At 37.7% G+C, this 144,179-nt stretch overlaps 1 pseudogene; it reads right to left on the bottom strand.

Annotated features, from left to right (window-relative positions):
- Positions 1-31,670: 31,670 nt before the first annotated feature.
- LOC142433619 (protein FAM98A-like) lies at positions 31,671-86,210 on the bottom strand (annotated as a pseudogene).
- Between the last annotated feature and the right edge of the window lie 57,969 nt (positions 86,211-144,179).

Raw genomic sequence — 144,179 nt, 5'->3', positions numbered from 1 at the left:
TTTCTGTTGTCCTTCCCCCTGGGAGGAGGTTATATGTAGATCAGTGTATCAGTTCCCCCTTTCTCCCCCCACCTTTCCCTTCCCATCTTGGTATTGCTACTCACATTATTGGTCCTGAGGGGGTTATCTGTCCAGCTCTTATGTGTACCAGTGTGAATGCTCTGCTCTATCTAGATTTGTTAGGTAGAATTGGGGTCATGATAGTGGGGAGTCGAGGGGAGAATTAAAGAACTAGAGGAAAGTTGTATGTTTCATCGGTTTTCTAATGCACCTGCCTGCCCTGCTCATCTCTTCCTTCTCACCCTTCTGTAAGGGGTTGTTCAATTTTCTATAGATGGACTTTGGGTCTCCACTCCACACTCCCCCTTATTCACAATGATATGATTTTTTGTTCTAGATCTTTGATGTTTGATACCTGATCCCATTGATAGATCATTATCACACTGGTTGGTGTGCTTCTACCGTGTGGGCTTCGTTCCTCCTAAGCTAGATCGCTGCTTGTTTATCTTCAAACCTTTAAAACCCTAGATGCTACATCTTTTGATAGCCGGGCACCATCAGCTTTCTTCACCACATTTGCTTATGCACCCGTTTTGTTTTCAGTGATCATCTTGGAAAGGTGAGCATCACAGAACATCAGGTTATGAGAACAAAATGTTCTTGCATCGAGGGAGTACTTTAGTAGAGGCTCAATGTCCGTCTACTGCTTTACTACTTAACAAATAAATACAAGTATATAGACCTAATTCCCTATCGTTATATATAAATATATTTACATATGTACAGGCCGGTATTTAGACCACTGTAAACGCCCTTTTCCTCCCAATTCTTTTGTCTATTTCTTTTTACTTTTCTCTTGTCCCACTATCATATTTGGCCTTCATTCGGGTTTCAGTCATTTCTCTCAGGTCCATTGACCTTGATAAAGTTCCACTATGCATCCTATACCCTCATTGCCATTGATTTTAGATCACTTGTTTTTCCCTAGGCACTGGGTTAGTTGACACCCCTTTTCCTTTCTCCCATAAGTCCCTCTCCCATGTCCCCCCAGAACCATCAGTCCTGTTGTTTTACCCTCCAGATTGTTCAACAAACCTATTTTATCTAGATAGAAATGCAGGGACAATAATAAACACAAAAACAAGACAGAGCCAAACAACAGCAAAATTAAAAAATTACAGAACAACAACAAAAAATGACAAAAAAGAGAGTCATATAAATATTACCCTGTCTGTTTGTTGATCTTTAGGAGCATTTTCCAGTCTACTCTGATGGGGTACCACGCCATGTCCCCAAAGTCTACTTTTTTATTCCCTGAGGACTTCAATGTTTTGTTCCCCTTGCAGCTCTGTTGCATACCCTTAGTGTTTTGCCCTGGTGTGATAGGGTCAGATAAGGCACAATTTCCGCATTGTATCTCCAGTGTTGTCCCCTGTAGCACTATGGGTCAGTCAGGGAAGTCATGTCTTTTGGTAGGCCACCCTATGGTTCTTTCTGTGCATTGGCTGCTCAAAGCAGGAAGATCACCCTCAAGGATTGATGGATCAGGATGTGTTCCACTCTCACTACTTTCCTCTTCCTTTGCTCCTGTGTGCAAGTATACTTAAAAAAATAAACACAGTGACATTCTTTTCAACTTGTCATTTATGGTATAGGACATCAAATGACTGTCTAATTAAAAATTGCCAAAACCAGCCCATTGCAGTTCACTACTGTCTAGGACACTGATTTTTATCGTATTCCATTTCACTTTTTATGACTTAAACTTTCTTAGATTCAAACTTTACACATTACATTTTTAATTTATCAATGGGTGTTGACAGTTGTTCCTATGATTTTTTAGTCTTATCACATTGGTAAATGAAGGTCCTAAAAACTTTGCTCCATATACATCATTGAGATTGGTTCTCTTTGTAAAAGATAGTTCTTCCGCAGCTGTACTTTCAGTGTCTCCCAACCTGATGGCTCATCTTGTGGCATGATATCAGTCTATTTTCCACTTTTTTAATATAAAATATTCAATGTCTAAGTTTTCAGAAGTAGTCCATTTCTTCCCTCTAGTTTATCATTGTCTGGAAGATTCACTGAAAATTGTCCAAAATGAATGGTGACCCTGCATGTATTTTAAATACCCGTAGCATATTTTCTTTTTTTCAGAATTTTCACATAATTTTAAAAACGTGTGGCAAAAATAGACAAGTGATGGAAATTAGTCGATCACAAAAGGCAGATAGTATATGAAACCACTATTATAAAAATCAAGAAAACATTTACTTATAAAAAGAGAGATTTTTGAAGTTTGCCACCACTATGAGGACAAGGGAGGAAAATATTTAACTATGGGTAGATACATATTAACGTGGGTGAAAGGAAAGACAATATAGTGATAAATGCCAGGGGAAATACTGGGAGGAGCAGAAGAGTTGAGGGCAACTGAGGTAAATACAATTACATGCACCATCCTGCAATAACAGTAATAAGAATATCTGAATAGTGAATACATAGGTAGAAGATAAAGCTCAACAAGAGTGGGAAGGTAAATGGGATTACACCCATAATATATTAGATATAGATTTGACAGTATATTTCTACAATGGTGTTCGTATGTGCTGCAACTATATCCATGAGTATACTAGAATATACAGAGGACAAAGTTATGAATACTTCTTAGTCATAACCAACTACCTGAAGGCATGAGTTGCAGGACCTGGGGGTTCAGGATCATAGTTTGGGGCAGTGTTTCCCAAAATAGGTGATACTGCCCACTAGTGGGTGCTGGAATGCTCTGGTGGGGCTGCAAAAGCAGATATGTACACTTTATCCTAGGATATGGACTATAGAGTATAACAGATTTTCATTGTTGGGGAGGTGCTGAGTAAATTTTTTCTGCAAAGGAGGTGGTAGGCCAAATAAGTTTGGGAACCTAAAAAGGGGTACCCACTTAAACAGCATTTTTTAAAGCTATGTATTTAAATTTTTTACAAAACAACCTTATAGCCTTCAAAGTGCTCTTCTTTACACTTAATACATTTGTCAAATCTTGGATTTCATCCTTGGAAACATGATTAAACTCATCTGTTTGAATAGCTGACAGCACCTCACTTGTTTTTTAATGCACCTCTTCTATGTCATCAAATCACTATCCTTTCATGTCCCTCTGCATCTATGAAAACAAAAAGAAGTCACTCAGAGTGAGGTAAGGTGAGTAATATGTGTGGGGCAAGAGAGGCATGCTGTTTGGGGCCCAAAACTGGTGCACTGAGATGGCTGCATGAACAGATGCATTGTTGTGGTGGCACAACCAGTACCCCCTCTGCCACAAATCAGGCCTTTTTTTGTTGCACACTGTTATGCAATGTTTTCAGAACCTCTATATAGACAGCTTGATTAACAGTCTGACCTGGTAGAATGAACTTAAAATGCACTATACTTCTCACATCAATAAAACAAAACAAAACAAAAAGAAATGAGCATTCTCTTGATCTTTGATTTTACTTGATGAGCTTTTTGGGGGGTGGACGTGACAATTTTGTCTTCCACTGGCTTGAATGATGATTGCTTTCAGGCTTGTAAAAATACCCTCCCCCCTCCAAAGGGAGAAGAACCACAGAAACGTGGGTGAAGGGAGACATCAGACGGTGTAAGATGAAAATAATAATAATTTATGACTTATCAAGGGATCATGAGTGTGGGAAGTTGCGGGGGAAGGGGAAAATGAGGAGCAGATACTAAGGGCTCAATTCAAAAGAAAATGTTTTTAAAAGGATTATGACGACATAAGTACAAATGTGCTTGATACAATTGATGTATAGATTATTATGAGATCTGTAAAAGCCCCCACTAAAATGATTTATAAAACTAACTATAAACGCTGAAGTAAAAAGAATAACACCATGTTTTATTTCAAGTAATGACCTTGGGAAGAAAGCCTGGGTTGCTTATGAGCTGTTCTTTCAAAACTTGGCATGTTTCCACTTGGTGCTCTTTTTCCTGGTCAGTCAAAATCCAAGGCACAAATTTAGCAGTGACCTGTCTTATTCTCAAATCTTCCATTATAATTTGTTGAAGGGAGCTCCAAGATAGTCCAGACAACTTCTGTGTATTTTCAATGGTCCATAGTCAGTCTTTGAGCACAAGTGCTTGAATTTTGTCGACATTTTCGTCTGTTTGGGAAGTCGATGGCCATTCAGAATAAGGTTTGTCATTACTTGACAATTTTGAAATGAAAGATTACTTGTACACTTGAGTTTTTTCTCTTAAATAGGTCAGCACAAAAAATAAGATTTTAGTGAAATCACTTTGACCCCAAAGTACCTTCCCAGGTGACACCACAGAGCAAGTTGCTCAATATTTTCCCAGTGGGGAAAATGTGCACTCTGAAAGCTCTGCCCAGTGGAGCTTTTTCCAGTTGTCCTTGTTGTTGGTGGGGACACCTGCATTCATATTGGTGGGGGAGACAGCAAAAGCAATTTCATAACAGAACCTATAGGGTCAGTGATCTACATCCTATTTTGTTGAGCAGCTACTAGGGTCTGAACAGTTTGTCAGTGGCCATCCTAGATGAATCTATTGGTCGCTCCCAGTCAGAAACAAAGAGGAGTGAAGAAAATTAAAGACTCATGGAAGTAATTAGTTCAGAGGATTGATGTACAATGGGAACTCCAGCCTCCACAACCTTGATACCAAAAGAATTTGATAGTGACTGCTGTTAACATTGCTGACCAATATGAAATGGATAAAAATGTGAGGTTCTGGGTAGAGTGAGTGGAAATGAGAAACAAAACTCAAGATAATTTTTAAAAGGTCAGTGTTAGCAGATCTGATAAAGACTGCTAGAACTTCTGAGACTATCGTCCTTAGATACCCTTGAAACCTGGGGTGAAATTCACCCCCATGACTTAGCTTTCAGCCACATAAGAAACAAGCCAATAAAGTAAACAATTGTTGCTGTTAGGTGCCATCAAGTCAGTTCCAACCTACAGTGACACTATGCACAAAAGAATGAAATACTTTATAGTCCTGTACTATTCTCATAATTGCGCCAATGACTGAGCCCACTGATGGAGCTACTGCGTCAACCCATCACCTTGATGGCCTTTCCTCCTTTGCTCTCCCTCCACTTTACCAAACATGACGACCTTATGCAAGGACTGGTCTCTTTACAATATGTTCAAAGTATATGAGGAAGTTTTGCCATCCTTGCCTCTAAGGTGTACTCTGACCAGACTTCGTTCAACCCAGATTGGTTTGTTCTTTTAGTAGTCATTAGTAGTTTCAATATTCTTATCCAACACCACAATTCAAATGCATCAATTCTTCTTCGGTCTTTCTTAGTCAATACATATGATGCAATGGAGAATACCATGGAATGGGTCAGGCACACCTCTGTCCTCAGTGTAACATTCATGCTCTTCAGTATTGAAGAGTATTGAAGATTTACCTAATGCAATATATCTTCTGATCTAATGACTGCTGCTTACATGACCATTGATTGTGAATCCAAGCGAGTCAAAATCCTTGACAACTTTACACTTTTCTCCATTTTTCATGATGTTACCAATTGTTCCAGTAATGTGAACAATAGCAGCAGGAATATATGCACCCTTAAGAACAATCAATCTTATGAGATCAAAAGGGCAGCATTTGCTCACAAATAAAGCTCAGAAGGCAATAATGGACAGGAAATAAAAGGACTGAAAAAGAGAAACTGAAGGAGGAAGTGGGAATAATGCTGTTGCATTATTGGCATTACAATCAATACATGAATCAAAGTGTATGAATTGTTGAATGGAAAGCTGATTTGCCACTGTAGCATTACATGCAAACTGCAATAAAACTTTTAAATAGTTAAAATGACAATTGTATACCTTTTACCACAATTTAATTTTGAAAAACGGATAAAATTAATAGTATTCAGAAAAACTCTTGTATATAAGTCTCAAATACTACATACTCAAATCAACTGTTTAAATGTTTACTTTTATTGATTACCTAATGAAGACATGTGATTAAATAGCAGCTTTTGATAAATTTTGAGAGTTTATAAAGGTAATTTTTTAGCTAATGAATACAGCACTCAAGGGAACCAAAAGCTAGAAATTCACTATTAGCCAAAGAAGAAATACTTATTAAATTTATTGTTTTCCTTATCATGAGACACTTAGGATAAGCACATTATGATTATAAATTATCAAGTTAATATGTTACTTAATCAGGAAACCATTTGATGCTCACGCAACATTTTAGTGGCTTTTAAAAATTCATGTACAAAGAGGAAATATCATCTCCACTACAAGGAACAATGGCATGCTTTCAAAATGCACACAGAAGATAGGCACTTCTTTTAATCTTCATATGATTTCCATGTAATAATGATGTGTTTTAAGAGTAGGAGAATAAAAGCTACTATTATTTTCCTTTACAATGCTCTTGAAAAAGGATAAAGGGAACTATTAATTTTGAAATATCTAGGTGTCCCATCATCATAAATTATTACTATTCATCATCATTTACTCGCTTTTCTAGTCGTTTGCATCTTTCCTTGTCTCTATCAACTTCTAGCCTATGTAGTCGTATTCTTCCAAATGTTATCCAGCTGGTAATTATAATGTAATTGTTTTAAAGAACTTCGTTTTATATGTATTGTTTCAGGGGATGGGACAGAAAAAAACCCTGAAGCTTATATAGAAGTTTCTAGTCTTATAGGTCACCCAAATATAAATGCTACTATTTATCTTCAAATATAATGTATAGTGATATATGCACAAACACAAACTATATGTATAAATGCACTATATGAAAATGTCTCATTGAATATTCGTCTTAAAAGCAATGTCAGTGCTAAAATGATGTTACTTTTGGAAAACTTCTTAACCTAACACTCCATCCTCTATTAACTATAATGTTGGGTGTTTTCCAGTTTCTCTTGTTTTAAATATGCTTAAAATCACTCATCTGCATGCCAGTAAAAAAGGAAAAGAGAGTAACTGGTATAACATGAACTTCCTAATAGCACAAGCTTAGCATCACTTTGTAAATTCACAATCATTGTCCTTGGGATACTAAATGAGAACTTACACAATTAAAAATAACATCTTTCACCTTAAGAGCTTTCACTGTAACTTGTTGTGATGGAGTAAGCAGAATATCAGCAATATTTGTGAAGTCTAGTGGCAATGGATTCAAAATGAAGACATAACAAAAACAGCAAAGAGACAATATAACAGTGAAATCTCAAACCACTAAGCATATTTTTCTTAAATTGCAATGGGGCTGTCTACACACCCACATAGAGCAGTTCTGTCTTTATTTTTTATTTTAATCAGTTAATATCCAACTCACTGTATGCAATGAAAATTCTGATTTATTGCTAGTCACTTTCCACTGGGATCATTTATACCTTTGTTCCCCATATCCTCAAAGACAACTCTGAAAGGTAAAATATTTTAAAGTCAGAGAGTTCACCTTCTGAAGGACTGTTACAGAATTCTGACAGTCAATATTTCTGGACCTTATGTTGCTGTGTTTGTCTGAGTAGACTGGAGAAACAAATTCATAGACACTCATATGTATATAAGAAAGAGGTTTATATACAATAGCAATTGAATATTGAGAAAACATCCCAGCCGGGTCCAGATAAGATCCATAAGTCTGGTATCAGTCCATATGTCCAATAACAATATATAAATTCCTCTTCAGACTCACGAAACACTTGCAGTGACGCTGAGTGCAGTATGATCACAAGCAAGTGGGTAGAAAGTCTTTGGATCCAGTGGCGCTGTAAGCATCTCAGCGCTGGCAGGGTACTCCAGGTGGCTCCTCAGTTACCACGGCTGGATCAAGGTAGGTCCATGCGGCTTCTCCTCAGGGAGTAAGCAGAGAGAGAGAATCTCTCTTGCCTCCAAGGAGGAAATCCAGGAGTTCCCAGAATTCTCAGGAGAAGGCCATGCCCACACAAAGGCCTCATTGGCTATGACCCGGGTGACAGTCTAGACTCCGTCCCTTCACTCTTAAGCCTCTCAAGTCCCAAATTTACACCAGATTATGCCAGATTATGTAACTACCACAGGCCACCCCTTGTCAATTTGACACTTTCACATAACTCTTTAGCCTTATATAATTTTCAAACTATAATAAAATCGTATTTGTACCTAACAGGATAAAACTAAAATGCCTACAATTAAAAATTGCATAACCCTCATTTAAATGTAACACTCTAACAGTGAACAAAACAATAATCTTCTATACTTATATGAACACCTACACCTTAATCCCATAATCCTATGAACGTATTCCCCAACCTATGAAAGTTTGTAAACCAACCATTTCTTGCTTTTATCCTCCCAATTTGGGGTATCCAGTTTCTATATTGTCCACTTACATCAACCCAGTGCACTGAGGAGACAATCATAGTTTTTGACGTAAAGAATCTTCATTCCAGTTGGAACCTTGTGAAGTCCACATTCTTAAGCAAAGTCAAATCAGGACAGGCCATCCTTAAAGTCTGCAGTAATATGCACCAGTTCACAGCCTCAAAAATCTTCTCTTCATCTGGTCAAGTTCTGGTCAACTCACTGTGGGCTGCCTCACTTAGCCTCACCAGGGTTTTCAATGGTCGCCTTGTTTTAGACCAATGGTTCTCAACCTGTGGGTTGCGACTCCTTTGGGGGTTGAATTACCCTTTCACAGGGGTTACCTAAGACCATGAGAAAAAATGAATTAATTCCCCTCTTTCTCTTTCACTGCCATGGAGTGAGTTTGAGTCATGATGGTATAGTGTGGAGTAGACTGCCCCTGTAACTCTTTATGGGAGTAGAAAGCCAAGTCTATTTATTGGCTGGAGGTCGCAAACTTCACAACATGGAACATACAATGCTACCATGACTCCATAACTCCTTTCCTGAAATTAGTCCTTTTAAATATTTCTTCTTTGCTAACCCAGCAGGGGGATAGCTTCTCACTGTTATCTAACTTCGTTAAAATTCCATTTATTTAGGAACCATGCTATGTATCTCACTTCATCTGGATAATATCTCCCTGAGGTTCTCCTTCCACTTTCTTTGGCGTCTACAAAATGTCTGTCTAGGATAAGAGCTCTTCATCCTGCCAATGATTAGGCTAACCATAAGAAAGAGCATGAAAGAAAGCCACCAGTGTTGCTCTTCTCATCCTACTTCATCTGATTTGGTTCAGAGTTTAGAGATAAGGAGTGAGATTTTTGAAGTGGTAGATAATAACAATTGAGAAGGAAAGCAATCTTTTTTTTTTAATTGACAGAAATAAACTGAAGTGAGGAGTAAACTCATTCGTGAAACATGTTGGTATTGAGATAGCCTCCGATTAATGGCTACCATATATGTTACAGACTAGAACGTCTCCATAGGATTTTGTTGGTGATAATCTTTATGGAATGAACCTGAGAGGTGCAGTGATTAGAGCACTTGGCTGCTAATCAAAAGTTCGATGGGAGAGGCACCCCTGAGTTCTCAAAGTTACATCCATTTTCTCCAATACTCTAAAGAGGTCTTACACAGCAGATTTCTTTCATGAACATTGACTGTGAATCTAAGCAAGACAACGTCCTTGGCAACTGCAAATTTATGTCTATTTATTATGATGTTACCTATCATTTCAGTTGTGAGGACTTTGGTCTCCTGTACATTGAGTTGTAATCCATATTGAAGGGTACAATCTTTGATCTTCATCAGCAAGTGTGTTAACTCATCCTCACTTTCAAGAAGCAAGCTTGTGTCATCTGTCTACAGCCGGTTTTTAAACAGCCTTCCTCCAATCCTGATACCGCATTCTTCATATACTCCAGCTTCTCTGATGATTTGCTCAGCATACAGATTGAGCAAGTATGGTTAGAAGATACAACCATGAAGCACACCTTTCCTGATTTTAAATCATGCAATAATCCCTTGTTCTGTTCACAAGTGCATGATCCATGTACAAGTTGCTCATGAGCACAAATAATTGTTCTGGAATTTGCATTCTTCTTAAGGTTATCCAAAGTTTATTATGGGCAAACTAAATGAAAGACAAATAAGAAACATTCTGATATTCTGTGCTTTGAGTCTAGATACATCTGACATCAGCACTGATATCCCTTGCTCCACATCATCTTCTGAATCTGATCTGAACTTCTGGCAATTCCCTGTCATTGTACTGCTACAACCATTTTGAGTACTACTAAGCAAAATTTAACTTGTGTGTGATATCAAATACATAGTTTGATAATCCTGTTGAGTAATCTTTCTTTGGAATGTGCACAAATATGGATCTCTTCTAGTCAGTTGACCAAGTAGCTGTCTTCCAATTTTCTTCACATTGATGAATGTGTGCTTCCAGTGCTTCTTCTGCTGTCTGAAACATTTCAATGGGTATTCCATAAATTCCTGGAGGCTTGTTTTTGGCTAATGCATTCTGTGTAGTTTGAATTTCTTCCTTCAGCGCCATTGGTTCTTGCTCATATGCTGTCTCCTCAAATTGTGGAATGCTAACTAGTTCTTTTTGGTGCAAAATCTCTATCCTTAATGCTTTCTGCATCGTTCAATATTTTGCCTATAGAATCTTTCAAAATTGAAATTTGAGACTTGAGTTCTTTCTTGAGTTCTTTCTGTTTCAGATATACTGAGTGTTCTCCCCTTTTGCTTTGCTAAGTCTAGGTCATTATACTATTAGGCTTTGTCTTCGCCAATGCCCTTTGAAATTTCCTGTTGAACTCCTTGGTTGCGTTCTTTCTTTCATTTACTTTACTACTATATGAATCTGATTAAAAGCAAATTTCATAGTCTTTTTTTGACATTTACTTTGATCTTTTCTTTTTTGCCGGTCTTTTTATAACCTTTTGCTTTCTTCATGAATGATGGTCTTGATGTCCTCTCACAATTTAACCGGTCTTCTGACATTAGGTTCATTGTGTCCATCTGTTCTTGAGATGCTCTTGTAATTCAGTTGGGATAGACTCAAGGTCGTATTTTGACTCGTGGATTTGTTTTAATTTTCTTCAGCTTTATCTAAAAATTATGAGCAATTGAACATATTAGCATCTGTTCCACAGTCAGCCCGTGGTCTGGTTTTAGCTGATTATATTGAACTTCCCCAATGTGTCTTCCTACAGATGTAATCTATCTGATTTCTGTGTATTCCTTCTGGATAAATCCATATGCATAGTCGCCTTTTGTGTTCCAAATAAAAAAGTATTTTCTATGAGCAAATAGTAAGTTTTGCCAAATTCTACCATGTGGTATTCACCTTCCTTTCTATTATCAAGTTCATAATTTCCAACTACTGTTTCTTCCTCGTTTCCAACTTTTTTTGGTGATTGATGCAAAAATTTGAATAATAGTTACATTGATTGGATATTCTTTAATGCAGATAGGTATAATTTCATCACAGATCACCAGATAAAAAGATCCTTTCTAACAATGAATGTCACACCATACTTCTTGATTATGTTATTCCCAACATAGTAAATCATATTAATTTTTGATTCAAAATAATCAATACCAGTTCATTTAAGTTCCCTAATGCCTAGGATATCGATCTTCATATGTTCCATTTCATTTTTGACCATTTCCAACTTTCTGAACTCATGATTCGCACATTTCCAGTTCGAATAATTAAGAGATTTTGCAGTGGGTTCTCTTTACCCTAGCAGTAATGAAGATCAGCAATGAAGATCCTGTTGGCTCCACCCCAGCAGGCTTTACCTGACTCATGTCATCGTGGTTGACTCTCCTCTATGAAATCTGTTCCTCTTCAGTCACATTTCTAGTGTCCTTGTACCTGAGTGGCCCATCTGCCAGCAGTTTCTCTAACAGTGTTCTACTACCTTTGTTTAGGAGTTTAGTATTTGAAAATGCATTGAAGCTATGCATAAAGTTTTCAGTGGCTTCTTTAATTGAAGTTAGAAGCTGGGTTCTTTTTAATTGCCTCTTCTTACCCTGGAAGATCTGCTGTAACCTATTGACTTTGGGTGACACTGCTGGCATTAAAAATACCAGTGACATAGCATCCAGCAACACACTAGCCACCACAGTACAACAAAGTCAAAGACAAGTAGCAGATATGATTGAAAGTACCATGGCTTGGATCAATTTCATATTATTCCCCAAAGTGACATGCTTGCTTTTCAACCCTTTAGCACGGTCTTGTGCAGCATATTTTACAATGCAGTATATCTTCTGTCTTTTTTGACAGCTGTTTCTATGAGCGTTTGTTTTGGATCCAAGTAAAAAGTAATCCTTATTATTTTTTCCTTCTTTTATCAAAATTTTGTTTATTTGTCCAGTTGTGATATTTTTTTCAACTTGAATTACAATTCATACTGAAGGGTATAGTGTTGTTATGAATCCACAAATGATTCAAGTCCTTCTTGCTTTCAGCAAGCAAAATTTTGTCATATCCATGAAACAGATAGTTACCACTTACCACTAAACCTGATCCCACGTTGTTCATGTAGTTCAGCTTTTCCGAGTATTTGCTCAACATACACATTGAATAAGTATGGTGAATATGTAAAACCCTGATGCACACCTTTCCTGATTTTTAAACAAGGAATATCAACTTTTTTAATGTTTGAACAACGAATTCTTGTTCTATGTACAGGTTTCATGTGAGCACAATTAAGCAATCTTAAATTTTCATTTTTTTCCCTCACACTATCCATAGTGCCATTCCACACAGTCAAATACCTTTGCATAGTCAATAAAACACAAATGAACTTCTCTCTGGTATTCGCTGCTTTCAGTCAACATCCATCTGATATAATCAATGATATTCCTCATCACATGCCTTCTCCTAAATTGACCCTACATGTATTATAGGTCCCTGTGGATGTCCTGTTGCAAACATTGCTTAATTATCTTGATCAAAAGTTCTTTTGTGTGATATTAATGATATTGTTTTATAATGGCTTTATTCTGTTGGGTCAACTCTCCTTTGAATGGACACAAATAGGGATCTCTTCCAGTTGGTTGTCTACAAAGCTGTCATCTAGATTTTATGGCACAGACTAGTGAGTGCATCCAGTGTTATCACATTTGACACATTTTTATTGATATTTCCTGAACTCCTTGAGCCTTGTTTTTCACTTATATCTTCAGTGCAAGTTGGCATTTTCCCCTCAATACCACCCATTCTTGATCAGATGCTACTAATTGGAAAGATCGATTGATGACCAAATCATATTGGTACAGTGACTGTGTTTATTCCGTCCATATTCTTTGATGTTTTCTGCATCATTGAATATTTGAGCTATAGACTCCTTCAATAATACAACTTGAAACTTGACTTTTGTCTTCACTTGTTTCAGTTTGACAATGCTGAGCATAGTTTTTCCTTTTGATCTTCGAATTCCATGTCTTTGTACATTTCATTACTGTCTCTCTTTGACTTGCACTTTGGAATTTTCTATTCAGCTCTGTTATTTAATCAATCCTTTCTTTTGCTTCAGCTTTTCTACATTGAAGTCCAGGTTTCAGTCTCCTCTGGCAACCACTTTGCTATCTTCCTTCCTTCCTTCCTTCTTTCCTTCCTTCCTTCCTTTCTTCCTTCCTTCATTCTTTCATAGTCTTTTGCTTCATTCATGTATGATGTTCTTGATGTCATTCAACAGTTTGTCTGCTCTTCAGTTTTTACTGTTCAATGAATCAAATCTGGTCTTGAGACATTCTATATTCAAGGTTGTGTTTAAAGTCCATGTGTGTATTTTAATTCTCTTCATCTGTAACACAGAGCTTGCATATGAGCAGTTGATGATCTGTCCTACAGTTGAATACTGACATTTCTTTGTCTGATGATATTGAGCTTCTCCATTGTTTCATCCCACCGATGTAGTTGCTTTGATTTCCATGGATTCCATCTGGTGAGGTTCACATGTATAGTTGCTTTTAAATTCTAACCCACAATTTCCAGCTTGGTATTTCTTCTTCTTTTCCATCTATTGTATTTCAATCACCAGTAATTCTAATTGTATATGTGATCAATTTTAGATGCAAGTCATTGGTATAATTCTTCATTTTCTTCATCATTAGTTTTAGTGGATGGCATGGAATTTTGAGTATAGTTGCCTTTATCTGAACATTCTTGTAGATGTATAGAGATTATCCTAACAAACTCTGAATTGTACTTTACCACAGATATTAAAATGTTATTTTTGATAATAAATGCTATTTATCTTCATTTGGCATTCCCAGCACAGAAACTACATGTTTTTTTCCTTTAAATATGACCACTACCTGTACATTTTACCTCTCTAATGCTAGGCAGTCCATCTTTAGTTGTCCCTTTTAATTCGTGATAATTTTCAATTTCCCTAGGTTCATATTTCTTACATTCCACATTCTGATGTAAAATGGATGTTCACAGTTGTTTGTTTTCATTGTACCTTAAGTCCTTTCAAGAAATGCATGTTCTAAAGACTTTGCTCCATCAATGTCATCAAGAGACAACTCTTCCTCAGTAAATTGTTGAGTGCACTCTAACCTGAGAGACTCATCATCTGGCACCATATTACATAATATTCTGCTGTGAGTCATAAGGTTTTTAGTGGCCAATCTCTTTTAAGTAAATGCTTCCTTCCTTCTTCCTAGTCTGTTCACCATTTGGCAAATCTTCTAGTATATGAAATACTGGAGGCATACCTTCCAGTATCAGATCAACATGTAAGCTATCACAATATGATAAAATGATAGTTCAGTAGGAACATTTGCAGGTACCCTAGGCAGTTCTTTTGATAGTTCCACAAAAATTGGACTGAAATGGAAATCCCTTTATTCTAGGAAAACAATCACGTAACTGTGGTGATAATTCAGATGTGAATGTGGAATATTTTAATGAATTTAACAATGTAAGGTTGAAAAGGAAGGAAGAAATCAATTAATTAATTAATTTTAAATAATTTTATTGGGTCTTGTACAACTCTTATCACAATCCATCCATCCAGCCATTGTGTCAAGCACATTTGTACATTTGTTGTCATCATTATTTTTAACCATTTTCTCTCAACTTGAGCCCTTGGTATCAGTTTCTCATTTCTACCCTCCCTCTCTCCCACACTCTCCCTTCCTCACAAATTATTGATAATTTATAAATTATTATTAATTTTTCATGTCTTACACGGATTAATATCTCCCTCACCCACTTTTCTGTTGTCCATCCTCCGATCATTGTGATCGGTTCCCTCTTCTCTCCCCAGCTTTCCCTTACCCTCCTGTAGCTCCCATTATTGGTACTCTCATGATTGGTCCTGATGAGTTCATCTGTCCTGGATTCCCTTGGGATCATGATAGTGTGGGGGAGGAAGCATTAAAGAACTAGAGGAAAGTTGTATGTTTCATTGGTGCTATTCTACACCCTGACTGGTTCGTCTCCTCCCTGTGATCCTTCTCTAAGGGAATGTCCAGTTGCCTACAGATGAGCTTTGGGTCTCCACTCCACACTTCTCCACATTCACAATGATAAAATTTTTGTTCTTTGATGCCTGATACCTGATTTTATTGACACCTCATGATCATACAGGCTGATGTGATTCTTCCATGTGGGCTCTGTTGCTTCTCAGCTAGATGGCAGCTTGTTAATCTTCAAGGCTTTAAGTCCCCAGAAGCTATATCTTTTGATAGCCAGGTACCATCAGCTTTCTTCACCATATTTGCTTATGCAGCTGCTTTGTCTTCAGTGATCACTTTGGGAAGATGAGCATCACAGAATGCCAGGCTATTAAAACAAAGTGTTCTTGGATTGAGGGTGTACTTGAGCAGGATCCCAATGTCCATTTGTTACCTTAATACTAAACCTATAAATATATGTACATAGATCTATTTAGCCACTGTCATGTATAAATATATTTACATATGCAAATGCCTGTATTTAGAACTCTATAAATGCCTTTTATCTCCTAGTTCTTTCCTTGATTTCCTTTCATTTTCCTCTTGTCTCACTATCATGTTCAGCCTTCATTTGGGTTTCAGTAATTCCTCTCTGTTACATTGCCCTTTATCAAGCCCTACCAAGCCTCCTACACCCACTTTGCCATCGATTTTAGATCACTTGCTGTTCACTTGTCCTGGGGTTTTTATCATCCACTTCCTTGCCCCTGCCTCCTCCTATCCCATGTCCCCCTGGAACCGCCATTCCCGTTGTTTTCTCCTCCAGATTGTTTAGCCCTCCTTTCTTATCTAGATAGACATGCCAAGATAATCATATGCACAAAAACCAAAACAGAATACAACAAAGCAACAAAAGAAAAGAAAACAACAACAAAAACCAATGACAAAAATAGGAAAGCCTGTAAATAGTTCAAGGTCTATTGTTGACCTTTAGGTGTGTTTTCCAGTCAGGTCTGATGGGGTGCCATGCCCTGGTCCCAAAGTCTATTTTTGGTATTACCTGGGGACTTCATTGCACTGTTCCCCTTGATGTTCTGTTGCACGCCCTTAGTGTTTTGCCTCGGTGTGGTGGGGTCAGTGGATGCAATTCCTCTATTTTGTCTCCAATGTCATCCCCCATAGCGCTATGGGCTAGTGAGAGACGTCATGTCTCATAGTGGGGCCGGTCCTATGGTCCTCATTTGAAAAAGGAAAAAATTAATCTAAGAAGCATTTAACACGAAGAAAGAAAAATTTTTCAAAATCATTTTATTGGAAACTATTACAGATATCATATCATTCCCATAGTTCAATCCCATCAGGTAGTATTGTACAATTGGTACCACAATTAATTTCCAAGTATTCTTTTCCTTCTTGAACTCCTTTATATCAGTTCCCCTGTCCACTCTCCCTTCAATGTATTCCCCAGGAACGCTTATTCTACTTGTTGTCTCTATTGGTTTGTCAATCCTGGGTTTTATATACTGAAAAGCATATGTGTTAATGTAGGTAAACTAGTGAAACAAAACCACAGAAATGTATATATGTATGAGAGAGGGTTTACATATAGGGTAAGTGTACATTCTGAAAGCATCCCAAACCAGTCTAGTCCAAGCCCATACGTCCAATTTAACACATATGTCTGACACCACCCTTCAAAGTCCTTCTCAAACTCACAAAACACACAAAATGATGTCAAATGCAGGAGAATCATAGGTCAGTTGGTAGAAAGTCTTTGAATTCACTTGTGGTGTAAGCATCTCAGCACTCACAGGGGTCTCCACATGACTTCTTTAGCATCCAAGGCTGCATCAGGGTAGGTCCATGTGGCTTCTCCTCGGGGATGTCTTACAGGAAGTGAGCCTTGCCAGCTGAAGCAGGGAACTGGCTAAGGCAGCTGCACCCTGGTCCAACCATCAGAGAGAAAGAAACCCAAGAACAAAAAATGGCTCACCAAGCCATTTATTTTTCTGCCCTTCTATTAATCCCACATGTGTTTATCGTCCAGTTTGGCACAATAAACATTATCTCAGCATATAACAAAAATTCAAGAGTGGTTCACTGAATGACAAAATACATCTGATATAAATAAACCCCAATATGAATAAAAATACTACAAATAATGGTGAAAATCAGATTGGGATCAATGAGCATTAAAAAGGGGATCAACTGACAAAGGTTTTTAACCACTCAAGTCAGGTGAATCATTCTGATCTCCTATAGTCACCTCTCCAGTGAACTCTATTTGACTACCAGTTTCTTCACATCCCTCTATTATGGATAGAGGTAAGTAATTGGAGGCTCATTTCCTGTGCAGATCTCAAAAATTTATCTTGGGTTTCACTGTCATCCATATCCTTCAACAACGTAGAATTTCACAATTTATTCTGTGATACTCTTCCCTCCTTCAGCTTTGGATTATATGATTTACAATCCTTCCGCCACTGTTGTTGGTGTGCTTCTTCGATGTGGACATAGTTGGCAACAAATAAAATGTTTTAGTGGCATATTAAGATTATTCTAAAATGATATAAGATTTTCTAATCTCAAAATAGTGCACATTTTGTTGGGTTTTTTTTTTTGCTGTTGTTTCTGATAGATGCTTTCAAGTCTATTCTGACTCAGTTACCTGAAGCATAACAGAACTAACCACTGATCCTTATAAAGCCTCACAGTTGTTATTATGTTTGAGTCTTTTGTTGTAGAAACTGTCAATCCATCACTTTCAAGGTCTTCCCATTTTCAGTTGCCCTTCAACTACTAAACATGTCCTTTTCCAGGAATGTGTCTTTCCTGATAACATGTCCAAAATACATGAGACAAGGTCTCACCATCTTCACTTCTCAGTAGCATTCTGACTGTTCTTATTTCAAGATAGATTTGTTTGTTCTTCTGGCAGTCTATGACACTGTCAATGTTTTTCTTCCAGCACCATAATTCAGATGCTTAGATTCCTCTTTGGTCTTCCTTATTCAATAGTCAACTTTTATATGTGTATGAGGAAACTGGAAAAAAAAACTATGGTCTGGTTCAGACTCAACTAAGTCCACAAAGAAACACCCTTGCCCTTCAGCACTTCAAAGATGTCTTGTGCAGCAGATTTTCTCAATGCAATGTCTTTAATTCATTGACTCCTATTTCTATGACTATTGATTTCTGATCCAAGCAAGACAAAATCCTGACAATTTCAATCTTTTCTCAATTTATCATGGTTTTTTGATTGATTCCATTGCGAAGGTTTTGGTTTTCTTTTCATTGAATTGCAATTCATAGGAAAGGCTTTGCTTTTCACCAGTAAGTGCTTCAATTCCTCCTTACTTTCAGCAAGAAAGGCTGTGTTTTCTGCAAGTGGAAGGTTGTTGATAAGGCTTCTAATGCTGATGACACACTCTTCATATAATTTTTTCTTGGATTATTTTTTGAGTGTATATATTGAATAAATCTGTTATGAGGATACAATCATGAAGTCCCCCTTTCCTGATTTTAACATAGCCAACAGTCTCTTCTATCACACCCAGTCGTCTCTTGAGAGGATCCCTGGAGGTATAGTAGTTACTAGTTAGGCTGTTAACTGCAATGTCAGTAGTTTGAAATGTACTGCAGATCCTCTGGAGAAAGATAGGCTTTTCTACTTCCATGAAGATTTACAATCTCAAAAACGCACATGGGAAGTTCTACCTTGTCCTGTAGGGTCTCTATGAGTTGGCATCAACTCAATGACAGTGACTTTTCCTGAGAGTAGCCTTCTATTCTGTTCAAATGACTGCCTATTGGTCCTTGCAAAAATTGTTCAGGAATTCCTATCCTTCTCAATGTTATCCAGATTATGATGCACACAGTCAAATGCCTTTGCATCATTAATATGACACACAAAAACAAATTTCTGGTAGTCCCTGCTTTCAGACAAAATCCATCTGATATCAGCAGTAATATTGTGCCATATTCCCTTGAATTTTTGTCCCTCACTGTCAAAATTCTGCAAATATTGTTGACTGATCTTCAGCAAAACATTTCTTGGATGTGATATATTGTTTAATAGTATCTGGGCTCATTGTTCATACATTCTATGATTTGATTATTAATAGATGTATGCGACTTTGTCTTCTCATTTTGAGGAATGTTCCATCAGTAAATGAAATTCCCAAAAGCTTTATGTCATCCACTTAATTATGTTCAATTCTACTTTTAGAAGGCTTATTTTGAGTGCCTTCCAATTAGAGAATCTCATATTTGGGCACTGGATATGACAATGTTCTGCTTTATAGAGGAGCTTACTTTATGTTCCAAGATATCAAGAAAGCCCTGAAGATTGAGGTTTCTCTAAATACTACATATTTAAATGAATCAAATGAGAAAACATGAAAGATAGTCCTCATGCTGTTGTTGTTATTGATAGGTGCCATTGAGTCAGTTCCACCCCATAGCAACCTTAATGGTTTAGGCTGGGTTGGCTAGAGAAACAAAGAAATTCATATCAAGTAGTAATTATATGTCAGGAAAACATCCCAACCTGGTCCAACTCAAGTCCATAAGCTTGATACTAGTCCATGAGTGACTCTTCAGGCTCACACAGGCACAAAAAAATGATGCAGAATGCAGGAATATTACAGGCTGGTGGGTGCAGAGTCATGTGGATTCAATGTTGGTGGACACATCCATAGCCCTGGCAGCAACCAGGGTCAGCCAGCAGGACGGTAAATGCAGAGAAGAGAGGAGGTTCCCATGACCCTCGTTATGAGACACCACATCCACAAGGAGTCACCATCAGATTGATTGACAGGCTAGACTACATTTCCATACTTCTATGAATCTTCAAGTTTACATGAGACCACCCCATTTGAACTTGACAACTTAATACTATGCACCTCTTTAGACACATACAATTTTTCAAACAAATACAATAGTAAAATCAGATTTTTATCTAACAGGATAAAACTAAAATGCATACAACTCAAACTGTGCCAACCGCATTTAAACATAATATTTAATAAAGTGATCAAAAATATTCTGTGCCAAACAATAACAGTAATGTGAAACCTACATCATAAACACATAATCCTATGAAAACATTCCCCCAGCCATGAAAGCTTGTAAACCGGCCACTTCATGCCTTTATTCCTCCATCCCCCAACACTTTGGGTATCCAATTTCTATACTGTCCATTTATATCAACTCCGTGCTCTGAGAAGACAAGCATTTTCTTTCGTGTAAAGACTATTCCTTTCAGTTGGAACATTATGAGTCTGCACCCATAAAATTATCAAATCAGGATAACCTGCTGTTGTAGCAGTTACATAAACTACTGTCAACTTGAGGAAGTGATAGAGTCTAGCCTGTCAATCAGGTTGCACCTTGATGATCTTATTTGGAGGCATGAAGGAGATAAATAGCTCACTGGAGACCAGACATAGAGCTAACCTAATGAAGCCAGAGCCCTGGACCTGGAGGAGCTACGTGGAGACCCCTGCCACTTCTGAGATGCTTCCACCACCACTGCATCCACAAGATTTTCCACCCACTGGCCTGTGATATTTCTGCATTTGACATCATTGCATGGCTGCTTGAGTCTGAAGAGGAGTTTATAAACTGGTATCAGACATAGGGGTTAATATCAGAATTATGGACTTGATCTGGATTGGGTTGCAATGATTTGTTAATATACAATTGCTCTTTCATATAAAGCTTTTTCTTATATACATATGAGTGTGTCTATGAATTTGTTTCTCTACTCAACCCAGAGACTAACAGCTGTCTATAAAGTCAGTAGGCATATGCACTAATTCACAAGCTAAAATATCTTCATCTGGTCTGGTACTCAAAGTGGAACTAAATGTAGACCACTTTGCTTAGTTTCACCAGGGTGCCCATTGTTTGCCTCACTTTTCGACCATGGGACCCTTTACAAATTCTCAACAGCCATAGCTCCCTTGGGCTAGGCTAGGTCATGCTATAGGCTCACATTCCATTGAACTCCTTAGACTTCAGACCAATCAACCCACTCTTGTCTTTCCTGTAGTCAATGTGAACCATGGGTGTCAGTGGCCAGACCCAACCTGTCTCTCAATTGCTGCATTTCTCCCACTTCCATTCAAAAAGTGGATCCAGGTGGTCACCTAGTAAGCATTTCAGACTGGCATCAAACTCTCTTTAACATTCAGTCCTGGAGAAGACAGTTCTTTCATGGCTCCAAATTGTCCCAGCTTTAGACATAAACCAGTAGTTCAAAATTCAAAAAGGCCAAATGACAAGCTTCGCCCCACCCCCCCAAGTCTGCCAACAACTCTCAGCAAGTCTTTTTGAATGCAAATGTGCTGATCACTCAAGGCACTTGGCAGAACTTACTTTTTCTAAGCCTTCTTTTGTCCCATTTCCTATACCTTTTTAACAGAACCAATTTAATTGCTGAAGGTTGTGGGTTTATAAACTCCGTAGTCATACTTTTCAGTAATAATTTCTATAAAATTATCTCAAAAGCAATAGGTAGAAAATATCAATATAATCCTAGTACTGCCAGATCCCAAACACATTCTTAACACAGTCAAATTAGATGCTGTTTTTTTTTAACTCTAAGCTGCCCCATTCATATTCAATGTGGACTTAGGTCTCTGGCTGCATAAGCCGGAAAAGCCAGAGACTGGATTTTGGTTAGCCATTTTGACTGTGAAGCATAGCCTCCGAGAAGGTCAAGGGATATTTTCACCTGCTCAGCTCAAAACATATAGAATGAAACACTATGCTGTTCGGAATCATCCTCATACTTGGTCCTCTGCCTGAGCCCATTGTTGGAGCCACTGTATCCATCCATCTCGTTGAGGGCCTTCCTCTTTTTCACTGTTCCATCCACTTTACCAAGCATGATGTCTTTCTCCAGGGACTGGTCTCTCCTGACAACATGTCAAAATTATTTAAGCCAAACACTCACTATTCTTGTCTCTGAAGATCACACTGACCTTCCTTCTTTTGTGTTAGTCTGGGTAATTTAGAGAAACAAATTAACAGAAACTCATATGTATAAGAGAGAGATTAATATAAAAGTTAAGTGCACATCAAGAAAACATCCCAACCCAGTGCTGCCTAAAACCACAAGTCCAATGTTAACTCATTATTCCATATGTCCAACACCAATCCACAAAGTCCCCCTCCATCTCACAAAACATACACAATGATGCCAACTGCAGGAGGAGAGCCAAGTCAGTGAATATTTAAGCATCTCAGCACTGGTAGGGGTCTCCACATGGCTGCACCAGCACCCAGGGCTGCATCAGGGTAGGTCCATGTGGCTTCTCCTCAGGGATGTCTTGCAGGAAGTGACCTTTGCCAGCTGAAGCAGGGAACTGTCTAAGACAGCGGCACCCTGGTCCAACCATCAGAAAGCAAGAGACCCAAGGACTAGAAAGGCGAGGCTCACCGAGCCATTTATCCTTGCACCCTTCAAGTAGCCCCACAAGTGTTTATCGGCCTGGTTGGCAGAATAAACCAACTACCTCATCTTCCAAGACAGACTTGTTTATTCTTTTGCACTCCATGTTATTTTCAATATTCTTTGCAAGCACCACAATTCAAATACAACGTTTTTTCTTCCATCCTCCTTATTCAATGTCCATCTTTCACATGCATATGAGACAATTAAAAATGCCATTGCTTTAGTCCTCAACATGAAAATCCTTGCTTTTTAAACGTCTAAAAAGGTCTTGTGCAGCAGATTTACCTAGTGCGATGTGTCTTTTGATCTCTTGACTGCTGCTTCCATGAGCATTGATTGTGGATCCAAGCAAGACAAAATGCTTGACAGCTTCAATGTTTTCTCAGTTGTGATGGTTTGGATTTTCTTTACACTGCATTGTAATCTATACAGGTCTGTAATCCTTGATCTTCTCTCACCAGCTCTTTGGGTCCTCTTCACTTTTAGAAATCAAGGTTGGTGCTCATGGTATGAAGAAAAACAAGAAAAGAGGGTGGGAGGGAGAATGCAGGGGTAGTGGAATGGCAATTTGAATTATATATAATGAATAAATATAACATTTAAGCTGAATATTTAGATTAAGCCGTGATCCCGTATATCTTACCAAGTTCTATAAAATATTGTAACCGATCCTACTGTATCCTAAATGCTCAGACTCAACTACAGCTAGAGATCACATTTGATGACAGGAGAATGTTGTATATTACAGAATACTGTGTGGTGTGAGGGTCTTGAAATTGCCCTATATTTCTACAGCTACTCACTTTTCCCATGCTAGAATTGTTTCAGCCTTTAATAAGATGCAGGCTTTGTAAGGAGTATCTTAAACCACTGCATCTCATATCTTTATCTAGGTATAGGACTACCTCATGTGATGAGCACATCAGGGAACAGAAGAGATAACAGGTGGCTCCTCAGCCAGATGGCAACACGTCTAACTGAATGAGAATAAATGCTTCATAGAGGGGTTTACATTATGCTGAAAGATTCGAAGAGAGCCCTTCAGACTCAGATTTCTAGAGACATTGCACCTTGGAATGAATTAGAAGAGAAAGGATGAAAAACAGTTTGTTGTTTTCCATCATTTTTTTCCCCGCACCAAAAATAAAGTTCTATCCATGGAGGAAGAACACACACAATGGAAGAAGATCTTTGCTTAAAATCCAAAGGTGTGTCAGACATTGCTGTTTTCAAATTCCAGTGTTACATCTGCCGTAAAATAAGGCAATTTGTCACTGAATTGAGATGAAGTACGTCTGACCTTTTGAGCAGAGAAGACTCCCAAGCACAATCCTCCCCCCCCCCTAATTTTCAAAATACTGGGATCCATGTCTTACAAAATGCTTTAGAAAATTACACTGAAGCTTTTTAGCAAAGTACTTAACAGTTTTTAACCGTTACAGAAATGATGGAACCAAAACACACACCCAAAGCATTGCATTGTTCTAATTTTAGTGATGTTAACAAGATATGAACTCCGAACTGCAGGTGGCTGAGTGATGTTGCTAGGCAACTTTGCTTTTTATATATGAGATTGGCCCCTTTAGGTTAGTTCTGCATTTGGTTAAATACTTTATTTTGAACAAATGAAAGGTTGGGCCAACTGAATCCGCTATTGATAGGTCAGTGAGACACTTAGAGGTGTATACATTAGTTAGTATTCTTTTTTAGGAATTCAATTAAGTATACAACCACATTGTAACAGCTAAAAATGACAATGTGAAATATAGCAGACATTTTTCTCTCAAGAAGTGGAGCTTATAAATTTACTTCATCTCCTGTATCTCCTGTTTCAGTAATACATCAAACCATGCAGTCCCATCAGTCTGAATCAATTAGAAATTACTCACAAAGTAAATTACATTGAAAAGCTTTGATTTGTTACCAGAGTTTGTTACTATTCTCTTCAATCTTAAAAGACCGAAAGCAAAAATGTAATGATAGGGCAGTGATAGTGAAATGTAACTTTTATTGAGATTGATGAGAACCTATTTGCTACCATATTTGCTTTTAATAATTTAATTTTTCAAACACTGCAGATAAAGCCATACATATTTGATTATGAAGCTTCTACACTTCATATAGCTTTGGTTTGTACTAGTTCCTGATCTGTTGAATACTTATATAACTTTTAAAAAATAAATCTCATTGACAAAATGGATTCAATGCTTAAATTATTTTCTTAATTGCATCCTTCAAATCAAGTAGACCATGCCTTATGCATTGGACAAACCAAACATATAATGAAGTAAATTCAGGAGTGACAGATTCCTTTGAAAAAATCTAATTGATTGGAGAGTAGACGATGGTAAGTTTTCACCTTCATCAATAATTTGGACAGTTTCCTTGTACCCATAACACTCAGGTGCAATTGTGATTGTTTGACAACTAACATCTAGAGTTACCTGCAAGGTGTGAGAACTGAGAAAGGAAGCTGAAAATATTCCCAGATGTAGAGAATCATGAATATCACTAAGTAAAGTCACTTAGATTAGTTGTGTTTCTTAAGCACCCACGTGTTTATAAAGAACACAGAATCATGTAAAAGTGAACACAAATACAGAATATGAAGATTGTAAAATACAGTCTTGACCCTACATTTTAAAACATACATCTGTCACACTAATTAAATATATCTGGATGCATGCACAATTGAGTCTGAAAATGTTAACATGAAAATCTTACATAAAAAAAGAAAATCTTATGTGTTCACAAAAGTAGCTTTTCAAATGGATTAATAATAAATAAATAGGTAAATAAGCAAGCACATATACTGGCCATACCTCATTAAGCTCTTCTAGGAATCCCTCTAGACTCAGAGCACTTTGCTTGCTTTAGGGTGAAAGCCTGAGGAATGGACATCTTATGACATTTTGTACAACACAGATTTAACTGCACAACTAATGTATATAACTCTCATTTCCAATGAGAGTTCTTATCAATGAGCACTAAATTAAACAATCCAATCAGGAGTGAACTTAGTAATTAGTCATAATTACTCTTGCTCTCTGTCACTTCCTTGCTATAGATTAATGGGCTCTACTGTAATTTCCTCTAGGCTGCTTGCATTTTACTTATGAATTCAAACATTCACTATCTTACCTGAACACTGGCTAGGAAAACGAAATGTGTATTCAGTTAACCTGTTATGCACCATGACTTCTCTATTGCATTTCAATGAGTTTAAAGTTCTGTCACATATGATTTCTTTCAGTTCAAGGTGGAATCTTCAAGAGTGTTTGGCACAGAGGAGCATCAGCTGTGTAGTAGGGCTAAAGTTTGTCCTAATTTTTAAAAGGACGAAAAACAAATTTGATATGTGGCATGGATTTCCAGTTTTCTACCACACCATTGATTTGTTAAATGTGGAGCTGTAGCATTAGAACCAATATGAATTAATTGATAAAACTGCATTGGAACTTTTATCATTTCCTTTTATGATACGTGTTGTAGGTTACACACATAGCTTTAATTTTAAGAACATATTACACCAAGAGAAATCGGTTGAGGGAAATGGGTTAAATAATGCTGACTGGACATCTCAAACATAAATCATATACTGCTGCCAAATGAAGGACAATTTCTAGAATATGTCTCAAAAGCTCTATATTTCGCTTTTGATTGAACTTATGAAAAGTAAAGACCTGACTGGAAACATAAGATATGATTATCACATTTGAAGATGATTCAATGGTGATAGGGAGGACATCTTTACTATGGTGGATTTTGGGATTCAGCATTGGGGTGATTTATTTTGCATAATAGTTGAACCTTGAGGAAGATGAGCAACCTACTGCTGGAAATGGAATGTTGTTTAAAGAATTAAAAAAATTTAGCCTAATGAAAATAAATTTCATAAAAAAAGACCATGTCTGTTTCCCAGAATTCAAGTAACCATTGTTACACAGATGATTTACACTTACTCTGCACTACTCAAGAGAAAAAAAGAGGAATCAAAGATAAATAGGTGGAAATTAAAATAAATCAATTTTTATTCAAGTAAAAGAACAATTTTCTACATCCTGGTAAGGAGAAAGTCTGCTTCTAATAGCATATAAGCTTCCCACCCATGAAAGTGATTTAAGTGAATTTGCATGATTTCTCTGACATTATATATTTGGGATACTTATATTCAGTGCATATGTAGTCTGAATTCATTCTGCGATCACCTTTCTCTCTAAATTCTGCTAAGGGGAGCACTCAATATATTTAAATGTACCCTAACATTTCTGAATCTGAGTTTTAATAGAAAAAACAATTGTGCAATATGTAATATTAAATGACTGTACATATGCTGTATATTTTAAGCATACATCTCTGGTTAATGTAATTTTGAAGATGTGGCTATTACAAAGAGAAACGTATAGAAAACGAAAGACAGAGAGTAAGGAAATCAATGAAGTTCAGGCTATAAAAATGGGTAAGTAGGTGACAAATCCTCTTGTAGTGCAAAAACAGCATATAGATAATGAGTCATCAGTGATTTAAGGGCATTAATTTGCTACAATTCCACAGAACATGTGTCAGAATTCACTTGCAGGCTCTAGTAGATGTCTACTAAGTTAGGCGATCCCGTTTTGATTCTGCAAACCATCCCATTTAACTTTAAGGACATCTTTTTCAGTGAATACCTGGCAAAATGAAGCATCCCATATCTGGTATGCCTAACTCTGTTTTTCAAATTGCTATAAAATTCCAATTGAATGTAAAAGATGAATTTTTTTGTGAGTGGTATTTTGATACTATTAAGTGGGTTGATAATTTCATGTACAGTTGAATCAATTTCAACAGACAATGGCACAATATGCCAAAGTAGAATGCCACCATAAGGTTTCCTATATTGTAATATTTCTGAAAGCAGATTATCATGTACATTCTCCCATGGAGAAGCTAGGGTTTTCTGACAGTCAACCTTAACTACTAAAATATTGGTGGGGGTTGAAGTTCCAATTGGATACTTATTTGATAATTTAAATGGATTGATCAGAAATTCATACTATTGTAATTTATATTATAAGTTTTGTTGACCATAAATCAGTTATTTAACTTTTGATACATTTGATACACCCCGAGTATCTTTTTATCACTTTGTAATTCATGTGTGTCTTAAACTGTGAGACATCAGCAAAAGTGTCACTGGTAAACAGATTAGCAAAGTGTCAATGTGAGAGAGTTGCATAATATTGTGATTTGCTTTCCTGACAACAAAGTTGTACTTCTCAAAATGTTACACAATATAAAAGTTACAAAAGGATAAACTGAAAGAATTGTATGATGCTGAAATCTGTTTATAATTTAATGAAGAAGGAATAAGGGTTAAGAAAAAAGAGAAGTGAGGTCATGTAGGCTATTTCAGGTCACCTTAGTGGCTTTTGTTTTCATTCAGAATGGAATGCAGAGGCACTGAGCACAGCTTCTCTAGCAGTATGTTGAGATTACACTATAGAGAGCAAGTAATGGAGGGAAGAGAAATCAACTAAGAGACAATTGCAATAATCTCCACGAAAGATGATGGGGTTGGTGTATGGTGTAAGATATAAAAATAATAATAATTTATAATTTATCGAGGGTTGATGGGGGTGAAAGGGTGTATTAGTCTGGGTACTTTAAAGAAACAAATCCACAGGAACTCATATGTATAAGAGAGTTACATAAAGGGTAAGTGCACATCAAGCAAACATCCCAACTCAGTGCTGCCCAAGCCCACAGGTCCAACATTAACCCATTAACCCATATGTCCAACACCAATCCACAAAGTCCTCCTCCATCTCATAAAACAGACACAATGATGCCAACTGCAGGAAGAAAGCCTAATCAGTGAATGTGTAAGCATCTCAGCACTGGCAGGGGTCTCCACATGACTACTCCAGCACCCAGGGCTAAATCGGGCTAGGTCCATGTGGCTTCTCCTCAGGGATGTCTTGCAGGAAGTGACCCTTGCCAGCTGAAGTAAGAACTGGCTAAAGCACCCTGCTCCGACCATCGCAAAGCAAGAGACCTGAGAATTAGAAAGGCGAGGCTCACCGAGCCATTTATCCCTCTGCCCTTCAATTAACCCCACATGTGTTTATCCGCCAGGTTGGCACAATAAACTAACTCACAGTGTGAAGAAGGGAGGGAAAAAAAGGAGCTACCAAGGGCTCCAGTAGAAAGAAAATATTTTGAGAAGGATGATGGCAACATATGTACAAATATGTTTGATATAATTGATTGTTTTAAGAGCTTCGAAATCCCCCAATAAAATGATTTATTAATAAAGTAGTTAAACTTGGTCACATTTTAAATATAACATTGAAAATAGTGTCAAGAGGCTTTTAAAATTAATTGGATGTTGTATGTAATAGAGAAATCAATGGTTTTGGTGGTGGAGCATTGGATTGAAAAAAGGAATTTCCATTTACTGACCAGTGGAAGACTCAGGATGGAAATGGTCATGCAGATCACCAGATCATTTTGCATATATTGAGTTTTAGCTGTTAGCCATGTGAGGATGCTGAGTCTGCAGGTGGATATTACGAGATTTGACATATGAGTATTTCAGAGTGATTTATGGGCTAGGGCTATAAAGGTAGATATTTGGGGTTTGTAGATGTTGCTCTTGTTAGGTGCCATTAAGTTGGTTCCAACTCATAGTGACCCTATGCACAACACAATAAAGCATTGCCCAGACCTGCATCATCCTTACAACTCTTCCCACACTTGAGTCTATTATTGCAACCATTGTCATTCCATTTTATTGAGGGCCTTCCTCTATTTCGCTTCCCTTCCATTTTACAATATATAATGTCCTTCTCCAGAAATTGGTCTCCTACAACATGCGACAGTTATAAGAAAAAGTCTCACCATCCTTGCCTCTAAGGATCATTTGGCCATACTTCTTCCAAGACTGGTGCTTCTCCTTTTGGCAGTCTATGAGACTTTCAATATTCTTTGCAGCACCACAATTCAAACACCTTCATATTCTTTAGTCTTCCTTAGTCACTGTCCAACTCTCATATAAATATGAGCAATTGAAAATAATGTGGCTTGGGTCAGTTGCATCTTAGTCCTCAAAGAAACATCCTTGCTTTTCAACACTTTAAAGAGGTCTTGTGATTGTGTTTGACACAGTGGACGTATATATAGATTGTGATAATATCTGTAAGAGCCCACAATAAAATGATTTTTTAAAAGTGGTCTTGTGAAGCATATTTACTGAGTACAGGTGTCATTTGATCATGCTGGCGCTGAAATGGAGTTTGAAAATATTAGTTTTAGTAGAGTTAATTTACAGTGATTTATAAGAAAATATGAAAGGAAGTTTGATTAAAAACAAAAGTTTTATTTTAAAGGGAAACAGAAAACTGTGGTTAAAATTGGAAATGACCCTGGAGTCAGGAGGTGGTTTCAAAATGTGTGTTTTTAGAATAGGAATAATGATAGTATGCCTGCATATTGATGGAAATTACCAATTTAAGTGAGAAAATTAATCATGTTAAATAGAGACAGATGGATAATTGCTGGAGTAAGGTTCCTGGGTAGGTCAGAAGGGATGAGGTCTAGTACACAAATTGAGGGGTTGAACTTAGATAAAAGTGTGGATTATTCACTCATGGTAACATCTGGGTTGACAAGATTTTTGATAATTTAAAGGAACGATTCTTATCTTTGGAATTTCCACTCCTTTGGAAAGGCATTCAGGATATATTTTGAAGCACAACGCCTTGAAGCATATCTCAACCCTACTAGGTAAAACTATTCTCATAGCAATTGGGATAAATATATGAGAAAAATTTAAATTATATGCATAACATTCATATAGAGATATTTTACTGCATTTGGGAGAATATACCGATACTTTATTGCTCATCTCTCAAATAAAACACATCTCCAGCCATGTCTTTCACAGTTTAGCAATGTTTACAGATGCAAAAGCCCAGTCAGAACCGTCGTGGAAGATTTCAGTAAAGGAGAATGTAAAACATCAATGCAGCCAAGCTTTTGCGCTCTTCGGCAATATGAAAGGACCTCCTGCACAAAGCAAATATCCGTCTTCTTCCTCAGCGATGCACTTCTTCCATTGTGAGGGGGAAGAAGCCTCCTGTCAAAAGTAAACTGGCTTACATTTGCTTAGCCAGTGATATTCACTTGTGCATAAAAAAAACTCAGCTGGTTTCTTCTGAAAGATTTTAGATTAAAAACAAGGTTGAAGGAGGAACTGGTTTTGGATGGATGTAGGTAAGTTTGAGTTACTAAACTGCACATTCTATGTCTACACAGACTATAGGTTCACACATTATTTATTTCCCTTATGAATTTTGACCGTGTTTATGGTTTTGAGTTGAGCATATGGTACAGTCGTTCCATCAACAGGATAGGCTACTCTATGTGCTATTTACAGGATAGCTCATTTAATAGGAACAGACCTACAAGCGCTATCATGAAGCAAACAAGCGCTAGCACGAAGCCTCTGAATAAAACTGCTAGCCAGGGGCAGAAGTGTGCTTAGAAGAGAGGCATTATAATTCTTGAAGCAAAACACATATAAATGTATTGTTAATATGAGGAAGGTTTCCTCGTAAATGTAAAAAAAAGTAGGAAATCCTCATTTTCAAAACCGTATATTGAAAACTGCTTATTTAATTAATTTCTTGAAGAAAGTATGTATTTTCAAATTCTGAAAGTAGCTTACTGGTCAAAGATGAAAGATTAAGGCAACTTGTATGGCCTTCTAAGAAATTCTTCCTATAAAGGAGCGATGTTGTGTCTCTCAAATAAACGGCATTATGTAAGTCCATTGAAATAACTGACAGAACTGAATGACCATCTATCAATGCTTGTGCCTGCCACTTGTGGTCTTATGTTAATGCGAAAGAGAATCTGGATTCAGGGTTCTGAAACGAGGTTTCTATTACTTGGACTCTAGAAAAAATGCAAGGTTCTGCAGCCTGTTCAAATACAGAATGATAATGCGTGTAGCCGCCATGCTGGACGTGCTGCACGTCCAAACTGTCCCCTTTGGTGATAATTCTGGCTCTCTCTTCCTCCCCAGTCTCTTCCCTGGCCCCCTACTCCCCCAGCCTCCTCACCAATATCCCCCTCCATGCCACTGCCTCGATCATGACGGTTCCCTTCATCTTGGTATCTATTGTCCTGTTAGTGCCCATTACCATGGTATCAACTTCTTGTACATAAAGATACTTGGAAGCCACCATAACCACCGTGGCCACCATGAAGCTCCCCGCCCCATTCCCCCGGCTGAAAGCCCAAAACGCTATAACCACCATCTGGCTAGTTACTTCCTCTTCCACTCCCTCCATCTGTCCAACCTCTTTGATGCTTCTTTCCTCCTCCACGCCCACCTCTCCATCCTTTTTCTTTATGACTGCCTCGTCTTCCATATGAGGAATTTTCATAACCGCTTTTCCTGCCTTGGCCTGGTGCTTGCTGCTGGGGTCCGTCTTGACTTCTGTGCCACAGCGACATTTCTCGCGGTGGACCTTCAACTTCATTGGGTCTACCACTTCAGCCAATCACTCGACCCCTTACTGATGGCACAGGCAGTCTTTTCTCAGAGAGAGCCACGCCTGTCCTTAAAATCTTTGACAAAGTGTGTTTTAGTGCCAGAAGATGGGCAACAGAAATATTACTTTTAGGAGAAGAGACAGAGCATTTTGGCTGGTAAACCTTGGCTAATTTTTCTATCTGACTCTTAACTCCGTTAGACCAACCAAAACTGATCAGTTAAATGCAAACATTTTATTAACAGCTTTCTCTGAACTTCATATTCATTGGCTATGGCTTGGTTAATTGTTTCAATTTTTTCCCCAATGGGTTGGCCCCTTTGGTTTCTTCAATAAAAGCTTTCCAACATGATGGGGTGGAACCTTTGCTAATGCCTCCTTTAATTATTTTTTCAATACTTCAGAAAAACTGGAACATAGTTATATTGGCTGGAGATTTGCATATTCCTAAACAATACATATGCCTTTAAACTCTTCAAAAACCGCGCTACCACCTTCTTCTTGAGCTTTTTTGGCAAGAGCATATAGACAGAGAATATTCTGGCAGGTTCTAGTTCTGAGATTAGGTATGTAAGCAAAAGCAGACAGTTCTTCTGGACGAGAATTCTCTTGGTCACATCCCCGGGTGGCAGTGAATGAAATGGAGGCGTTCTTTACCCTCGAGCTGGAATGCTTCATCTTCATTTGGCCTGTTGCTTCCTCGCACATTTTCTTCAAGTATGTGGAGCACTCTTCATTCAGACACGAGCCAAGAACAGAGTTTGTAAATTCTGGGGAACTGGCTCCACTAGAAAGTATCTGAGACACTGTGTCATCTTCTAACAATGCCCCCTTGTATTTATTTTAAAAAATCATTTTAATGGGGGCTCCACAACTCGTATCACAATCCATACATCCATCCATTGTGTCAAGCACATTTGTACATTTGTTGCCCTCATCATTCTCAAAACATTTCTGTCTACTTGAGCCCTTGGCATCAGCTCCTCATTTTTTTCACCTCCCTCCCCCATGCTCCTTTCCTCACGAATGCTTAATAATTTATAGATTATTATTATTATTATTTCATGTCTTACACTGTCCAATGTCTTCCTCATCCCTTTTAACCTAGATTTTCCAACGACTCCAAGATATCAGTCTCTATGAGGCACAATCCATCCTACTGTGGAATTCTCATTTACAAGTCTCTGTCTCCCATCTTCTCTAGTAATACATGCATTCTCTTAATGCATTTTTACAACCTGGAAAAGGTTACGTATATGAAAAAATTAAGACAGTCTCTTTTTTGGTCTGCTTCCAGAAGGGTTTATCATAACTCAAGGTTGTTTCTTTCTTATATTATTGCCATATCATTTTAATTTTTTAATGAAGTTGGCCCAACCAATTGTATTTATGCTTAATTATTGTTCTAAGGACTTTGTTCCCATCTATCTCACCCTTTGCATTTTTATTTACTTTGTTTTGCTTTTGTCTATTTACTTTGGGAATCCAAATTTTAGATGTTATTCTTAGAGACAGTAAACACTCTCCATTTTCTGCACAGTGCATCGTGTAAGCTTCTTTTATAATCATTTTCACAATTCTACATTTACTACTTTATGTTCCTGAGACATCCTCCTTTTGGTTGAAAACACATTTTTGCATCTATGGGGAAATTGTTACGATGTTACCTTGTCTGTTTTCTTTTCACCTTTCGTTTGAACCCAAGCTTGATATGCTATCATCAAGGGCTGTCACATTTCTGGGACTGGAATGCTCTTGCTTCACATATCACACTGAAAGCAAGGTGAAAAGAAAGGGAATCTTTATTAACTGCAAACTTCAATTGAAGGAATTCTCAGATTTATTGCTAGGTCCTTTTCAAAATAAACACTGCTGACCTTGAGATCTTTTACCATTATTCTTCTCTTAGCAAATTCATTAAATAGCGCTATTTAAACACAGCTACTACGCTTATTGTTGTTGTTTTGATGACACTGGGATTCAAACCATTTTTGTGTAAAACCAAGAGGTTGTAAACCACCTGACGTGTCAGAAAATTTTTAATCAGTCTTGTGGTCTGACAAGAAGTGCTGATGGCACAGTAGTTAAAGCACTGTGCTGCTAGCTGCATAGTTGGTGCTTTCGATGCACTGGCAGCTCTGCAGGAGAAAAGGTCTATCTTCTTGTTTCCCCAAAAGATTAAGACTGGAAACCCTACACTGTAGTTGCATTCTATCATATCATATAGGATTGTATGAGCTGGAATCAATTCAACAGCAATGTGAGTAGCTTGACAAAATGAAGTGGGAGAATTGATTCGTTAAAAGAAAATTTGCATGTATTTCATTTTGAGAGGATATTTGGAAATGAATATGTGGATATTTGGAAACCAGGACAGATTTTTATACTCTTCAAAAGAGAACTTTCATGTCCTACAATGAAAACTTCAGTAAATGTATAGCATCATATACTTGTGAAGAAATACCATGGAGGCCATGACTGCACTCTTCTAACTGCACAAAGTAAGAGAATACAACCAGCACAAGGCCAATTACCACAAAGCAGAAGTCAGACATCCCTCCACCATTCAACTTCCTTCATCCTTTTCTGATATTAACCATCCTTCCATTACTTCTCTACTCTCATCTCTTGAAATAGTCACACAGAAATCACAGACAATGGTCATGATTACAGGGTTACAAAACTAACAGGTTACAAAATATAAAGGATATGGCAATTTTGTCTGCAGTTCTCTTCTCAGTCATCCTTGAAGGCATCATTCTCTACTCCATAGCCTCTCAACTACATGATGCCTGGCCTTGGCCTCCAAAGATAAGGAAGCTCACTCACCAATCTGCCTCCTGGCTCCCCATGACACTTTTGCTCTTACTCCTGGTATCAGCTACACAGACTCTACTGCCTCTGCCATCTTGGGCAGAAATCCCTTAGGTGCTCTGCTGGTGGCTCTTCTTTCTTGATGGTCTTTGGACAGCTATTTCTTGTTTCTGAGAGGAATCCCTTTTATACCCAGCAGAATGACAGATTGACCAATCTTTGAGATCAAATGTTCTATACATTATTTTCATGGTCTCACCTAGTCATTTGGTGAAAATTACAAGGACATGGATTCAAATTTCCCCTCAGCACAACATGTAATTCTGGAATTCCATCAGCTTTTAAAAAAGAATAGTCATATTTATTTACTTACAACTTGACTACTTTTAAACGAATATAATTAAATAATAAAGCAGAAATTAACAGAAAATATTTCTTCAAAAAATTAGTTCATACATTCAAAAATATTTATTGACTATGATGTTTCTTAGTTTCCTAGGGTGGCTATAAGAAAAATACAATTGAATTGCTTTTAAAAATAATACCTTATATATATTTTTCAAAGTTTAAGAGGCTGGATGTGTCAAGTCAGTATATCCACTCTAGGGGGACATTTTCTCTTTTTGTTGGGTCTGGGAGAAGAAACTTGTCTCTTCCGATTCTATTCCTTGGGTCCTTGGTGATCTTTATGTAGTCCTACATCAATTTCCCCTTATCTTGGCTATTCATTTTATCTTTTACATATCAAAAGAGATTGAGAAATGTAAGCTCTATATGAACATTTTCTCATTAACAGAACAAAAACTCCCTCTTCAAATTGGGATTATAGCCATCAAGCAAATCCTGGCTTATAGCAACCTTATACAGAGTTTCCAAGACCATAAGTATTTATAAAACTCATAGCATGACCAAATATAGGGTTAGTATTCAGAGCATATATTTCTGTTGGACACAATTCAATACATATCAATTTGAATCTGTTAAGTAGAAATAAATGAGATAGAACTGCATGCACTAACTACAGAAAAACGTCCTAGTAATGTAATTGTTGACAAAGAAATCTATGCACACTTTTAAAAAATGCAGATGTAATAAGTAAATAAATAGTATTTTTGAAGAAACCATTCTTATTGTAAGCACTAAATTTGGGGGGGATGGAAAGATAGAGAAGGACATGAAAATGAGCATGTGTAACTCTGCCATGAAGTTTACTGTAGACGAATGTTAAGAGTATCTAAGGGAATTCAAATCTGTAAAGTATAGATTTAAAGCTACAAGTTTCATTTTTATGGACTCAGGACAAATTCAAGGAAAAAGACATTCTTTAAGGGGTAAAGGTACACATAAATTTTATAATTTTTATATTACATAGATATAAAATATGAAGACAATTATGGTAAAATAGAAATCTGACAAGAGTTTTGAGAGAAACCTAGGATAATTATAAATTAAACTAGTTGTCAGTGATTCTATTTTGACTCCTAGGGATGTAGTCTGTATTCAATAGAAGTGTGATCCTGAAACTAAATCTGTTACATAGAAGATATTTTTTTCTGCCAACAAATGAAACTTTTTGGAGATAGGGCCTAGAAATATAAACTACCTCCAGCTTCAATATCACTGATCTAGAGACATTCTGAACAGCATGTTTTTCTTTAACTCCTTCGTTGAATGTCCAAGTGTAGTAAGCAAACCTTGAAACAGAGTTGGAAAGGAATTTAATTTTCAAATGGATTCTTGCTGAAGATTATACAATATGGGTCAAATACTTGACTAGAATCTTTTGGCAAGTGCTTTAGTCCTACATAAGCATTCACTTCATCAGACTGAAAAAAAATAGTGGGAAGCTAGCTTCTCTTTGGAAAAAACAATGGAAACATCTCTGTGTTATACAGGGTTCTCGAGAGAGACAAAACCAAATGGCTGATAATTATATATATATATAAATATAGATAGATAGATAACACAAGAAATGAAGTGTTAAATTATATACAGATAGATATATAATACAACAAATGAACAGTTAAATTATAAAGCAGTACAAATGGCTCAGTGCAAATCACTCCCATGAAAGAGTGGTGAAACACTGGCAGTCCTTCAAGTCTTGAGGACCACCAGGTAGTCCTCTGTAGAGAGATTCAGGCTATCCCGGCAGAGGAAGCAAGCAGCAAGGCAGGTCACCAACCATCAGCCAGGTGACCAACAGTCAGTCCCCTGCTCCAGAGATGTACATTCCAATTCTCTGGCAAGGCAGGTCTTAAAGGGGCCTCATATTACAGCGACAGAGTCCATAGGTTAGGTGTCCCACAGGTAGCATAGCTTATAAATTGAGGCACAGAACAACCAAGGCAGCCGCACACTGGTCTAATGATTAAAGAGCAAGAGACAAGAAAGGCGAGGCTCGCCAAGTCATTTATCTCTCCACCCTTCAATTAATCCCACATGTGTTTATTGGCCAGGCTGGCACACTAAACTAACTACCTCAATCACTAAGAATTGGATCTAAACCTACAGAGTAGAAAGAGCATAGAGATTCTACATGCAGTCCAGTCAGAACCTATGATATGAAATTAATCATATTTTTGTAGTACTTCAGTGTCATTTACCATACTCATCTGTCAGTTTGTCATACTGTGGTGGCTTGCTAAACCATGTGTGTTTCAAATATCATCAGGGTAAGCCATGGCTATTAGGTTTCAGCAGGGAAAAGTGGAAGTCATCAAAAATTAAAGGGAACACACAAAAAATTGATATCCTAGGCATTAGAGCTGAAATGGATTTGGTATGGGCCATTTTAATTGAACAATCATGTGGATTACTATGCAAAGAATGGAAAATTCCAAAAAACATGATATCACATTCATCATAAAAAATAGCATTTCAAACTCATTCATTAAGTGCAATGTTGTCTGTGAGAAATGCTTATGTGGAAGTCCAGTTAATACAGCTATTATTCAAATTTTCACAACAGCCACCAAAGTCAGTGATGAAGGGATTGAAGAATTCTGTCAACCGTCTCAGTCTAAAATTTATCAAACATATAATCAAGATACATTGATAGACTTCTAGACAAGATGGCTACTTAGTCACCAGAATAAGAGGATACCCTTTACAAAAATCCAGAGAAGATGAGCAGAAAGGAAAACCCAGGCTCATTGGAAACTTGGAGAATAACACGAAAGTTAAGTGGATGAAAGTCTCCACACAGGGATTGTGGGAGCAGGCAGAGCAAAGGAAATGAAGAAAGGAAAGAAGGAAGGAAGGAAGGAAGGAAGGAAGGAAGGAAGGAAGGAAGGAAGGAAGGAAGGAAGGAAGGAAGAGCAAAACCACATATAGATATTCAGTGCTCTCTCCCAGGTGCTGCTGCCAGTATGCACTCCCCCTGCATAGGGATGTCTCATGTTCCCCTCATTCACTAGCTAAAAGGCAACTGTTGCCTAGGCCCCACCATGGGATGCCAACACCACCCTGATGTCATCACTGTACCCATCCCTGCTGCAGGTGGTTGTAACCTCTGTAGCCACAGCCACCACAGACATTCCAACTCTGTTGCCTCCAGGCTCACATGCTTCATGAGTCCCTAGCCTTGCCCACATGTTTTGCCAGTGCATTCCTAGCACCCAAGCTGGCTGCACAGCTGCAAGACTCCTGGGCTAATGGAAGATACACCAAAGGAGTACATTTTTGCCTTGCCTTGCTACTTTTTTCTTTTCTTTCTTTTCCTGCTTTAGCATATTTTAAATATTTCTAATAATTTTATTACTTTAAAATATATTTTATTAAAATTCTATTACCTTTTAGTTCTTTCTTCTATTTTTCTTTTCTCCATTATTTTCCTTCTTTATTCTTCTTTTGCCTTTTTAAAAAAATCCTTTCTGACATAATTCGGCACACAACCTAAGCTCCCTCCCACCCTTAACAGCTGCATCTTGATATTGCGGAGACAGCAGAAAATATCAGTGCACACTAATAAACAAGAGAATCAGAAAGCAATAAGTGAATAAAACTCAAATCAAAAGAAGTTTTATGAAGAAGATAAGGCTTTTGAGTTACCGTTGAAATAATACAGAATCATGATATTCACATACTGCAAAAGGATGGAGAAAGATATTGAGAGTTATGAAACAATAGGAAAACTAGAAAACTTTTGTCAGATAAACTAGGAGATAAATACTAATAACTAAATTAGACAGCACTTCAATAGAGCAGAAACAGATTTGAAGAAATATAAAGTCAATTAGTGAGCTAGAAGATAAATCACTCAACTATAATGAGAGGAACAAAAAAAATGATAAATTAAATACTAAATGAGGGCAAATACTGTATAAGACCACTGTTAAAAAAAGACAAAATCAAAAAAAAAAAAAAAGACAAAATCCTCACCTGCCGAATCAACTAGCCCTGAAAATGGATGGCGCTGGAGCGTCGGGCCCATACCTGGCCGTCGCCGGCAGTCAGGACGCGGGCGAGAGGGACAGGAGCCGCGAAGAAAACGCCCGGTCCCCGGGAAGATTCCTCCGCGGACGCTACGCCGCGACGAGTAGGAGGGCCGCTGCGGTGAGCCTTGAAGCCTAGGGCGCGGGCCCTGGTGGAGCCGCCGCAGGTGCAGATCTTGGTGGTAGTAGCAAATATTAAAAAAAAAAAAAAAGACAAAATCTTTCACATCGAATGGAACAGATTTTGGAGGTTACTAAAGACAAGTAGGGTAAGGGTAGGAACATGAAGCAATAGATTAGAAATTTGATAGTTTTCAACTTGAGTGACTTGGGAGATAGCAATCCAAAGGATGGAGAAGACACACCAAAGGAAGCAGCTATGGATAGCTTTTTGGGATGGATTATAAAGTAACTTCTGACTATAATTAAATTAATTAAATTTAATCTTAAATTAAAAACCTCCACCCAATTCACAATAAACAATTGCTTTTCTAAAAGATGCATTGATAATTACTGGTGATTGGAATGCAACTGTCAGAAAGAGGAAGGAAGATGATTAGTTGGAAAATGTGGCTCTGTTAATAAAGACATATCTAGAGATTGCATGGAAGTATTTTGCAACACCAATGACTTCTTCATTATAAATATCTTTTTGCCACAACACAAACATTGACTACGCATGTGCACCTGATCAGATGGAATATGCAGCATGTTAGTCTGAGTGTACTAGAGAAACAAATTCATGGACACTCATATGTGTGTAAGTAAGACCTTTATATCAAAGAGAAGCTGTACATTAAGAAAACATCCCAGCCCATCCAGATTAAGTCAGTAAGTCTGATATTAGCCCATATGTCGATTCTAGTCCATAAATTTCTCTTTAAACTCATGCAGCCATGCAATGATGCATAATGCAGGAAGATCACAGGCCAGTGGGTGGAAAGACTTGGGGATCCAGTGGTGGTGAAAGAATCTCAATGCTGGCGTGGGTCTCCAGGTGGCTTCTCCAGCTCCAGGGCTCTGGCTGCATCAGCACAGCTCCATGAGGTCTGTCATCAGGAATGTCTCAAAGGGAGTGTGTGTGTGTCACACCTCTAACGAGCTATTTATCCCCTTAGCACCTCCAAATGAGGTCATCAAGCTGTAACCCCTTTGGAAGGCTAGACTCCACCCCTCCACAAGTTGACACCAGATTATGTAACTACCACAGACAGGAATCAATACACTGGAAAAAAATTGGTGTATTTGAATAATGAATTGGAACTGACTTAATGGCACCTAACAATGTACAGGTAGGTGTACCTCAACTATGTGAGATACACATGAATTAAATAGACTAAAATATGGAAAGAGATGAATGTAGAAAAGATAAAGTCAATAGAAGAAAGAAATAAGTAAAAAAAATTGGAAAGCAAGTTTCAAAGAGTAGCTAAAAAAATAAATAAAGATTTAGATGAGGGTGTGCAATGAAGAATACCATGTCGACATCAGATGGATCTTGATAGATAGCAGAGAATACCAGAAAGATGCTTACTTGTGTTTTTGACTGTGAAAAGGCACTTGACAGTGAATAACACTGTGAAAAGGGGAATTCCAATCTACTTAATCGTGCTTAGGTGGAATCTGTACATAGATCTAAAGGCAGTATTTCTAACAGCAATATTGAATGGTCTAAAACAAGAAAAGGTGGATATCACGGTTGTACACTTTAACCAGACTTATTCCAAGTGCATTCTGAGTAAATAATCTTAGAAGTTTCACTAAATGATGATGAATGAAGTATCAAGACAGGAGTTCATTAATAATCTGCAACACATAGATGATGCAACTGTGTGTGGTAAACATGAAGATAACTAGAAACACATCTTGATGCAAATCAAGGTCTACAGTCATCAGTATGGATATAATTCAATGTAAAGAAAACAAAAATACTCACAGGTGGACCAATAGTCAATATTATGATAAATGGAGAAAAGATTAACATTGATGGGACTTAATTGTACTTGGATACACAATCAACACCCATGAAATCAGCAATCAAGAAATCAAAGGTATATATTGTTATGGGAAAATCTGCTACACAAGACCTTTTTAAAATGCTAACAAGCAAATACGTCATTTTAAAAACCAAAGTATGCTCGACCCAAGTTAAGATACTTTCCAAGTAAAGGCTGTTCTGTGATTAATAATGGCCAGAGAATTGATGCATTTGGATAATGATATTGACAAAAAACACTAAGATATGGATTTCCAAAAAACAAATAAATCTGTCTTGGAAGAAGAACATCCGGAATGTTACTTACAAGAGAGGATGGGAAGATTTTGTGTTGCATACTTTGAGCATGTTATCAATACCTGGAATTCTTTGGTAAATCCCATCAGGCTTGGTAGAGGATCAGGGAAAGCACAAGAAACTCTGCAGGAGGTGGATTGACACAGTGACTGCAATAATGACACAGGACTGAGCAGTGCTTTTCTAGTTATGCATAGGGATGGTATGAGTAGGGGCCAACTAGACGGCACCTGATAACAAACATAGAATCCGCAACTACAAAAGCCAGTTCCTGGATGGTGAAAATGATTGCGTTTGACAAGCTGAAAAGTTGAACATTTACTCCCACCCAGCACTGCATTTACATACAAAATAAATATAAGGAAATAACTATTATTGAACACAGTGGTGTCAAAAAATCTGTAAATTACTGGTTTCTAATCAAGTTTGTGACACAATATGATTACGACATATCAAAGTGATTTTTGATTGCAGATATCATTTGAGAAGTGATTTCTTATAAATAGTCTGTGTCTGTCTTCCTGAAAAAAACAGTCTCAAGAACTCAATATCTCCTTTCGGAGGGTTAGTTTGCAGGTGTGAGATTTTGCTCATGACACTAGAGTAGCTGTCTACATTTCTTGCATACACAAAATCTATTAGATGGTTCAAGCCCACCAGCAGCATCACAGGAGAAAGATAGGACTTTGTTCCCATAAAAATTTATGGTCTTGGAAATCCTATATAGGTAGCTATCAGTTGAAATCAACTCAGTGGTACTGGCTTTGGTTATTTGTGTAGTCAAATTAAGGAAAACCATGATTGCATTCGGAGATGGCAAGATTTTTCTCAGCAAAACCATGAGAAAAGAACTGTAATAGAGTTTAGCAAATGCATGACACACACCCAAGGGAGGGTATATGTGAAATGGACATTTGGTACACAGTTGAAAGAGAAAAATACATAGATACTTTTTGTTACTTCTTTGGATGGAAGGAATAGAACTACTTTAATTTTCTTTATCGCCTCATTTTTGTGCAATTTCCAAGCCTTTTAAAGCTTGACTAAAGCAAATGATTATTGCACAGATAAAAGGGGCTTCTTGTTCTAAAGACAAAAATTCGTATTTAAAAATTTTTGCAAGTTTTTCTTGAGGAATGCAATTTCTTTAGATGATTAAATTGTGGTGAGAGCTCAGCCATGTCCAGTCATCAGAATCCCTTGAGTTTAAAAAAAATTGAAATGGAACACCTCTAGGAAAAATTTCTCAGTATTTATTTTCTATACTACAAAACACCCCCCATACCCCACCATATGCACACGTACTTGGTATTAAACATTGCAATAGCTCCGTTGTGACCAGACTATATTTGGAAGTTAGATCCAGGAAGATAACTTGGTTTTACTCTTTTCAAGGCATCCACTTTGAATAGTTTTCATTACACACAAAGGTAAGGATGGTTCAAGTAAAATGAAACACCCTACCTGAAGTAAGACTAGTGCGCATGAGAACTTTTCCTTTTCTCATAGGTCTTCAAGAAATGTGTCGGGGTTGGGTGGGATTTGTCGGTTGTTGCTGTTTGTTATGTTTTTCTTTGTATTTATTGCTGATAAATTGTTTATCATAGCTGACTCTCTCCATTCTGATGCTATGTTCCTTTTGATAGGAAATAATAGATAAAATGGCAAAGACTTACATAGATTTAAAAAATGGCCACCTACTATTTTAATCACATAATGCATACTTTTTTATTGACGGGCCACCAAATATTTGTTAGGCACCCTAAGTATTCTTATTTGAAAGATAATGAAATTATTTTATTAAAAGTATAAAAACCATCGTTACTTTTATAATTTGGTCCCAAACTCAAAGGTAGATCCTCAGTGAGTTGTGTTTAATCCAGTAGTAAACTCTCTTTTGCTTACACTAGAGATTGCTTACAGCCTAGAATCAATGCACACCAAACCACCTCCCACTCCTTTATTCTTAGACACCCAATTCATACCAGACTCACAAATATTAACACACTAGTGAGAATGGTGGGTCAATTCAGAACATGATAGCAGTGAGAAATAGAAGCTGATGAACTACCTGTTCTAATCCTTTCTAATCCTGAGCAGGGTGGTTAAACTCTATCCATGTCAATTCATCAGCTGAGTGAAGGAAAGAAAAATAGAGGAGAAATACAGAGAGTGGAAGGGGCAGACAAGCAGAATCAATTCACTATTATTGAGACTTTTGCATGGCTTGTGCTGTAGTGTTAAATTCAGATATTCCGTTCAATAACATGGTCATTTCATAATCTACTGTGCTAGTTTTTAGTTCCTGGCCATAAAACAATTGAATTATTGGACATGAATCTGGACTTTTGTTGTTTCATTAGGTGCCATTGACTAAGTTCTCACTCACTTCCAGGTCCTGCACAATCTTCACAACTGGTCTTCTTTTTATTTTTTTAAAAATAAGTTCAGGTTTTCATTTTATTTTAAACAAAACAGGTTTGATGAGCCAATTTCCAAGAATTAAGCAAACATATCACCTTGATGAGGAGAAGCAACATGTCAGTAGACATATGAGTTTTATTTTCTAAGACCTTTATTATTGTTGTCAGGTTCTGTGGAGTCAGTGACAACTTCAGCGACCTCATGTGCAACAGAACGAAACACTGCCTCGTCCCGCACCATCCCCACTGCTGCAGCTACGGTGTCATTCAGCATCTTCCTTTTCCTCACTAACCTTATGCTTTGTTAAGTATGATGTCCTTTTCCTGGAACAAGTCTTTTCTGATAATGTGTCCAATGTACTCGAGGCCAAGTTTTCTCATTTCTAAGGTGCATTCTGGCTCTACCTCTTTCAAGTGCATGGAATGTTATCAATTGTGAAAGGAAAGTTACTTAGCACTTATGTCTAGTGCAATTATGCTTTGCTAAAGGCATCAAGTCTAAAGTGTTCATTTACATAGATGTTCAGGGTGTTACCAGGAGCTAGGCATGATGAAACACACAACTTTCCTCTAGTTCTTTAATGCTTCCTCCCCCCAAATATCATTACCCCAATTCTACACAAATCTGGCTAGACTAGAGCATGTAGATGGGTACAGATAAGAGCTGGAAACAGGGAATCCAGGACAGATAAACTCCTCAGGACCAATATCGAGAGTAGCCATACCAGGAGGGGAAGGGGAAGGCAGGGGTAAAAAGGGGGAACTAATCGAAAAAATCTATCTATAACCCCTTCTCAGGGGGATGGGCAACAGAAAAGTGGGTGAAGAGAGGCATCGGTCTGTGTAAGACATGAAAAAAAAATAATTTTATAAATTATCAAGGGTTTGTTAAGGAGGGAGTATGGGGGAGGGACAGAAAAAATAAGAAGCTGATATCAAGGGCTCAAGTAGAAAGAAAATGTTTTGAAAATGATGATGGCAACAATGTACAAATGTGCTTGATACAATGAATGGATATATGGATTGTGATAGGAGGTATAGGAGCCCCCAAAAATGTTTTTTTTAAAGATAGGCACTTAGCTACTAAATTCAGTAACATTATATTAATGTTATAGGATGTAAACACCGTTCTTATATGTGAGCTTATTGTTGCAGCCACTGTGTTAATCTATCTTGTCAAGGGCCTTCCTCTTTTTCACTGCCTCTCTACCAAGTATGAGGTTCTTCTCAAGAGACTAATTTCTCTTGATAACACTTCCTAAAGGTCTGCGAGAAAATCTCACCACCTTCACATCTCTACTTTATGCAATGTTTCATTTTCTTTCTTTCTTCGCTGCTGCTTCCATGAGCATTGACTACGAATCCAAGCAAGATTAAATCCTTGACAACATCCCATCTTTTCTCTACTTATTATTGTGTTCCTTTTTAGTCCGGTTTTGAAGATTTTTGCTTTCTTTACAGTGATTTGTAATCCACCCTGAATGCTGCAGTCCTTGATCTTCATCATCAAGTGCTTCATGTTCTCATCACTTTCAACAAGCACGTGTGTGCCATCTGCATATTGCAGGTCAATGACAGGTCTTTCTCCCATTATGATACTCTATTCTTCATATAATCCAACTTCTTTTTTTCAGTTGTTCAGTATGCAGATTTAGTAATTATATTGATAGAATACAACCCAGGTGCACCCTTTTTAAAAAACCATACAGTATTCCCTTGCTCTTTTTGCACAATTGTTTCTTGATTCATGTACAGTTTCCACATGAACCCAAGGAAGTGTTTTAGAATTGCCATATTCTCAAGAATCTGGGAACAGACATGTGAATAAGGTGTATCAGACTCTACTGTGGGCATTGGTATATTTTAATATTCTATTGAGTGTAAAATTAGCCATCTCAGAAGAAGAAATAAGAGGGGGTTCTCACAGATACCAAGAAGGAAAAGCCAGAATCATGCTAATATTACTGATCCTGTATTGTGGCCTGTTAGCTTCCTGATAACTCCCAAATCATGAGTATTGCCTGTGCATTCTGCGTGGCTTTTGCAGTAGCTGAACCAACCCAGCAGAGAAATAAAGAGGGATAGGTAGTGGTCACATAGGGTAAAGAAGTTTGTAGGGTAGAGGCATGTCCAGTCTCTGCTTCATAGAAATTATCCTGGGGTAGATGTGTATTTTCTTTTCCACTTGTGTAGTCAGAGTAGGTAAAGGCATTGCCTTCATGCTATTTTTTACTGGCTTACACGGGTCTGAAAGTGATGCAATGAGATAGTTAGCTGCTAATTACACGGTCAGTAGTTCAAACCCATGAGACACTCCAGGAGGGTGGTGGGGGGGGATCAGGCTGCCTGGCCCCATAAAGATGGAAAAATATCAGAAATTCATAGGGGAGGTTCTACCATGATTTGTAGGTTTGCTATTGACTTGATGGTAGAGAGTTGAAAAAAACTGTTACCAAAATTCAAAATCATACTGGTAAGCTTTTAAGGCCTAAGTTTTGTTCCTGTTTTTGGTTTGCTTAAGTTGATTGTGGTTACTAGAAACAAGTTGCTCCAAACTAAATAGACTGCCCTCTGTATTGAAGTGGTATTTTCACAAACATTATAAAATTCCAACAAGTCCTAGCAACAAATGCTGCAGCAATCCAGTTAGTCAGCACCTGACTAGTGCACAGGCCCAACGTGCTCTGTATTTCATGATCAGGTGTTCTAATAGAGCCAGGTGCACAGCACAACAGCTTCCCTGACTTGGAGAAGAAAATGATCTAAAAGGCTTTTCGCAAGATCCTCCCTCCAGTGACCTGGAAAATCCCTATGTATTAACATTTGAAGCTTGGTATAAATAAATTAAAATCTAGTTTGGTCTGAAAGTGTTGTATTTGCTATTTGGCTACACCAAGAGTGAAGCTAGAGGTGAAGTTTTGATAAAATATAACAAAAATAGCAACAACAAAACTAAATGAAATGAACACATCCTGTCACTCTAAATCGAGTATATATAACATTTCAAAAATAGACAATCAAATTATGGGGTTTTCAAAGTTATAGTGGCTGAGTCATTAAGTACTGGTTACTGAAAAATTTGTTATCCACAAAACCATGGAAAATTAACACAAAGTATTTTAAAAGTGACAACCATGTGGACTTGTATTGGCTATTTCTGTTCTGTTTTGAAATGATCCAATAGTTATATTGAAAATTGTCAATATATTGCTCTATTTTCATTCAAGGTGAAATTATCATTTTAGTGAAAATGTAATCTCTTTTGTTCTCCTGCTCATTTAATAGGATTGAGAAATATGGTTTGAACTAAATTTTGCATAATGATTATGGCAACTTCCTAGAAACCTAAGCATTAAAATCTCAAATTCCCCTTTCCAAAATTCCTTGGTGATTGCCTATTATATCAATATGAATGACAAGAACTTTGTGGTTACTCTTATTAACGAAAGAGTTTTTGGCACTTTTTCTAACGTGCATTTACTAATTATGACTAACCAAGAAGAGGTAAGAACATTTCATATAAATGGCAGCTCTAACAAATACATTTGTAAATACGATCCTGGGTGGCAGTAAATTTCAGTTAATCAAGGCTTATAGCTAACCAGAAATTCTACTCTTAGTGGGTAGTTTCATGTTTACTCTCCTGTCAGGTCGTCTTTGCCTGCCCATTTGGAGATGCATCCCACATTGGACCAAATACTAGGGTAAGTCCAAAAGTATTAAGATTTGGTTTCCTGTTTATAGGAGGATATGCACATGTTTGAAATTTGTTTGAATCCATTTCTTGAATCAATTCATGACCGCCAATTACTTCTCACAGCAATACCCTTGTCTTAGACTCAATAGGGAACCTAAAACAAATACCACAAACAGATACTTTTTGTGTGATGGAAAAAATAATTTGGAGATCAGGGCTAACATAAGTGTTTTAACAAGACTTATTTGGAAAGAACTGATGTTTTGTAACAAATTTATGGGAATGCTTCCCCACATCAAACAACAGTTTTTCGATGAATCAAGAGTTTTAATAAAGGTTGTAAAGATCTCAAAGTTGAAGCACAAGAGAGCATCACTTGGACAAATGAAGAAACTGTGGCTGAAGTCCAGAAATTGGTGGAGGAAGTTGATGTGATAGATACCGAAGTTGGGATCTCACATACATGGCATTTTCAATTTTAAAAGAACATATTTTCCTCAGCAACTTTTTTTTTTTTACCTCGAAGGGTGTAAAAAGCATTGCACAAACATCAGCTAGGTCAAAGAGCTGATTTTCCCCTCAGTATTTTAAACACAATTGAAGCTAATGATGCCAATTTTATGGAAAAGCTCATGTGTGGGACAAATAATGGATGTACCAACACAATCCAGATAGCAAGATCCAATCAAAACAGTGGCTTCTGAGAGTAACGAATGAAGCCATCTCCATTCATGGTGGACAGGTACATGCATAAGTGTATGGCTAGTGGGAGGGGGGGATATCTAGGAATCAATCTTATAGATTTCTTAAGGTCCCAGAACTATGATAGAGGTGTCTTATGAAGGAGTTTTAAAATATGTTAAGCCTTACTGCTCTATGCCCTGGTAGCACAGTGGGATTCGAACCCACCAGTGACCCCTCAAGGGAAAGATGAGGCTGTTTGCTCTCACAATGATTTAGTCTCAGGAACCCTAGGGAGGAGTTCCACTCTGAACTATAGGGCTATAATGAGTCAGAATCAACTCAATGACAGTGGATTTGTTTTATTTGCTTGGTTTGGACTATGACAAAATAATTTAGCCAACCAATTTAAAAGATCCATATTTGTGTCCATTCCAATGAAAAGTGACCCAACAGCATGCAGAAATTATTGATTAACATCATTAATATCACATGCAAGTAAAATGTTGTTGAAGATAATTCAAAATTGTTTGCATCAATATATAAACAGGAAGCTGCCACAAAATTGAGTCAGAGTCAGAAGAGTATAGAGAATGAAGGAAGTTATTTCTTACGTTATATGGACCTTTGCTGAAAGCATAGAATAGCAGAAAGTTGCTTTCTTTTGTTTTCTTACTTATGTAAAGGCATTCTACAATGTGGATCATAACAAACTATGGAAAACAATGAAAAATAAGAATTTCAGAATACTAATTTTGGCTCAGGTGAAACATGCACAAAGGCCAAAAGGCAATCATCTGTACAGGACAAGGGGCTGATGCCTAGTTTAAAATCAAGATTAATGCTTGCCAGTCTTGTATACTTCAAACTGTATGATTAACAAATAATCCAAGATGTTATTTTATAGGAAGAAGAACAGAATTTTATGTTTGGAAGAAGGCTCATTAAAAGCTACAATAAGCAGATGGCACAACCTTTCTTGAGGCAAGTGAAGTAGACTAGAAGTATTACTGATAATGATCACAGGTTATGGCCTTCAGTATGGATTGCAACTCAATGGAAAGAAAAGTAAAATCTTCACAAGACCAATAGACACCATCATGATAAGCAGAGAAGAGACTGAAGTTGACAAGGATGTAATTTTAGTTGGATTCACAATCAAAGCTCATAGATGCAGCAGTAAAAAGAAAAAGGCACATTAGATGGGGCAAATATGTGGCAGAAGAATAATTTCAAGTGTTAAATACCACAGATATCACTTTGAGAACTAATGTGCACCTGATCCATATTATGGCATTTTCAGCTGCCTTACATGTAAGCTAAAGATGGATTATGAATAAGGAAGACCAGAGAAGAATTGGTGCATGTGAGTCATGATTTGGGTAAAGAATATTGAAAGTCCCATGGACAGCCAGAAAAAAACAAATACATCTATTTTGGAGGAAGTGCAGTCAGAGTGCTCCTCAGAAGTGAGAATCATGAGCCTTCTCATGTACATAGGATATGGTATCCATGGTATCATTGGAAAAAGGCATCATGCTTGGGAAAGTAGGTCAGAAAAAAGTAGAAAAAGAAAAGGAAAGAAGGAGGAAGGCCCTTAATGAAACGAATTGACACCATTACTGGAAAAATGGGCTCAGTCATAGCACCAATTGAGAGTATGGCAGAGAAGAATGCAGTGTTATATTCTCTTGTACATAGGATCACTATGAATTTTAACCAGCTGTTAGGCAACACATGACAAGAACAAATACAGAGAGTCACAATATCTGCACACTAGAATCACAAAGTTCCAAACCAAGCCGATGAAATAAAAATTGGGGGTAGGGGCTAAAAACCCCATAATTTTAGAAACTCTTCAATATATATTTTAATAGTGAATCTAAACTGGGAAATTGTGGTAGAGAGTACAGAGCAGTGTTTATTGAAATTCATTGTGTAGATGAAATACCTGGGGATCTTGTTAAAATATAAACTCTGCTATGTAGGGCTAGGGTAGAACCAGAGATTCTGCAATTTCTAATAAGCTCTCCAATGATGATGATTATGTTGCTGTGCAGACCACGCTTTTAGGAACAAAAATTAGAGGATATTATTCATCAAGGAAATGGGTGAGCATGTGAAGATTGATGAAAAGTTATTTTTTGTACCTAAAAGACGGGAAGAACAGTAAATGATAGAGATGGTTCATCTTGACATGAATTGAAGATAGAAGTCCATTATAACTTTATATTTAGCTCAAAATGATTGTGCATGTAAAGGCTATTATATTCCTGAGCAGCTATTTCAAATTGTTGTGTATTATAAATTCCTTTTTAGTCAGAGCTCTACAGGATTCCTTCCTGAAAAAATGTCAACCATTTATTTTTATAAAAATAGCAAATAATCACTACTAGACCACTTGAACAGTCAGTTTTTGAATGGCTATAAACACATCTATTTTAGGGTCATTGCTGACTAATTTTTAAATGGGTTTTGAAACTTGCTTTAAAAATGAAGGAGGAAAGACATATTCTGCAGAAATAAAAGGAAACCTCATTTTAAACAAGGTATCCAAATTTCATACAAAACTTACTTCTGACAAATGATAGTCCCTGGCTCTCATCGTCCTTGCTCTGCAACTTTAGGTGAATTACTTAAACTTCCCCCTTTTAAAAATAGGGAGAGAGATATTTTTAGTACTAGGTCATAAATGTGCAAAATTATTAATATTTTATAGAAACTCTTTATAACTCTTGTCTCTTGAGAAAGGACTAAAACCTTGCATTATTGTATACAGTTATATTTGAGGAAACATAATTTGGCTATCAGTCAGTGTCTTTTTGAGCTTTGTGCCTACTAGGTTCAGAAATATAGTTCATACAACCCAGCACCAGGGCCCCAAGTACACCACATTGCTGATACGTAAACATATGCTGAGAAGCAACCTGCTGGTTCAGGAGCTGTCAATGTGCATTCAATCAGTGCAACCAAAGAAAAAGGGAAGGAAAGTATCTGAGAGCAAAATTGGATTATTTCACAATTTCATCTAACAGTAAACTTCTTTTCTGGCTAGTAAGGAGTTGGAAGTTACCATTCCTATCCATTGGAATATATTATCCATATCCTTTCACTGAATATCTATCAGATATAAATAAGACAATGCTTACAAATTGCATGGATCAGTACTTAGCAAATAGTCGGTAAAAATAGTTTCTACTCTCTCTGAATAAAAACCATAGTTCTGCTTATCGCCTTTAATATAATTTTTGGAAGATTATTTAACTTCTTAAATACCAATTTTCTTATCTGTAAAAGAAACATAGACTAATGAGACTGTGCTGTGTAGGTGTAAAAACTACAGTAAAGCAGATAATTAGAACTTAAATACGAAGTATAATATCTAAGTCAGAATACAAATTCGAAAATTCCAACAAACACTTTTTTTAAATTCAGAAAACTAGAATTCAGGGAATTATTTAGACTTTAGAGTGAAATTTTATCATCATTATTTTGTATTTTTGAAATGATTTCCATACAACCTTCATTTTCATAAAATATGTACAACTACAGTATGTTTGCATGACGGGTAGAGCTGTTATTTGCAGCCTGATACTTTTTGCAGGTCTGTCTCTTTCATTTGTATGCCTCTGGAAACATTAGCTATGGACTGCCAGAAAATGGTAGAAGAGAAAATAATTTGAGCAAGAAATAATTAGAATCGAGCCTTCCTTCTCTGGAGAAGTTCATCGTGTGTGTATGTGTGTTGGTGCACCCTTACAACCGTCCCTTTTTCAGAGGGTGTCAGTTCATTGTACAGCAGCTGCCTATTGTCTCAGCAATGGCTAATGTATGTGTCTTTAAGGGATATGTGTAACTACAACTATGTATTATGCTACATTAACTAAACTCTATGATAATGTGATGACATTTCCTGCCTTCTAACTTCATAGGAGATATAATGTGATGGTTGGTAAAGTAAGCACAAATTTCCTGGGTTAAACTTCCAGTTATGCAATGGCTACCAGGATGATCAAAACCTAAGCACTGATTGCTGTTAGAGAGCCCTGATGGCACTGTTAGCTAGGCTGTTCAAAACTGCCAGCCACTCTGATGGAAAATGATGAAGTGATCTGTTCTCATAGTTTCACAGTCTTGGAATCCCTGTAGAGATAGGATGGCTATGAGTTGGAATCAAATAGATGTCAATGGGTTTAAATCAGAGAACTTCCATTGTTGACATGTGAAAGAGTTACAAAACAAAACAAAAACCACATGCTTGGCATAAGAAGAGGTTATTACTAAAGATGCAAACCAGACTTCTTTTTTGCGGTCTTTTTTTTCCTTTCATATTTCTATTCTTGGCTGACATTCAGAGGTCAGTTAGCCACCATACCTCAGAATGTCTACAGGTACCGTCTTCCTTTTTTCCCACTTCCTCTCACATGTTCCCCAAAAGAATATTCATTCAAGCTGGCCCTGGAAATATCTGTGGAATAAACTATTAAATGACTCAAACTTTATGATTAGCAAAACAATGTTTTAGGAATTGAGATGTAGTCAATTAATATGGCCCTTCTAGTCATATAATACATTGTGATGTATGATTAATTCTAGCCTCTTTTTTGTGGTTATGATCTCATTTTGGAGGGGTTATTTATCATGCTAATAGATATGGTTAAGGTGAGGTGTATTAATGACTCTCCCCTTTACTAAATAGTGCAAATCAATTTACCATACTTTGCTTCCTTAGGGATATGATCTGCTTAAGATAAAACTACACCTCCATGGAAGCCATTTTCCCACAGTGTATATGAGAATCATCTCAGAATCAGAAAAGGAAGAATTCCAAGGACCATCAAGAAAGAAAAGCCAGCATTGGAGCATGTTCAAAATCCCTACCCAGAGTAGTGGAGGCATTAGAGACTGCTACCGTGGAGACCATGAAGCAGACCAAATAGCCACATCAAGACAAAGCAGGGGGGTTGTGCTGATAAGCCCATTGAATAATGAGGTAGAGTGGCAGGTGGGTTTCCTGGCCCACAAAGGCAGAGGCCAAGGGGTCATTTGGCGGGGAGGCAGAGTGCGAGATAGAGATAGAGAGATATTTGGCTGCTGACTGAGAGTCACTGCCATGAACAAAAGACTATATCCTTAATGTTTTCTGATCCTGCCTTTTAGTAAGATGTGGAATCCTTTAATCAACCCTCATTACTGTTAATGCTGTCTGTGAGTTCTGTGTGGCTATTGAAATGAATTATTATATCCAGCCGAAAAGTCGAATGTTGTGGGCAGAATAGTTGATGCAAGAATAGGGTAAAGAAGGATGGAGCCTGGAGACATATCTGACTTCTGTCTCATGGTAATAGGTATTACACTTGTCAGTAGTTGGATTCTCTTTCCCTATGCATAGTCAGAGGGGGTCAGATAGCACCACCATGTTGTTTACTTGGGTGCTTTTGTGCCTGTTAAATGATATTAGTTAATTCTCTGAAATATCTGTACTTCAGTTAAGCTGGCAACAATATTGGATCCACTTACGTGATACTCTTCTCTTACAGGTAGACAGGGTGTCACAACACAGGCAGTGCCATAGTGAATGCTTCCTGCTTCTTTCTTCCTCTTTTCAACCTATCATTGGCCTAACCATGAGGTTTGAGTTTCAGGTATGTTAGCATTTTGATGTGAATAGTTTCAGTAATCCACCTCTTTCTAAATTGTAACTAGTATACAAACATCCTCCGGAATAACCCCTAGGGGATACATTATGTCCAGTGAGTCATGCTAGAACTTGTAATGCTGCCCTGATCCATAACCCCACCCCCAACTTCCATGCAAGTAACCTGACGTCTCTTAGATTGGCTCTTGGTCACTTTTTTGGTCTCTAGGCATCAATGATAAGGGAATCCATCTCTTTTGATTTTTAACCCAAACAATTTGCAAGCCAATCAGGAAATTGACAATCCCTGGAAGCTTAGAGAGGGGATAGGTGGACAGTTAGTTCTCCTTAGGGTAAATCCCAGGATGACCATTAGCCTTTAAGTTTGGTCCTTTAGCACAGCTATTTGAAACCTGGGGACAAGCACGCAAGTATGGGAGACTTTGAAAATGGAACAAGGATTTTTAGGAATCTTGAGTGGAGTAGGGGTTTGTCATAGCTTAGATCTCAAAGAGCACTTTCACGTTTTATCTGTGTCTCCATGGAATCTGAGATGGTAATGCAAAGTAAAGTGTAATGTCTGGAAGAGGGGTTGAACTTATACCATGAAGCTAGGGTAAATGAAACTAGCATGAGGGAAGTACTAGGTAATCTCTTCAAGGCCTTAGATTCTGCAATGATTGGAAAATCCATGAAGTACGTGCATAATTTTTATTACTGTCAGAGTCTCTTTTGGGGACTGGCCCTCTATTAAACTCAGGTATATGCCTCACTGTTTGGCTCATACTGGCTAGTGATCACACTCAATCTCTCCAGAGAAAGGTCTGAACATTTAGAAAATAAATTTATGAGTTTCTCAGTTCAAGCTAGTCTGTGTTTTGGGATGAAAGAGTGATAGGCAATCCCAAACCTTTTTTCCTGTCCACAAAAGTTGCAGGAACAACTTGGGGTAAAATTATATATCAAGAAATTTCAGAGTCAGAGGAAGATAGCAACTAAGAAGCACACACAGGAGGTACTCTGCAGAGACCAGTGCAGGGGGGCCATGGAAAAGAATACCCTGAACTGTCAAATTGCAATGTTCTAAGCCTGACGATAAGTAGACCCACATTCATTAAAATAAAGGAGCACAAACACCTGCCAATAGACTCCCCTTTGTCATCAGCCCTTGGCACAAACCACTGTTGAGCAGATCCCCGACTCACATGAACAATTGTTCCTGGTCCAGGAGCTAAATAGGGTGGTGAAGTGGCCAAGCTTCTGGGACATAGCTCTATAAGACTTCCCTGGGGAGGATATAAACACAAATAGGCTTGGCTTTCTGCTCAAGCAAAGGGAACTCTGGTCAGATACCCTCGCAGCCCTACTTTCCCTATAGCAGTAATAGCATAATATGTTGAGTCTAGTGGGGATAACTCTACAAAGTAGCCAGGAGCAGGCATAAATAGTGAATAAACTGACTCTCCATACAACCCAGGTGAGTTCCAGGCAGACTCTGCGAAACTAATCCCCTACTCCCTGCCCTCACCCCTGTATGTGAGGTACAGACCTGCATGGCCTTCCAGCTTAAGACAATCCCAAATCAAGCCACTCAAAGCCTTATTTTTCTTTTTCATTTCTCTGGTTGACAGACAACACAGACGTGGTTCATTAGCAATGTATTAGCATAATGATACAAGTAGAAATGGTAACAGTGATTTTACAAAGCACAGTCAGGGAGTTTGGGTATGAGACAGCCTGAAAGCCTCAAAGTCCAGAAGCCACTTTCAGTTTAAAAGTTGACCCATGATACCACCTCCTGGTCAGCACCCCTTATCGATTTGATAAGCAACCTGCCCTCTGAATAAGCAATTACTTCCCTCTTCCTTCCTACACCGCCTAGATACATGGCAGGTATGAGCTCCACTCCCTCACAGCCACTTGGTTACTTCCATAATCTGAAAAGAGCTACCCTCTTCCCCTCTGACCTGATCCACTAGAGGGCTGTTCCTTTCATGCAATCAATCTAAATCATACGAATACAGGACTCTCTCAGCCTTGCCAAGAACCAAACTCATTCCCCGAGCCTTAATCATAGTCGTAACCTGACACTTAAAATACCATAAGGTAGTAAAGCAATACCCTCCTAGACACTGTTCCCAACTGCTCAAAAGACCTCTGCTCCGCACAGTCCTGATTTTCCTCAAGAAAAAAGCCTATGTACCAGCTGGGTATTTTGTTGATATTGGTGTTGCTCTGTGTTTTACCTGTCTTTTACTGTCCCCCTCTTTAAAACAACGTTGTGTACTATTCTTAAAATTCATCCTTTATCAGGAATTTCTCATCTGTTGGGATATGTAAGCTCAGAAAAATATATATTATGGCTTTACTCTTTTGCTTTTGATTTACTTTATTTGTTTTGTAATCCCTAAACACCCCACCAGTCCATACAATAGCACCCACATCAGAGACGAGGCTCATGGGCAAAACTTAAAGGCCCCAAAACACATACATTAACAGTTCTTCCATTTCTTTCTCTATTACCATTAAAATTTTTTAATACCTTTTCCTCCTGCTCTGTCTTTCTTTAATTTTAATATCTAAACTTATGTCATAGCCTATCTTTTCTTCTCTTTAATTTTTCTCTTTCCTTCTCATCTCCATAAAAGCAAAAGCGAACATTAGACTTAAAATTTTCTTTTCGTCCTCATTATTAAACATTCCTTCATCATTGCAAAACAAGGACTTTTGAATATAATTTTCATTCTTTTAACCTACCAATCAATATACACTACTTCCTTTCTCTTTCTTTTGTTTCCCCTTTCCTCTCTTTCTCTCTCCTCTAACTCTTGAGCTTCCACTTTTTGATCTCCCTCCCAACACTTAATCTATCACTCTCCCCCAGATAATTAATGTAGGCTAGGTACCACACCTCTACTGCAACACCTAAGAGAGTTAACTATCAACACAAAAATCCAGCTCTCTAACATCCCTAATAGCTACACCAAGATATCAATGAAACAACAGAAGATATTGGTACACACACACACACACACACACACACACACACAAAATACCCCAATAGAAACAGACAAAAATAAGGGAGCACCCACCACACCTAAATGAAGTGCCTGAAATTCAACAGGCTATTTAATTACCAGAAAAATAATTTAAAGAATATACATTACACTCATACAACCCAGGAAAAGAGTCTGAAAGCAAAAAAAAATAGAAAAGCTAGACCCTCACTCCATGGTTTACAAGAAAACCTTCAGACAAAAACAGTCAAAAACTGTAATAGCAGAAATACAAAATACTATAAAAGAATAAACAGAATTGAAGAAATAGAAACCCGAATTAATGAGCCTGAACACAGATTTATTGGCTCCAATCGGTTACATGAACAAATAAAAAAAAATTGAAAGAGACTAAGAAAGTTTAAGAACAAAATGGGACAAAATCAAGAGGAACATCCTACATCTTACAGTGATTCCAGAAGAGGAAGTAACTAAACCAAACAAAATCAAACAGAGAAAAGTACAAGTACTCCTGCAAGAAAACTCTCCTCAGTGCCTAAAGGATGAACATATAATTATTCAGGAAGCTGAAAGAATGCCAGTGAAGAGAGATGGCAAAAGGAAAACCTATCAGCATTTTGTAGTCAAGATATTTAACATCAATGACAAGGAAAAAATTCTAAGAGCAGCCAGAGGGAAAAAAAACAAAACAATTTCACACAAAGGAGCAGCAATTAGGATAACTTCAGAATTCTCAGCAGAAAATGTCCAGGCAAGATGACAATGGACTGATGTATAGTGTCCAGTAAGAAAGAAAATATCAAAGTAGAATCTGGTATCCAGCAAAATATTAACTCAAATATGATGAAAAAATAAAAGTATTCCAAAAAATTTCCTTAAGACAAGCAAGAAAGATAATAAGACATATAAAAAACTATGGGACACAGCAAATACAATAATTAGAGGCCAATTAAGAGTAACCAACACACAAATGGAAAAAGAGGAGAGATCTGAATTTCAGCACTCTAACACAACACCTTCAAGAACTGGAACAAGGACACAAACATAAACATTCTAATAAAAGAAGAAAATAAACAAAAACACAGGAAAAATCAAGACAAGAAGTTGGTTCTTTCAAAGGCATAACAAAATAGGCCACTTGCAACCTTCAAAAGAAAAGGAGAACGTGCAAAATCCCAGAATAAGAGATGGAAAGTGTGACCTTAAAACGTATCCAAATGAAAAAAAACACACTATTATGAACACTATTTAAAAAAACTGACAGTATGGAAGAAATAGAGACTAGATATATACCATCCACTCAAATTAATGCAGACAGATGTTGAAAAACTCCTAGCACACATATCAAAAAGAAATCGAGCAGGTCACTAAGAAACTACCAACAAAGGAAAGCCAGGGCCAGATGATTTCACAGGAGAATTTTACCAAGTTTTAGAAAATATCTGACATTGATACTACACAATCTATTGCAGAAAATAGAAAAAGACAACAATTTCCAAAACTCATTGTAAGACTCCAGCATAACACTGATATGCAAACCAGGCAATGACCCCACAAAGATAGAAAATGATAGAACAATATCCCTCATGAACATTAACACTAAAATTCTTGACAAAATTTAGCTCAGTAGAGTTCAACATCATTTCCAAAAAAAATAAAACATGATCAATTGATGCTCATTTTAAGAAACAGGGGTTGTTCAATATTTGAAAAACCATCAATGTAATCCACCACATAAACAAAGAACAGAATAAAAATCACATGATCAAATCAACAGATGCAGAAATAACGTCTGACAATATCCAATACCAATTTTTGGTCAAAACACTCCACAAAATAAGAATAGAAGGGAAGTCCCTCAACATTAAAAAAGCCATATATGATAAACCAACAATAAACATCATGCTAAACGGGAAAAGCTAGAAATATTTCCATTGAAAACTGGGACCAAACAAGATAGCCCCTATCACCACTCTTATTCAGCATCATGCTAAAAGCCTCAAGGAAATAAAAATAGGCAAAGAAGAAGTGAAACTCTCACTATCTGAAGATAATATGATCCTTTATGTAGAAAACCAGCAAAGAGAGAGATGAAAAAGGCATTAATAGTATTCTTTTCTTAATGTCTTTTTCATACATTTGCTGGTATACAGGAATCCGATGGATTTTGGGTTGTTAATTTTGTACCCTGCTACCTTGCTGAATCCCTCCATTGTTCCAGTAGGTGTTTTGTGAATGCTTTTTGGTCTTCGACATAAAGGATCAATATCATCCATGACTGTGGAAATGGTGGTTGCTGGACTTTGAGTGAGACCCGTGGGTTAGTGAGTGTTCAATGAAAGGGGACTCAGAATCATCATGCATTTATTATCTACTTTAACACCCCCCTTCATTAATATTATAATGTGATAGTGTCGAATCTCCTGTTGTAAGAAATGATGCAGGAAATTTTTCCCTAGCACCAAGCCCCATGCACAATGTAAGCAGAGTTCAATTAAGAAATCAGGGTGTACAAAGCTACAAGTTATGTACTGTAGTAGTTTGAAGTTGGTCTATACTCTCATGAACTCCTCATATCAACAGTGCCTAAAATTCCATGCTGTAGGATAAATTAGTGATGTTATCAATGCAATTGCCTTATACCCCTGGAGGATGTTTTTCCAAGATTTTTCTTCTTTGTTGGTTTTGTATCTTTGGGTTTTTATTTGTTTTGTTGTTGTTCTTGTTGTTCTTTGTTTGTGTCATAATATGACCATCAAAATAAACCAGAGTCTTTCATAATGTGGGTATAAGCAGATGGATTGTGGGCTCCCACTTAATTCTAGCCCTATTCCAATTACATGGCTCTGCCCCAGACTCGCCTTCTTGAAAAAAATGACTGAAGAACAGAGTGCTATAGCAAAATGTAATGAAGAAATCAGATTGTTCCCAGCTATCAATTGGAATATTGTCTGGGGTCTTAATCTTATATTCAAAGAAGAAGTCATCTAACTGAGGCACCAACTGAGTTCACATCCAAGAATCACATGAACCTGTGTGATCCAAAGATGACAATAACAAATCCAAATGTGATGAAGGGAAAATCATCAGAGTTTAAATTGTGAGTACCCAATTTGTAGAAGGAGGACAGTGGGAGCCCCACATTCATCTTCAGAGGATCTAGTCAGATTAATCCTCTGGCACATCTCCTCTGGCCACAGGCAGACAGAGATTATTGTGAACTTGATCATGGTGGATCAAACCATGGTATAATACGATACTTGGTCAGTCAATCTCACTCTAGACCCAACCTGAAATTGCTCTAGGCTCAAATATTTCTGGCTTGTTCCAAGATGGAAATTTCTTCTCTGGCTTTTAAAATATTGTTGGTGCTCTTTTCTTGCTTACTTTTTATTTTTGTCTTTATATTATTATTATCATCATCATTCTGATTCTTTTTTTGTTTCAGTTATTTCCCCCAGTTTATGAATCAAAGAAAGAATAGATGTATAGAGACAAGAATGCATGCAACAGTTTATCTGTTATGGTGTGGATGGGGGGAAGGGTTAGTGGAATTGGGGAATAATGAATGTAGCGGAGGGGAGGGAACAATAGAATTGATTGTGATGATGTATATACAACTCTTTTAAAAAGTCATTTAACTATGGAAGTGTATGAGATGTGAATATCAAGAAAATCACTAAAGAAAAAAAAAAGAAATCAAACTGGATGAATGGTTACCATGGGGGAAGAAGGAAAAGTCTTTGCTTCGGAGGCATTGAGTTTATGTTAATAATTTGGAAAAGGATATCAATGATGGTTGTAGAACACAAAGAGTATAATCAAAGGCACTGAGGAGTTGTTGAATTGGAGCATTTGTTGTATAATTTTTGTCACAATTTAAAAAAATCATTACAGCAATAACAGTGAGTACAAAAAGGAAAATTGATTGTGGCAATGTGTGTACAACGTTCTTGACATGATTGAACAATTGAATTGTATGTTATGTGGATGAAGTGGCAATAAAACTGTTAGAAAGAAAGAAAGAAAGAAAGAAAGAAAGAAAGAAAGAAAGAAAGAAAGAAAGAAAGAAAGAAAGAAAGAAAGAAAGAAAGGAGAAAGAAATAGTATGATGTTATAAATGTCCTCCAATCAGAATTTTCTTCCTGGATGTTCTGCATTTAATTAGAATCTGTGACAAATTTCCTTTTGATGCAGTACTTTGGTTCTATCTGACAATGGATAATCTTATTGCTTCTATATAGTCTTTTTATTTTAATAGAAGATCCAGTTTGCTTCTTAACACTCACTCACAAGTGTAAAATGGGGCAAATAGTAGTTATCTCATAATAAGTTGTAAAGATTAAATAAACTTTTATTTGACTAGTGTTTAATTCATGGCATGTACCACAATATATTTCAGTTATGATGACAATGAAGATAACAACTATGAAACAATTAAAATAGCAATTATTAAACAGTGTGCAGTTATTAAACAATGTGGAATCAAGAGAGGCCAATGTTTTCTTTTCTCCCTTCCTTCCATTCTTCTTTTCATTTTTGGTTTTTGAGCTTGTTGAACTTCTTACTTTTCTATAATTTACATTATTATGGAGGGCAATAACACTCTCTGAATTTGTAGGTGGTGCTTGTGGTGGTTGGAATTTAATGTCTTTATTTTAGAACAATATTCTGTGTTGCAATTTCCCCAAAAGACATTGTGGTCTTTTAAATTCAGGGCTATGCTTTTTATATTCAATACTACTTAGCATAATATATGCATTGGGTAAGAGAACTATACAACAAAATCCACTACTTTGCTACCAAGGGGAATTTCTCTCCAGTTCATGAGAACATGGTCTTTGATGGCCTTTTCTTTATTCTTAGTACTGATGGGACAATATAAAATATGAAAGACATTCTTTTTATCATGGAATTATTTTTTAAATGTAATCAGCACATTAAAAATTCAGTGAGCTAATATTTTCTATAAAGGCACTAGTATTCTTCCAGATTACAAAATAAATTTGAAGGTACACATCACCTATAAACATAAACTGTGTATCAACCATTTTCTCCATTCCTACAAGCAATTTCACCTGTATAAAACTCTCCTTAGGAGTCCTTAGCAAAGCCGAGTAAATGGAGTATTCTGTGGAGTCCTATAGATGAGGATTTGACTACTGCTTCTTTCACTTAACTATAGGATCTAAGTATATTCAAACTCTTTAAGCCTCAGTTTCATTATATTTACATTGACAAGTAAATGAGCTAATCCATGTAATGCATTTAACAGAAAGCTTGTTACATAATAAGTACTCTGTAAATGGTTGCTATTGTTCTTAATATAATACTCATGCACTTGGCTTTTTGGATTGCTTCTCTATCCCACACACTTTAGCAAAGCAAATTCAGACAGATGCATTGATTTTTTCTGTTTATTTTCATTTACATCCTTTTCATTTTTTCTTTTCCTTTGAGATGCCCAGCGAGTTAGCCTTCCCTATCTCTATAGGGTGATCTCATATTTCAGTTTAGTTACAAATTAAGAAAACAAGCAAGTAAGCAAAATTATCTGGCACAGTGTTTGGTGTGTTGCCAATATTGCAAATGCTATCTTTTATTGTTATAACTATTATTATCAGTGTAATTATTTGATGTGCAACGTTCATGTTATTTTCCAGAAAATCTAGAAATATCCTCTAAATCTATAGGAGTTCCCGGTATGATATATATATACATATACATATATACATACACACATACATGCATACAGTTAATAGTAAAGAAGACTAGATTCAGCTTACAATGGAACTTTGCCTTATTTTAAATTTAAGGAACCAAAAATTATCTGTCACAAAGAAAGTCTAGAATGCTAATTATATGATGATATTATTTTCCTTACCTGCTAATCTGCAAAGTCTGCTCCACAGTGAAGCAATTCAAAATCCAAAAGTGATGCCATGAAGACAGAAATATATATATATATATATATATATATATATATATCTCACCCTGAAAATGGACATTTTTAAGTTATTTTACAAAACCACCTTACCATCTTATAAGTATTCTCCATTACACTTAATACATCTGTGAAATCTATGATTCCATCCTTGGAACTATTTTTCAAATTCATCTGTTTGGATGACTGACAGTATCTCTGTCATTTTCTTTCTTCACCTTTTCTATATCCTCAAATCTCTGTCCTTTCCAGTCCCTCTGCATTCACAGAAACAAACAGAAGATGCACAGATTGAGGTCAGGTGAGTAAGGTGCATGGGGCAAGAGAAACATGCTGTTTTCTTTGTTTACCAAAACCTGGCACATTAAGATGGCTACACGAGCAGGTGCATTGCCTTGGTGGCAAAACCAATCCCCATGTGCCACAAATCAGGCTTTTTTGTCGCACACAGTGATGCTATCTTTTCAGAACCTCTACATAGCTGGATTAGCAACAGTCTGACCTCAGGGAACAAACTCCAAATGCAGAGTCAAATTTGTTGTCTGTTCGGGAAGTTGACAGACGTCTAGAATGAGTTTTGTCATCAATCAACATTTCACCTCTTTTGAAATGAGAAAACCACTCATACACGTGTGTTTTTTCCATAGCACTGTCCCTGTAAACTGTGTTCAACATCACAACAGTTTTGGCAGCATTTTTCCTGGGCAGGAAACAACATTTCGCAGCCACACACTGTTCTATTTAATTGGCCATCAGAAAAAAAAACAAGGGTCAAGGGAAACTGTTTTTACACAAAAAATTCACTGGGACCAGTGAGAACCTTCCCAAGCAACTGTATGTACTAACGCAGAGCTCACCGAAGGGGAAATATGTGTACTATGAAGTTCTGCACAACTGAGCGTTTTTCTGGTTGTTTTTTTTTGGGGGGGGATTACCTCTTCATATGTTTTACATTACTGTTTTGGGTGCTCAGCACAGATTTTCTTTTATAACTATAGCTCTCTCATGTTCATGCTGAGAATGTGGGCAGTTAAGCATTAGCAAAATAAAATTACACAGGATTTGATGTTTTCCCATTAAGAGCTCCTATTATGAAGAGAACATGCTCCTCATGCTTGAATATCTTGCTTGCCTGTATAATTATAGCATCTTATTCATGAATAAATAATACAAATATTGATCATTAATATCATTAGTGTTATATTTCATTTCAACTATGTTTTTTTCATTGTGCTAAGTTTGCTTTGTGCTTGTTCAATATAATACATTATGGCAGTGTGGCAGTTAGACTTTATGTCAACTTGAACCTGTGTGAGAGTGTAAGGGTGGAGTCTAATCACCAACCAAATCACAGGGTAGCTGAGTGTTGCCTCCTTAGAGGTATGGCCTTTTTATAAGAGAGACGTTGGTAACTTTCTCCCTCTTTTCTTTCACCTTCCGTCACCCTGGAACTTTGTGTTTATATCCAAGGATGGCCTCATGTGAGCCTGAGCTATTGTCTCCCTGCCCCGTTTCCATTGACCTTGGATCTACATGACTCTATCTATTTCCACCTGCCTGTGATCTCCCTGCTTCCCTCTTCCCTTTTCTGTGTCATTGGCGCAGATATGTGAGTCTGAACAGGGCCTTTGGACTTGAATTCGGCTAGCTGAGATGCCTTCCTGTTATAAAATTACTTCTTGATATAAAGTTCTTTGTTCTAAATATGAGTGTCACTGGTTTTGTTTCTCTAGAAATCTCAGTCTAACATTGCAGTGACTTACTTATCTCTATGTCTCACAAGTGCTCATGTTCAGACTCTTCCACAAGACAACATATTGCCTGCAGCATCTCTACTATCTTCAAAGGAGCCACCAAACTGGCAAAGGTCCTTTAAAGACTGATGTCATCACCCCTCCAAAGGGCTAGTGCCTTTGACTTTAATTTAAATAGTAGCTGTATATACCTGCAGGACCCTGTCTCTCCTTCTGGCTATATATAACCACTCACCTGAAAACCCTTGCCTAACACGACACTGCAGGAAATATGAAACTGGAGAAAAAAATAAACAACCTCAGATCTAGTTTTAGAGTTTACCTCAAGTCTTCGCTTGTTTTTTGTTCTCTGGACCAGGTTTCTTCATTTTCCATGACTTTTCTACTTTAAATCTCTTCCTGATATGGACTTCCAAATTTTGTTACCTGATAGAACCAGTCCCACACTAAAGAAAGCACTCTGTGGCTTATGGCATCACAGAACTCCGTTGCGTGGTATCAAAACCTAATGAAATTAGTCATACTGCTTAAAATGGCAGCAATGTTCTCAATAAACTCCAATCTATTACAACTCCTAACAACCCTAGCTGATAGACTCTAAGTGCCACTTGTGGATTTCTGAGACTGTAACTCTTTCCATGAGTAGCCTCATTCTTCCATGGAGTCACTAGTAGTTTCTAAGAGTTAACCATGCAGTTAGCACCCCAGCAGTAACCCACTAGATCTATTTTGTGATGCTTCTACCGCCTGGCCAGTTATTTTTCAGAGGCATGAGATTGCATATTGAGGTTAAAAAAGTTTTCATGTTTAAAGAAACTTGGAGTCTATTTCACTAATCTAACTATATCTTCCCTAGCTTAATCAATGATAAAATTATTATGGTGTGCAAGACTGACTCACAAAGAGCTCTGGTGGCATAGTGTTCTTGTGTTGGGCTACTAACCATACAGCCAGTAGTGCAAAATCACCAGCTGCTTCTCGGGAAATAAATCTGCCTTTCACTCCAGTAAAGTTACACTTTGGAAACTCACAAAGGCAATTCTATCCTGTTCTAAAGGGACACTATACGTTGGCATCGACTCAATGGGACTCAGAAAGACTTACTCAGTAGTGCTTAGAAAATGTTCTCTAATCCTGTGTCTTTCAAAACCACCCTAATAAACTGGTGCTTCAGTTAAATGGGGAGGAAGATGAAGCTTTTTACTTTTGTAAGAAATTACAGTCTCAGAAACAGAGGCAATTCTATATGTTCGAATCAAGTCAATGGTAGTGAGAGTTTCTGAGTTCAAAGGAATTTGCTATAGGACCTTTCTTCTTCCTTCCTTCCATCCTTCCTTTTCTCTATTAAAATTTCTTTCTTTCTTAGTTTGTTTCTTCCTTTCTTTCTTGGCATAGGGGGAGATGGGGGGTAAGGAAGTGGTGTTAACTAACCCAGGGAAAAGGGAACAACATGGGATCCAAATTGGTGGTGAGGGGGTAGTGGTAGGCCTGGGAGGGAATGATCAAGGGTAATGTAACGTAAAGAAGAGGTATAGCTGTAACTCAGGTGGTGACGGAGCATGATAATGGGGCAGGAGGAAAGTCAAGGGAAATAGAGGAAAGAGCTAGGAGGCAAAGGGAATTTATAGAGGTCTAGACAAAGACATGTACATGCAAATGTATATATGAGGATGGTGAAATAGATCTATGTACCTATATTTATAGGTTTAGGATTAAGGTGGCAGAAGTACCTTGGGCCTCTACTCAAGCACTCCCTTAATGCATGAATACTTTCTCCTATTTAATTGGCATTCTATGATGCTCACCCTCCTGACACAACTGCTGAAGCCAAAGTGGGTGAACAAGTAAATGTGGTGAAGAAAGCTGATGGTGCCCGGCTATCAAAAGAGATAGTGTCTGGGTTCTTAAAGGCTTGAAGATAAATAAGCGGCCATCTAGCTCAGAAGGAACAAAGCCCACATGGAAGAACACATCAGCCTGTGTGATCACGTGGTTCTGAAGGGATCAGTTATCAGGCATCAAAGAACAAAAAAATCATATCATTGGGTGCACACCTCCATGATACGATCACTGAGGACAAACGGGTGCATAAGCAAATGTGGTGAAGAAAGCTGATGGTGCCCAGCTATCAAAAGAGATAGTGTCTGGGGTTTTAAAGGCTTGAAGGTGAATAAGCGGCCATCTAGCTCAGAAGCAACAAAGCCCACATGGAAGAAGCACACTAGCCTGTGCGATCACGAGGTGTCAAAGGGATCAGATATAGGCATCATAAAAAAAAAAATCTTACCATAGTGAATGGAGAGGGAAGTGCAGAGTGGAGACCCAAAGCCCATTTGTCGGCCACTGGAGATCCCCTCACAGAGGAGTCTAGAGGAGGAGATGAGTCAGTCAGGGTGCGACGTAGCACCGATGAAGAATACAGCTTTCCTCCAGTTCCTAAAAGCTTCCTCCCCCACTCCCCCCACTACCATAATCCGAATTCTACCTTGTAGGCCTGGATAGAGCAGAGGTTGTACACTGGTGCAAATAGGAGCTGGAGGCACAGGGAATCCAGGGTGGATGATAACTTCAGGACGAGCGGTGTGAGGGGTGATACTGGGAGGGTAGAGGGTGAATGGGTTGGAAAGGGAAACCGATTATAAGGATCTACATGTGTCCTCCTCCCTGGGGGATTGACAACAGAAAAAAGGGGGTGAAGGGAGATGCCGGATAGGGCAAAATATGAAAAAATAATAATTTATAAATTATCAAGGGCTCTTGAGGGAAGGGGGAGCGGGATGGAAGGGGAAAAAATAGGACTTGACGCAAAGTGCTTAAGTGGAGAGTGAAATGCTTTGAAAATGATTAGGGCAAAGAATGTACAATTGATGTATGTATATGTATGGATTGTGATAAGAGTTGTATGAGTCCCTAATAAAAATGTTAAAAATTTAAAAAAAAGAAAAGAATGTACAAATGTGCTTTATATAATTGATGTGTGTATATGTATGGTTTGTGATAAGAGTTGTATGAGTCCCTAATATAATGTTTTTTATAAATTCTTTCTTTCTTTCTTTCTTTCTTTCTTTCTTTCTTTCTTTCTTTCTTTCTTTCTTTCTTTCTTTCATCTTCACCAGGAATACTGAGCTCCAGGGAGCAAGGAAGAGTCACATATACATGAATGGTTAGGAACTAAACGACTGCTAATATTGCTGTTCAGTGCTCTTGAGTTGGTTCCAACTCATAGCAACCCTATGTACAACAGAAGGGAGCACCACCTGGCCCTGTGTCATCATATTCATAATTCTAGTTATGTTTTAACCCATTCTAGCAGCCATTGTGTCACTCCAGCTCATCAAGGGTCTCCCTCTTTTTCAAGGCCCTTGTACTTTACTAAGGATGATGTCCTTTTCCAAGAACTAATATCTCTTGATAACATGGTCAAAGTATGTGATACAAAATCTCACCACCCTCACTTCTAAGGAACATTTTTGTTGCATTTTTTTCCAAGAGAGATTTGTTCTTTTGGCAATTCATGGTTCTTCCAATATTATTTTCCAGCACCATAAATAAAATTCATCAATTCTTTTTTCATCTTTCTTATTCACATTCCAACTTTCACATGCATATTAAGTGATTGAAAATCCCATTGCTTACATATTTCTTGTCAGTGGCAAACCGTAGGCTGGGGCTTTGGAAAGCTATAGGCAGCTGTGGTAGTTACATATTCTGGTGTCAATTTGAGACTTATGAGTGAAGGGGTGGAATTTAGCTTGTCAATCAGGTAGCAGCTTGATGACCTCATTTGTAGGTACTAAGGAGATAACTAGCTTGCTGGAGGCGAGACAAAAGTCCCCTGCCAGCACTGAGATGCTTACATTGCCACTGGATACACAAGACTCTCCACCCACTGACCTGTTATCTTCCTGCATTTAGCATAATTGCATATGTTTTGTGAGTTTATAGATTGTTTTCGGACATATGGGCTAATATTGGACTTAAGGACTTGATCTGGAATGGGCTGCGATGTTTTCTCAATATTCAATTGCTCTTGTAGATAAAGTTCTTTCTTATACACACATGAGTGTCTATAAATTTGTTTCTCTATTCTACTTAGACTAACACAGTGGCAGATCAGAGAAGCTGACTGCGTTGCTGATGGAGCACGTGGAACCATATATGGACACTCAGTAGGATGGAGAGCTGGACCTTGGTGGTTATAAAATTTCTTTCATTGAAAATCTGTTACCTTAGATCATTTTATGTTATTTATTTCTCTGAGAACTAATTCTAGAAACTAAATTGTTTCCCTTTGTTGAGAAGGCTGAAGACATTATGAATGAACAAGAGATAATTATGCTAATAGGTGAAAAACTTGATCAGTCTCTACAGTTTTGACAGCATTCTTAACAATACTCATCTTGTGGAACTGGGTGATATATAACTTTTTGCATCTCCAATCAATGACTTATATAAGTATCTAAGAAATCCTAGTAACAAATAAGGAGCATTATAGATCAGATATAATTTAGAAAGTTCCACAAGTCAGGCTACTTAACTTCGAGAAAGTGAAACTTAAAACAAAACTGTTTGGAAGCAGATAAAATGCACTGATAAATGCACAGGGAATCCAGGACAGATGATCCCTTCAGGACCAGTGGTGAGAGTGGCGATAGAAGGAGGGTGGAGGGGAGGTGGGGTAGATAGAGGGAACACACAATGATCTATATATAACCTCCTCCCTGGGGGAAAGACAAAAGAAAAGTGGGTGAAGGGAGACGTGGGACAGGGTAAGATATGACAAAATAATAATAATTTATAACTTATCAAGGGTTCAGTGGGGGTGAGCAGGGAGGGAGTAGGAAAAAAATGAGGAGATGATACCAAGGACTGAAGTAGAATGCAAATGTTTTGAGAATGATGAGGGAAACAAATGTACAAATTTGCTTGAAACAATGGATGGATGGATGGATTGTGATAAGAGTTGTACAAGACCCCGAGTGACTTGCCTTTTTAATATGGTATAACCTTATTGGTATTTGCAGAGTGGAACTCATAAGCATTGATGAAATGAACAAAATTGTTGCTGGTTGTTTTGTAATGCAAAGTTTAAAATCCACACGACAATTTTCTACATAAGATAAAATTAAAGGACATTCATTTTGCTATGTGGGGTGTCTACAAATATGTATGGATGTGTTTAAGCTAAAAGTGTTGGAAGGTATCTTAGGTAGTCTTCTCTGAAATGTTTAGATTTTAACATTCTTAATCATTTTTAAATGGAAATATTTTATATTCATTCACCAGAGATTGCCTTTTATATGTATAATTATAAGCACCTACATCTCCACACGGTTAAAAGTTAAAAAACTTGATCTGGTCTCTAGTTGGTTATTTTACAGGTTCAGAAAATTGATCGAGGTAGGACTTGCTATAGAAAAAACTTTTCATTTATTTCTGTTTTAATTTTATGATTAAGGTGGTCTTTGAGGCCAGGGCTTGGTGCCCCAAAAGACTGGACTAGAAAATACTCCTAAAAGACAACAAATAGTCCTTGACTAACTACAAGGTTTTCCTTCCTGTTGTTTTTTCCCATTGTTTTGTTGTTGTTGTGTTGTCTGTCTAAATAAGATAGGCTGGAGGAACAATCTGGAGAAGAAAATAATGTACCGGGGGGACATGGGCGAGGGGGAAAAGGTAGTGGTGTTAACAAACCCGGGGGTGGGGGGTGGGGGTAGTGGTGTTAACAAACCCAGGGACAAGGGAACAACAAATGATCCAAATCGGTGGTAAGGATGGTGTAGGAGGCCTGGTAGGGCATGATCAAGGGTAATGTAACCAAGAGGAGTAACTGAAACTCAAATGAAAACTGAGCATGATAGTGGGACAAGAGGAAAGTCAAAGGAAATAGAGGAAAGAGCTAGGAGTCAAAGGGCATTTATAGAGGTCTAAATAAAGGCATGTACATAGTAAATATATTTATATATGAGGATGAGGAAATAGATCTATGTGAATATATTTATAGGTCTAGTGTTTAGATAGCAGAAGGACATTGAGCCTCCACTCAAGTACTCCCACAACGCCAGAATATTTTCTTCTATTAAATTGGAATTTCATGATGCTCACCTTTCCGACACAACCAATGGGTGCATAAGCAAATGTTGTGAAGAAAGCTGATGGTACCTGGTTGTCAAAAGTTATAGCGTCTGGGGTCTTAAAGGCTTGAAGGTAAACAAGCGGCCATCTAGCTTAAGGTGACCAGATTTTAACACTGGTAAAGCAGAACACCAGTGAGACATCATTGATAAAACTCCTATCCTGCCAAAATAGCCACATGGCAACCATAAACCATATACCCTAGCTTGTCGTGCATTCTTTCCAACAATTGGTACTTTTAAAAAATGCCTTGGGATGTGGGAAAAATTGTTAAAAATCTGGACTGTCCCAACAAAATCTGGAAGTCTTGTCATCTTAATCTAGCTGAGAAGCAACAAAGCCCACATGGAAGAATCACACTTGTCTGCATGATCACGAGTTTCTGAAGGGATCAGTTATCAGGCATCAAAGAACAAACAATCAAACCATTGTGTGCTCACCTCCCTAATACGATTGCTGAATACAAATGGGTGCATAAGCAAATGTGGTGAAGAAAGCTGATGGTACCTTCTGGCTATCAAAAGATTTAGCGCCTGGGACCTTAAAGGCTTGAAAGTAAACAAGCAGCCATCTGGCTCAGAAGCAACAAAGCCCACAAGGAAGAAACACAGCAGCCTGTGCGATCACAAGATGTCGAAGGGATTAGGTATCAGGCATCACCAAAACAAAAATATTATCATAGTGAATGAGGAGGGGGAGGTGCAGAGTGGAGAACCAAAGCCCATTTGTAGGCCACTGAATATCCCCTTACAGAAGGGTCTCTGGGAGGAGATGAGCCAGTCAGGGTGCGATGTAGCAACAATGAAACATACGACTTTGCTCTATTTCCTAAATGCTTCCTCTCCCCACACTATAATGATCCCAATTCTACCTTACACATCTGGCTAGACCTGAGGTACAGATAGGAACTGAAAACACAGGGAATTCAGGGCAGATGATACCTTCAGGACCAGTGGTGAGACTGGCAATACCAGGAGGGTGGAGGGAGGGAGGCTTGGAAAGGGGGAGCCGATTACAGGGATGTACATATGACCTCCTTCCTGTGGGACAGACAACAGAAAAGTGGGTGAAGGGAGACGTCGGACAGGGCAAGATATGACAAAGTAATAATTTATGAATTATCAAGGGTTCATAAGGGAGGGGGAGCGGGGAGGGAGGGGAAAATGAGGAGCTGATGCCAGGCACTTGGATGGAGAGCAAATATTTTGAGAATGATGAGGGCAATGAATGTACAAATGTGCTTTACACGATTGATATATGTATGGATTGTATGTGCCCCTAATAAAACGATTGGAAAAAAACCCTGCAAACTTGTTTCAGTTTTTTATAAAAAGAAGACTAAGTTTGTGAATGAGAGAGAAAGAGAGAGAAAGGAAAGAAATACCATGGCTTGAGTCAGGACCACCTGAGTCCTCAAAACAACACCCTTGCTTTTGAACATTTTAAAGTGGTCTCATGTATCAATTTACTCAGAACGATGGATCTTTTTCCTTGAAAGCTACTTCCATAAGCATTGATTGTGGATAAAAGCAAGACAAAAACCTTGACTGCTGCATTATTTTTCCATTTATCATGATATCTAGATTGGCCCAATTGTGAGGAGTTTGGCTTACTTTACATGGAGCCATAATCCATATTGAAGGTTGTACTCCTAGGTGTGCATTAGCAAGTTCTTCAGTTCTTTCTCAGTTTTCAGTCAACAAGCTTGTGTCATCTGCATGTCACCAGTTGTTAATAACCTTTCTTTTAATCATGATGCCCTGTATGTCTGCATATCATGGATTATTTGCTCAGCATACTCATACAGATTGAGTAAGTATGGTGAGAGGACACAACCCTAATACACATCTTTCCTGACTTTTAAACTATGAAGTATTCCTTCCTTGTTTGCACAACTGCTTCTTGATCCGTATACAGGTTATACATGAGCACAATGAAACATTAGTGTTTCCATTCTTTTCAGTGATATCCGTAGTTTGTTCTGATCCACATAGTAAATAAAGTTGCCTAATCAGATTCATCTGACATCAGTAATGATAACCCTTTTTCAATGTTCTCTTCTCCATCTGGCGTGAATTCTGGCCGCTCTTTATCAGCATACTGCTGCAACTAATGCTAGAAGATCTTGAGTAAAAATTTTACTGGAACGAGAAACAAATGATAATGTGAGCATTCTGTTGGTCACCTTTCTTTGGAATGGGTACAAATATGGATCTCTTCCAGTCCGTTAGCCACGTGTTATCCAAACTTTTTGGAATAGGTCAGTATTTCCAGTGTTTCATCAGCTTGTTAAAATATGTCAATTAGGATTCTGTCCATTCCTGAAGCCTTACTTTTAGCTAATGCCCTCAGTGGAGCTTGTACACCTTCCTTTAGTCCCATCAGTTGTGGAACATATGCCACCTCTGAAATATTTGACTGTGGCTAGTTCTTTTTGGTACATTGACTATGTATTACCTCTGTGTTCTTTTTTACAAAGAAAACCACGTTTACCAACTCGCATACATATTTAAAAACAAGTCTATCTCTCTCCCTTTTCCTTGACACAATTTATTATAGACGATAATGTGGTAGGACATGGGAGCAAAGGTGGATATTTGGACTGCGAATGAAGAGTGTCCATGCAATATCTTGGGACTGCATTTCATCGAAACACTTGACACCCCCCTCAGAATTTTCCCAACAGTGTCTTCAGCAAGAACATTTCAAAGCCAGTGGACTGGCAAGGAAGCACCAAGAGTCGGTCATGGTAATTTGGTGCAGCAGCCTCTCCCACAGGAGATTCTCATTACAATTCTCGAAGTGTAAAGCGCAATTCGGTGCCTCTTAAAGCAAATCTTTATTTTAGGAAAGCAGGGACCTGAAGCTCCAGTAACAATGATAAGAACTAGCTATATAACCATGGGGGGGCAGGGTAGATTTTAAAATATCAAACAGAGGTCAATAAATAGCCAATTGTGTCAACAATTGGAAACACTACCTGTCTTTTTCCTTATAGATTAAGCTATTGATTTGCAATTTTCTCCAAACTTCACCTGCAAAAATAAGGCAGTCTATAACTTGATTCCAACTTACATTTTTGACAACAGTTGAATTTTTTACATAAAATAGTTTACAAAATTTCAACTAAAGAACAAGTAAAACACAAACACAGGTATACATTTTAAAAAATGCATTTCTAGGTTGACAAATAATGGATGTCTATCAATTTATGTTAGTCATGTGGGCAAGAATCCAGTTTTTCACTCGAAATATTTTTAATAACTCTCCTGCAAGGCTTCTAATGGGAATCACCACATACTCTTTTCTTGATAACGACAATACTAGGGAGATGTTACTTGAGACCTAGGTAATGCTGAATGTGACAAAACCAGTGAGACACGTTAAGGTATTTCACCTTTTCTTGAACTGTCCAGTCAACTACAAAGTGATGAAGTCATAGTTTGAAAGAATATTCACTAAGGTAGAGTTAAAGTAGATTTTATCTTCATGATATAAATGAAGAACAGGAAAGGAAAGGATAAATCTTCGGAAAAAAAGTGCAAAAAAATGGGAAAAGATGAGCAAAGGGAAAGCAGACTGAAGTAGCTAATCAAGAACCTAAAGATTTACCTGCTGAAAATGGAGAAACGAAAAATAAGGAGTGTCCAACCTGTGTTGAAGCAGGAGAAAAAGAAGCCGAGTCTGATTAATGTTTTTCATGTCTTATCAGTGGGCCCTGTTATCCCCCTTCATGTACAATCCAGAGGAATATTTTTTATTAACTCTTTTGTAAATGCAAGTTTTTTAGTAGCAAGATGTGAAATCACTTACTGGTTGTTTATTTTTTAGTACAACCAGAAAATAATGGGATCTTGAATTGTGGGAAGATTTGACTGTCTTGGGTGTCAACATAACATTCCATGGGATGGGGAAGAGGAGTTTTTGTATCCCTAATACAAAACTTACTTAATGGCGATTTGGAGTCACTGTCATTCATTTGTATGGCTTGAACATTTCAAATTTTGTTTCCACGTTTGTTTTCTTAATGGACTTGTGTCTGAAAACCACTCTGCCATTAAGGCTTTCTTCTCAGAACTATTCACTCTGTATCACCTTTGTTCATGGTAGTGCAGTTTTCCTGATCACTTTGTTATGTGCTGAGAAGGATTGAACATTTGAGTGCAAAGTGTGTGACATTGAATTGTGAATTAGTGAGACTTAAGATGTAACTTTACCAGCATTTTAAGATAATGGTACCTGATGATCTCTTTTTTTTAAAAAATTTGCCTCTAAATTTAAAGCTCGAAAGTCTGTCACTAGAATTTAGAAACAAATTTTATGTACATGCTATTTTAGGATTTTAGTACATGCATTAAGAATTGTGTACAACAGGGCACTAACCCACTCAAGGGGAAAGAGGGACCAGACTTCAACCTGATGCTCCAAGATGTGAATGCAACATGCCGGCGTGGAGTAGGGAACCAGTGGAGAGGTCTGGGGGGCCGGCCCCAACCCCAACTACAAAGGGAATATCTTCCCCTCCCCTCAGAAGAATTTATTTCAAAGGATGGCACCGAATCTACAGCTCCGGAAGAGGGACATATCTGATCAGAGCACACGGGAGCAGATGAAGGGGGAGGAGGAGAGAGTGGAACACATCATGGCCCACCAGGCCAGGAGGTCGATGTTCCCAATTAGAACAGTCAGTCGACATAGAGGACCACATGGCCGGCTCCACTATTAGACATGATGTCCCTATGTCCCTCACTGACCCATAGCCTCACAGGCGACAACACCAGAGACACAGTGAGGGAATTGCAACCTATCAGATCCCACCACACCGAGGCAAAACATTAAGGGGGTGCAACAGAACAGCAAGGGAATTGAGCAACGAGGTCCCCAGGGAATGCTGAAGGTAGACTTTGGGGTCAGGGTGCGGTGCCCCAACAGACTGGACTGGAAAATACTCCTAAAGGCCAACAAACTATCCTTGAACTAACGACAAGCGTTTCTTTATTGTTGTGTTTTGTTTTTGTCATTGGTTTGTTGTTTTGTTGTATATTGTTGCTTGGTTGTGCTCTGACTTGTTTCTGTGCATGTTACTATCTCCGCAGATCTGTTTAAGTAAGATAGGCTGGATGAAAAATCAGAGGAGAAAACAACAGGACCGATAGTTCCGTGGGGACATGGGAGACGGGGAGGTGGGGGGAAACGTAGTGGTGTTAGTCAACCCAGGGACAAGGAACAACAAGTGATCCAAATCGGTGGTAAGGAGGGTGTGGGAGGTCTGGTTGGGCATGGTCAAGGGTAATGTAACTAAGAGGAATTGCTGAAACCCTGGTGGTGACTGAGCATGATAGTGGGACAGGAGGGAAGTCAAAGGAAAGAGAAGGAAAGAGGTGGGATGCAGAGGACATTTATAGAGGTCTAGATAAAGACATGTACATATTCAAATATATTTATACATGAGGATGGGGAATTAGATCTATGTGCATATATTTTTTAAGGTAGCAGATGGACATTGGACCTCCACTCAAGTACTCCCTCAATGTAAGAATAATTTCTTCTATTAAATTGGCATTCTGTGTTGCTCGCCTTCCCAACACAACCGCTGAAAACAAAGTGGGTGAACAACTAAATGTGGTGAAGAAATCTGATGGTGCCCGGCTATCAGAAGAGATAGCATCTGGGGTTTTAAAGGCTTGAAGGTAAACAAGTGGCCATCTGGCGCAGAAGCAATAAAGTCCACATGGAAGAAGCACACCAGCCAGTGTGACCACGAGGTGATGAAGGGATCAGTTATCAGGCATTAAAGAATAAAAAATTCGTATCATTTTGTGCTCAGCTCCCTGATATGACGCCTGAAGACAAATGGGTGCATAAGCAAATGTGGCAAAGAAAGCTGATGGTGCCTGGCTGTCAAAAGATATAGCGTCTGGGATCTTAACGGCTTGAAGGTAAGCAAGCAGCCATCTAGCTCAGAAGCAACAAAGCCCACATGGAAGAAGCACACCAGCCTGTGTGATCACAAGGTGTCAAGGGATCAGGTATCAGGCATCATCAGAACAAACAATCTTACCATAATGAATGAGCGCAGGAGTGCGGAGTGGAGACCCAAAGCCCATTTGTAGGCCACTGGACATCCCTTACAGAAGGGTCTTGGGGAGGGATGAGGGAATCAGTGTGCGGTGTAGCAATGACGAAAAATACAACTTTCCTCTAGTTCCTAAATGCTTACTCCCCTGCTCCCACTGCCATGATCTGATTTCTACCTTTCAAATCTGACTGGACCAGAGGATGTACACTGGTACAGATGGGAACTAGAAACACAGAGAAGCCAGGGTGGATGATTCCCTTAGGACCAGTGGTGTGAGTGGCGATACTGGTGGGGTGAGGGGGGTGGGGAAGGGAGGGTGGGTTGGGAAGGGGGAACCTATTTCAAAGATTTACATGTGACCTCCTCCCTGGGGGACATACAACAGAAAAGTGGGCGAAGGGAGACGTGGGACAGAGAAAGACATGACAAAATAATAATTTGTAAATTATCAAGGGTCCATGAGGGAGGCGGAAGGGGGGAGGAAGGGAAAAAATGAGAACCTAATGCCAGGCGCTTGGGTGGAGAGCAAATTTTTTGAGAATGATGAGGGCAACGAATGTACAAATATGCTTTACACAATTGATGTATGTATGGATTGTGATAGGAGTTGTATGAGCCCCTAATAAAATGATTTTTAAAAAATGAGGAGCTGATACCAAGGGCTCAAGTAGAAAGCAATTGTTTTGAGAATGATGATGGCAACAAATGTACAAATGTGCTTGATACATGGATGTATATATAGATTGTGATAAGAGTTGTATGAGTCCCCAATAGAATGATTGAAAAAAAAAGAATTGTATACAAATTGTTAATGTCTCTGTGCTGATCTCAAAACAACCAATAAAATGCCAGTTACAAAAAAAATAATGATAAGATATTATCTATCTGCATACAATGGTTATATAGATGGGAATTCACTTCCATAGTTATTTATATACTAGTGATATTTTTCTCTACTCATTTGTTTTCCTATGTTCAATAATGTGCACATCTATACTTCTTATTGAAGAAAGATGAGGCTTTCTACTCCCATAAAAAGTTACTGTCTCAGAAACCCATGGAGGCATCTTTACTCTGTCTTATAGGATCAGTGTCCTATTAGTCAGAATGCACTCAATGGCAGTGAATTACTTATTCAACACTTGCTGCCCCCAACAACTCTGAACCTCATTCCTTGTCTGACTAGATCTATGTATATTATCTAATTTCTTGAAATTTCCCTGTTTAATTTTCCATATCATCAGATCCATTCTAGTGTAGATCACAAAATTTCTAGTTGTAATTTAAGTAATAGAAACACTTGCATCTTGTCTACTAAAATCATTAAAGCGAAGTTCAACAATAACTTTACCTTTACCTGTCAGACTTAAGAAACGGCAGCATTATTGCTAGTACCAATTTCTGAATTCAGTATCAAAATTCTAATCTTGATTCTTTAGCTAGTGGGCTCTATTGGGTGTATGAAGTGCCAAAGTGATGACTTGACAAAATTTTTAATTTAATTGGATACTGAATAATTTCCAATGGCAAAAATTAACTTTGGTGAATTTTAATATTCAATAAATATTCTAAACAAATAGGCATATAGCATTGTTAGTTAAAGGAACCATGCTTTATTTATTCTTTGTGCCTCTTCTAGCACACAGTACATATTCAATACATATTATAAACGTGGACAACCAAACAAGCTTTCAAAATGCTATTTTCATTTGGCAGACTTACTGTGGAGTAATCCATCAGATTATTAAAGGCAAATAAATCAAAATAATCAATTCTCTTCAAAGGTTTTTCAAATGTATCTCATGTTCTGTTTTCAGGAAATTACATATCTTTCTAACTGGAAAGCGATTCAAAAATTATAATGGCAGTCAAGCAACCGCCATGATTTAGTAGAAATTTACTTTCTGATGTGTTTTTTTTTAATTATTACATTTAAGACATAAAATGAGGTCAATATTGTACACAACTATGTCACCATGCTAAAACAACAACAAAAAGTTGTTGACAGGCCAAGGGAGAGCTTCTTCTGCCCTTACAATATTTCCAGCTGACAAAAAACAATAGTTGTAGGACAAACCAACACTTCTATATGCCTGATTTCTACTATGACATAATACTTTAGGAGAATTCTTAAGTTAATTTTCTGTAGTTTTATCTGGATTTTATTTAAAGCTTTCTCTCTTCCTCTAATACACATGTTAAATAAAATTTAAATTGTACGCATTAATCCATTTATACAAAGATGAACAACATATTGGGATACAAATCTGTGAGGTTTTGTTTTCATCTAATGTGTCTTTTGTTTTCCTTTCATTGGTGAACAAGAGAGCTGGACAGAGTGTCCATTGCCTTCTCATATAAAAATAGATCTTCATCTTAATGAGGTTATAATTTCTTCTCTTATTTAGAAATGGATTTTTGTAATAGGATAGGTTAGGATATTATACTGTAAAAACAAACACACCTATTATTTCAGTGGCTTAAACATGAAGGATTCTTTCTTACTCAAGTTACTGGATGCCCTGCACGTCAGGGCTTTGACCATTGCTGTAGCAGAGTGGAGTATGATCTTGATTAATTGCACACTGGCTCTTAAAGCTTCCTTCTGAAACTCACACAGGTAATTTTTTTCTCTTATTTCAATGACCGAACTAAGTCATATGGCTGCAGCTGATTCTAAGGAGACCATCCTAACACTATTCCAGAAGGAAAAACAGAAATTGATGATAAGAGTACTAAAAACTAACACAATTTATTTTTCCTAACCCACTTACATGATGCTGGAAGCTTATGATGTTTTTCAAATTAACTGTATTTAATTAAAATAATATAATTTTAGAGTGATGATCACTCTCAAAGGTCAGCATTAAGTCCTAGCTCACACTGTTAATTTATTGTTTTGTTAGATTCTACTATCAGTGTGGCTTATCAAGTGATTTCTATTAAGTTTTTAGTTTTTATTCCCACCTCCTCCCGTCCCATCTTGCAATCAGCCATCTGCTTAGTAAGTGATAACATCAAGGGCTCAATTTTCAAAATTAGGTGCTTAATTAGATTGCTAACCCACTGGGTAGGGACTGCTTCAAACTGCTTCTATGTCTTCAGAGTACATCAAGAAATAGTTTTCAGTGCTCTTGTTATTCAACAAATCTTTAATTTGATGACCCAGATATGGAGTTGATTGTCTGCATGCCTCACTTCCTAACCAAGAACCAGTGATTGGCTCTCTCTAAAAAAATTTCACACTGGTGTTTGCATGTACATTTGTATTTCATGTAATTACATGGGAGCATCATCTTTGATAGACTTTTGCCAACTTCAAATCTCTCTGGGTAACAAGCCCTCCTCTAAGGAATTGTGAGATGATTAATAGAATAACTTTTTGTTACAAATAAAATGTATCAGCAATTTAAGACTATACTAGGCTCTGGTACTTTCAAAAATACGTTACAGGCACTTTCTCATTATAGCCCCAGTACTTAGCAAAATTATCATGAAAAATGAGAAGGATAAAGTAATCCATAATTTCCTAATTTCAGTTTTTCATGAGATAATAAATATCTTGCATTATTAAATTTCTTGACAGAGATAAAGGATTATTGTTCTCAATTTTTTGAGTTACTATATTTCTATAACACAAGATGGAAAATATTTAGTTCAGGAATTTAAAATACAGCAGTTGATTGTTTACATATTTGTATGAAAATGGTAAATAAGTATGGCTTTGAAGTTAGACAAATTACCCTGGATATTGGATCCTTTTTTACTTTGTCATATGCAAATTTGTTTAAATTTATGTTTTAGCTTATTCCTTTCCCCATAGAGTCACTGACAGAGAGCAGGTATTGAAGAAACATAGTACTTTTTTCTAATCTGTCAACTAAAATGAAAGGCATTGTATTTTTCAATATTGTGGTTAGATTCCTATTATTGCTACAACATGGACATGTGTGTGTTTCCCAATTTCTATTATACTAATAGAAAGAATCATCTTTTAGAGACTATTTAGCTGTAAAAAAAACTCCAACGAAACAGAACTGAGATCATCCAAACAACACAAAGCTGCCATCTTCTCTGGATAAAGGCTCAGTATTTTTGGCCTCAATTAATTGGAAACTTGAAGTGCATTATCATAACTCTTGCCTTAAGGGATTGCTGTGGGCACAGATCTCATCATATAAAACCCTGGAAGTATATAAATTTCTATTGCTAGATCTTCTAAATTATAAGAAAGACTATGTCCATGATATCAAGTGTTGTTTAAAAGTTTTTCCACAATTTTAAAACCTTAAATTCAGTGAGTGAAATTGCCAGGTTTATTCTAAACACTTTGCAAACAACATGGAATCCTTATAATTGTGCTATGAACTGGGGTCTACAGATATTCCTATTATTTTGGGTGAAAAAAATCAATGTTTGGAAAAACAAAATAATTTACTTGAGATGACAGCCAATAAGTGGTATAACAGATTCAATTCTATCTATCCAATTCCAAATTTGTGGTCTAAACCACTCTATTATATAGTTAATGCTTTAGCATATGTGTCAAACACTAATTTTTGTTTGTAAGTAAGAACATTTTAGATTCAACACTGCTTAACATAACTTCAGAAGAAACTATAGATTGGGAACACACACACACACACACACACACTGTATAAGGATTTAATAAAACTCTGCTAATTCCTTCACCATCTCCATGATTGTATCACTGTTATTGACAGGGTATTCATCGTCTTATTTTCAGAATTAGATTATTAGACCGTTCTGACTAAAACTAAGTCTTGATACTCTACTCTAACCTATTTAACATCACAGTCATATTCAAACCCTCACTGACAAATGGGTGGTTGCTATATATAAAGAATAAAACCTTGTCTCATGCATGAAAGGAGTCTTGATAGTGGAGTGGACTAAGTGTTGCACTGATAACTACAAGTGTGGTGCTTCAAATCCACAAGTTACTTCCAGGGAGAAAGTTGAGAGTGTCTCCTGCAGTAAAAATTTAGTCTCAACCCCAAGGAGTAATTCTATTCTGTACTATACAATTGCTAGGAGTCACAATCAACTAGATAGTGGGTGGGATCTTGCATGGAAGGTAAAATATTTTACCACTGAACGACCACTGTCCCTACAGTGGACCTTGTGTCTATTGTTAGGTGTCATTGAGATAGTTCAGACTTATAGTGGCCTAATGTACAACAGAACAAAACACAGACTGATCCTGAGTCACAAATGTTCTTATGCTTAAGCCCATTGTTGCAGCCACTGTGTTAATCTATCTCCTTAAAGGTCTTCCCCATTTTCACTGTCCTACTTTACCAAGCATGATGCACTTCTCTGGGGCCTAATCTCTCTTGATAACATGTCCAAGGCAAGTGAGAGAAGATCACACCTTTACTTCTTCCAAGCACGGTATTCCGTCCAAGACATTTATTTATTTGGCAGTCCATGGTTCTTTCAATATTCCTTGCCAACACAGTAATTCATATGCACTAGTTAGAGTTCAGCCTTCCTTAGTCAATGTCAAATTTTCACATGCATATGAGGCAATTGAAAATACTATGGCTTGGGTCAGTCCTAGTTCTCAAAGTGACAACATTGCTCTTCAATAGTTTTAAAAGATCTTGTGTAGCAGATTTTCCGAATTCAATGTGCCCTTTAATCTCTTTATGACTGCTTTCATGAGCATTGGTTGTGAATCCAAGTAAAATGAAATCCTTGACAACTTCCAACTTTTCTCTGTTTTTCATGCAATAACTATTGATACAACGGTGCAGATTTTGGTTTTCTTTACATTGAGTTGTAGTCCACATTAAAGGTTGCAGTCCTTTATATTCATCAGCAAGTGTTTCAAGTCATCTTTCTTTTCAGCAAGCAAGGTTTTGTCATCTGCATATCACAGGTTGTTGCCAACACTTTCTTCCAATCCTGGTGGTGCATTTTTCTGCACATAGCCTAGGTTCTCTGATTACTTGATCAGTATACAGATGAATAAGTATGGCGAAAGGATGCAACCCTGATACATACTTTTCTTGATTTAAACCATACAATATTTCCTTGTTCTGTTAGAAAGACTGTCACTTGATCCATGTACAGGTTACACATAAGTACAATGAAGTTCTTTGGAATCACTCTTCTCAACGCTACTCATAGTTAGTTGTGATCTACACAAGTGAATGCTATTGTATGTTCAATAAAACACAAGTACATACTTTTCTTGTATTCTCTGCTTTGAGCCAAGATTCATCTGACATCAGTAATGATATCCCTTATTGCACGTTCTCTCCTGAATCGGGCTTTAACTTCTACTATCTCCCTGTCAATGATTGCTGAAACCACTGTTGAATGATCTTCAGCAAAAAAAAAATCCTTGTGTATGATCTTAATGATATTTTTAGATATATTCTGCATTCTGAGGTGGGGCAACTTTCTTTCGAATGAGTACAAATATAGATCTTAAGTTGACCTTAACATAGGGAAGTTATCCCAGTGGTGCTGATCTAATCACATGAACCTTTTAAAAGCAACAGAAGGATTTACCATGTGGCCAGTATGAAGATGAGGGAAGCCACATAACAAGGAGAAATGTAGTTAATTACTTGATATAGCCTTTATAGGCATAGTCCCACATTTTGTTTTTTAGTTTTGTATTATGGTTTCTAGCCTCTGTACCTGAGATTTAGTCCCTTTCAGAGTTACTTATTTGTTATGCGCATGAAGCAAAATTAATGGTGAATATAATTTGAGTCTCCACCTTATGAGACCCTGTATTCTAGTCACTACTCTGTTTCCTTGAGAACATGGTTTTTACATTAGCCTTCATCTTTGATATCCATGTGAAAACAATAACCTCTGGTTCTCTGCTGTTCTCTTAATAGACAAATATCCAACTGCCTGCTTAATTAATCAAAATAAGATTCTGGGTGTCACAGAACTGGAGATTTGGACAATCTATGAGTCACAGAGGTGATCAACATGCCCTTGACCTAAGGCAAAAGCCACACCTCTACCAAAGCCCCAGATGTGCGCAAGGTACCATGTTTTTGACACTTCCACACTTCCCTACTGAGTATATTCAGAAAAAGACTGGTATTGTGTCACCCAGTGATGCATACCAATCAGATGCTAGTTATTTTTCTAAGGAATCTGTTGGCCTAGGGCTAAGGTAATCATATTTACCTGTGGTGAGGAAAGTTCATTCTCTTTCTCTGGATCCTACTTCTGGCTTAATTGTGAAAGGGTCGTTCAACCCACAAAGGGGTCATGACCCACAGGTTGAGAACCGCTGTTCTAATCATATTCACTAGGCTCCCAAATCTGGTGACTCAACAGCTTAATTGGGTACAAATGAGGAGAACCTCCAGATAGACATTTTTACATTGAATTTTAGACTTGTTGGCCTTCATAATCATGTGAGCCATTTCCTTGCTGGCTTCCCCTTTCTGATATGTAGCAGTGACTTGAAGAACTCTGAGATGAGAGGAAGAAAAATAAGGGAAGGAGTGGTGGTTGATAACTGAGAAAGTGGAGTGGTATAACATTCTGGAAAAATCAAATATTTGATAGATTTTTTAACCTTCACCCCATTGGGAACCGCCTGGTACTAATTCTTCTAAAACAAATTATTTTGTGTAATGAATGGGAGTGCCTTCTGGTTGATAACAAGCAATGAGACAGATACCACAATAATACAACTGCACAGAAAGTCTGCCCGCAACAAGAATGACCTAGGAAGGGAAAATTCCCCCTAGAGCCTCTAAATGAGAACTCAATCTTGCTGACACTTGAATTCAGCCCTGTGAAAGCCTGAACAGAGAACCTATCCATGTGATTCCAGATTTCTGAAAAGCAGAAATACAATTTAATAAATGGGTATTGTTTTGATCTTCTAGTATTGTGGTAATTTCCTACAAAATGATGGAAAACTTATATGCTGGTATCATATGTTATGTGACTATGTTGAAGACAGCTCTTATTTTATTTTGAGTTTTTGTTTCTCAGGATTGTCAGTTGACTTCTTCTATGAAATGACTCAGTCAGTGCTTTAAAAATTTACATATCATAAGAATAATCATCTATAGGGAGGTGAGTTTTTTTGAGTCAATTTTAATACATTTGTAAAAATCAACAATGAATTGAAAGAATCACATACACTTTTACCCCTCTAACTTAAAAAAAAACACCTCTTGCTCTCGTTAATAGAAAACAGATAGCTATTCAATGCTATTAATGACCTGGTCTAGTATATTTTAAACAGGCCTTTGGAAAAGTTAAAATGACCACTTCCAACTATAATGTTATTAATTGAATTATTAGAGATTATTGCTATAATGTATGATATATAGTTGAAGAACTACCTAGATATACAGCTATATTTATGAATCCAATCTGAACTGAATGACAATTCTACCAGGGGTCAGATTTAATGGAACAAATGGTCTATTATATAAAATTAGAACATTTAGATTCTTTACAGATGGAATTTAAAGTATATAAATTTTTACCTGTGATAAAGGGTCATTGTGGGCATTTCACTAGAAACAAAAGGCAAAAGATATATGAGAAATGGTGGACAATTTGGTAAAGTGGTTGCATATTTTTTACTTATGCTTCAATATGATTTATTTTGAAAGCTGAATTGCATAAATGTCATTCCAAAAGATAGTGTTGGAGGTTCAACTATTACAGGTTTGTTTTGCATCTAATGGGGATTTCTTAGACTGAGAACTAGAAAATACATCCTCTTTTAACATGTAAACTGAGATATTTGATCTGGAAATCATTGAAAGAGAATAAATATGAAGCCCCAGGATGCCATTTTTATAGAGGTATTTGTCTGCCCATAAATAGACTTTGGGTGAAAATGCTGGCAACTCTTTTGAATATCATACCTGAAGTTTGGTGGAAAGACTACTTATAACACTGTTAATTCCCAACTGGTTTTCTCCCACCAGGACCATTACCACTACAAGTCTGGGATGGATTCTTGTTACTGTAAGGTTATACTATTTGAAAGACCTAACCCCTAAATGGAAGCAAATGCAACTGGAATAATGCAATAGCATTTGGTTGGCTTTTTCCACAAGCTGGATAATAATTGAAAATATAAAATGTATATTTTCAGTATTCTTAAGTTCTAACTACATAGCTTATTATCCTTTTCAATTGGAAGCTTAAGGCAATGAATACTTTTAAAATCATTGTGGGCTACATAAGATTTCTTACATGTAAGTTGAAATGAAAGATATTACAACAATTCTACAATAACAATACCACAATCAAGATAGTGCAATAGTACAATGATCTAAATTTTCAGCCTAAAGGTCATCATATGATTTTAGGCAAATGAAAACTTTGGAAAACAGTTTGGGGTTTTCAGCTTCTGCTTTTCCTTTATTTTCTGACTTGAATTACTCAAATTTTTAAAATAAGAAATTATTTTTTCTTTGGGAAAAGTTTCTTTTCTTATCTGAAAGAACTGGTTTATAGCTACGCTGTAAAGAATTTACACGTAAAGTTTATAAATATCTTGAGGAAGGATTCATTTGTGCTGTAGTTGAGAAAATATAGAAAGAAAGGAAAGGAGGAGAAATATTGGTAGATTTTGGTATCTTTTAATTTGTTTGTTTATTATTCTCAGACTTTTTAGACAATTGTAATGTAAACATCTTATTCTAAGTTTGGTAGAAGTGAGATAAATTCAAATCTTAGTCCTCAACAGCTCTTTTATAGCATTTACTTCATAGACTTAGAATGAGATCATTGAAAAAAAGAAAAAGAAGGCAGAATGGTCCTAACCACAATATATTGCTTAATATGAGATGAGTTTTTAGTCAAGGCTTTGCTCCACGTATGTTAAAAGTTAATTTTTTTCTTAACCTGGGGCCATTAAATCACCTTCTAAACTAGGACATAGCAAACTATAGGCATGGTCAAAATTTGGTCTATTAAATATTTTTTTCTTTTTATTTTAGAACATTTTTAGAGGTTAGTCAGGAAAATTTGTTTACATTTGTTTCCTATGGCTACTTTTGCACGACAACTACTCAACTATTTTTTAACAACTATATTGTAATTTAGGGGAAGGTTTGCAGAGTACAGCATAAGTTTTACTTTCAACAAAGCATATACATTTTGTTTCAACTCATATATTGTAATTCTGTCAACTTATCATCATTTATCTTACTCTCTTCTTGGGTTTCCTCTTTGCTCCATCTTTTTTTCATAACTTTCTGTATTTTGTGCTTGGGTAAATGTTTCCTTTTTTTCTTAACTGACCAACTATTATTGTGTTGAGCAAGTAACTGCTAGAGCTAAAGCTGATCCAAGTCAACTATTGTAACCTAGGTGTGAGTTCAGGTTTAGAGGTACAGGCTGTTTAAGGGTCATAGTTCTAGGGATTTCACCAGTTCCAATCAACCAGTAAGCCAGGTCTGTTTTATGATTTTGAATTTTATTCCACATTATCTATATAGAACCTACTGTAATGCTTTCAGAGAAGTTAGAAGTGGTAGACTGGCACCATCTATTTCTTCTCATCTCAGTGTTGTGGAGACTGATATTTGTATGTGGTTCATTAGTTCATTGGATGGATTGTTCCCATGTGCCTTTTATTTTTATCATTCATTGTTTCTCCAGGCAGAAACAGACCAGTAGTTGCACCTTAGATGCAGTGCATGAACAGGGGTATGCCAGAAATTCAAGCTGGATTAAGAAGTGGATGTGTCATGGAGGATATTACTGCTAATGTCAGGTGCAGCTTGGCTGCAAACAGAAAACACCAGAAAGAATTTTAATTTTGCTCCACTGTGTATGCAAAGGCATTTGACTTTGTGAATCACAAAAAACTATGGAAAACATTGAAAAGAAGAGGAATTCCAGGACACTTAATTATGCTCATGTAGAACCTATACATGGGCAAAGAGCTGTTCTTTGGAACAGAATAAGGAGATAGTGCATGGTTTCAAATGAAGAATTATATCATTTCACAATTATATCATTTCACCATAGTTATTCAATCTGTATCATGAGCAAATAATCTGGAAAGTTAGACTATATGAAGAAGACAGGACGCATCAAGATTAGAGGAAAACATATTAATAAAACCTGTGATGTGCAGATGAAACAATGGTGCTTGCTGAAAGTGAGGAAGACTTGAAGTACTTGTTTATGAAGATCAAGCACTTCAACCTTCTGTATGGATTACAACTCATTGTAAGGAAAACCCACATCCTCACAATTAGACTCATAGAAGGTCTAAGAATTGGCCTGTTTAAATTATGTTATTGCTAAAGAATATTGAAAATACTATAGTCAGTCAAACCTAACCAAACAAACAATCTTGTGTTGGAAGAATTATAGCCATGATATTCCTTAGAATGAGTATGGTGAGACTTCATTTCTCCTCTCATCAGGAGAGACCAATCCCTGGAAGAGGCCCTCATACTTGGTAAAGTAGAAGGGCAGTGGAGAAGAGGAAGCCTTCAAAGAGACCTAATGACTCAGTGGCTACAGTAGTGGGCTTAAGCATAATAATGGTGCAAGGATGGTACAAGATAGGGTAGCGTTTCCTTCTATTGTGCATAGGATTGCTATGAGTCAGAACTGACTAGAAGACAACTAGCAACAAAAATGCAAGTTTTAAGACTCCTGTTTCTATTCACAAGAGTACGAAATAGAATATTGTATTTGTGAACAATGTAATGCTGATTGACCTAAGTGTTCCCTGAGATTATGATCCTGATCCCCTTTGCCTACCAACATATTCCCTCAAGGTATTTGGGTACAACTAAGAAGTTTTCCACCACATTTATGGGTACATTTGCAACCAAGTTAAATAGACATATGCAAACATCCTCTATAATACCTATATAAATTTGAGGGTACAGTCCCACAACTGTTGAGCTTTCTTATCTATCCAAGCATCTATTCATAGATCTACACTACTACAGGATTTTGTATACAATAGTATTTGCCTCTGCTTCCTTTTACAGAAGATGTTTGCTGATGTCTGTTTTAAACTGCTTGCTAGCTCTCACATATTTCCACCACCATCAGCTTCTCTTACACCAATTTTATCTAGAAGATATTATATTTTAGTAGCCCTTCTTAGCACTTGTGTCTTAGCTTCAGTTTACCTCTTGAGCAGGTAACGTTCCTGAATATTGACGAATTGCTCAGGTTTATGATTATAGTTTTTGAATTATTTACCTTTATATGTGTAGTGTTCCAGACATTAGGTCATTCTCTGCTTTGTTTTGCATCACTGGGCTCCATCCAGTTCAAATTCTGAAACCATAGCTCATTGACTGAACCTCTATTACCCAGTGGACAAATTCTAATTTTACTTCTTGCTTCTCTAGACTTTAATATCACTATTCTACATTCCTGATCCATTAATTGAGGTATATTGCCACCCATTTCTCTGGGCTTCAAAATATAGCTGATTTCAAATTTACATGCTGTGTACTGGATGATAGACGAGGGTCTCAGCCCCATCAACTATGCTGTTCCAAATGGGTGATTCTCATGGAGGCATACAGTAATACTTTCTGATCCTTATCTTCACAGTTTTGTTGTTGTTTGCATCCTATGAATGGTAAGTAACTATGTTGGAGTAAAAATAAATGATAAAATTTGGATTCCCAATTACAACGGCGGCATTGACATATATAAAACAAATGTTTAGAGAACAATTATAATGTCATGCTTTTTGAGTGGAAATAATATAGGAGTCTATCTCATTCTTTAATATTTCAATTTTACACTAATTACCCCTATGGTCAACAGCTGCTTGTTTGGGGGGAATATGATATTTAAAGTACTTTAGTAGAGAGCATAAGGTTTCAAGGAATATATATATCTATCTATCTTTGGGCAGTAGGAAAAAAAATTAACAGTCATTACTGATGGTGTTGTAACAGATTTAAAAAAGACAACTGGATTGGGAAGACTAATGATTGTTTCCAGTGCACCAATGGAGTGAAAAATCTCACTAAAAGGCAAGGGTAATACATTTTCTCCCAAGCTGATTGAAAGGACTATGTCTGCAAATTCTTTCTGAAACGTAAGCATGCCCAACTGACTAGCCAAGCTCTCAGGGAGTACATGAATATGTATAGACCCTATACTATGCATATTTTGCAAGAGATAAGGCTCTCTGTGTGTGTCAATAGTGGTTCTATCTGCTTTTCCAAGAGGGGATCTCATTCCATGGAATGGCTGATGAATTTTTTTCAACTGCAAATAACTATCTTTGTACCTTCACATTCTAGAACAGCGCACCATCACTGCAGTAGAAACTTTCGATGGATTTCCGATGTCAGCTGGCCCTGTTGTTTTAATGGTACTCTTCTGAGAAATTTAGCTTTTTTCTTATTATACAAAAAGGAGGCGAATAATACTCCATTTCTTCTGAAACTCAGTATTTTCACCAAAAAAAAACCTTGTTATGTGAATAATCTGTTCATTTAGCTCACAATGCTTTAATGCATTATATTTATTACAAGTAGTCTCTATGTAGATGTCCTAAATGAACCCAACACTAGTAATGAACACTAGGGGAAATACTCATATTTTTAGACTCTGAAATCTGGTGTTGGAAGGAGCTCCCTTTACTGAAGTTGAATGTGAAGTATGTAACACAGGAATCTTCAGTTCTTGATGACATATCTCCGGTGGAGTTGAGGTAAAATACTGCTCTGCAGAAGCTAGCAGGATGAACCCCAAAAAGCAGTTTTGGAGGCCTCCTTTTAAGTAGTTCCTCATGTTAACACGGATGCAACTTCAAAACCTTAAAAGCGACTTAGTATAAAGTGTGAACGTACAAGTCATACTTCAGGCTAGAGTACATTCTTTGGAAAAGTATAGAATGAACCTGTCGGAAGGCAAGACAAAGGAAAGTAATAATAATACCCAAGTAAGTGCAAACATGCTTCTGTTATCTCCTTACAGAAGACTTACCCTTGACTAATCACTTCAAAGTATATATGCTTCGAAATGAAATTTGGGAGCCCTGGTGGTATAGTGGTTTACATGTTGAGCTGCTAAGTACAAGACAAGCACTTTGAAACCACCACTCTGCTCCACAGGAGAAAGATGGGGCTTTGTACTCATATGAAGAATTACAGTCTTGGACACTCAAAGGGGCAATTCTATCCTGTCCTATAGCATCATTATGAGTTGGCATCAATTTGCTGGCAGTGAGTCTAAAATTAAATTAGCATACTATCCAAAATTATCTACACGTTTCTACTTGTTAGTAAATGGTACAATCATTTTTTCTAAACCAGAAAGGTGAGGAACAACTTGGAAACTCTTTGTCCTTTTCACACATTCAATCTAATCTTTCAAGAATTCTACTGATTTTTCCAAATATTTTTCCTGCCACTGTATTCCCTTGTCATAATTCTGGTTTTAGGACTCATTATCATTTACCTAGATTTTCATGATAGTTTTCTTCTTCCAACAAAATCCCCAGGATTCTTGCTTGTCCATCTTGCAATTTCCTGTGTATTTTCATTGCCATGACAACATTGCTATAAACCAGAATTCATATGTTGTCTAAGTGATTAAGAATATATTATATATATATATTACATACATATATTATATATAAGGGGACCCCCAAAAAATGTAATTGCGTGGAGCCAAACAGAGCTTTTGTAGTATGCCTTTTTCCCGCTAGGCGAGCATTGAGCAACTCGCTCTGAGTTTGTGCACCCAGGGACATCAACTGGGAAGGTTCTCTTGGGTCACAGAGAATTTTTTGGTAAAAGCAGTTTTGCTTGAACCTCAATTTTTGTGATGACCATTTTAAGAGAACAATGTGTGGCTGTGAAATTCTGTTTCCTGGTCAGGAAAAATGTTGCATAAACTGTTGTGATGTTGAACACAGCTGAGAAGGACAGTACTATGGTAAAACTGAAGTGTATGAGTGCATTTCCTTTTTTTTTTTTGAAAAGGTGAAATGTCAATCGACGACAAGCCATGTTCTGGACATCCATCAACTTCATTGAAAGAATGAAAATATCAATCTGTAGTGATTTTGGAGTTCATTCCACCAGGTCAGACTTCTAATCAAACTTTCTATTTAGAGTTTCTGAAAAGATTGCATAACAGTGTTCAACAACAAAGGCCTGATTTGTGACAGATGTGGGACTGGCTTTGCCACCATGACAGTGCACCTGCTCACTCAAGCCATTTGTGTGCCAGTTTTGAGCAAAACAGCATGCTTCTCTTGCTCCACGCATCTGACTTACCTGGCCTCACTCTGTGTGACTTCTTTTTGTTTCCGTGACTGCAGGGAGACTTGAAAAAACAATGACTTGATGATGGAGAAATGGTGAAGAAAAAAATCAATGGAGGTGTAATCCAAACAGGTGAGTTTGAAAAATGTTTTTAATGATAAATTCACAGATTTAAGAAATGTATTAAGTATAATGGAGAGTACTTTGAAGGTGATATGGTTGTTTTGCCCAAAAATTAAATGCATAGCTTTGAAAATAATTCTTTTTAGGGGGGTAACCCTCGGGTTTGTATGTGTGTGTACATGTATAAAGAAAGAGATAAGATATCCTACAGCCTACAAATGCTATGTTTTATCTTTGTTTTTTACTCACTAATCCCAATTTACATATCCGTGTAACTTTTTACCCTATAGCACATTATTCACTCCATAAAAAAACTCAAAAATTTACATTGCTGCACTTTATGTGACATGCGAGTATTATTTCCAATTACCAAAAATAGAAACTGCTTCCATATACTAAATATATATCAACTATGATGATAAGGTCTTTAACCAAACATTCCCCAGAATTCACAACACTTGTATAAAGAAGAAATTACTGTCGCGTTTTTTCTAAGTGAAGAAACAGACCATCAGATTTAAATAATTTACAAAGGTTTGACCAATTAGTGGACCTTTGTTGGCAGTAGCAGTTCAAAACCACCAGCCGCTCCACAGGAGAAAGACCAGGCATTCTACTCCTGTAAATAATTAGTCTTGGAAATACACAGGGGCAGTTCTACTCTGACCTATACAGTTGCTGAATTGGCATGAACTCAATGGCAGGAATCTTGGTTTTTAACCAATTATTAACATAGTGAGGATTTAAATCCATGACAGTCTGACCCCTAAACAGGGGTAGAGAACATCAGGTCTGTGGGTTAAGACCCATGAAATCGAAGCAGCTCCAGCCATCACATTAGGGATGAATTAATTAAATGTTTGGCTAAATATGGCACAATATTTTTAATGGACAGTTTTATATGGCCTGCAAATGATGTTATAAATACTCAAATGGTCCTTGGTCCAAAAAAAAAAAACGCTTCTCCCTGTCTTCCCTGGAACCTCTTTCTTCTCTCTGCCACTAAAATGAACTCATGTACTCACCCTTTCCAATCCTTCCTTGTACCAATCCAAATTCACACCTCCAGGTAGTACCTACCTAACCTTACCATGAAGGGTAGGTAGCCACTAACCTTACTTCTAATATATTCATATAGTGCAGTATGTATTGTTTTGTGCCATATTGTTTGTAGAATTACCCATCATGTTTTATGTCATTATAGCCTGTTATTTATTGCCTTACATCATTTTATTTTGTGAATATAACCAACCAAACCAATTACCATTGAATAGATTCCAACTCTTGGTGAACTCATGTGTTGGAAAATATTTCCTATGCATACATATTTAATTATATTTTAAACCATATAATATATAAAATCAAACTTTCTAATTTTTTTGTCATTGTATATAAAAAGTCATTAGTTTATTCAATGGTAACTGGTTTGTTTGGTTATATTCACAAAAGATGTCTATCTTATACTCGTCTCATCTGACCTTTACTAATTCTAACAGTGTGTTTCTAGATTTTTAAAAAGATGTTGTATGTATACTGAAAAATCTTTTGCAAATGAGCATTACATGCATTTCAATATTAATATATTTTCATTTATTTTAACTAGAAAATCCATTTAATAATATATACAAGTGATAATGAATCCCCTTGAATATCGGTTACCTGAGGGATAAAGTTTGAGCATTTCTCATTAAAATAGATTGTTTAGGAGTTGGGGGAAGGTGGCCACCAGATAAGTAGCTCAGGCCCAGAGTTCTGTGGAGACTGGTGAGTGGGAAGAGTTGGGGGTCGAATAGGGGTATCAAGTCTGTCTGTCGATTCCTAAAACCATTCAGAGAACTTCTCTGAACCAGAAGCTGACTCCTACCCTATCACCAGTGCTCCCTGTGGACACCTGGAGTCTTACTTGTGGTGCTCAGGGGGCAGGTCTTCCTGTACTGGCGCCACAGGGCAGCCAGGTGCACAGTGGAGGCTGCCACCCTGCCTTGGCGCCCCATACAGAATCACAAGCCAGTAACCCCCACTCTGCCCCAGAGTGACTGGGGTCTCATGTGGGTGCTCCAGCCGGCATAGTACTCGACCACAGAGATTCGTGCCCCATATCAGCATCCCTCACTTACCAGCTGGCCAGACCCTCCCCCTCCTCCTGGGAAGCTTGCACCCCAGGTACCACAAGGCAACCACACAGACGGCAGAGGCTGTAGGCCTGACTCAGCGCTAAACGCAAATGGCCAACCAAACTTCCAGCCACACTCAGAGGTCCCAACCCCATCACTGGGCTCCAATCAGATCCGCCTGCCAGCCCCCTCCTTAACCTCCCCCTACACACACACACACACACACACACACACACACACACACAAGCATTGGTCCCCATCCTGGCACACTGCTTCAGGCCTACCAGACAGTAGACAAAGCTCTGGTAGACGCTTCTGCAGCTGTGGCAGAGGGTACCAGCCTTAGAGGCTTGCTTACTGCATTCTCCATTCTCCCTGCTCAATCTGCCCCACCCACTGTGCTCCAAGCAGTGGATCGACAAAAGAGTGGTGGGCCCCCTCCCACCTGCCTAACTGGGAAGTGCTCCTATCCAGAAACAGATCACTCAATCCCCAACCCATGTCCTAAATATGCTCCCCTGCACTGGGGTCAACACTTTCTATCAGACTGCAGCGTGCACATCTGCAAATAGCCCCTAAGGAGACCTGAAGGTGGCTGGAGCACAAACCAAAAGCAAAGTCGTGAGTGAAACCCCAGCAGGACAAAGGTGAAACACAACCCCTCAAGGCAGTTGGCTAAAGGCAGCCTGCAGAGACACCAACACCAACCTACCAAAGAGAGAGCCCAGGCCTCTGTGACACCCAGGAAAATGGCAAGTAGTTCCAATAAATCGGCCAAAACAACAGCAAGCTGCTTCCACCGTTTCAACAAGAAAAGAGAAACAAAACAAATGCTAGAGGACCACCTGGATCTAATGGCAGTCATAGAAAAGTCAGATGTTGACCTCCCACAGAAAGAAATCTTCAGAATGGCTCTTGGAGTCATACAGGACATGAGGGAAGCATTATAGAAAAAGGATGAAATGATAGAAGAAATAAAGGCAATGCACCAAAGGGAAATACAGGGAGTTAAGGGGCGAGCTAACAAAACTAATAGAAAAATCATGGACTTTAACCAGAGAATGGAGGAGGCAGAGAACCGCATCAGTGACCTAGAGAATTTTCAAACAGAAATTAATAAACGTGAGAAAAAGTCTAACAAATTCATCAGAGAAGCTGAAGAAAACCTAGGAGCTATATCTGACGCTATGAGAAGGAATAACATCAGAATCATCGGCCTGCTGGAGAAATGCACATCAGGGAAACAAACATCCAAAATAGTGTTGGAATGCTTGGAGGAAAACTTCCCTAGCATAATGAACGAAAACCATGCAACCATACAGGAGGTGATAAGAATGCCAGCTAGATTGAATCCCAAGAAAAAGTCATGAAGACATATAGTTGTTAAACCATCCAACTATGAGGAAAAGGAGAAAATTATGAGAGCAGTCAGGGAAAAACTGGCAACTATATATAAAGGCAAGCAGATAAGAATATGCTCAGACCTATCAGCAGACACTATGAAGAAGTGGAGACAGTGGAGCAGCAAATTCTGAAAATTGCAGGAAAATAATGCAAACCCAAGATTACTATATCCAGCCAAATTATCTATCAAAACTGATGGAGAATTGAGAGTCTTCCAGGATAAGGAATGTCTCAAAGAATATGTTAAAGGGAACCCAGGACTACAAAAGATCCTCGCTGACCCAGTATGGACAGAAGAACATCACTCACAAAGCACATACAAGATACCAAGAGACTGCCACACAGAGCAACTCAACCCATAAACCACCAAAGGGAAAACCGTTCCCAAGCTAACACAGGCTCAAAAATGGAAAGAAGACAAGAAATAATCACAAACACACACACAAAGGCACAACCCATGAAAAAGAAATGGAGGTAGGAAAACACCCAACATAAGAGGGATAAAATGGCATTATAGAGTCCACAGATAGAGTTATAACATTGAATATCAATGGATTGAAATCAGGCCTTAAGAGACAGAGACTAATAGACTGGCTCAGAAAACACAACTGCTCCATCTGCTGCCTACAGGAGACATATCTCAACATGATAGACAAAAATAGTCTGAGAATCAAAGGCTGGAGAGAAAAATATACCAAGCAAACAGAAATTCAAAAAGAGAAGGGGTTGCAATCCTAATCTTGGATAAAATTGACCTCAAAGTGCAAACCATAAAAAGAGATAAGGATAGACACAATGTAATTCTCAAGGGAACAGTACACAAAGAACCACTAAGTATTGTAAACATTTACTCGCCAAACAAGCATTGAGTGGAATATGTCAATCAACTACTCCAAAAGATGGGGGGAAAATCACAGTCTCTACAATTGTAGTAGGTGACTTCAATATGCCGCTCTCTGAGAAAGATAGATCACTTGGAAAGAAATTCAACAAGGAGGCTAAAGATCTAAACACTACAATTAGACAATTTGACCTGATAGATATCTACAGAGCTCTCCACCCAAATACAAAATAAATTCACATTCTTTTCAAGGCCACATGGCACATATATGAAAACAGACCACATGCTAGGGCATAAGTCGAATCTGCATAACTTTAAGCTCATTGATATCGTGCAGACCTCTCTCTGACCACTGTGCCATAAGATAGGAAATCAGCAAAAGGAAGATAATAAACTCAAGGTAAACAGTTGGAGAATGAATAACTCTCAGTATTCAGGAGTGCAAACTGGCTCAGTCCAGAGATGAAATTAGGAAATTTCTAGAAACCAATGAGAATGAAAACATGACATACCAAAACTTATGGGACACAGCAAAGGGAGTCATTCAAGGAAGTCTCATAGCATTACATGCACACATAAAGAAGGAGTAGAGGCTTATGACTGACACACTGGCACAAAATTTACAGCAATTAGAGCATGAGTCAGCAAGACCATCCAACCAATAGAAAAATAAAATAAATAATAAAAATTAGATCTCAGATTCAGGAGAGAGAAAAAAAAACTATGGGAAAAAAATCAGTGCTGCTAAAAGTTGGTTCTTCTAAAGGATAAATTGAATCAACAAACTTCTTGTGAATTTGACCAAGGAAAGGAAGGAAAACTTTCAATAGCAAGGATGAGGGATGAAAGAGGGGATATTACAATGGACCAAAGAGAAATCAAAGGGTAATTACACAGTGACATGAAGGACTTTACTCCAGAAGAATTCACTTCAGAGGACAGCACTGAAGCTACAGCTCAAAAAGTGGGACTTGTCTCATCAGAGCACACAGAAGCCAACGAGGGGGGCAGCAAAAAAAAAAAAAAAAGAACCGCATCTTGGCTCACCAAGTCCTGAGGACAATGTTTCTGCTCAGAGCAGCAATCCACAGAGACGACCACAGGGTGGACCTCACCACGGATACAGCATTCTTCATTGACCCTTAGCACCATTGGGGACAACACTAGAGGTACACAGTGGGAATTTTGCCTGCGCTGAGCCCACTACGCTGAAGCCAGCCATTGAGGACATGCAGCTGAGAAGTGGGGGGAGCAGAGTAACGAAATTCCCAGGGATAGATGTGGGGCCAGGGTATGTAACCCCATCAGACACAACTGAAAAAGCACTCATAAAGGATAACAAATAGTCCCTGAACTATTTATAGGGTTTTTTTTTGTTGTTGTAGCTATTGTTTTATTTTCTATTGTTTCTTTGTTTTACTCAGTCTTGTGATGGTGCATATTGTTGTTGCTGCATGTGTACCTGGAAGGGATAGGCGCAATAAACAAACCAGAAGAGAGAGCAACAGGATGACAGTTCTAAGGGGACATGGGAGAGGGGGAGGTAGGGTGAAGGAAGTGGGCGTTAACCAAGCCCAACAAACCAAAAATTAGTGGTAAGGAGGCTGTAGCGGTCTGGCAGTGCTGGATCAAGGGCAATGTAACCAAGAAGAATTCCTGAAACCCACATGAAGGCTGAACATGATAGTGGGACAAGAGGAAAGCACAAAGAAATAGAGGAAAGAACTAGGAGGCAAAGGGCAGTTATAGAGATCTAAATACAGGCATATACAGATGTAAATATATTCATATTTGCCAAAGGGGAAATAGACTTATGTACATATATTTATAGGTTTAGTATTAAGCAAACAGATTGAGTGTGGGTTCCTACCCAAGTACTCCCTCAACACAAGAACACTTTGTTATAACAAATTGGCAGTCTGAGATGCCCACCTTCCTGGCACAATTGCTGAAGACAACAGGTGCACAAGAAAATGTGGTGAAGAAAGCTGATGGTGCCTGGCTATAAAAAGATATAGCATATGAGGTATTAAAGAACTGAAGATAAACAAACGGCCATCTAGCTGAGAAACAACAAAACCCACATGGAAGAAGCACACCAGCCTGTCCCGACTCAATCGCTGAGGACAAATCAAGTGCATAGGCAAATGTGGTGAAGCAAGCTGATGGTGCCTGGCTATCAAAAGATATAGATTCTGGGGTCCTATAAGCTGGAAGATAAATAAATGGCCATCAATCTGAGAAACAACAAAGGCCACATGGAAGAAGCACACCAGTCTGTGACATCACAAAGCATTGAAGGTATCTGGTATCAGGCATCAAAGACAAAAAAAAAATCATATCATTGTGAATGAGGAGGAGTGTGGAGTGGGGACCAAGGGCCCATCTGTGGGAAAGGGACCCAGGGCCCATCTGTGGGAAAGGGACCCAGGGCCCATCTGTGGGAAATTGGACATCCCCTTGCAGAAGTGCCACCGGGAGTAGACGAGCCAGTCAGTGTGTAGTGTAGCAAGCCAATCAGGGTGTAGTGTAGCAATGATAAAACATACAATTTTCCTCTAGTTCTTCAATGCTTTCTCCCCCCCCACTATCATGATCCCAATTCTTCCTAACAAATCCGGCTGGACCTGAGGATGTACACTGGTATAGAAAGGAAATGGAAACACAGGGAGTCCAGGACAGGTGACCCCTTCAGGACCAGTGGTGAGAGTGGTAACGCCAGGAGGGTGGAGGGAAGGTGAGGGAGAAAGGGGGACAGATTACAGGGAGCTACATATAACCTCCTTCCTGGAAGTTGGACAGGGGAGAAGTGAGTGAAGGGCAGTGTCAGATGGTGTAAGACATGACAAAAATAATAATTTATAAATAATCAAGGATTCGTGGGGAAGGATTGAGCAGGGAAGGAGCGGGAAAATGAGGATTTGATACCAAGGGTTCAAGAAGAAAGTAAATATTTTGAGAATGATGAGGGCAACAAATATACAAAAGTGCTTGACAAATGGATGTGTGCATGGATTGTGATAAGAGTTGTATGCGCCCCAAATAAAATAATTTAAGAAAAAAACAAAAAAATAGATTGTTTATATAATGAAAATTGTGTGAATGTTACAGGAGCAGGCAGTGTTTTGTTTTATTTTACAAGTCGGGTCACTATGAGGTGGAACCAACACTAAGGTAATTAACAACAATACATTTCAGTTTAATTTTTATCACCTTAAATATTCTCCCTTTTCTTAATTTTCATGAATTTTAGCATAAGTTATTATTCATTTTTCTTAATTTATTTTCATCTACTAGAATAAAAATATGTATTTCTGTCCATTATACTCAATATGGAGAATATAAACCATCATTTGCATTATATTGGTTGATCTAAATATTAAATCAAACCTCCATTCATTGTATAATTGTCATTTGATCATATTGTTACTACTGGGTTATATTTTCTCATTTTAATTTTATTTAGAAAACTTTGCATACGAATTTAATGTGATTTAAAAACATTCTATCTTGTAATGTCCTTATCAGCGTATGATATTAAGGTTATGATAAACACATATTAAAAGTTGGAAAGTAAGTCTTTCTTTACTATATTTTGAAAAATTTTAGTAATTGTGGAAGACTAGTGTTATGTCTTCCTTAAGTGTTTGTATTTATTCACTAGTGAAACTGTGCAGAACTAGAATTTTCTGTTTGTGAACATTTTGAATTATGTATTTATTATTTATTAAATAATATTGTTATAATATTATATAAAATGTTCTCATGTTTTTGATGAAAAAAGTGTATTCTATCATCGGCTAATGTAGTCGTACATGTATCTCAATTAGATAAAAATTTTAAAAGTGTATTATTTAAAATTCTGATTTTGTTTGTTTATTGTATCAAATTTTCAATCATTTCATTCAGCTTTGCTATGCTCTTATTTAAAGAATGTTGCTTCTTTGCTGCATGGGAAGAACTGGGGTAAATCATGCTAAGCAAAGTAAGCCAAGCACAAAAAGATAAGTACAACTTGAGTCCACTGAGGTAAGCTTTTAAAAAATGTGAAAGAGGCATAGGGAAAAAAGTACTGTATGCAAACATTCTTGGGGTGAGGGCCTGGTTACATGGCAGGGACTAGACCAAATACAGGGATACACATGGTAGACAACTAAAAAGGAGGTGGGGAAAAGAAAAAAATAATAAAGAAATGGGTAGCAGGGGAACAGGGCATTTACCCACCCAAGGGGAGGGTATTGTTCATATCTCCACAGGGAAAGAGAGACCAGACTTCAACCCAGTGCTCCAAGAAGTGAATGCAACATGCTGGCATGGAGTACGGAACCAGTGGAGAGGTCTGCGGGGCGGACCCAATCCCAACTACTAAGTGGACACCTGCCACTCCTCCCAAGCGAATTTATTTCAAAGGATGACATTGAATCTGCAGCTCCGGGAGAGGGAAATAACTGATCAGAGCACATTGGAGCAGATGAAGGAGGAGGAGCAGAGAGTGCAGCACATCCTGGCCCACCAGGCTGTGAGGACAATGTTCCCAATTGGAGCAGCCAGTCCACAGAGAGGACCGACCACATGGCTGGCCCCATTATGAGACATGACGCCCCTCACTGACCCATAGCCCTACAGGGGACAACACCAAAGACTCAGTGTGGGAATTGCACCCGATATGATCCCATCACACTGAGACAAAACACTAAGGGGGTGCAACAGAACAACAAGGGAATGGAGTGGTGTGGTCCCCAGGGAATGCTGAAGGTGGACTTTGGGGCCAGGGCATGGTACCCCAACAGACTGGACTGGAAAACACTCTTATAGGCCAACAAACAGTCCTTAAAATAACTACAAGTTTTTCTTTCTTGTTGTGTTTTTTTGTTGTTGTTTTGTTGTATATTGTTGCTGGTTTTGCTCCATCTTGTTTTTGTGCATGTTATTATCTCTGCAAGTCTGTCTAAATAAGATAGGCTAGATGAATAATCTGGAGGAGAAAACAACGCGACCAACAGTTCCTGGGGAACATGGGAGAGGGGAAGGTGGGGGGGGGGGGGGCGGGGAGGTAGTGGTGTTGACAAGCCCAGGGACAAGGGAACAGCAAGTGATCTAAATCGGTGGTGAGGAAAGTGTAGGAGGCCTGGTAGAGCATGATCAAGGTTAATGTAACCAAGAGGAATTACTGAAACTCAAATGAAGACTGAGCATGATAGTTGGATAAGAAGAACGTCAAAGGAAATAGAGGAAAGAGCTAGGAGGCAAATGGCATTTATAGAGGTCTAAATAAAGGCATGTACATATGCAAATATATTTATATATGAGGATGTGGAAATAGCTCTATGTGCATATATTTATAGGTTCATTATTAAGATAGCACAAGGACATTGGGCCTCCATTCAAGTACTCCCTCAGTGTAAGAATACTTTCTTGTATTAAATTGGCTTTCTATGATACTCACCTTCCAGACACAACTGCTGAAGAAAAAAGGGTTCGTATGCAAATGTGGCAAGGAAAGCTGACGGTGCCCAGCCTTCAAAAGATATAGTCTCTGGGGACTTAAAGGCTTGAAGGTACACAAGCAGCCATTTAGCTCAGAAGGAACAAAGTCCACATGCAATAAGCATACCAGCCTGTGTGATAACAAGGTGTTGAAGGGATCAGGTATCAGGCATCACCAGAACAAGAAATATTATCTTAGTGAATAACAGGAGGGCGGAGTGTGGAGTGGAGACCCAAATCCCATTTATAGGCCAGTGGACATTCCCTTACTGAAGAGTCTCAGGGAGGAGACGAGCCAGTCAGGGTGCAATGTAGCAACGATGAAACATACAACGTTCCTGTTGTTCCTAAATGCTTCCTCCTCTCACCGCTATCATGATCCCAATTCTACCTTACAAATCTGGCTAGACCAGATGATGTACACTGGTACAGATAGGAACTAGAAATGCAGGGAATCCAAGGCAGATGATCCCTTCAGGATCAGCGGTGTGAGTGGCGATACTGGGAGGGTGGGTTGAAAAGAGGGAGACGATTACAAGGATCTATATGTGAGCTCCTTCCTGGGGAACGGACAACAGAAAAGTGGGTGAAGGGAGACGTTGGATGACAGGGAAAGATATAACAAAATAATAATTTATAAATTACCAATGGTTCATGAGGGAGAGCGGAACAAGAAGGGAGGGGAAAAATGAGGAGATGATGCCAGGGGCTTAGGTGTAGAATGATGAAGGCAATGAATGTACAAATGTGCTTTGCACAATTGATGTATGTGTGGATTGTGATAAGAGTTGTAAGAGCCCCTAATAAAATGATTTTAAAAAATAATTTTGTTTCTAAATAGCATTGTGTTAGTCTGGGTACTTTAGAGAAACAAATCCACAAAAACTCATGTATAAGAGAGAGTATTACATAAAGGTTAAGTGTGCATCAAAAAAACATCCAAATCCAGTGCTGCCCAAGCCCACAAGTCCAACATTAACCCATATGTCCAACACCAATCCACAAATTCCTCCTCCATCTCACAAAACACAAGCAATAATGCCAACTGCAGGAGGAAAGCTGAGTCAGTGAATGTGTAAACACCTCAACACTGGCAGGGGTCTCCGTATGGGTGCTCCAGCATCCAGGGCTGCATCAGCGTAGGTCCAAGTGGCTTCTCCTCAGAGATGTATTTCAGGAAATGAGCCTTGCCAGCTAAAGCAGGGAACTGGCTAATGTAGCTGCACCCTGGTACGACCATCACAAAGCAAGAGACCCCAAAACTAGAAAGGCGAGGCTCACTGAGTCATTTATCCCTACACCCTTCAATTAACCCCACATGTGTTTATTGGCCAGATTGGCACAGTAAACTAACTACCTCAAGCATATATTTTCTTTTTTATTCATTTTAACAATATTCTTGTTTAAGTAGGGGGATTAAACCATTTAAATTAAAGTAATTACTAACAGTAAGTTTTAAGCACCATCTTACTTCCCACAGCCTATTTGGGATAGCATTTCCATATATCTGTTTTTCTTTCCTATTATTTTTAGATTAATCAAGAACTGTTCTTACTATGACAGTAAAGCATTGGTTTTTCCCTTCCCCCGGCTGTGGATAACCACGGCTTTCAATTGAGAACCCAGCAAGTCTTTGACACTTTAGCACCTATGACTTATGGGAATTTTCACACTTATTATTATCATTAAAAATACGTGGTTTATTCCTTGTACCCAATCTGCCTTAGGCTGGGTTCCCTAGAAAAGAAAAACCAGTGATGCTTGTTCACACACACAAAGTGTATAACAAAGAAATGACTCACACAGTTGTTGAAGTGGTAAAGTACCAGGTTGGTAGGTCAGATGTCAGGATAGAGGCTTCCTTGACTCACAATGATCTAGGAGTTGATGACCCCTAGATAAGCAGGTCAGACAGCAACCTTTTGGCTGCAGATTTCATTATAAATGTGATTAAATTATGTTAATTATGTGATAATAATTACGTAAGATTACTGGACCTTAACTGGATAAAGATGTAGTAATCGCAAATGATATGACTACTATAATGTAATTGCTTTAATGATGATGTTTTCTCTCAGCAATCAATCACTTGAAAAGTAGCCATCATGGGTTAATTCACCCAAGACTTCCTGTCAGTTTGTTGTACGGTGGTAACTTATGGGATCTGTGATGCTGGAATCAATATCACAAGTATTACAAATGCCAGTAGGGTCACCCAAAGTGAACAGGCTTTAACAGAATTCGAACAGACAACTAACAAGTATTCAATGCATCACTTCAGAGGAAGGAGCCCCTGAAAACCTTATGCAAAACTTTGAAACATTGTCAGATTCTGAGGGCCAAATGAGGGGAAGCAGAACTTTGTCAAAGATAGTGCCAGAGTTCTGGCCCCTCAAGTATGAGGGAACTCAAAATGTGACTGAGGAGGAGCTGATGTATTGGAGTCAACCATGGTAACGTGAATGGTATAAAGCCAGTAGGAGTGGAGCCTTCAGGATCTCCACTTGTTAATGGGAAATGACTCAAGGAGAAACCACGGTAAAATTCTGATAATGAATGGAACTTGTCATGTGCGAACTAGAAATCTAAAAAAAAAATACTAAGTGGCCAAAATGAAATATAACTCATAATGATTGTTATCTTATGCATTAGTGAGCTGAAATTAACTTATATTGGACTTTTTGAGACAGAAAATCATATTATTTGCTATGTTGGGAATAACATAATCAAGAAGAATGGTGTGGCATTCATTGTCAAAAAAGACATTGCAAAATCAATCGTGAAGTACAATGCTTTCTGTGATAGCATTGTATCTATCTGCCTTCAAGAAAATCCAATTTTTAAAACTCTTATTTAAATGTATGCACTAACTGCAAAAGTATTTAGTGATGAAGAAATTGAATAATTTTTCCAATAATTTCAGTCAGCAGTTGAGCAAACATGCAATCAAGAGGCATTGATAAGTACTGATTAGTTGAATATAAAAGCTGGAAACAAGGAAGAAGGAACAGTAGTGGGAAAATGTGGACTTGGTAATAGAAATAAAGCTGGAAATCACATAATAAAATTTTGCAAAACCAACATCTTGTTCATAACAAGTACCTTTTTTCAACAACACAAAAGGTGACTATACCCATGTACTTCTCCAGATAGAATAAACAGAAATCAAATTGACTACATCTGTAGGAAGAGACACTGGGAAAATTCAATATCAGCAACCAAAACCAGGCCAGGGGCTGACTGTGCAGGAGGCCATCATTTATTCATATGTAGGAACAGGATAGAACTGAAGAAAATGAAAACAAGCCCAAGAGATAAAATGCGACCTGGACTCTCTGCCATGTGAATTTTGAGAACACCTCAAAAACAGATTTGACACATTGAACACTCATGACAGAAGACCCGATGAACTGTCAATGGACATCAAGAATATCATTCGTGAAGAAAGCAATAGGACATTAAAAAGACAGGAAAGTAAGAAAATAATAAATTGGATGTCAGAAGAGACTCTGAAATTTGCTCTGTATCATAGAGTATCTTAGGCAAGTGGAAAAAATGATGAAATCAAAGAGCTGAATAGATATTTTAAAAGGGCAGTTCGAGTGGACAAAGCCAAATATTATGATGAAATGTACAAAGATCTAGAGTTAGAAAACCAAATGGGAAGAATATGCTCAGTGTATCTTAACTCAAATAACTCCAGAAAAAAAATGTCGAGCCTCAAATATCACTGTTGAAAGATTCAATGGGAAAAATCTTGAATGATGTAAGGAGCATCTAGAGAGGATGGACAGGATACCAGAGTCAGTGCACCAAAAAGAACTAGTCAGCAGCCCACCATTTCAGGAGGCAGCATACAAGCAAGAACCAATGATGCTGAAGGAAGACGTTTAAGCTATACTGAAAGCATTAGCCAAAAGCAAGGCTCCAATAATAAATGCTTCAACAAACTGATGAGACGCTGAAAGCACTTATATGTCTGTGCCAGGAAATTTAGAAATGGCTATTGGCCAACTGACTAGAAAAATTTCCTATTTGTGCCCATTCCAAGGAAAGGTGACCCGACCGTATGGTCAAATTCTAGAACAATATCATTGATATCACATGCAAGTAGAATTTTACTGAGGATCTGCCAACAATGATTGCATCAGTACATTGACGGGGAGCTGGCAGAAGTTCAAGTTAGATTTGAAAAAGGGTGTGGAACCAGGGATATATATCATTGCTGATATCAGATGAATCTTGGCTGAACACAGAGAATTCCAGAAATATGTATATTCGTGCTTTAGTGACTGCTGAGCCATTGGTGTGCATCATAAAAAGTTATGGATAACCTTAAGAAGAGTTGGAATTCCAGAACACTTTATTTTGCTCATGTTGGATCAAATGATAGTCGTGTAAATAGAACAAGGGAAACCTGCATGGTTTCATTTCAGGCAAGTTGTGTGACTGGGCTGTATCCTCTAACCATACATATTCAATCTTTATGCTGAGCAAATCTTCAAAGACACTGGATTATATGAAGAATGAGGCATCCAGACTGGGTGAAGGGTTATTAACAACCGGCTATATGCAGATAACACAACGTTGCTGAAAGCAAGGATGTGAAGGACTTTAAGAGCCAGGAGTGCAGCCTTCAGTATGGATTATAACTCAAGGTAAATAAGACCAAGATTCTGACTCTAGACCAATTGGTAGAATCATGACAAGTGGAGAAAAGGTTACAAATAATGTGAAGCTTCTATTATTTGTGTCTTCTTCATTTTCCTGGGAGGCATTTAATCAAGAGGTACTATAGAGATGTCTTTGCTTTTCTTTAGAAAAAATAACATAGCATATATACAGTCCATATAGGGGTGGGTGAAGCAAGCAAGCAAGCAAAGAGAATCCTCATGTTTTTGCATAAGCATTCAGTATCACCTGACTCTCACCTATTTATATGAAAATAACAGTTTTCATTAGGCATCATTGAGTGAGTTCTGACTCATAGCGACCCTATGTCCAACAGAGTGAATCATTACATGGTCCTGTACCATACTCACCGTTGTTATGTTTGGACCCGTCTTTGTAGCCACAATGTCGATCCAAGCAAGATAAAATATCTGACAATGTCAACTTTTCCTCCACTTATCATGATGTTACCTACTGGTAAAATTATAAGGATTTGGGGTAGGTGCACTTATTATAAATAACATTTTAATTAAGTCAGGGCATACTGTGTGCTGTTCCTGTTCTTTATGTCCTTGATTTTTATGTCTGATTGTTTTATCAGTAAGCAAGAGAAATGTTTAACATTCAACTTTCATTATGATATATATTTTTTCTGTAAATTTTTGCTCATTCATTCTGCACCTAGTTTTCAAGTGAAAACAGATATAGAAGAGCATGTCTTTTCTGCAAAATGACTTTTTCACTAAGAAATGACCTTCTTTGCCTATGGTAATATTCACTCTGCTAGGCTACTCTATGAGAGTGATTCTATGACTGACTGTAGTGTCTAACTATAGTATAGTGAGTATTTTCATAACATCATTTTTATCCCTTTAGATTGAACAAAGGAGCCTAGCTGTAATGGGGTATGATTGAGCTAGTAAACACAAGGTCAGCAATTTGATCCCATGAGAACCCAGGAGTTCGAACTTCTAAGGAGAAAGATGTCCATCCAATAAAGATGTGCAATTTCAGAATCCTACTGGAGCCATTATACTCAGCTCTTTATGGTCATGATGAATTTAAAATAGGTTAGGTGGTACTGAGTTAAGTTGCAATTTAATGTCTTTATGTTTAAAGTACTTTTCTTGTAGACAACAAGTAGTTGAATCATGAATTCAGAAAAATTCTGACAATAATTACTTTTTAATTGTTGTGTTTAGATCATTTTGAATTAACTCAATTATCATTATAAACCAATCCACCCCCCTGGCATCTAGTAAATTCTGACTAATAGCAACCCTATTTAGGGTTTCTAAAGCTGTAAATCTTTATAAGAGCAGATAGCTTCATTTTTTTTCCAAGGAAGTGCTAGCCATAAACTGGTTGGCAAAACAACACCTAACCTACCTGTACCATAGAATTCCTAAATTATCAATATAGCTCACTTTAGATCTCACATGGTAAAATACATTTTAAATATGTCCCAGATTTGTTTTTCTCTGTTTCCCCACAATGTCTTCACTTTATTGATTCTTTTCAATTTTCCTTTTCATCTCCTCTGTGATACATATGTGAAAGTACACATTAGAATGCTAGCTACAGGGTCTGTTGTTCAAACCCTCATGGGAAGGTCTAGGCTATCTGCCCCTGTACAGATTTCCAGTTTCAAAAACTCCTTACAGGTTTTTTGGTTCATTTCTTTTTCTTTTGTTTTGGCTTTGCTATATCATTTGGGTTTCTTTACATACATGTTTTTTTCTCCTATCCTCCTTTCTTTCGTGGCTCTCTTTTATTCTTGGGGTAAAATAGATCATTTTCACTGCCTAACTCTTCATGTGTAGTATTTACTGAATGTGTAGTATTTACTTCAGTGAACTTTCAATATGCTTTATCTTTTTCTTAAAGTTTGAAGTTTGAACATATATGTTCCCAAATTTCTGCATGGATGTAATTGTGTGTTTCCTCCTATATTTTTGGCAATGTTATAATTTTACAGTGAATTTAGGTGTCACTATCATCATATAGCAATTTTGAAGTTTTCCTTCAGTCTTTAACCTACTTATATTAGTAAAATCTGAAAACTACACCTTAATTTCCCCAAAGTTTATGATAATTGTTTCATTAGCAAGATAAATCATTTTTCAGTTTCTCTTACTGGTGTGGTTTCTTCTTTGTGCCAATGAGTTGTTTCTGATTTCTAACCACCCTATCTATGTACCACAGAAAGAAGCATCCTGAATCATCCTCACAAGTGCTGTTCTGTTAGAATTCATCATGGCAGCCATTGTGCTGATTCATCTCCTCGAGGGCCCTCCTCTTTTTCACTGCCCAGTTACTGCACCAAGCATGATGTCCTTTTCAAGGAACTAGTCTCTCCTAATAAGCTGTTCAATGTATATTTGGTGAAGTCTCACCATCCTTGATTCTAAGGAGTCTTCTGGCTGTACTTCTCCCTAAACATATTTGTTTGTTCTTTTGGAAATCCTTGATACTTCTAACATTCTTCACCAACACAATAATTCAAATGCATTGATTCTTCTTTTGTCTTCCTTATTCTATATCCAGCTTTCACATGCATGTGAGGCAATGGAATATATTCTGTTCTGAGTCAGAAACACTATGGGCCTTAAAGTACGGGGCTTGCTTTTAACACTTTAAATAAATTTTACAGAGCAGATTTACCCAATACAATTTGGCCTCTTCTGAGAGTTTATCCCTTTACTGTTGTTTCTATGAGCATTGATTTTGGTTTCAAGCAAAATGAAATCCTTGACAACTTCAAACTTTTCTCTGTTTATCATGATGTTACCTATTGGTCCAATTATTAGAATTTTGTTTTTTTTCCATTAAATTATAATGTACACTGAAGGCTTTAATCCTTGAGATTCATCAGCAAGGGTTTAAAGGCCTTCTAACTTTCAACAAGCACAGTTGTGTCATTTGCATATCACAAACTGTTAATAAGATTTCCTCCAACGCTGATGCCATGTTCTTTTCCATATAGACTAACTTCTCAGATTATTTGCTCAATGTACAGATTGAATAACTAACACAAGAGAATACAGTCATGACAACAGCTTTCTTGTTATTTAGAAAGGCAGTATTCCTTTGTTCTGTTAAAAAAAATACTGCCTCTTGATCCATGTATAGGTCTTACATGAGTACAATAAAATATTCTGGAATTACTATCCTTCTCAATGTTTTCCATAGTTTATTATAGTCCAGATAGTCAAATGCCTTTGCATGATAAATAACACACAAGTAAACATCTGCCAGGTATTCTCTGCTTTCAGCCTAGATCCATATAACATAAGCATTTATATGTCTTGTTCCCGGTCTACTTCTGAATTCTTCTGGAAGCTCCCTGTCAATGTGTTTATGAAACATTGTTGAATGATCTTCAACAAAAACTTACTTGCATCCTATTGATATTTTTCATTATTTTCCTCAATCTGTTAGGTTATTTTTTAATAGGCTGTGTTAGTCTGGGTAGACTACAGAAACGAATCCACAGAAATTCATATGTACGTAAGAGAGAGCTTTAAATAAAAGATAAGTGTACATTAACAAGGCACCCCAACCCAGTCCAGTCCAAGCCCATAAATCTGATATTACCCTATATATCTGACACGAATCTACAAAGTCCTCCTCAGTCTCACAAAACACACACAATAATGCCAAATACAGGAGGAAAGATGAATCAATGAGAGTGTAAGCATCTCAGTTCTGGAAGGGGTCTCCACATGGCTTCTCCAGCACCCAGGGCTGCATCAGGGTAGATCCATGTGGTTTCTCCACAGGGATATCTCACAGGAAGTGAGCCTTGCCAGTTGAGGCAAAGCACTAGCTAAGGCAGCCACAGACTGATTTGACCATCAGCGGACAAGAGACAAGAGTACAAGAAAGGTAAGGCTCACGGAGCCATTTATCTCTCCTCCCTTCAATTAATTCCACATGTGTTTATCATCCAGGTTGGCACAATAATCCTTAACTATCACGTAGACCCAGTATGGATTTCTTCCAGTCAGTTGGCCAAGTAGCTATCTTCCAAATTCCTTGGCATAGATGAATGAGTGTTTCCAGTTTGGTATTTCATTAGTTTGGTATTTCATTAGTTCCTGGAGCCTTGTTTGTCCCAAATGCCTTCTGTGCAGCTTGGACTTTTTCCATAATTACCATTGATTCTCAATCATTTGGTAACTCTTGGTCTTTGCCCATTTCTTTATAATGCTGCCCCCCCCAAGATGCCCCCCTTTTACTTCCCGTTCAACTCTTTTATTTCATCATTTATTCCACCTGTCTTAGCTACTCTACAATTCAGACCAAGTGTGAGAATCTCTTCTGACATTCACTATGATTTTCGCTTTCTCTCCTCTCTTTTTAATGGCCTTCTGCTTTGTGTATGGTATTCTTGATGTCACCTGATAGCTCATCAGGTCTGCTCTCACAAGTGTTCAATGAGACAAATCTATTATTGAGACATTCTCAAATTTCAAGTGGGATATATTGAAGTCTTTACTTTGGGCTTGTTTTAATATTTTGTAGCATCAGCCTAAACTGAAAAAATTATTCATGATCATCTGTCCCAAAAGCATCCCCTGGCTTCATTTTGCGTCCTGATATTGAGTTCTCTAGCATCTCTTCACACAGAATCCACTCCAAATTCACTTCCATCGAGTTGGTTTTGACTCATAATGATCATATGGGACAGGGTACAACTGCCCCTGTGAGTTTCCGAGATGATAACTCTTTACAGGAGTAGAAAGCCTCCTATTTTTTCTCTCTGAGTGGCTGGTAGTTTCAGACTGCTGACATTGATGGTAGCAGCCCAATGCATAAACACAATATCACCAAGGCTGTAGTCAATTTGATTTCTGTGTGTTCCATCAGGATAAGTCCACATATATAGTCACCCTTCATGTTATTTTAAAAAAGGCATTTTTGATGGAGCTATTAGTCTCACAAAATGCTATCATGCAATCTCGAGTTTTGTTTCTATCAACAAAGCAATATGTGCAAATTACTGTTCTTTTTTCACATTATAAACACCAATAATTATCAATTAATTTGATTACATATTTGATCAAGTTCAGAGCAAAAACATTCACAGAATGCTTCAATTTTTTTCATCATTAGTTCTAGTGGTTGGTCCTTAAATATGAATAATAGTGGTATTAATTGGACTTCCTTGTAGGCAAATAGATATTATGCTATTTCAGACAATATAGTACTTTAAAATAGATCTTGAAATGTCCTTTTTGATGATGAATGAAATTCATCTCGAATTTGTCATTAGGGGCACAGTCAATCATATGTTTGTTTGATTCAAAATGGCCAATTCCATTCTATTTCAGCTCATTAATGCCTAGAATATCTATTTTTATGATTTCTATCTCCTTTCTGATGACATCCATTTTCCTTAGGCTCATACTTCATTCATAAATTCCAAGTTTTTATTAGTAACAGATGTTTATAGCAATTGCTTCTAATTTTGAGACATACCCTATCAGCAAATGGAGGTCCAGAACGCTTTATATCATGCATGCTATTATAGTCTATTCTACTTTGAGAGAATACTTCTTCCTTAGTCATGTTTTGAGTAATTTCTGACCTGAGGGACTCATCTTTGGGCACTATATATCACAATATTATGCTGCTATTCATAAAGTTTTTAGCATCTGACAAAGTTCTACTTCTGTTCATTAGGTTTTCAGGGGCTACTTCCTTGGAAGTGGACAGCTTAATCCTTCTTTGTATTCTGTTCTTAGTCTGCAAGTTCTGCTGTACCCTGCTCACCTTAGCTGCTGCTGTAGGTGTTTGAAATACCAGTGACAGTGTTTTCAGCATCACAGCGCCATGCAACACACCACAATCTGATAAATTGACTGTCATGTGGTGGACTGCGAATATATTATATTCAACTTACTATGTTTTAAAGTCAAATGGATGTAGTTGTCAATCAATTTAATGCATAGATATTAAATACTTTCAATTTTTGGCTTTTTTAATTTTAATTTTTTTCTGTTATATGAAACATCCATTCACATGTGGAAAGTCAGTGTTATACAGAAGAATGCATTGCACCAAGCTTAGTTATCTTTTTCCTTGTCCTTTACCGTGTATACTCCATCTTAGCCTCCCATGTCTCTGGATGAATATATATCTAGAGATGCATGTACATATATTGGTTTTCTCCATGCATAAAATAATTCCTTTTCTATGTAAACTTTGATTTCTCTATATTCATATGGGTGGTTCTCTACTTTATAAGATAAAGCTTAGTATACTATTTGACACCTTGCATTTTTACACACAAGAATATATTTTACAGGCTGTAAAGCTAGTCTATGTTCCTTCTACTTATATAAAACACTTTCTTTAATAATGCGTTATCATGCTTTTTCATCCTAAATTTTTCCTTTGTGTATATCTGTGTAATTAATATTCAATTGATATGTTTCAGTTGATACAATTAAAATGATGAGAATAAAACTTATATTACTAATCTTATTTTTTAAGAAACTTAAATTGCTCTTAAAAATTACACCACTAAGAATAATTTTGTTAGGAACATTCATAAGCATTTATATTTATTCCTTTTACATGCAACTTTTCAAGTATGTGATACTCTATGCTAGAAATGAATTTGGTACCTCAAGTTTACCCCAAGAAAAGAATGTGTCTAATTATGCTCATACTCTGAATATGAAAGATACATAAAATTTTGTATAATGCAATTCCTTTCTTCTACATTCTTCTATACTATATTATAATCTAGTGATATATAATAATTTTGGATTTATATTGATGCCATTGAGGTTAAACATATTTTTCATATTTTCTCATTATTTTGATATTATATTTAAGAAATATTGTGATAACCTCTATACACCAATTTTGGTACTGTACATATTTGTTATTGGTTTGTATAGTTATTTAGCTATTATACATAAGTTGCACATCTTTATATATTTTTGCAGATGCATGTTCCACAGTCTGATGATTGCTATAGCTTTCCAAGATAATTACATCTAGCAAGTAAATAATTCTAAATTGTCATCATTTTAATCCAAGTTTTTGGTTACTTTCACATATGTCTTGCTACATCTGAGTTTAAAATAATTTTGAGCACCTTATTAAAGTACATAAAATCACACTACTCATAATTATTTCAGGGAGCACTGACATAATTATAATATTGAATCTTCTCATTCAATTTCCTTCTTTATAAAAACACAGGAGTTGAAGGTTAATCTCTGTAGTTCATATTAAAAGGAAATGAAATGAGGCTTGGCTAGGGAATTTTTGTCAGTGCACTTGGGTTGGGTATATTTAAAGAGCTGTGGGAGATAATGAACTGTGTGTGGAAGTACAACTGCATAATAATGTGGGAGAAGAAACTTAAATTAAAGCTCATTAAGGCAGGGAGTACCCAGGTGTTCATGGACCACACAGATTTAAAAAAAAAAACAACAAATGGCAGATGGAGCCAGAATAGTTAGGAAATCTATTTTATCTGTCACTTATGAGTGCACAATGTGCTATATGGTGTGTTTCTTTAATACATCTGAAGTCTGCTGGTGAGTAAATTTTGTCTTTAAACAAGTGGGAATGGAAAAATGATATGACCCTGTAATCTCTATATACACCCTAAAGAAACAAGGAACAAAGTATAAGAAGATATATGCACACCCATGTTCATTGCAGCACTATTCACAATAGCAAGAAAATGGAAACATCCAAAATGCCAGCCATGAGAAGAATGGATAAATAAATGTTGGTACACAATGGAATACTATACATCACTAAAGAATAATGATAAAACTCAAACACCTCATGACATGGCTGGATTTGAAAGATGTTATCCTGAGTTAAGTTAGTCAAACACAAAAGGGAAATTATTATATGACCATTAATATTTAAAAAAATTAAGACAAAGGGCAGTATGTCAAAATAAACATAGTTAGATGATTACCAGAGTTGGGAGGGGGAAAAAGGGAAGGGGAACTAAGAGGATAGAGAAGATAATATCTAATAAATGGAAAACCGTTTTAAGAAAAAGCTGGGCAGGGAAAGCTATTGAGAGGGTTGATAAAGTTGTAGAATACAAAAAATGATTATCTGATATGTAAACACCTACCCAATTCACAGTAAAAACGTTATTTTAAAGTGATATCTGCTCGTGATAAGTGCAAATTTAAAATATAAAATGTAAATAACACACATTGGTCAGAACCAAACCAGGAGAAAAATAATTTAAATTGTTTTGATATTATCTAGTAGTATTAAAATGCTTTTCTGAAATTTAGAGGTCATGCTTCAGGAAGGAATAGGTTTCTGTTAGTAAACCCCATCAGTTTTCACTGCCATTTTTTAAAACTTTGGTTTTTTGCATTTCTATTTCCAAAAGCCACCCATGCACATATCAAATGCTATAATCCAAAATTCTATGATTTGACACTCCAGTTGGTGAGAAAAATACAAAGGAAATAGACCATATTCTAGAGTTCATTTGTTTTTAATAAGCACTTCAATCATTAAATGTCAGTTCCTGCCTTTTAGGTAGAAAACAAATGAATGGGAAGATTTAATATTGCTTAGGTCAGTGTTTCCTGTAATAATACACATTTTGAGAGATGTGATTTATTTTACCTTGCTGCGCCCCCCCCCAAAAAAAATTACACAGACACACATCCACACAGTTTTGAGTTCATACATACACTCCTCCAGAGGCAACCCAGAAGAAAAGCCTGGAGATTTACGTATTTCTGACAAATCAACTAAAACAAAAGAAAACTCTATGGAGCAAAACTCTACTTTGACATATGGGCATGCCATGGATGAGTTGGAGTAGACCTATCAGTGGCTGCTTTGGCATCCCTAGTTGGAGGATATATTTGGTGTGTTCTTCTAGTGACCAAGAGGTAGGTGGTTTTAGGCCACAGGGGTGCCTGTGAAGAAAGACTTGCATTTTCCACTTTCAAAAAGTCAGGCATTGAAAATCCTACAGAGCACAATTTTATTCTGATGCATATGTGAAGGCTATGAGTCATAATCAATTTGTTGATAACTGGCTTCTGAAATATAAAATGTGTAAATATTATATAGAGGTAATCAAGGCACAGAGACAAAGAGAAAGAGATACAGTGAATGGCACAGCTGCTACTCACACTTAGGCATTAAATTCAAAATTTAAATGGCAGTCTTCCTTTGCAAATATGAGCTTTGGTTTGCCACTTCATCTATATGAACACTCTTTAGACCATAACTGATAGATCATTTTGTCCAGTGTTAACATGGAGGCAGAGGCCTCTTAATATATATTAAAGTGTATGTTCACCAATGACCTTCAAGTTGATTGTAACTTATAGCCACTCAATAGGAAAGAGTAGAACTGCCCCAAAATATTTCCAAGGTGTAAATCTTCACTGACACAGATTGACACATCTTTCTCCCACAGAGTTGAACCACTGGCAGTTTCAAATTGTTGATCTTTGGGTTACCAAGTGAGCCTTTTACCCACTCCATCACCAGGAATCCTTAAAATGTATGTACAGCCATGAAAAGCAAAAGGAAAAATTCAAATGAACAAAGTAAAAACAAGTGTTATTGAGGTTGTAATGATTATAAGCAATATTTGATAAAAGACTCAGAAAATAGAAAGCAAATGAACCTAAAGAAATTGCTAAAAAGTGAAGTTTTAAACAACCAGGAGATACTAGTTAACACCCACAACTAGCCCAATTTTAAAAAGCTGAGAACAATAAATGCTACAGAAGTTGTGGTGAGATTGGAATTCTTATCCACTGTTGTTGAGCTTGTAAATATGTACAGTCACTGTGCAAAGCAGAATGGTGATTCCTAAAAAAGATGGCAATTGTTTTGCCGTAGGACCAAGCAATACCATTATTGAACATATACTCCAAAGAAATAAGAAACAAAGCATAAACAGATGTATGCCACCACCACCCCCTTTGTTCATTTGAGCACCGTTCAAAAAGTTGAAAAGAACTCAAGGACTTACTCAATGCAAGAACACGTTGTTTTATTAAATTGGCACTTCAGGATGCACACCTTCCTGACACGATTGCTGAAGAAAAATGTGCGCATAAGCAAATGTGGTGAAGAAAGATGATGGGGCCGGCTATCAAAAGATATAGCGTCTGGAGTCTTAAAGGCTTAAAGATAAACAAACAGCTATCTAGCTGAGAAGCATCAAAGCCCACATGGAAGAAGCACACCAGCCTGTCTGACCATGAGGTGTAGAAGGGACCAGTTATCAGACATCAAAGAACTAAAAATAATATCAGTGGGTGCCCACCTTCCTCATACGATCAATGAAGACAAATGTGTGCATAATCAAATGTGGTGAAGAAAGCTAATGGTGCCCGGCTATCAAAAGGTATAGCATCTGGGGTATAAAGGCCTGAAGGTAAACAATTGGCCATCTAGCTGAGAATAAAAGCCCACATGGAAGAAACACACCAGCCTGTGTTACCACGAGTTGTCGAAGGGACCAGATATCAAGCATCAAGGAACAAAAAAATCATATCATTGTAAATGTGTGAGTACAGAGTGGAGACTCAAAGCCCATCGGCAGCCAACCAGACACCCCCTTACTGAAGGGTTGTGGGGAGGAGATGAGCCAGTCAGGGTGCAGGGTAGCAACGAAGAAACATATAACTTTTCTTTAGTTCTTAAATACTTCCTCATCCCTCCCCCCCAATATCATGATCCCAACTCTATCTTACAAATCTGGCTAGACCAGAGGATATACATTGGTACAGTTAGCAACAGGAAACACAGGGAATCCAGGACAGATGACTCCTCCAGGACCAGTGGTGAGAGTGGCGATGCCTGGAGGGTGGAGAGAATGTGGGGTAGAAAGGTGGAACTGATTACAAGAATCTAAGTATGGCCTCCTCCCTGGGGGATGGTCAGCAGAGAAGAGGGCAGGGGGAGACCTCAGACAGTGTAACATATGACAAAATAATAACAATTTATTAATTATGAAGGATTCATGGGGTAGGGGGGAGTGGGGAGGGAGGAAGAAAATGAGCAACTGATATTAAGGGCTCAAGTGGAAGGCAAATGTTTTGAGAATGATGGTGGCAACAGATGTACATATGCGCTTGACAAAATGAATGTATGTAGGGATAGTGGTAAGAATTGTATGAGCCCCAAATAAAATGATTAAAAAAAAGATGTTGCTCCAAAATTTAGTGTTTACATCTTTCTATAACTTCTTTGGTAGTTTTATATTAATTATTAAAATAAAGGCAACTCTAAGTGCATCAATAAAGGATATTCTGAAGTCATATTGTATATAATGAAATAAGGAATATAAAATAAAATGTCTCATAAATACAAAAGTTGGAAAGAGCCTTAATTCTCATTAGCAGAATAGCAGATAAAAAATAAAATAAAAGTCTTTGGTATATACACACATGGAATACTATGCATCACTATAAAACAGCGACGATACTATGAAACACCTCAGGATGTGGAGGGACCTGGAAGACATTATGCTGAGTGAAGTTAGTAAACAGCAAAATGACAACTACTATAGGAGTCCACTGCTGTAGGAACAAATAGCAGAATGAGCACATGCTCAGGTTTTTCAGGCATCCAGTCTTTGCTGTCTGGGGGCCCAGACAGCCTGGTAGTAAGCCTGACCAGTGGGTGCCAATGAACCATATACCACCCACTCTAAGTAAGTGTTTTGATGGTCGTTTTGTCAGAGGAAGCCTCATGTCACCTGGGATCAAATGGTCAGGGGAGGGGAAGGGGATGGTGTCTACAAAGTGGCTGCTATATAAGTCTATGATGAGGTCCCCCAGACAGGAAAACAGCCTTATCAGAATGATGAGGGATACTGATGAGAAAAATAAGTCAGGAGAGGGGAAAGAGAGCAAACACGTCTGGGGCACACAAATGCATTTCTGTTCTAGGAAAAGAGGGAGGACCAACTTCCAGTTGGGGAGAACAAAGGCTAAATATGTTTTCAGGGAGCCTAGGGGTGGAGTGTCTTTAGTGGTGTACACTGAAAGGGCCACACTGACTGGGACTTCTAAGTGCATCCTGGGACCCAGGCCAGGTGCTAAGGAACAATGGGACATTGCATCTTGCATCTTCAAGTCACATGACATGCTCCAGAGACTGCATCAATGAGATCCAATGTAGAAATTCCATTGGGTAGAGTGAACTCTACCTCAGACATATTTGTAACCTGAGGACTTAAGTCAGAAAAGACATGGTGTCTGAGGTAGCAGAAGGCAGCTCTACCAAGACCGTTGAACTGTTAGTAGGTGGATAAACTAGGTCTTGCTACATCAATGCCCTATATGCTATATTAAGACATGTATAATTTCAGCAAACCTGTAACTGGAATTCTCAGTGATTATTACTGTAAATTTCCCTGACACTTAACCCCATTGCTTGTGTACATAGCATCCAGCTATGAAAAGATTTTTTACAAGTGAATGATTCGGGAACTGTCATATGCCTCAATATCCCTCTCTCAACGGGGCTTTAAAAAAATTAGTACCAGGTGCTACACAAAGACAAGATTAACAGAAGGTCATTATGCCCCAGGAAGATATCAATAAGACTATCATAAATTATCAAGGAGGTTTTGAAGGAGAGCCAATGGCAGGTAAACACACACACAGCTCCAGGAAAGACGTTGGTGTTGGGGCTCACACAAAATCATAGCTCCAACTTAAGAATAAATAGTTCTTACATCACCTAGCCCTCAGAAATCTAGCCCTCAGGATCAATACTAACCCTCAGGAAAGGAACGCAGAAGATATGGGTGCTGTAGCAAAATGTAGTGAAGAAATTAGATGGCGCATCTAAGATCTTAATGGCTTGACACCAAATAAGCAGCCATCTAAGTGAGATTTCAACTAAGTCTACATAGAAGAAACACACTGAAGTCACTGAAGGATTGTAAATGTGATGTCAAAGGAGGGATTAGTATCATAGCCTAAATTATGTGAATCTGATTTGCAGAAGGTTATGGATGAGAGTAGGAGCGAGCCCAAGATACATTTGTGGGATCTTCGTAGGAAAGAAACCTCTGGTGATCTCCCTCTATCCATAATTGAGGGATGAGAGAAAAGTTACTAAACACAGTGCCTTGGAAAGATAAGTATAAAAGATCAAAGGGATACACCTGACTTGAACAGTTAAAACTTTGTCAGTTGATCACCCCCCCCCCACCCCATGCATATTGGATGTGATCTGATTTTCAACATTTTCTGTATTTTGGGGGTTTTTTTGTTTTATGTTTCTTCATATTTGGGTTTATGTCATTGAGGGTCACGCTCTTGAAGTTGTGTTATATATTTCCTGCTTTTCAGTATAAATAACCCAAGATTGATGAACCTATAGGGACAGCAAGTAGAATAAGAGTTTCGGCATGGGATGGGGGAGGGTAGAGCGCATTGGTGGTGACTGGGTTGGGGGTAGGGTGTAATAGGGAGACGATGTCAAGGAGACCAGGAATGAAAAGAATGTTTGGAAACTGATTGCGGTAGCGATTATACAATGCTGCTTGATATTATTGAACTATGGGATAATATGATATATATTATAATACATAATTGTATTAGATCACATAATACATTAATATGATATATCATGTCAATTAATAATACGTTTTAAATAACAAGAATTATTAATTCAAAACCATGTGAAAAATAAAGATCTCTAGTACAGGTTAAAAATATTAGATCAGAACATACACACTGCTACAAAGAGCCTGCAACAGGGAATCCAGGATAGAGTAGAGATACCAGGAGGATTAGGGGAGGGGAGGGGAAGAAAAGGGGAATCACCACAATGATCAACCTAGAACTCTCTCTCAGGGGACAAACAACGAAAAAGTGGAGAAGTGGTGATCGAGGACAATGTAAGATATGGAAATAATAATCTATCAAAGGTTCATCAGGGAGGAAGGGCAGGGGAGGTAAGGGGAAGAAATTGCGGGAATGATATCAGGGGCCCAAGTGGGAAGAAAATGCTTTTGAAAATAATGATGGTAACATATGTGCAAATGTGCTTGACACGCTGGATGGATGTATGGATTGTGATAAGTGATGTCAGAGACCCCAATAAAAGTATTTAAAAATAAACCTTAAATTGGCGGGGACCCCTGAAACTTTAGTAAATAATTTGGAAATAAAAACATTTTTGAATTTAAATTTTCTAATATGGTGTTTATTTATTCATTGATTACTAATTGAAAATATCTGATATATATGCACAATAAAATACATTATAATTTAAATGATGTGAAAATTTATTAATCCTATTTTTATTAATCCTCTTTAAAACACTTTAAATATTTTATTTAAATAATTGTGTCATTTGGGATTAGGGTGACTCATCAAATGTTAGCTCAGTCTCACCTCCTACATAAATTTTGATTATTTTAGCGTTGGCAACTTAGCGTAGATATATATGATGATTTTAATACAATCATTGACAAAATCATGGAGTGTACGTTTGCCATATTACCTGTAAGATCTGGAAAATTACAGATCATTCTTCATTTTTTCACTTCAAAGGCAATATGTTCTACCTACTAAAATCCAATATGAAAATAGTCTTTTATAAACTGGTCTGTATATTTTATAATTATTGCAAGTCTCAATGGGATAACTGATGGTGCATTGAGGGGACTGCAATGAATGATATGAAACAAAATTTGTATGAATTGTTACATTTAAAACTGATGATCTGCTCTCAAATTTTCTCTCAATTTACAATAACACATTTGAAAAAGGCACTCATAGCAGACATACCTGGATGGAACTATCTATCCTTTTTTGTTTTTCAGCTTTGTTCTGTTTTCTTTCACCCTATTCTCATCTACATAAGATAGTTAGTACAAACAATCCAGAGGAAAAAACAATGGGATCATCAGTCCCAGGGGGACATGGGAGAGGAGGGGGTGGGGAGGGGGCACAAGGAACCAACAAACTCAGGGATAAGGGAACAAGAGATCTAAAATTTATGGTGAGGAGTGGGTATAATGCCTGATGGAATTTGATCAAGTGCAATGTATCCAAGAGAAATTCCTGACAGCCTAATTGAGGGTGAACATGACAGTGGTACACAAGCAGGCGAAAGGAAATGGAGAAAAGAAGTAGGAAGCAAAAGCTATTTATATAAAAACGCCTATAGGCATGTATATATGTAAATATATTTATAATAAAAGGGGTAGAGGCCAATATAAATATATTTAGATGTAAGTATTATGATAGCAGATGGACTTTGGGCCTCTATTCACGGCCTTCCAAAACACAAGAACACTTTGTTCTAATTACCTGACATTCTTTGATACCCACCTCCCCAACATGATTGCAGAATATAAAATGGGTGCATAAGCAAACGTGGTTAAGAAAGTGATTGTACCTGGCTGTCAGAAGATATAGCATCTGGGGTTTTAAAGGCTTGAAGTTAAACAAACAGGCATCTGGCAGGGAAGCAAAAAAACCCACATCGAAGAAGCATACCAGCCTGTGTGATCATGAGGTGTTGATGGGACCAGGTATCAGTTATCATAAGTTCCAAACCAAACAATTATATTGATGTGAAAGAGGGGAGTTGGAGTGGAGACCCAAGGCCCATCTGTAGACAATTTGACATTGCCCCCACAGAAGGGTTACAAAGAAGGGACGATTCAACCAGGGGGCAGTATAGCACCGAGGAAACAAACGTCATTCCTGTTTTTCAGTGGTCCTCAAACTTCCTAATGTTGCGACCTTTTAATACAATTCTTCATGTTGTCGTGCCCCCCCCACCATAAAATAATTTTTGTTGCTACTTCATAACTGTAATTTTGCTACTGCTATGAATCATAATGAAAATATCTGATATGCAGGATGTCTTTTCATTGCTACAAACTGAACATAATTAAAGCATAGTGATTAATCACAAAGCAATATATAATTATATATTGTGAATTAGTTATTTGTAAATACAAATAAATGAAATTTGTCATGTAGCACAGGTAACAATCCTCACACCGTGTACTCCTATGTGGGCTGCCCCACCTGGAGATGCTTAGAGGAATGGTGTCTCAGATCCCAAGACCATATGAAATATGTGTTTTCTGATGTTCTTAGGTGACCTCTGTAAAAGGGTCGTTCGACTTTCAAAGGGGTCGATACCCACAAGTTGAGAACCACTGCTCTAGTTCCTGAATAGTTCCTCCTCACTCCACTACAATAACTCAGTTCTACCTTACAAATACAGCTAGACAGGAGTACACACATTGGTAAAGATAAGAGCTTCGACACATGGAATTCAGGACAGACGAACCCCTCAAGAACAGTAGTGGGAGTTATGATATCATAAGGGTAGAAGAATGGTAGGGGAGGGGGGAAAGGGGGAGAAACGGGGACTCTATCACAAGGTTGGATATATATCCTACTCCTCAGGGGGGATGAATAAGAGAAATGTGGGTGAAAAGAGACACCAAAAGTGTATCAAATGAAATAATAATGTAATTGATCAGGCATTCATGTGGGTGGGACAGTGGGGGAGGGAGGGGGGAAAGAGGATACAAAGGTCTCAAATACAAAGAAAATATTTTGGAAATGTTATTGGCAACATATGTACAGGTGTGTTTAATACAATTGAATGAATGGATGGTTACAAGATTTATAAGCCCCCTCCCCAATAAAATGATTAATACAAAAAAGTTTTAAAAAAAGAAGCAAATATAGGAGTCAGAAAATGTTTAACTCGAGCTTCTCAGAGTTTAGAATCATTGCATTACTGTTGGGGGAAAAGTTCACCACTCAAAATTTAAGTGATGTTTTAGAAAATTAACTAGTTTTCAATGTCAAATAAGGGCCCAATGAAACATTAAGTTTTATAAAAAGAATCAACAAAAGCCTAAATCAAACTCATTGTTGTAGAGTTGATTCTGAATCATAGCTACCCTATATAGTGTTTCTGAAGCTGTATAATTTTATGGAAGTGAAATTATAAGAGCTGCTCATAGGTTTAAACCACCAGCCATGTGGTTAGCATGCTTACTCCAAAACTCTCAATAGTGTCACCAGTACTCCTTTTAAAAAAGAACAGAATGAAACATTGCCAAGTTCTGTGTCATCGTCACAACTGTCCCTATATTTGTATGCATTGTAGAAGTCACCTTATTAATCCATCTCCTTAAGGGTCTTTCTTCATTGATGACCTTCGATTTGACCAAGAACGATGTCCTTCTTAGGGGACTTCCCTCTCTTAATGACATGGCTAAATAAGGTGGGACAATCTCTCTGCATCCTTGTTTCTAAGGATCATTCTTGCTGTATTTATTCTTCTGGTAACCAAAGAGGGGTGTTTATTCTTCTGGTAACCAAAGACATAGTCTATATTCTTCACTGTGGTAGTTACATAATTTGGTGTTAATTTGTGGTGGGGTGGAGTCTAGCCTGTCAATCAGGTTGCAGCTAGATGACCTCATTTGGATGGGCCAAGGAGATAAATAGCTCATTGGAGGCCAGATAGAGACTCTCGGCTTCATCTTCCTGTTGACAAGGCACGTGGAACTACCCTAGAGCTGTGGAGCTGAAGGAGATTTATGGACACCCCTGCTAGTGCTGAGAGGCTCCCACTACCACTGGATTCACAAGACTTTCCACCAACTGGCCTGTGATCTTTCTTCCTGCATTTCAGCATCATTGCATGTACTGTGTGAGTCTAAAGAACAGTTTATCACTGGTAACAGTCATATGAGCTAATATCATATTTATGGATTTACCTGGACTTGACTGGGATGTTTGTAAAATAATGAGTTGCTCTTGGGTATGAAGCTCTTTTTATACACATATGAGTGCCTATGAATTTATGTCTCTAGTCCACCCAGAATAACACATTCACCAACACTGTAATTCAAGCCCTCAGTGCTTCTTTAGTCTTCCTATTCATTGTGAATATGCACATTGTGAATATGCACCAACCGATGTGTAACCACAAGCATGTCCTCTGGACCCATGCTTCTTTCACAGTGAACGTCCTGGATCTAAAAAACAGCTGTGATGTTATAGGAGCAGGAGCTTTAGAACCAGGAGCCAATGCATGGAACACAGCGGTGGCCTTCCCAAACCACAGAGCAAGTAAAGCAGAATGCTTTTGTGCAGGAGCTTGACTTGTGGAATGGGCTGTCTCTGTACATGTAATTGGGGAAGCTGGATTTGCTGACCCACAGAAGTGGAGTTCAGTGCCTTCGGGTTGAGACTTATAGTGGAGTGGTATGCCCCTTTGGGCATTTATTAGTAGACTTAAAAAATTATAGCATGTTCTGATAACCAATTCTTCCTTGAGTATTTCTCACAGACATTACAACTTGTTAACTTCCTTAATAAATCCTTTTATCATTAATTTTGTCCTTGAGTTCTGTGTAGCCATTTCATTGGATATTCAATTCTGTTGCTCTTATTGCTGTTAGGTGCCATCAAATTTGTTCTCACACATAGTGACCTTATGTATAACAGAACTAAACAATGCCCAGTCCCACTCCATCCACCAACTGTTTCTATGCCTGAGTGTAACTTTGAAGCAACTGGTTCAAACCATCTCCTTGAAGATCTTACTCCCTTTCATTGTTCCCCTACTTTACCAAGCATAATGGTCTCTCCTGACAACATGCCCAAAGTACCTGACATGAAGTCTCTCCATCCTTGCTTCTAAGAAACACTGTAGCCATACATCTTCCAAGACAGATTTGCTTGTCCTTTTAGCAGTGTATATTACTGTTAATATTCTTCTCCTTCACCATAATTTAAATGCATGAGTTCTTCTTTTGTCTTCTGTATTCAGTGTCAAACATTGGCATCCATATGAGGGATCGAAGTTACCATGACTGGGGTCAGGCACACATCAGTCCTCAAAGTAACATCCTTACTTTAAAGTACTCTAAAGAAGTCTTGTGCAGCAGATTTACTTATTGTAATGTATATTTCTATATTTTGACTGATGCTTCCATAAGCATTGATTGTGGATCTAAACAAGACAAAATCCTTGGAAAATTCAACTTTTCCTCCATTAATCATGATACTACTGTGATACCGTGATACTACCGTGTTGAGAATTTGGGTCTAAGAAGATGATTTATAGTCTATACTGAAGGCTGCAATTCTTTATTTTCATCATCCAGTTCTTCAAGGCCTCTTCACTTTCAGCAAGCAAGGTTGGGCCATAGTCATATGGCAGGTTGTTAATAAGCCTTTCCCCAATACTGAAGCTGCATTTTACTTAATATAATCCAGATTCTCTAATTATTTGTTGAGCATACAGATTGAATAAGTATGGTGAAAAGTTACAACTCTGTAACACATCTGATTTTAAACCATGCAGTTCTTCTATTCCCACAAATGCTTCCTGATCCATGTAAAAATTATACAAAATGATGTGTTCCAGAATTATCAATTATCTCAAAGTTACCCATATCTTGTTATGATCCACAAAGTCAAATGTCTTGACACAGTCAATATAGCACAAGTATATATCTTTATGGTATTCTTACTTTCAGCCAATATCTATCTTTCTTACATCAGCAATGATAATTCCTATTCCAAGTCCTTTTTCAAACCTGGCCTTAAACTCTGGAAGCTCCCTGTCAATGCACTGATTCAACAGTTGTTAGATGATCCTCAGCAAAATATTACTTGCATATGATATAAATACTATTGTTCTATGATTTGAGCATTCTGCTGAGTCAATGGGTACAAATATGGATATCTTCTAGTTGGTTGGCCAAGTAGCTGTCCTGGAATAGATGATTGTTTCCAGTGTCTCATCAGCTTGTTGAAACATTTCAATTGTTATCCATCAATTCCTGGAGCCTTGTTTTAGGCTAATCCTTTCAGTCAAGCTTGAACTTCTTCCTTCAGCAACATAGGTCCTTATTTCATGCTACCTCCTGAAATGGTGGAATGTTGACTATCTCTTTTTGGTACACTGACTCTTTGTATTCTTTCCATCTTCTCTTAGTGCTTCTTGCAACATTCAATGTTTTTCCTATTGAATATTTAATATTTCAACTTGAGTTTTGAATTTTTCTTGAGTTCGTTCAGTTTAAGACAGGCTGAGCAAGCTCTTTCTTTTTGAATTTCTAGCTCTAGATTTTTGTACATTTAATTTTAATGTCTGACTTTGTCCTCTCCAGATGCCTTTAGACATTTTCTGTTCAGTTATCAGACTTCATCATTTCTTCCATTTGCTATAGCTACTCTACAGTAAGAGCAAGCTTCCACATCTCTTCTGACATCACTGACATCCACTTGTTTTTTTCTTTCTTTCCCCTCTTTTTGATAACCTTTTGCTTTAATTATGAATGATGTTTTTGTTTCCACACACAGCTCATTAGGTTTTCGGTCTTTAGTGTTCAATGTGTCAAATCTTTCCTTTGATTGTCTCCAAATTCAGGTGGGTTAGACCCAGTGTCGTAAATACTTTTGCTCTTGTGAACTTGTCTTAATTATCTTCATCTTGAACAAGAACTTACATATTTTATTTGAAATTGATGGTCTGTTATAAAGTCAACCTCTGACCTGATTTTAGCTGGTGATGCTGAATTTCTCCATCTTTTCTTGCCACAGATGTGGCCAATTTGATATGAATGTATTTTATCTGGAGAAGTTCACTTTTTGTGTTGTTGAACAAAAAGGTGTTTAATATGAATAAGTTATAAGTCTTGCAAAATTTTATCATAGGATCTCTAGCTTTGTTTCTATCACCAACATCACATTTTATAACTATTGTTCTTTCATATTTGTTCAGCTTCTGCATTCCAATTGTCAATAATTATCAATGCATCATTATTCCACTTTGGATCAATTTTCAATAGCAGACTTTGGTAGAATTCTGCAATATTTTCATCACTACCTTTTGTGGTTGTGAATAAATTTGAATAATAATTTTATTGATCAGATTTTATGGATAGATACAATCTTACTCCTGGTAGTGTTCTACTTCATAATTCCTTTTGCAAGTTACTTTTTGACATGAATGCCACATCATTTTTATTGATTTTGTTATGCCTGGCATAGTAAATAATATGATTTTCTAATTCAAAATGGCCAATGCCCGTTCATTTCAGCTCACTAATGCCCAGGGTATCTATCTTTATGTGTCCCATTTCATTTTTATGATTTTCAATTTTCCTAGACACATACTTCACACATTCCACGTCCTGATCAGTAGATTTTTCTGCTTTTTCTTCTTACGTTGAAATATGTCCCATTAGTAAATGAAGATTCTGAAGGTTCCATTACCACAGGCTTTAACCCACTCGTGCCATCATTGTCAACTCTACTCTGAGAAGACAGCTCCTCCTCTGTCACATTTGAGTACCCTCCAACCTGAGATAATGTTATGCTTCAATTCATTAGGCCTTCAGTATCTGACAATGTTTCCAACCTATGCAGAAGGTTTTCAGTGGCTACTTCCTCCTTAGATCTTAGAAAGGTAAAATAGAGACCACTGATTAAAACAACATGGTCTTTTTTCAGCTGCCTATTTTACCTTCCTGTCTCATCCACCATGAGACTGAGGCCCTCTAGATAGCAACTGATACATGCACTTAAGTTGGACTTGGCTGGGCCACTTTCTTGATATAATTTTGTGTAATATATATAAAGTTTTTTCTTTTACATATGAGTATCACTAGTTTTGATTTTATAGAAAACTCATCCTAATACATTACCTTTGTCCAAAGTCAAATAATTGTATTGGTGGTAAGGTCAAGTGTAAGTGGACAAACAGCAGAGTGGAGATCATCATCTATGCAAAGCTATGTAGAAAAGCACTGTGGTACCGAGCATATAACTACCATAGGAGAGGGTGTGATCACCTTTGTCTATATAAACATCCACACACCACTACACTGATTTGACAAGATATTTGCCTTTTTATGATAAGTCCTGCAGGTGAGGAAGTAAATTTGAGGTTTAATATGTGTTAGAAATATATCTCTTTGGGGAAGTCTTATAAATGTTGATTCCTGAATATTGCTAGTACTGGTCATTAATAATGTTATGTTATTTGTAAATCCTGAGGGCTTTGGTTCAATAAACATGGTAAGGCTACTAGATTTATCAAGTTATCATTTTTTCCTGGAAACCAATTGCTAGGATTGCTAAATTAAAATGTCCTAAACTATTATGCATCAATTATCTTTGTCAGAGAGTGAAGAAGCAATATCCCCATCTATGACAGGAGTTCATTCTAAATGAAGCTTAATGAGCCAATGGGAAGCAGTACAGTATTTTAAAAAGCTGAAATGGTCAGATGAATTTTTACCAATGAAAACATAAAATCATATATCTCAACAGAGCTTTTAAAAGAGTGAACAAACTTAGTCAACCTGGGCTTCAAAATTTGTCAAGGTTAAAATATGCATTAACAAGGGGTGGACAAACTTTAAAAAGTCACAGAATCTAAGCTGCCTGTCTTGCTGAAGTATGAAGTTGCTGAAATTCAATTTCAATTGCAAAAAAGAAAATTTTTAAAAGTTTGAGTAGCATTTGGTTTCCATGTCAGTTTATAAAATGGTGAATTTTTTGTCTATTTTTGTGTATTTCCTTTAAAAATTGACAATTTTTCCTAGTAAATATGCTTGGCATTTGTTGGTGCTATGATGCCAACGTGTAAGTGCTACTTTGCATTTTTTTGAAAAATGACTTGGGAATATAGTAATATAACTTTCCACTATTATAATTTGATGAATATTCTATTTATAAGAAGGCTGTGTTTTCTTAGAGGTACCTTGTATTTTATCATGAACATTAGCAGTAGTCATAAAATAGTGCTATTTGATATATTTGACATTTTGATTGGAGCTTTTCTTCCCTTTATTTTTAAGATCTGGGAAGATAATTTCATATAGTAAAACTAAAAATCTGAAATGAATATCTAGGTTTCACTTTGGAAGTTTAGTTTTACCTCCATTGTAGGCACTTCGTATCTCTGGAAATGATTCCAGGATCACCAATTATGTCAAAATATGCTTTACTAAGATATAGTTAGGCATATGGTACAGGATCTTATTATGTGGACTAAATCCGTGCCCTCTTTCCTACTAAGTACTTCTTCAAGTAAATCACCTTAAACTTAAAAAAATCAAAGAATAGAAAAAGGAAAGCAAGAAATTTCACAGTTTGGAGGTGATGAAATGGCCTCCATTACTTTTGATGCCAAGAGTTCATTTGGTGAGCTTTGTTTATTGGTCAACTGAGGAATCTACAAGATTCTTATTACACAGAAGACAGTTTTCACCTCACAAATCATTTGCATTAGAGATATTTGGGAAGAAGCATCTTCCCAACATTTTGACAACACTGTATAGCTGTAGCCCATACATTGACGTATACCATAAGGAAAGAAATGTGTGATGTGGGCAGTGAATGTTTGTTTGAAAAATAACATTATCTGAAATCTAAAGTTAAAATTAAATCTAAAGCTAAATACCACATTGAGAAGATATTTTAAGTCCGCTAATGTTATGGAGACATTTTTTGAACTGATGGTATATCTTATGTAGAGTAGAATGTGTAATCATTTATAATAAGTGATGTCTAAGGATTGTCTTTTTACATGGTTCAATTTGTTGCAAGACAGAGGAAAGGTAAGTGCAAGGAAAAATCAAATAATAAAAAGGTAAATGGTCATTGATTTACCCTTCCAAACAGACAAAAGGAAAACAAAATATCACATTTCAAGGTCCAAGAGATCCAGGGAACCAATATCCTATAGAGAGTGAACACTGACGTATTACTGTGAGAGAAAAAAAAAATCGTCATTGCTTTATTTTTCTTTTGGAATTTGCATTCCATTTGTAAATGCTGCAAAGTAGTCCAAATAGGAATAAATAAGTAGAAATACATAGTTTGTATTTTCAGTGTCTGGTTTAGATAAATAATGTTCCAACAATCAGGAGAAAGCAAAGTACATAGCAAAATATGTAATACAATTTTCTTTCAAATCAATAACATTTTCTATTGAGTTTACTGGCCTTAAAATGCTCAAAGAGGAGGGCCAAGAGGAAAAACTGCTTTAAGAAACCCAGTAGTTTAATAGTGTATTCAGTTGTACATTTATTATTCTATAGTCTTCTATTATTATTAAGCTTCAATGCTTGTTGAATTTACATAGCAGTGTGTACAACACAGTTTGGATGAGAAAATGTATTAATTAACAACAAATGAAATGTCAATGTTGGCCACTTCTGAAAGCACTGCTGAATTTACCCACCATTGCCTTCAGTTGGAAAGGGTTTCACATTATATTATAGATTAAGGCACAACTGTATTTGAAAACTGATAGGTAGCACATCAAAAAATATTCCAAGCCAGACCCACTGCCACAGAGTCAATTCTGATTCATATTAACTTTATAGGAGGTTTCTCAGACTATAAATGTTTCTTGGAGCAGACAGCCTCCTCTTTCTCCCAAAGAGAAGCTGGTGGTTTTAAACTACCTACCTTAGCGTTGGTCCAGTGCTCATTCCAAAGGAACTCTGAATATGTTATATTTCTTCTCCATAATGTTCTGTTTGCGAACACTATGTGAACTGTACAGTGGATGTGCTAGTTAGGCAGAATTCAGAGTAAGGGGAACAAGGTTGACAATGGAATAAATGTCTAGCACTAAAGAAAGGTAATGGTATATTTCCTTTATTGTTCAGCTTCTCATTACAAAGGAAGGTAAAGGGCAGAGAAGACACAATTCATATCAATAGAGGAGAAAATGATAGAGAAAGGCAGGACATGCACACCACTGCCACAGTTGTTGAATGGTCCCTCGGTTTAGAACCAGGAGGCAAAAACACAGCATGAACTTTGGGGTGCCTGTACCTCACCTTTACAGGTACGGGAAACTATGTCATGCCAGCCAATAGTAGAAGATCTGCCTGAAAGCCAGGCAAAGACAAAAGGTTCCCCATTAGTAGAGTTAAAACTTGAATTCCCATCCCAGATTGGCTGAGGGCCCTTCAGTATTCCATAACTTGAGTATCCCTTGAATAAATGCACTTATTCTGTCCAAACTTTTTGTCAGATGCTGATCCAAGTGCTGTCTGCTAGAATATTTTCTGGGGAACATGGCAAAAAAGAGTCAGAGGGGCCTGAAACATTGAGCCCCCTCCTGGTAATCGATGGAATGTACCCTAAGAGAAATATATGCTATTGGTTAAGTCTTTGTATGTATGCTCACTCTGAAAGAGCTGTCTATAGACACATCCGCTGATAGTACCTGTTCACAACCATTGTTTTATTAGAATAAAACAAGAGTACGCTCCAAAGTAAAGTTTCCTGTAATTAGATTTTCATTAGGTGTAGGATATGTAGCATGCTGGCTGAGAGACATATCTTTCCACTGTAAGGGGATCAACTATACCAGTTTGTCTGAGACTGAAGAGATTCTCAAGATGGTCCATGCTAAATTTAGAACCTTTCTAAAAATATTGAAATGGCTTGGTATGACAGACTAACTTATAAAATGGTCCCTAAAATATTCGCCTCTTGATATACATGTAATGTATGACCATCACTTCTTGAATGTGACCAGGATCTGTAACTATGCTGAGACATCACTCCTGTAATTATATTACTAATCAATTTATTTTAAATTAATCAAAGGGTGATTATTTTAAATGGGTATGACAAAAATAGATAATCCCTTTGAAAAGGGGCAAGTCTCTTCCTAAAGAGGGAGATTCGTTTGCTGACTTCTGTTTCCACGAGTTAAACTTTGCCAATTATCAGAGGTCTTGGACAAGAATCAATACTCAGATGAACTGACAACCCCAGTTGGCACCCTAACTTCAAACAGCTGAGACTACACAGAGAATGAAGCTAACTTGTTGCTGAAACCCTGGCACACAGAAACTGTGAGTAAAAAATGTGTGTATTGTTTTAAGCCTCTATATTTGTGGCAATTTTTTGAGTGCAGGAATAGTAAAATAATACAATTGGTTACTCTATTCTGGAATAGAGTAAAGTTTATTATCCTCTATCATTTAATGGACTTACAAAAAATTCTCTGCTCCGTGGGTCATAGTACTGTTTGTTCAAAGGGCATACTTAAAGAAAGTGTGTCGGAGCCAGCTGCTTTGCATGCTCTATGAAGATGCGGCTAAAATAAGCAGAAAGGGCCAAGAAGGAATTAGGAGAAAGATACCTAAGCACTCAAGCAGTGAATGGCCTCCATTGTGGAGTTGTTTATGTTGGTAGGTTCCTTTGAGTGGGTTCTGAACCCTTCTATGAATGATTGAAGGAAAAACTGCCTGCTCCACTGTCATTCTCACAAGTGCTATGATGGAGGCCATCGTTGCAGCCACTAGGCCAATTCATCTTGTCAAGGGGCTTTGGATAATGAATACAAGTTTTCTAAATGAAAATACATACTCTTTTCCTACTACCATACTGCCTTCAGGCTGGTGTGATGAGGTAAGGATAGCTTTTTCTTTCTTAAGAAGTACCAGATATATAAGTAACTGGTTAGTCACTTTATTATAATTCAGTTATTATATTTGTGTTATATTATGTTTGTGTGTATGGAATGACTGGATAACAGAAACAATTGGGTATCATACTACTTACTATAATGCTGACAGTTCAAATCCACCTAGGAAAACAGACCTGGTGACCTATTTTCAAGAAAAATTATAGCCCGTAAAAACCCTATAGAGTGTAGTTCTCCGGTGAAACACTTGATGTCATCATGAATCAGAATTGTTACAGAAATTGGTTTGGAGTGTGTGTGTGTGTAATTATGGGGACCCTGAATGATGAAAATGGTTAATTGCTCAACTCTTAACCCAAGTGTTCAGTCTGACAATTGTCAGAGTGCCCTCAGAAGGAAGACCTGGCAATTTGTGTCTGAAATGTAAAAACGGTGTCGTCACCACTTAAAACCTCACTGTTCACACCTTCATGGTGTGAAGGCTGTTTTAGCTAGTCTTCTAGTCAGACACACATGGAGTTACCATAAAGATATATATATATATATATATATATATATACAGAGAGAGAGAGAGAGAGAGAGAAGGAGATAAGGTTATCTGCTATTTTAATGCTTTACAGTCTCAGTGTGATAGGTAGTTTTATTGTGCCAACCAGACTAATAAGAACATGTGGGATTAAGAAGGTCATAGTTTGTTAGGAGGGCAAAGAGATAAATGGCTCGGCAAAGACTGCCCCTTGCTCTCTTGCTCTCTGGTGATCAGAACAGCATGTCACTGCTTTAGTTAGTTCTCTGCCTCAACCTGTGAGCTACACTGGCTGTGGGGCAACCAACCCATGGATCCTGTAGCTAGAGCTTAAGGTTCCTTTGAGACCTGCTTTCCATGCTGCTGGTGTCTAAATTGCTTGAGCTTGAGGCAGTTGGATCTTGCTATCTTGCATTGCTTGAGTTTGATATCCTAGCCAGGCCTGGTTCACTAAGCTTCTGAGCTGCTGACGGTTGGTGATGCAACCAGTTGTTTGTTGCCCGTGGCTGGACTGCCTGCATTGTGCTAGGGAAGACTCAGCTGTCTGTTTCCTTGACCTTGGACTCAACAGCCCTCGTGAGTTGAAGTACTTCCACTATATTAAGTATTCCATGGGAGTTAGTTGAACTGAGTCTTCTGTATTGCTGTGTGGACTAATTAGCTGCTATATTCCTTTGTGCTGTGTATATCTATCCCTATATCTATCTATATATCTATATATAATTTTAAGTGACCTGCTTTTGTTTCTCTAGAGAACCATATCTAACACAATTGGTACCAGGAGTGGTTCTAGAGCAGTGGTTCTCAACTCGTGGGTCACGACCTCTTTGTGACTTGAACGGCCCTTTCACAGAAGTTGCCTGATTCATAACAGTAGCAAAATTATAGTTATGAAGTAGCAACGAAAACAATTTTATGGTTGAGGGGTCACCACAACATGAGGAACTATATTAAAGGGTCATAGTATTAGGAAGGTTGAGAACCACTGGTCTAGAGAAACAAGATCATAAATATGGGATTTTCAAATTGGCTCTCCAGACTGATTAGACTTAACAGCACTGATAATTCTATCTCTACTCCTAGAAGCATAGATAACTCTGCCACTATTATTAGAGTGGGTGGTGTCCATCCATGGTGTGAAGTGGAAAAGCTAAGATCTACAGTATCACCAACAATAGATGAAGTGCTGATTAGAGAAGAGGCTCTGGGTGATCGTGTGTTTGATATTTTCCAGCAGTTTTGTCAGGATACGAAATATAGGGAAGCTGGTTGAATGGTTCTCCTTACGATGGAAAATGTGATCAAGGAAAGGGATAATCTCAGAACCTCTGAAGCACAGCTCAAGTACGGAATAACAGACCTAAAAGCTTTGCTTCTGCATGCGCTACAAAGGAGAGTTTTCTCTCCTGTAGTAACAGAGTTGACATTGCCAAAAAACCAAATCCCGAGTCTCATCATATGGGTAGCTGAATCACAGGATCAGCTGAATTGCAAGTCTGGAACAATGTCTGATATTAAAGTAAGGACATTAATCAGAAGGAATTTGGACTCTGAAACGTGGGATGGGAACATAGGGGCTGATGATCCAGAGGAGGAGGATTTTTAGCCCCAAGAATTCATTGAGCCACTCTAGTAAAAGATCCGCCCCTCCCACATGAGGGAATTAAACCACTATCAGTAAAACAACTCACATTTGAGCAGATTAATGAAACTGTTCAAGCTGAAGTACCAGGTGGGGCTGCATCTGTAGCATTGCATGGGGGAGATGCTTTACAAGATATTGCCGAGAGAGCCCAGGAAACACCCCCCCCACCCATTATTTTCTCTAGATCTGTGTCTAGAATTAAGTATCAGAGAATTCCTAAAGGTGAGATTCAGATGATGACTCAGGAAGAAGAGCACTATACTCATAAAGATTTGATCAAGTTTTTTAATATGTACAAACAGAAGCCTGGGAATGGTTACTAAGGGTGTAGGATACTGGGACAAGGAATGTATCATTACATCAGTCTGAGTTTCTTGATCTGGGTCCCTAAGCAAAGAATCTTCCTTCAATGTCTCAGCAAGCAAGGTTAAGAGAGGATCTAATAGTTTATTTGGTTGGATCCATGAAGCATGGACTGCCAGATGGCCTAAATTAGACCAACTTCAGGTACCTTAACTACCTTGGTACGCTGAAAAAGACATTAAAAAAAGCTTAGGGAAAGTGGTACGTTGGAATGGATCTATCAGAATAATCCCATAGACCCAAAAAGGGAGTCTCCGATGACATATCTTTCACTACAACCATAAGGAACAAGTTTGTGAAGTGGGCCCCAACATCCCTGGAGACTACTGTGATTGTTATTTTAGGCAAACCAGGATTAAGATTTGGAACTGACCTAAGTGAACTCCGATATTTGCCTACAATGGAACTGATTGGGCCCCGTGGTGGTAGAGGGCAGGTGTCAGCACTGAATCAACAGACCTGCTACATAGTCTAAGGTTTATACTGTTAGTCTTTCTTCTAGCCTTCCCCAAAGGGACCTGTGGCCTTTCACAAGAGTGACTTTTCATTGGGGGAAAGGAAATAATCAAACTTTTAGGGGATTACTTGACACTGGCTCTGAACTGATACTAATTCTGGGAGACCCAAAGTGTTTTTAAGGTCTGACAGTCAGAGTGGGGACATATGGAGGTCAAGTTATTGATGGAATTTTAGCTCAGGTACACCTCACCATGAGTCCAGTGGGTCCCTGAACCATCCTGTCATTATTCCCCAAGTTCCAGAATGCATCATTGGAATAAACATACTTAGTAACTGGCAGAACCCCCATATTGGGTCCCTGAAATGTGAAATAAGGGCTATTATGGTAGGAAAGCCCCAGTGGACACCATTGGAACTGCCATTGCCTGGGAAAATAGTAAACCAAAAGCAGTACCGCATTCCTGGAGGGGTTGCAGAGATCAGTGCCACCATCAAAGACTTTAAGAATGCAGGGAGGTAGTGATTCCTAACACATCTCCCTTTAACTCACTTACTTGTCCTGTAAAAACAAAACAGATTTATCCTGGAGAATGGCAGTGGATTATTGTAAACTTAACCAGGTGGTGACTCTAATTGCAACTGCCATACCAAATGCTATTTCATTGCTTGAGCAAATTAATACTTCTCCTGGTACTTGGTACACAGCTATTGATATGGCCAGTGACTTCTCAATACCAGTCTTGAAGGACCACCAGAAGTAGTTTTCTTTCTGCTGGCAGGGGCAACAATACACTTTCACAACTCTCCCCAAGAGGTACATCAACTCGTCCACCCTATGCCATAATTTAGTCTGAAGAGAACTTGATCGCCTGTCTCTTCTGCAAAATGTCATGAGTCTTTTATATTAATGACATTATGCTGACTAAACCCACTGAGAAGGATATATAAAGGACTCTAAATACATTGGCACAACATCTGCATTAAAGAGGTTGGGAAATTCACCCAATGAAGATTCAGGCACCTTCTACCTCAGTAAAATTTCACGTGGTCCAGTGGTGTGGGCCTTGTTGAAACATTCCTACCAGAGTGAAGAATAAGTAGTGCATCTGGCACCTTCAACATATAAATAGGAAGCACAACACCTAGTGGGCCTCTTCGGATTTTGGAGGCAATATATCTCTCATTTGGGTATTCTATCCCAACCTATTTATCAAGTGGCACGTAAGGCCTCCAATTTTGAGTGAGACCCAGAACAAGAAAATGCTCTGCAATTGGTTCAGGCTTCCGTGAAAACTGATTTTCCATAGGGATCATATGATTCAGCTGACCCCATGGTGTTAGAGGTGTTAGTTGTAGACAGAGAAGCACTGTAGAGTCTTTGGCAGGCTCCTATTGGTGAATCACAGTGTAGACCTTGGGGATTGTGGAGTAAAGTGCTGCCATCCTCTGCAGACAACTACTTCCCTTTTGAAAAACATTCGTTGGCCTGTTACTGAGCTTTAGAGGAGACTGAACAAATCACCATTTCACCATGAGGTCTGAGATGCCCATCATGAACTGGGTATTGTCTGACCCACAGAGTCATAAAGTTGGACGTGCACCACAACACTCCATTGTTAAAGGGAAGTGGTATATATGAGATTGGGCTACAGAAGGATCTGAATGTACAAGTAGGCTGCATTAAGAAGTGGCCCAAATGCCCACAGTCTCCATTCCTGTCATAGTAGCTTCCTTCTCCCAGTCTGTACCTATGGCCTCCTGGGGAGTTCCTTATCATAATTTAATTGAATAACAGAAAATCTATGCTTGATTTACTGATGACTTTTCACAATATGCAGGTGCCACTCATAAGTGGACAACAGCAGCAGTATAGCCCCTTTCTGGGATCTCCCTGTGTTAGTCACGGTCGACTAGAGAAACAAATCCATAGACACGTGTATATGTACAAGAAAGAGCTTTATAGACAAGAGCAGTTGAATATTGAGAAAACATCCCAGCCCAGTCCAGATCAAGTCCATTAATCTGATATTAGCTCATATATCTGATACCCATCTGTAAAATCCTCTTTGGACTCATGAAACACATAAATGCAGGAAGATCACAGGCCAGTGGGTGTGAAGTCTTGTGGGTCCAGCAACATTGTAGACATCTCCGCGCTGGCAGGGGGGTCTCCAAATGGCTTCTCTACTTCCCAGGGCACAGGGTCTATCAGAGTAGTGCCTTGTGTCTTGTTAGTAGAGGATCTCTCTGGGAGTGAGTGTTGTCAGTAGAGAGTATCCAAGGGAGTGAGTAGTAAGATAGAGTCTCTCTCGCGTCCAAGGAGGAAACCAAAGCATATACAGAATTCTCAGGAGGTCATGCCTGCACAGAGGCCTCATTGGCTATGGCCCAAATGACAGACTAGACTCCACCTCTTCACTCTTAACTCTCTTAAGTCCCAAGTTGACACTAGATAATTGACACAACCAGGCTCCCGAGAGGACAGTGGTGAAGGAAAAGCCTCCCAATGGGCAGAACATTGAGCAGTACACTTGGCCATTCAGTTTTCCTGGAAGGAGAAATAGTCCAATGTGAGTGAGATAGTGAATGTTTATTGTGCCAACCTGGCCGATAAACACATGTGGGGTTAATAGAAGAGCGGAGGGATAAATGGCTTGGTGAACTTCACCTTTCCAGCTCTCGGATCTCTTGTTTGTGATGGTCGGAGCAGGTTACAGCTGCCTTAGGCAGTTCTCTGCTTTAGCTGGCAAGGCTTACTTCCTGAAAGACACCCCTGAGCAGAAGCCTCATGGACCTAGACCAATGCAGCTCTGGGTGCTGGAGCACATATGTGGAGACCACTGCCAATGCTGAGATGCTTACACATTCATTGACTCGGCTTTCTCCCTGCAGTCAGCATCATTGCATCTGTTTTGTGAGATGGAGGAGGACTTTGTGGATTGGTGATGGACATATGGGTTAATGTTGGACTTGTGAGCTTGGGCAGCACTGGTTTGGGATGTTTTCTTGCTGTGCACTTAACCTTTATATAAAACTCTCTATTTTACATGAGTTTCTGTGGTTTTGATACTCTAAGTACCCAGAATAACACAGTGAGACTGTATACTGATTCATGGTCTGTGGATAATGGCTTGGCTGGATGGTGAGGAAATTGAAAGGACCATAGTTATAAAATTGGTGACAAGGAGGTATGGGGAAGAGGTATGTGGTTAGACCTCTCTGAATGGTCTAAAAATGTAAAGATAATTGTGTCTCATGTGAATGTTCGCCAAAGGGTTTCCTCTGAAAAGGAGGACTTTAATAATCAAGTAGATATGATGACACACACTATGGAGTCTAGTCCTCCTATTTCCTCCACCGCTCCTATCATTGGCCAATAGGCACACGACCAAAGTGGGCATGGTAAGAGTGATGGAAGTTATGCATGGGTGCAACAACATGGACTTAGACTTACCAAGGCTAACTTGGCCATTGCCACTGCTGAGTGTCTCATCTGCCAGCAGCAGAAGCCAACATTGAGTTCAAGATATCGACTCTTCCTAGGGTAGATCAAGCAGGAACCTGGTGGCAGGTGGATTACATAGGACCACTACCATCATGGAGGGAGCAGAGTTTTGTTCTTACTGGAATAGACACCTACTCTGGATATGGATTTGCCTTCCCTGCACGCAATGCTTCTGCCAAAAGTACCATTCATGGACTTATAGAATGCCTTTTCCACTGGCATGGCCTCCCACATAGAATTGCTCAGATCAAGGAACCCACTTCACTGGAAATGTAGTGCAGCAATGGGTCCATGCAACAATTTGTGGATCTGGGGCAATGTTCTGCAGGAGGCTGTATATACTTTAAACCAGCAGCCAAAATATGGTGTTGTTTCTCCAACAGCCAGGATTTGTGGGTCCAGGAACCTAGGGTTGGAAGCTGGCGTGACACATCTCATTATTGCTCCTAGTGATCCACTTGCAGCATTTTTGTTTCCTGTTCCAACAACCCTATGCTGTTCAGGCCAGGAGGTCCTAGTCCCAAAGAAAGGAACTCTCCCACCTGGATTCAGAGCACTGATTCCACTGCACTGACAGCTGAGATTTCCCCCTGGCCATTTGGGGCTTCTCATGCCTTTGGATCAACAGGTCAGGAAAGGTGTCACTCCTCTGAATGGCATGATTGATTCTGATTACCAAGGAGAAATTGGACTGGCGCTACGTAATGAAGGTAAAGAAGAATATGTCTGCAATCCAGGAGATCCCGTAGGCTGTTTCTTAGCACTACCATGTCCTGTGATTAAAGTAAATGGTAAATTACAGCAACCCAAACCTGACAGGATGTCTAATTACCCAGATTCCTCGGGAATGAAGGTCTGGGTCACCCAACTAGGCAAACAACCAGGGCCAGATGAGGTGCTGGCTGAGGGCAAAAGTATGCGTAATAGAGGAAGGTAGACCCATCAGTTAGGACCATGTGATCAATTGCAAAAGTGAGGTTTGTGATTGTAAGTTTATCTTCTTTTTATGTGCTTATTGAATATCATTCCTTTGTTCATGTATGATATTAGGTTTGTGTGATTTCATTAATGTCTGAAAATTATATATGGCTAAATAATTGTGTACAGGTGCCAAGTTGACAAGGGCCGGACTGTGATAGGTAGGTTTATTGTGCCAACCTGGCCAATAGGAACATGTGGGATTAATAAGGTTGCAGTTTGATTGGAATGCAATGAGATAAATGGCTAGGCAAGGCCCACTCCTCGCTCACTTGCTCTCTGGTGATCTGACCAGCATGCGGCTGCTTTAGCTTAGTTCTCTGCCTCAACTTGTGAGCTACATTACCTGTGGGATTTTGTCACTAGAGCTTGATGTTCCTTCAAGACCTGCTTCGCCACGGAGCTGGTGTATACTTCATCTGAGCTTGAGATTGTTGGATCCTGTCATCTTGTATTGCTTGAGGTCAATTTCCCATCCAGGCCTGCTTAGCTAAGCTCCTAGGGTAGCTTATTGCCCTGCTTCCTTAACCTTGGCCCCAGAAGACCTCATGACTTGAAGTACTTCCAGTGTATTTACTATTCCATGGAAGTGAGTTGAACTGAGCTTTCTGTACTGCTGTGTGGACTAGTTACCTGTTATATTCCTTCATTATCTATCTATCTATCTATCTATCTATCTATCTATCTATCTATCTATCTATCTATCTATCTATGCCTTTGTTTTGTTTCTTTAGCAAACCCTGTCTAACACACTCAGAAACTAGATTTTATTTAATTTTCTTTAGGAAAGGAACCCTGATGCCACAGAGGTTAAAGCACTCATCTGCTAACGAAACGTCAACGGTTCAAACCCACCACCTGCTCAGCAATAGAAAGATATGGCAGTTTGCATCCATGAAGTTTTAAAGTCTTAGCAACTGTATGGGGCAGTTCTACTCTGTGGTATAGGGTTGCTTTGAGTTAGAATAGACTTAATAGACACACACATACACACACACACAATTTTGGTGGTTGAGAATTAACTGAAAAGAAAATTACTTTACACTACATAATTGCTGTTGGAACAATTTTCAGCATAAGGGAAGATTATACTATCAATCAAGTATTACAAATCAGTGTATCAGATCTTCTGTCATTTGTGTCCAATGAGTCACATTTATTCTTGAGATGTTCTTGAAATTCAGGTAGGATAGAATGTAGGTCATATTTGACTCTCATGGAATTGTTTTAATTTGTCTTCAGCTTTATCCTGAACTTACATATGAGCAATTGGCAATCTGTTCTACAGTCAGCCACTGGTCTATTTTTTCCTGCTGTTATTGAGGTAATCCAGCGTCTCTTCCCATATATGTTGACAGTTTTATTTCTGTGCACTCTGTAAGGAGAAGTACACGTGTATAGTCAGCCGCCTATTGTTTTGCTAAAAAAATGTATTTGATAGGAATAGATCGGGCATTTTGCAAAGCTCTCTCATGCAATCTCCAACTTCATTTCTATTACCAAGTCCATGTTTCTAACTAATGCTCTTTCCTCTTTGCTTCCAAGTTTTGCTTTCGAATTTTCAAAAATTATCTTGATTGCACGTTTGTTCAATTTCTCACTAAAATCATTGGAAGAATTCTTTAATTTCTTCATCACTAGTTTTTGTTGTTGCTGCATAAATTTGAATAATAGTTGTAAATAAAGGATTTACTAGAAGACAGATAGATAGAATCCTATCATAGACAGAATTGTGATTTATGATTGATTTTGCAATGTCTTTTTAACAATGAATGCCGCACCATTCCTTTTGATTTGGTATTACCAGCATACTTAATCACATGAATTTTGGCCAATACCAGATCATGTCAGCTCATGAATTGCACCTTTTTATATAGCCTGTAAAGTATAAGTCCACCTCTGGATCATGGAGAATTTATAAAACCTTATTTTGATATATAAATTATTATAATATTTTGCTTAAATATGCAAATATATTTAAATATCTATTTTAATTGTGCATCATTCTTTCCCTGTCTCTCTTGAGTATGTATATTTCTCTTTCTGTCTTATGTGCATACATATACACACAATATAAATGATGCATACAGTATTATCTACACAGAATGGTAGAATTTCATCATGCCTTTCAATATAGGCAACTTTTCTAGTGAAAAGTTGGCACCAGGTATTTGGTAGGCGCCTCCAACCCCACTGGGCTTTCATGGACTTTCCAGACCCACTGGGCTTTCACAGATTTTTCTGTCAGTGATTCTTATAAAATGGAAAGGATAAAAATAGTTACATAACATCATGTCCTTGATAAATAAAACCACCAGCAATATTCCAGAGGGGAAAGACAAATATTGAGTTACAAAACAAAGAAAGAAGCAAAAATCAGGCGCTATCGAAAGAAAGGGCAAAGAATCATATTATTAGTGAAAATTCTGGAGTAACAGCAGAGGTAGTAGTTGATTTGGTATTCTCTTTCAGGCTTTCAGCCCTTAGAAAGATGAGACAATTACCCTATTCCACAATCGTAAACTGTAACATTTCTTTCTGCTCTAGCTCTTTGGGATTCATGTAATTTATTCATGCAAGCATGCACTTATGTATCTATTGTTTTTGGTTTCCTTCATTATTAGCTTCACAATTTTATAAGCAGGTGTTCACCAAGGGAAAAGGAGTCCATAAAAAATATAGGTGGAATGAAAGGAAGAAACAAGAAGGAACTCAGTAAGGCATGCTGTTGCAAAAGTGGGGCGCTTAGCAGTGGCAGCTCTGAGAAAACTTTTCCAAGCTTCCAAAAGGGCCTGCAACGTTTTTGTAATGCTAAGAAAGTGGTTGTGGTGTACTCAGAGTGATTTGAGACTCAGACACTTCTTGAAGTATCCCTTATCTGAAGATTCTTGTTGTTAACATGTCTTAACATTTTCTTTGTTTTCCATTAGGTGAAGTCATTTCATTACACCTCTTTGTTTTTGCCAAGAGAATGTTACCTGTATACTGTTGTCTATTTGGTGAACTATTTAGTGAGTCCTGAAAAATATATTTCCCATAGGAAAAGACATCAGATTGTATGGCAAGTTATTTTTCTTTTCCTCTGCCTCCCAAACAATA

This window comes from Tenrec ecaudatus, chromosome X, assembly GCF_050624435.1.
Source record: "Tenrec ecaudatus isolate mTenEca1 chromosome X, mTenEca1.hap1, whole genome shotgun sequence".
In the NCBI taxonomy this organism is placed as follows: domain Eukaryota; kingdom Metazoa; phylum Chordata; class Mammalia; order Afrosoricida; family Tenrecidae; genus Tenrec; species Tenrec ecaudatus.
This window is presented reverse-complemented; position numbering and strand designations above follow the sequence as displayed.